The 144179-nt window shown below is 33.1% G+C and overlaps 1 protein-coding gene across 1 annotated transcript; it reads right to left on the bottom strand.

The window, feature by feature from the left end:
• Positions 1–45712: 45712 nt before the first annotated feature.
• LOC129222101 (ileal sodium/bile acid cotransporter-like) lies at positions 45713–110376 on the bottom strand. Its single transcript, XM_054856545.1, has 6 exons — positions 109902–110376; positions 103480–103685; positions 62475–62679; positions 55320–55580; positions 52442–52589; positions 45713–48647 (listed from the first exon to the last, which is right to left on the bottom strand). The coding sequence occupies exons 1-6, from the start codon at positions 110100–110102 to the stop codon at positions 48556–48558; spliced, it is 1113 nt and encodes a 370-aa protein (XP_054712520.1). The 5' UTR covers positions 110103–110376; the 3' UTR covers positions 45713–48555.
• Positions 110377–144179: the final 33803 nt, after the last annotated feature.

The following is a 144179-nucleotide window of genomic DNA, read 5'->3' as shown; positions in this document are numbered from 1 at the left end:
GGGATATTTCGATAATTGGGATTCTGGCGCTGTCGTCCCATCTTTGGCGTAAATATTTTATTTTGGTAACCCTGCTGATTTATAGTAACCCTATGTGAATAGATGTTTTGGTTCGCTTTGTTTAGATTTGTAACGAAAAATACCTCTCTCGCAGGCGCTGGAGCCAAAAATTGATGCCAATGAAGAAAGATCGCCAGATTCCCAATTATCGAAAAATCCCCCGTGTTTCCAACTACGCTCTTTCATAAAAAAATAGGAATATTTTTGAAAAATGGGAAACAACTCAATTACCGAAATATCCCCTTGTTAACGACTGGAAAAAGTTTCTCATGGAGGGATAGACACTATTTAGACAGGCTTAGCGGAAAGATAAACTGATTGACAAAGAAGTAACATGCTTACCTATAATGAGCAAAACTTCAATTATCATCGTTAATTTTGATCTGTATATATCGTATAATTGCATTAGTTGTTATTTGTTTTCTATTTAGATGTATGAAGTGATAGTTCTTTCTATTTAAATGCATGATGCACGACACTCAAAGAAAAACAAATAAACCATATCTTATTCAGAAAAATATTTATCATAATCTTACAAAGGCTTAAATTAACTATTCTTGAGTAGAAGCAGTGTGTACTAGTACGAGTATCAATAGGAACAAGTAATACTGTAGCACTGTTTTACATTTGAAAAATGCAGAGCCCCCCCCCCCCCCAAAAAAAAAAAAAATTCAGCCTGAACCATCAATGTTTTCAAAAAAAATTTTTTTAATAATTACACATACCAATGAAAATATTTTTAATATCAGTAACAAAGTATTTCTTTTTATTTCCAATTTTATAGAAGTCTAAAAATGGAATTGATTTTAAGTGTTAATTTCCTGGTCAGACTACCCTGCAATGTCAATAAAATACTTTTACTTACCAGTGTGAAGATTTGCTCAGCTTCTTTATTATGTCTTTTGCCTTCTGCTCGGCTGTGGCTCAGCAGAGTGACGAACCCAAAATAAGGACGAAATTGCAGAGACATAAGACATAAGCTGTTAGGCATTTGCTTGCAATTCTGCCTCAACTCCGACTATGGGTTTCTAAATGCTTTAAGAACCTTTCTGGCAAATTAGTACGGTACCAGAATATTGCTATACCATGTCTGAATTTCTTTTGAAAGTTCTTGGTTCATTATACAAACGTGATTGGCTTTTATTGAGAAAGTTTTTGAATTCTTGAGAAAAATTCGATATTAATTTCAGGAAGGTAACAAACTTTTAACGGAAAACTTTTCTGTGTTATTCTAGATATATCACTGGCAGAATGTAGGAACACAAGCTGACCATTATTTTCCTTTAACGTTTCTAAATATTTTTTGTGCAATAAATAAAATTTAGCCTTTGAATTTATTATCTCTCTTAAAATGTTAATTTTCAGGAAAGGAAATAGACATTTTAGCAGTATATTTACGTGTTATGTTATAAGATAATAGTAATTAATTTTGGGCTTTCTTCCTGCTTCTGTTTGTTTTCTCGTTTTGTTTCCAGCTAGCGCATAGAATAGTGAAATTACAGTATTTTTTCCCAGCAGTAGACAGGGGTTGTACCCACCCTACTACGACCAAGGGCACACCCCTAAATATTTCAAAGAACCCCCAAAAGCATGAGGTCCCCAAAAAAGTAAAAAATACCCCTCAGAACACCCCCCCAAGACATTTCAATGGCACAGTCTGCGCTATGACCCCCCCCCCCCCCCCGTTTGTACCCCTGCAATAGAACTTCAATTGTCCGAATCGCTTTCAGAATTTCAGAAAAAAAGGAAACGTACTGCGAATTGCAAAATAATGATTTTGTCTTCTCACTATTCCCTCCTCGAAGCTAGCCAAATAGACGAAGTTAGTCTTTGACTGAGCTATCAGTAAACAATGACGTTCCTTTAAAGTACGGTACATACATATTGTGCAGCTCTGGTTAGTTGCTGTGACTTTCACTATGTTTACCTGTTTTAGGGGAGTTAGTAAAAAATAGACGTATTATTAGCTTGGATTTTAACTGGAATAATTTTGAAAAACTACTAAGAAAGTTTCTCAACTCAATTTAGCGCCAATTACCCCTCCCTATTTTCGAAAACAGAGGTAAACATTGTCAGAGTCGGAGCTCAACTTCTCAGAGTCGTACAATAATGTACACTCAACCTATATGTTTTTGGGCGGGGTTTTTTTGTGCAATATTTTTCGTGCGGAATATGAACATTTCAATCTGATTGGGATTCAATTGACGCAATTATTTATAAAACGAGTGTGAGATAGTATCTTCAAGTGACGACAGAGCACCCCGATGGGAGGTCACTGAGACCTCCCAAAAATTTCCTTATTCGGGAAAATTTTGTCCGACTATTCGGCAAAATTATCATCATTTGGTTTACTTTGATTTCGTTAAAAGAAGCAATTCCAAGTTATTTCATAAGTTTTTGAGTTATTTTCTACGCTAGACTTCTTTTATGTGGTCCCTATCCACCGCATAAAAAATATTTTTTTTAAATTGTGTTGCGAAAATAACTTTTTACAGCTACTTGCGAAGTTTCGAACGATTTTTTTCATGCGATCCCTATCTACAGCATAAAAACAGGTTTGGGTGCATTAAAATACACTACTTGTAAGCACGCTTAACAAGCAAAAGCCTTTTCATTTGATTAATTGAAAGCTCACTTTCTTTAAAAATAGTTTTTTTTCCCTCCCAATTTCAACATACACTCAATAATGGATAAAAATAGGGTCTTTTTTCGGAAAACAATCCAATCATTCGAGTTCTTGATTTTCCAAATAGGGTCCGATTCCAATAATTTCGCATAAATGGAGTTCTGCTGTACTTCAATTTCTTGGAACGCTGAAATAAATTATGAGCAACTCAAAAAATTCGAGCAAATGTTGCCCAAAAATTGGTAGTTTGTTCAGTCCAGCAATCCACCATTAGCATTACCATTACCCCCGAGGGTCCCCTGTTCCTGCCAGCAATCCACTGGCAAACTTCATCGTCAATGGTGGAGAAAATGATAAATTGCATCATTATCCCGCATTAGTACTTGCAAATAGTAGGAAATTGCAAGCACGTGCTAAAATTTTCTGCTTCTTGAACATTTTCACAATATTGATTCCAAACTGAAGCATCCATTATTTCATTTCCAGTTAGCAAGTAACGTTGAAAATCCTACTCATTTCTCAGATGTGTAGTATTTTTCGTTAATGGAAAAATATCACTAGCTTTTATTCTAAGATGTGCAAGGGGCAACTCAAAAGTGACAAAGTGCAAAACTAGTCGACTGCTTTATCTGTACCAAACTGTGACCTATTCAATATTTCCTCTCTAATCTTGTGCTAGGTCCCACAAAATTTGACTTTCAGACGAAACGGCCACAAACAAATGTGCACTGAATACTAATGCAAGGTCACAAAAGAAAGAAAACAGAAGAGGCGCTGTGTGTTTCTAGCAGGTAGTCAAGTTTCACCTGGGATTTCCACTACTTAGGTTGCTTATTTGTAGATCCGTTATAATTTCTTATGTCACAGGTATATTGAACTAAGTGTGCTAATCACTTTTCTGTAAAAAATAACTCCCAGCATTTGACATGACTTTTAAAAGGACTTTCGTTTTAGTACATTTAGTATAATGTAATAGGATATATCCATAAATATTTTTCTTCGCGATTAAAGGTAAATGCACTTTGTATGATTAATCAATGTAGATGGGGAAGAGAAGATGCATAGGGAAGTTCCGTTGCAACCACTGAAATATGGAAATCATATCAATTAAATGACTAGAAGTTTTTGTTTTGAAACACATGCTTATAGACTTGAATGATTATGTAAATACAAGCACATAGTCTAGGTTTTTCCTCTACTCAAAGAGTTGTGGGTATTTCCGCTACGTAGGTTGCGTGTTTGAGGATCCGTTGTACAATAACTTCTCATGACAAGTATGTTGAACCAAGCGTGCAAATCATAGGCGGATTTAGGACTGAGTTCCTGGGGGGGCAGGATTTTTTTTAGCAACATTTTTATTGTCCCCCCCCCCCACTCTCATGTTTTTGTCTTTTACCTGTGATGCATAAGTCCATGCTTTACTTTTTTGTGTGTCGTTTTCATTAATGTGTGTTTTCATGCTGTCCTTTTTGAACTGACCTTAAGAGAGGGAGCCGGTATCAAGAGAGTGATGCAGGGCTCCCTTTAAAGTGGGAAATAGAATATCTCCAATTTTAGGGGGCTGGGGGGCTCCGCAGGAAATTTTGTAAAATGGATATAAAATTCTGCATTTTGAAGCCTTTTAGAGGTTAATTGGATAGACATAGAAATTGATAACTAGATTATACAGTTGTACAGTTTAGTTCAAACTTTGTAAGAGACAGCCATTTTAAGTTTGTAAGAAAAAATAAACTATAGATTTCTCATTATAACAACCTTTTTTTTAATTATAAGTAGAGTGCAGAAAATGAAAAGGAATAGAGGTAGTGTATCATTCTTTTTTCCTGGCTAAAAAGATTAACAATCTGCAGTAGAATTGGAGCCCATTTTGCTTAGGATTTTCAAAGTCTTATCTAATTGTTTTCAAGGACTCTAGAGTAAGTAAAATAAATAAAATTATTTAACGCACTTCATTTGTACTTTCCAGTCTCTGATATTTTAGTACTTGATTGTAAATTTTTACAATCCTGTTCTAACTTTGAGAAATAGCTATTTTAAATTTAAAAGAAAAAAGTAACCATAGATTTCTCATGACAGCAACTTTTCTTCTGTTGCAAGTGGGGCAGAAAACGAAAAGAAATAGAAGTAGTGTATTGTGTTTTTTTTTCCCCCGTGCTAAACAGATAGACAATATGCAGAAGAAGTAAGATAAAAACAATCAATACAAAAGAATTTCCAAATTACTGCATTCGGGATTGAATAACTAGCAAGATATGAAACATATGAGTCACAAAAATTTATTTCAAATATAGTTACAAACGTGAGAACCATTATTTTTACATTTTTAATACAGGATGTGGCAAGGAGCTGAATTTGACATAGTTTGGCATTCCTCCCCCCTCTACCATTTGTTAGACATTTTAAAATTTAAGGTTTGTAGTCACACGTTTTGAAGTATTCAAGGTTTTCAAGCACTTAAAAATGAAATTAGTTTTTTCAAGCAATTTCTATTTTTTAAGGAACGAATTTTTTTTTTTGGGAGTTAGGGACCCACTTCAAAGCAGGGGCCTTAAGCAATAGCTTGTTTATCTTATAGGCAAATTTGGCCCTGTTTGTAATTCACTCTTACCTGCAAATTTTTGTTTGATTTTTTGTTATTTTTACGAAAATTTGTCAGCTTTTACGGCTAAAGGATTTTTACAATTTTACCAATCTTTGTTAGGTTTTTATAGACTTTTATGAAATTTCAGCAAAATTTTCCAAAAATTTTGATGACTCAATTATATAGATTTCAATAATGGCAAGGATTTTTTGTTTTAAAATTTTGGAAGATATGTTGTTACTATATAAAGTCCTCCCAAAACTGGGGTTCATTGCCCCCTATGCCCCCCCTTATAAATCCACCCATACCCTTCTGAAATATTCAAAAAAGAAAAAAAAAATTTTTAATTTTTGGAAGATGTGTTGTTACTACATAAAGCCCTCCCAAAACTGGGGGGGGCATTGCCCCCCTCTGACCCCCCATAAATCCGCCCATGGTGCAAATGATTTCGTTCTTGTAAATAGCTTTTAGCGCTGGATATGACATTTTCAAATGACTTTCATTTTAGTACATTTAGTACGAGGGAAAAACAAAAATGTGACTAAATATTTTTTTACATGATCAGAAGTAAATGCCCTTAATTTTGAATGAGGAAACTGCATGTGGATGTTATGTTGCTCCCTTTGATGCATTGAAGTTATTTTAAACGTTTCAATTAAAAAGTCATATTTTTTTAAACATAAATTTATAGACTTGTATGAATTTTTATAAAAATTACATTTCGAAATGTAATTTAAGCGTTTAGTTTTTCCAGCGATTTTGACCTCAAATAGCAATTTGGGTACGAAATTTGATTCAGAGACAACTAGACATCTTGGAATGGAAAAACGTTTTTATTTCAATGTTATATCACGAACCTTACTAGACAAAGACAACATTCTATGTAAAAATTAGTAAAACCCACATGAATGTTGAAATAAGTTTCATGAGCCTTTTCTATTCTAGAATGCCCTCTCCAACTCAAAATCTGAACCTAAAATGCCATCCCACTTGAACCTGTATTTAATGTTCAAGGTGGCATTTTTAAAGCTATTTTTAAAATAATATATTTCTTTATATGAAAAACAAAAGCGGTCAACCGCAATTAATTCGTCAAAAAGTTAATTTATTTATTTAGTATTTATATTATAAACAAGTTAGTTTACAAAAATATTGAAATAACTCACTTACAGTAAAAATTGCTCATAAATGAATAATCTCACCCTATAAATGAATTCAAAGCACGATAAGCGCAAACACTCGCTATTTACATGAAATACACCGCCAGCTCAGTCATTCCAGCCGAGGACTGCAGTTTCATGCTTCTTAGCACTCATCAGCCCGGCATAAGAAGTGACTGAGCTAGAGGTAGAAAACCTCTTATGGAAACCAAGAGTGCCCAACAAACTGGTAGCTAATATAGAATTAGCACAGTGACCGAAGCAATGCTTCGGTTCAACTCGAAGATTGAAAGCAAGGCATGGTATTTTCACTAAGTGACAGCCAGGGCTAAGGCAGAAATACATAAAATACACCACCAGCTCAGTCATTCAAGCCGAGAACTGCAGTTTCGTGCTTATTAGCACTCATCAGCCCGGCATAGGAAGTGTCTCGCTAAAAAAACTCGCTATTTATTTGTTTGTACTTCAAATATACTAACATACAGTCAAATATGCAAGGAGCCATTTTAGCAGGGGGGGGGGGGAGGAGATTCTCAATTTGTTGAGTAAAATTCTGAATTTTACCAAATGTGAAAAAAAAAAAAAAAAAAAATCCACGTGCATGCTAGGGATGTGTCATTCATGAACGAACGGGTCAAAAAGAACGAATCCCTAAAATGAACGGATCCGCTCGTTCACGTAAAAAAAAACGAACGACCATTATTTTGAATGATGAGTAATTTGAAACATTGTGTTTATGCACTTGTGATAAAATCGCGTTTTTTTACAAAGTATTTTTAATTACATTCATCTTTAAATTTTTAACTCTCAATCAATCTCAAATTTCTTCTTTCCCACGCACCTGCTAAAGTCCTTCTCACACTTTCTGTCAAAAAAATTATTTCTAAAAATATCTTTTATCAGTTTTCTGTCGATCCTTTTGTTTTCTATAACATCCCTAAAACTACTATATATATTGATTTTGCTTTATTTTTAACTTGCTTGGCGACTTCCGAGTTGCTTTTTTTACATTCAACTTCCAGAGATTTTTAGTAAGGATTATTAATGTCCAATTTTTTGCCCATTTAAAAAAGTGTTGCATTTTTTTTCTGTTCTCCAAATAATTAAATTAATTACTACGGCTGAGTTATCGATGTATTTGTCACGTTATTGTATATATACAAAACAGTGCTGTAGCTGAAAAAATTTAATGGCCTAATTTTTTGACATGCTGAAATAGAACCTGCCATTTTTGGAATGGAAAACATATCTTACTATTTGGCATCTGAGAAATATCTTACAAAATGAACTATAATTGCTTTATACATCTAAACTTGAATACAGTTTTTTGATTCATTTTTCATATGGATATTTTCTTACTTTTAGATCATCTTAGTTATTTTTCACTTAAAGGAATATTACTGATCTAATCAAACGTTTCAAATATTCGTGAGTATGTCGTCATCAAAAGTTCAGAGAGATTATCTAGAACTTTTAGAAATGAACGAAGTCGTTCAAATGAACGAGTTGAATGAACGGATCAAAAGAATGAACGATCCTCTGATGAACGGATCATCAAAAAGAACGTCATTGCCCACCCCCAGGGTATACATACATACACTATATGACCAAAAATATTATGCTACTTTCAAATATTCACATTTTGAAGGATTTCTCGAGAAATAAAAAACCAATTGCTTTGTAACTTTTGTCACATAAAAGGTATGTACTAGCTGTCCTTTTCCGTTGACAGTTATATCACCCATTTATTTAGGGGACCAGCAACAAATTTTGGAAAACAAAAGTGTTTTTGATCATCGTTCATCGTAAATAGCCGAAAATAAGCTGTAAATTTTAGAAATTAGTTACCCTACTATGTACAATTATTTTAAGTACTTTCGAGAAAATATCACTGATATTCATGAAGTTATAAGCATTTCTTTCAGAACTAAGAATTTTATTTGAGACGTTTTAGCTCGAAACACGCAAAGTTCTCCTTAAAACTTACCACACTTTCAGAAAACTTGACACCGTACAAGAGAAGTATAAAACTAAAATTTGAAATTTATATGTTGAAAATTTGATGAAATATGAACGTTTAAAGTAATTAATTTTTATCTGGGTATGCGCGAAAGATAGTAATGTATAACTTTCCTAATCTAAACCCCAACTAGATTTTCTAACCCATAATAAAATTTCAGTTTAATAGTATCTTAAAAATTCAAAACGTTATCAGCATTCTAATAAGCGGAATTTGAATAGCTCCTGAGCTGACTACAAATTGTGATGGATTATTCGCAAATAATCTGTTTTTTCATGAATCACACTGAGCAATAGCAAGCAAATGTTGCAAACTTGCGAACGACCCCTAACGAGTCGTCGTCTATCCAAGAGCTCTTCAAATTCGGCTCATTATATCGCTGATAACTTTCGGAATTTTTAAGAAATTGAACAGGAACTTTTTAATGAGTTGCATAATCTAGTTGCGTTTTGGATTATAAAAGGTTTAAATTGCTATCTTTCGCGCATGCGCGAGAAAAACTTATTGCTTTAAATATCCATATTTTATTACATTTCCAACATTTTGATTACAAATTTTAATAATATACTTCTCTTGTGTGCTGTCAAATTTTCTGAAAGTTTGGTAAACTTTGATGGAAAACTTTCCGCATTATGAGCCAAAAACCTTCAAATAAAATTCGTAGTTCTGAAAGAAACACTTATGTCTTCATGAATATAAGTGATATTTTCTCGAAAATATGTAAAATATTTGTACACAGTAAGGTAACTAATTTATGAAATTTTCAGCTTTTCTGAGCTATTTAAGAGAACGGTGATCAAAAAACACTTTTATTTTCCTCAATTTGTTGTTGGTCCCCTAAATGCATGGGTGATATAATTTTTAAAGGAAAAGGACAGCTAAAACATACTTTTTATGCAACAAAAGTTACAAAGCAATTATTCTTTTATTTCTCGAGAAATCCTTAAAAATGTGAATTTTTGAAAGTGTTCCAATACTTTTAGTCATATAGTGTACATACATACATATCAACATATTTTGAGAAAATACATTAGACCAAAAAATTATTTTTTAAAAACTGCAATTTTACAGTATTGCCTTTGAATTTTCCGAATCATGAGTCAAAATTTGCCCAATAAGGAAACATTTTGGGAGGTCATGGTTCCCTCCCATCGAGGAGCCCCTGAATGCAGTAATTTATGCTGTATGCCTCTGCATGCGAGGGGCATGCATGCAGCATTCTGTATCATTGTGTTTATTTGTATATGCTTTGGGTGCATTCGGAAGCAAGGATCGGTCGCTTCGGTGCCACCGCAAGCGTTCGGAAACGCTTGTCGAACCGGTGACGTCACCTAACCGCGTTCAGAAACGCTGCGGTCGTTTTTCGGCGGTCGGCTTGGTAGCAACCTGTCGTACCGCAGTCTGGAAGCGGTTAGCGAGGTCACATACGTCACATAGTCTGAGGTGACCAATCCGGTCGTGTTTCATGTTTTGATCGTAACGCACGTGACTTTCCCCATCACGAAAGTTATACTTTGAATGGAGCTCGTTTGCTGCTGAACTAGAACTACAGCGGTGTAACCACGAGCGTACGGAAACACAGTTGTACTACCAGGCTCAGGGACTGATTTACGGCGGGGCATTCGGGGCCCGGGCCCAGGGCACCAAAGAAAAAGAGGCACCAAATTTCTGTCATCATTTTCTTCTTTTTGTTTGAGCAAAAAGACAGAAAAAAACTCCATCACAGTTTTATGATGGACAATGTGAAGAAGTCATATTAGACTCTAAGTAAAGTTTGAAGGTTTCCTGTTTTTATGTAATCTGTGATAATTTGATTACAAAACTAAAATTTAGAATGTCATCCTATGATGGCAAATTAAAGAAATTGTCTTGCTAGTTTGAATGCGACAAGCAAAATATTCGAGAAAGTGCAAAAGATCTTTAAAAATCTTACTCTGTGATTATGAAGAATCTTTTCCTGATGAATGTATTCATATTAGTTCAATCATCGGAAAAAAAAATTTAGTCACCGAAAAGTTTTAAAAAATCCATAAACTTGGTAAATGGATACTTTTGCCACCAACGTAGATACAGCCCTGAAATTGTTCTTGACTTTGCCAATCTCCAGTTGTAGTGGAGAACGATTATTTTCGCTATTGAAGAGAACTAAGTGTCCTTTGCGTACTCTCATTTCCGATAGTAAATTATCTTCATTAGCTCTATTATCAATAGAAGGAAGTTTGACCGCAAAACTTGGTTATAAGGACATTATCGATGAATTTACTGCAAGAAAACAAAGGAACGCAGAAAGCACATCGTGATTTACCTTAACCATTTGTATCATAGTTTCTCCACCCGCGACTGTAAAAAATTTTCTCACATGAAAATCAGGAATTTATTTTAGATTTATACTAGCGAAAATACCCGGCGTTGCCTGGGTTAGCAATAATTATGAGAAACAATCGTTACTTGCATTTGTTTTCTGTTTTAAGTGAAAGAACTTAAAACACACCTTTTTGACGTGATTTAAAATCTAGATTCTTCTTTACTCATAAAACTAAAGTAGCAATAAGTAAAAAGAGCAAAATAGTATTCATTTAGAAACGAAAACACAAAATTTAAGCGTATACAAATTTGAAGAATTTCCGAAATATGAAATTAAACTTCACATGTTTAAAAAGATTTATCGGTTAATACTTATTTTTTTTACATAGAGTCTTACCTTCTCTGTATGTCTATTGAAGAACGAACTGTTTAAAAAAAATGTAGCCACGCGCTCCTGATCCCCTGAAACTTGCTTTAGTTATTTTGGAAAATTTCAATTATTGTGGGTTCTTGGTGAGATTTAAAATGTTGCTGAATTTGCGGGAATCGTTTTGGGATACCTTGGATAATGCTCCCCCTCCTTACTTTGTAAAACGGTATGTTACTAATTTTGGGGATATTTCGATAATTGGGAATCTGGCTATCTTTCTTCATTGGCGTTAATTTTTGGCTCCAGCGCCTGCGCGAGAGGTATTTTTCTTTGCAAATCAAAACAAAGAAATCGGAAATATCTATTCACATAGGGTTACTATAAATCAGCAGGGTTACCAAAATAAAATTATTTACGCCAAAAATGAGACGACCGCGCCAGATTCCCAATTATCGAAATATCCCCCTAATTTTTGTTAAAGAGATATTGTCGCCATATGCTAAGATACTTTTGGTCACCATAAAATGGCGCTAAACAATTTCAACCGAAATGTTTCCAAAATAAGTAGTAAAATTTGGCGATGGTTTGAATTTATGCACAAAGTCACATTAATGGAAATTTTTGTGCTGTTTATGGATTTACATAATTTAGTTGCTGGATTATTTTACAGTAAAAATTTTTTTTAAATATTCTTTGATTGACGATATTTTGTTTACATGGTGAAAGCTGACAAACATTATTACGTAGTCTTTGACTTCAAAAACCGCGACAGTTGAAAAAACTGCCAAATGCATTCGCTACTGAAATCTTTCTGCATAAATTTTGGCGAGGTTTCTGCTGTTAGATTGGATAATGATTAAAAAATCCGATCAGCACAAATAATTTAAAAAAAAAAACATTAATTACACTAAAGTTCCGTTTAAATGGAAAATAATCAACCAAATCTAGTTATTTTCAGCCAATCTTGGGGAAAAAAGAAAAAACGTTACTTTAAGATTTGACTTGAGAAAAGTCTCAGTCAGACGAAACACATAAAAATTCAACAATTCTAACTATGAACTGGGAGTTGAAATGATACACTAAATAATGAATTGGGTTGAGGAAAGCTTTCGAACATGGAACAAAAAAAGCTAATAACTGGTTTTTCATACAACTTAGAACTTTGTAACAGATGCCATCTTCAGCAGAAAAATAAGCGCTTTCGATGGACACATAATTTTAATATGTGCACGTATTTTTTCACCGTCATATTGGGGCATTTATGCGAAAATTTGGACAAATTAGAATAAAAAAGGAACTATCAATCGGATTTTTTTCGAACTGCTCTACAAACCTCCTCAGTACCAAACAGAACAAACGGTGAAAGTTTCAGTCAAATCTACCGGGTAGTTTCTGAGATCTTAGGGAACAAATTTACCAACATTCATTTATATATATAACATAGATTATCATTATATTATTATTATATTATTATCATTCCATTACATTAAAATTAATAGTAAAAATCTTCATTAATACAGCTAAAATCCATGTCTTCAGCCGGCTAACAAAAATTGTAAAACGGTCTGTTACTAATTTTCGTCAAAAAGATATTGTCGCCAAATCCTGAGATACTTCTAGTCACCATAACATGGAGCTAAACATTTTCATCCAAAATGTTTCCAAAATGAGTAGTAAAATTTGGCGATTGTTTGAAAATGTGTAAAAAAGAAAAAAATATGGAAGTTTTTGTGCTCTTTAATGGATTTGCCTAATTTAGTTTATGGTGGATTATTTTACATCTTGAAAAAAGTTTTAAAGATTCTTTTTATGGCGATATTTTGTTTACATGGTGAAAGCTGAGAAACATTGGCTTCAAAAACAGCGACAGTTGAAAAAACTGCACAAATGTATTCGCATAAGCTTATTGCGAAGAAGCGAGTTCCATAAATTTTGAAAATATCAACAAGAGAACGTGCAAGAAAATAATTACATTTTTGGCAAGGTTGATATCAATTTGAGTGTCCCATTCAGCGTTGAATTTATACCAATCCGGGCAGCATTAAAATAATTTTCAATATTGCTGCATATTATGAAAAACAATACGGGTGTCAAGTATTTTTAAATAAGACTAAGCTACTATACTTTTAAACACATAAAACGTTCGAAACCTGAATACTTATGAAGTGGAAAAAACGTTCAGATTTGAGTTAGAATGAGGGTTTCAGTTTTTAAATATCGTCAACAGTCCCTCTAAAAATATATATCTGAATAAGGAAAGTAGTCATCCCCCTCCCTCCCTTCGGAATAAGAAAAATTTTCAAAATAACATCAACATTCTGTTTTTGGTTTTGGTTTATCCCCAGTTTTGCCGACATTTCAAACTTCCTCCCGCCTTTAATATTTTAATATATCAAAAGGTATGATTAAATAAGAAAACGGGGGGGGGGGGGGGGAGAAATGTCGGCTAAACTGGGAAGACACCCTTTTTTAACTCCAACAGAATTAGCATAATAGCTTCAAAAAAATTAACTTTTCAATGAATTCTCGAAACGTCATCTTCGAATATCGACGTCAGTCCCTCAAAATCAACATCAGCATCAACCATTCTGAAATAACGATAACGGTTCATTTAAAAATCTCCGTTACATTAAAATTAATAGTAAAAAATCTTTATTAATACAGCTAAAATCCATGTCTTCGGCCGGCTAACAAAAATTGTAAAACGGTCTGTTACTAATTTTCGTCAAAAAGATATTGTCGCCAAATCATGAGATACTTCTAGTCACCATAACATGGAGCTAAACATTTTCACCCAAAATGTTTCCAAAATGAGTAGTAAAATTTGGCGATTGTTTGAAAATGTGCAAAAAGAAAAATTTATGGATGTTTTTGTACTCTTTAATGGATTTGCCTAATTTAGTTTATGGTGGATTATTTTACATCTTGAAAAAAGTTTTAAAGATTCTTTTAATGGCGATATTTTGTTAACAGCGGCAGTTGAAAAAATTGCACAAATGTATTCGCATAAGCTACTGAAATCTTTGCAAAGAGTTTGGCGAGATTTCTACTGGTAGATTGGATCATGAGTCTGATCGCACAAATAATAAAAATATAACAATAATTTCATTAAAGTTCCATTTAAATGGAAAATAATCAGCCAAATCCATTTATTATCAGCCAATCTTGTGAAAAACGTTACTTAAGATTTGACTTGAGAAAAGCCTTGAACAGTCACACGAAACGCAAAAATATTGAACAGTACAACAATTCTGGCTATCAACTGAGAGTTGAGATGATACACTAAATAATGAATTAGGTTGAGGAGAGCCTTCGAACATGGAACAAAAAAAGCTCATATCTCGTTTTTCATACAGCTTAGAACTTTCTAACAGATACCATCTTCAGCAGAAAAATAAGCGCTTTCGATGGACACATAATTTTAATATGTGCACGTATTTTTTTCACCGTCATATTGGGGCATTTATGCGAAAATTTGGACAATTAGAATAAAAAAGGAACTAACAATCGGATCTTTTTCGAACTGGTCTACAAACCTCCCCAGTACCAAAAAGAACAAACGGTGAAAGTTTCAGCCAAATCTGCCGGGTAGTTTCTGAGATCTTAGGGAACAAATTTACCAAACTCCATTTTTATATATTAAGATTAAATGATTTCTTGGCAAAACATCTTAATTGTTAACTTTTTTCGTATGAAATCAATATTTTAAAGTTTTCTTTCAATCAAAATAATATCCAAAAATTACCTTCATATTTTTTTTTTGTGTGTGTGGGGGGGAGGGGATCTTATTTGTCAGTGTCCCGGGGCACCCAGGTGTGTAAATCGGTCCCTGACCAGGCTTCCTAGTGAAATTCCAAATACGTCATAACCACACCGGTCTAACCACGCGGTGTAACCGGTGGATCATAGACTAATAATAAGAATAGACCGAGCTTTCTCATTCTTGCTGATAAAGAAAATTGGTTCATAGATGTATCATGTGACTAGTGGAAGGGCTTGGCGAAGACTTTGGCAGCATGGTTGCTAGATGGCAGCATTATCTATAGTTTGGCACTCGACATGTATTTTAAGACTATGTGTTTTCATTTAAAAAAAAACTTCCAGGTGCAGAGATTGAACTGTTTTTCTTTTAGTTATGCATTATTTTGACATTAGTAATAGTTTTTGATCAGTTTTCGGTAACTTTTATTTCATTTGGAGCTGTCAGCGCTGGCGTAAATGGCGTAAACGTTTTGCGTTAACGCAAAAATGTACTAATCGGTATCTTAAATTGAAACTGTAGGTAAAAATCTTACCGTTTGCTGATTCCTCTTGGTCGCTTGTATCTTTTATTGCTTAGAGAGTTATTGAAATTGACTAAAGAAAATGCACAATACTATCTAAATGAAAAACTCACTATATTAACAAAATATTTACAACTTAGAATAACAAATTTACAAATCGGACTCCATAAAAGATCATTCTTCAGTGTTCCATCAATTCTATTTATTTTATTTCGCGCTGGCGTTGATCGTCTGCTACGATTAACGCCCGCTGTTGCTAGGATATCCACCAGTCACATGGTTTGGTTTATGAGCAGCAAAAGGGTTGCCATAGCTCGGTCTACTCTTATTATTAGTCTATGCGGTGGATCGTTTCCGAACGCAACCTTTACGTAAGATGTCTTATAGAAATCTACTGCGCATGCGGGAATTTTTGTTTTCACATTCATTCTGCTTGCCGGTCAACCCCTGATAGTTTTGATAGTAAAATGCAAACAGTCAATCTGATTTCATTTTAAATTTTAAGCGTGTGTGTTGGTTAGGTTCTTTTTAAAGTAACTTCACGAAATTACTTTTTTAGAAAATAGCTGTTCTGCTGTCAGAGACTATTCGCAACTGCAACGAACTATAGGGGGCACTGAAGTCACTGTCTAATGGCGGAATTGAAAACTAAAACAAACGCACATGGTAACGAAGAAAATGCTAAAAGTGTTGTGATTTTTGTTCGTACGTATGATTGTTTCGCTTTATTCTTTTTAAATTAATTTTCAAAGTCTTGTTGATATTCTGACCCACGTAGAAAGAAATGAGAATTCAAGAAGCATTACTAAACGTCAAACATTAATGCAAAGTACGTAGTTCGTAGTTCTAAGCAGCCATTTTCACGATGTTGAATTCGATATTTATCAATTCTTGATAAAACTAAATAATAATTGTGGCCTGACAAGAATAACAATTAATGCTAGAAAATTTAATATGACATTACAAATTATTACCAAAAGAAGATGATACTTCTTTGCTTTGCTTTGGCTAGAGCTTGTTTTCCATTTGTAGCTGAGTTATTTCTCTTGAATTCCCGAATCGGTTAATTTAAAAATTTTCTGTTTCGATTTTTCTAATTTCTGAGTTACGATTTAATTGTGTCATGTTATGCAAATCATCAACAAAATTCTCACGGATATATGGTGGTAGTTTTCTTTTCAGTTGATTGACAATTATTTCTTTTTACTTATCGAATTCTGTAATCTTACTACCATTTTATTCCACTCATGATAAAAATTAAAAATGGTTTAACTAAAAACGCGAAATCTCGCCAAGGCTACTTTGCTCGCACAATGCCAAAATTATAACCCTAAACAAATTTGGCGATACCTTTCAGCTGAGAATAAAAGGAATAAAGTAAATTCTTTCTCGGTTATTCATTTTGTTCTACGATAATATATTTAAGAAAATATTTTGCATACTGTCCATTCCAACTAAATGCTGCTGTAAAATATGGTAAGTTTAATTAATTTAAGATTAAAAAACTCCCATATTCTTACAAATTCATACAAAACAATAAAATTTTTTACCTTGTAGAACGTTATCCAAGTTTGTTAATCCAGAATTTTCGCTTTCACCTATTATTAAGGAAATAATGAAAACTAACATTATTTTGAGGAGCTCGAGAATACTACTAAGGGACGAATTAATTTCTGTAGCTGAAAGCAAACTAAGACACATCGATTGCGTTAATAAATACTCAGAACAAACTGCCTGTGTTTACGTCAACAGACACACATGGAACGCAACGTGGCAAAGTTTTAGTTGCATTCGCAGTTTTATAAATCACCGCAAGGTAGCGTATTCGAGCGCTGGAGTTCCGAATTGATAAGACGTCGGTGCGTCTTTAAATTTGAGCTATTGTTCATCAGAGTCAAAATGGTGTTATAAATTCAAAAAACGGCAAAACTTCAGCTGAACGTTTGAACATGATATCAGCTTTCAAACACATGAGTAATTTAAACTGCTTTGAGCAGGAATAAACATTTCAGATTGTGAAATCTGTAAGTTAGTGATTTTATGATGACACTTTTACTGGGTTCTGTGTTTTCAAGATTCGGTGACGACCGCAGCCGGATGTAGAATCTCATGTCGATTTCTTCTTATGATCTGATATCGTTTAGTTTTCGGGCTGAAATGGTTCTGGTAGATGAAATTGCTTTTTGACTCAAAGCTGCAAGGATGAAACGTTTCAAGAAGAATACAACAGAATTATTATGACTGTTGACGGAAATCAACTTTGAAATATATTTTCCTCTATTCAAGTATGTGTGTCGGACTTGATCGCGTCCCTTGGTCCATAGTTTGCTGAATTTTCAACAGCAAAAGGTAAGTGGAAATTTTTCTACTGACTGTAGTCCGTTGTTTTTTGATCGCAATTCTTATTTTAATTATGAATATAGACGTAATTTATCGCATTCCTCTTTGGAACTAGCTTATGTTGCGAGTCTGTATCATTGTGTTTATTTTCTGAGAAAGTAGAACAAAATTAAAAATACGATGGAGACTTTTAACTATTCCAGGCTTTTACAAGTAATTAAAAGTACTATTTGGTAAAAAATGGTTTGTTCGCAAGTGATAAATTTTGCACTACCTTAAAACATGTAAAACTGGACAAGAAAGCCTGTATTTATATCTTCGGCTGACCAAGGCAGGACTAGTGGACTATGCAACTGCAAATTTAGAAGTAATAGTATGTTCCACTTTCGCTGAGTATTTTTGTTCTTAAGAAAACATAAATACTTCGAATTGAATAAAACTTGGAAACAATAGTTGAGTGACATTTAAATCAAATCTTCGCATTCCCTCAAAATCAAGTGAAAACATTAATATGTTGTCTTGCTCGAAGGGGCATAAAAACAACTGAATTAAAGTTACCTACTTGTAGCTGTGCATATATAATGTGTGTGTGCAATTTTTTGTATAGGCTTTGCAATCTCTCCCCCCCCCCCCACCCCGCCAGAAAGAGTGTGATGATATAAACCTGAACACGTTTTCTTTTATTGTTCATAGAAAATAAATAACTGAGAATAGAGTATACTCTCTTCAAACCAGACTCTCATTAAACCGGATTTCGCATAATCCGGTCACAATTTAGATGCTCAAACTGTATAAATCAAAGGCGATTCAGCACAATAAGGTATTTTTATAATGTATTTTTGCAATTTCCTCTCATGCAGTTTTATATTTCATTCTCTTGATTGCAAAATATATTTTTTACTGTTAAAAATTTGTTTGTGCACCATCGGCTCAATTTTTGGTTATTCTGATTAATCCATACTTTTTAAAATTCTGTCAACCTGAATTCGCAATTCGTTTGGATTAATAAGGTTTTGCTGTATTTACAACATGAAATGATAATTCAATGTTCATGTCTGAGAAAATGAATGCAAAAGTCCTGTTGATAAAGTCTGACACATGAGTCGGGCGCAAATTATTTCGCTTTTTTAATGTTCATTGAGGTTGAAGTTAAGACTGTGCATGTGCAGCTACGGTTGTTACACGACAATTGCTGCATGCAAAAGCCCCACGATAGGAGGGCACCATGACCTCCCAAAATGTTTTCTTATTTGGCAAATTTTGACCGATGATTCGGAGAGTTTCAAGACAGTACTGTAAAATTGCAGTTTTTAAAAATATTTTTTAACCCAATGTATTTTCTCACTAAATGTTGGTATGTATGTATGTTTGTGTCTATGTATGCATGTTCTTTTCTTTTTCTTTTTCACATTCAGTAAAATTATTCAACGAAATAAAGAATTTTATTCAACGAATTGAGAGTCCCCTCCCCAATGACTCCTTGCAGCTTTAACTGCATGTTATTGTGCATTCATGAGGAGAAGACACTTCGGAACGCTTTTCCGAAAGCAGAGCTAATTTTAGCGCGGGGGTGATCGCTACCGCTTTCATTTGAGACAACCCTAACTTTGGCGAGCATTTAAATTTGCGAAAATGTCTTTGTGTTCTTTCCTTTCGTTTCTAGCTTCGCGTAATTGTCGTCTACGAGGAACCTATACTTTTAAAACTGAAAATTTCAGAACTATAAATATTGTATTTACAAAAAAAAAAGTAAGGTATTCTGTTTTCCGAATGAAACATTTCGAAATTGCAAGTGCGCTGATGAAAAAAAAGAAGGGGGGGGGGGGCAGGAAAATTTGTGACATTGAAATGCTTAAGGGTTGCGTTCTTTTTGAAGATTTACATCTCTCTCAATCTCCCTCTCTCTTTTTTTGAGGGTGGAGGTGACTCAGCAGCTTTTGGAGGTTGGGTCTTTGATGCATCTGTATGGATTGTACAAAATTTCAGATCATATAGAGTGGATATACAGTCAGTAGATCTACAGTATCTGTTATTTTTAAAAAATGCTGAAAACATTATTCGAACAAACGTTGCCCCCCCCTATCCCCCCCAAAAAACCTTGTTGAACAAAAGGCGGGGACTGGCCAATTGTTACAGAAAGGATTTACATGTGAGAAATAAAAGTAAATGAGAAAACAATGAAAAATCAATCTGAAATATATTAATGCAATTGACTATTAAAATCAAGGTTATTTCTCTAAGTATTGCATGAATGTGAATGTTTAGAAATATGAAAAATTTTCAGTGCGTTATTAAAAGTGACTTCGGTTGGAATACTGTTTTAAAATTATAGGTTCATCGGTTTCTTAAGAGATGACGACTACCCCCAGGACGAGTATTTTCCAGTGCGGGAGGGGGGGGGGGGGGCTAACTAACTTCATTTCTGGAGGGGGCAGAAACGAAGTTAGTTATAACGCTTCAGTACACAGTAGCTTAACGTCCACATGGATTGTCCATAAAGGATGTTACACTTCAAGTTACCCTCTCCCCTCGTCACATCTCACGCAATGTTTGATGAACATATTGCTATAACGAACGCTTTTATTTGGATCAAAATATGTGAAGTCACATTTCTTGTAATCCCCTCCTTCCCCCTTGAGACTAACTGTCAGAAGTTCATGAACCCCGAACCCTCCCTTCTTACCCCTTTCAAGCGTGACATCATTTGTGAACGGCTCCTTAGGTAAATTCGCACTAAGAATTGTTTCAAGGGAAAAGGCCGGCTCCCCCCTTCCCCCTGTATAGCGCTTGTCACAATTTTTTTATGATCATGTATGTTTTTAACAAAGAATCACATCGCACCCCGGCAAGGAAAGTGACATAATTCAAAATCTGGGAAAACCGTATCGGCTATTGATTTAAAATCTAAATTTAACGCTCTTTCTCGACACAAAAACCGCAAAGTTAGCTCACCTAAATGGTGCGGGGGGGGGGGTGCAGAAACGATTTCATCAATAATGACACATCATTAAAATTTCATAATTTGGAAGAATATTTTTCGAGCTTAAAGTATATGCATTATGTATCTATACTTCAAAAACTAATTAATAAACATCACATAATAAGTTGATTGCGCATATTGTAATATTTCTGACTAAATCGCTTAAAATTACTGTTGCGTCAAACCTTAATTTTCTCCACTGCTATTTTTTTTTTTTTTTTTGGTTGAGTCAGTTTCCTTGCCTATGTGCGATATGTTGAACAACTGAATCAGTTGACTATAGCAATGTTTCTTGCTAAAAATTACGCATCTTACATTCAGAGCCAAGGACGGATCCAGAAACTATTCAAGGAGGGGACGATTGATTTCACATCCTTCCCCTTTTATAAATTCGCAAACCTTCGCCCCCCCTTCCAAACACCATGATGGATTGTCTCATTTCAGTTATTTTGGGAGGGGGTGGTTTACTTCCTTTTCTACAAAATTGCGGAGGAGTGTACCAAACCCCATCCCTCACTTTAACGCCATCAAAGGTGTCCCATAAAAGTTTCTCTTTTTTTTGGGGGGGGGGGAAGGGCCTTCAATTTTCGAAACTTTCGTGAGAAGAGCCCTTGAACCCTATAACCTTATTTAATATCATCTAAACTTGTCTGAAATTGAGTTTTTGAACCTTTGAAATACTTCCTGTACAAAGTTCGGATTCGTATCACTAAAGTGCTAAGATATGTGCTACAATTTCATTTTCCAGACAACAAGAGCTTCGTCAAACTATTGAAGATAGGCTAAAACAATTTTCAACTTCAGTATCAAAAATATGCCGTGGAAGAGTTCTGCATCTCGACTCAAGAAGGGGGCGATCGCTCCCATCGCCCTTCTCTTGTATCCGTCCTTGTTCAGAGATGTATTAGAATACGGGCAACAAACGTTTGCCTATTTTATAATCCCCACACGTAACGCTGTTCTGTAAAAGTACTGGAAGAACTGAATTACTTTTAAAGTAATTGAAAAATCTTGAAAAAAAAAAGCATGTATATTTTTTCGTATTTACAAAAATAAATAGGTTAAAACAGTAACATAAAACGTTGTTTCAGGCACTTAATCAATTATTCTGTCGATAACCATATTGGCATGTGAAAAGCTTTAATTTTTGTTTTGTTCCATTTTTCTTTTCTGAGGAATAAAAGCCATATTGAAAAAAAAATAGTACTAAAGTATTGAAATGTGTCACTGAGCGCAACTTACCTACTGAGACTTCCAAAATTGTTCGTACGCTTTAAATGTGTGTGGTTAAAAATAAAGTGCCTAGGAATTGAAATAGTAGTTCAATACTTTTTCATACTGTTTCTACATGATTACATCAGCCCAACATTTTTTTACAAAATGTTGACTGTTTAAAATGGGCCAGAAATGAGGTGACAAAGAAATATTTTCAGAAAAATTCAAAATTAAAGTTATCGTCTGACGTTTTCTTTTTTTTTTTTTTTTTATTATTTTTTCAATGCGGTGATAGTTAAAAAAAATCTTTTGGCATTAATTTTTGCTTGTTCACTTCACAAATCTACGTATTATTTTAAAAATGGCTCGTATTCGCAAAGTAACAACAAACACAATTCGAAAACGTATTCATTCTTCATTATATTCGAAGTAAAACAGTTCGAAATATTGCAAAAGTAGTTCATTTATCCCATACCACTGTGTAATGTTTAATAAACGTTTTAAAGAAGAAAATTGGATCGAAAATAAGGTGAGAAATGGTTGACCAGCAAAGTTAACAATATACGATTAGAGATTTATAATTAGAAAATCTATGAAAAACCCACGTTTGAGAGCTGTGAAAGTTTCAGCAGAATAGAAGGAAAAATTTTCCTTCCAATTTCACCTGCAACTGTTCACCGTGTTTTCATAAAATGTTTACTTAGAGTGAAAATAGAAAGTTTAGGATTTCCTTCGCAAAATCAATGATAAATTAACACGAAACGTATAGAAATGCACTGAAAATCTTAAAATACTTTTAAGTCGAACAGTTGTCTTTGCAGCACACCTTTTTTTTCGGGAGAGAAGGTGGGAGGTGATTTCTAAAATTATAGAACACTCGTCTTCTTCCAGCGCGATAACGATGGTCAACTGGCAACCTTTCTCAGTGTTGGTCTGAAGCCTCATCACCAAAAGACGCATATAGAATCTTCGGATACCACATGTTGGGGGCGTGGCCAAGTCTCAACTGCTGAAAAACGAACAATTGTATATTCGAGGTACAAATAAATAAGTAACGAGCATTTGATTTTAGCAGGCTTCGAATTCATTTACAGGGTGGGATTATTCATTTCTGAGCAATTTTTACGATAAGTAAGCGATTTCAATAATTTTGTAAACTGGAATTACGCATTTATTTTTCAAATTAACTATCTCTGTAAGTACATGGGAGCAGTTTATTTGTAAATTTCATTCAGTTTCTGACGAATTTTTTAATTTGTTTTGAGAATGTAGATTAGCTTAGATAGAGTAAAAATAATTAAATGAACCAGTTATAGTCCAATGTGACCTCAGTTACAGCTTATCATACCTCAGTTACAGCTTATCATACACTCTAGTAAAGATTTCAATATAATTGTTGCAAAAGATTCATGTGATATGAAGTTATGGTGATAGGAATCGGTGTAATATGATAGTAGTTGAAAATAACAAGTCTTAATTTGTTGCGAATTATACTATGCAAAACTAAAATGTGATTACTGCTAATTTTTCATTTATTGAAATTGAGTATTATAGTCAAGTTCATAATGTAAAGGAACATAAATAGAATTGTCTAAAATATAGTTTTTCATTTATTACAGTTTGTTATGAGCTTTTAGAATTGTTTATTAGACCGGCAAAAAAAGTTCTGGTAAAAACAAACTAGGTGATTGAAATCGGCTTGTTACGACTCCAAAAGCAGAAAGCGTTCTGATTTAACTTGTGTTGTGGCACAGTTGAGCAACTGCTGATACTGATATTGTCAGGGGATGATAAATACGGGTCATGAGCCCTCCCCCCCCTGAACCGTCGACACTATTATATCCGTCCTCATCGTGTTCAAACAGTTTATGAACAAGATGCAAACGATTTCAGTCATTTTTTCAGTTTATTAACTATCTTTAAAAGTAAATATTTAAAATATTACTGTTTTTTATTGCTTCTTTACTAATAATAAAGCAGAAAGTCTCTCTGTCCGGAGGATGTCTGGATGTCTGTAGGATGTCTGTAGGATGTCTGTGACGCGCATAGCGCCTAAACCGTTCGGCCGATTTTCATGAAATTTGGCACAAAGTTAGTATGTAGCATGAGGGTGTGCACCTCGAAGCGATTTTTCGAAAATTCGATGTGGTTCTTTTTTTATTCCAATTTTAAGAAAAAAAAAACTATCATAAATTACGAAATTATCATAACGTGGAACCGTAACATGGGCACAAGCCAATTGGCGAGATACGAAATTATCATAACGTGGAACTGTAACGTCGGTACAAGCCAATTGGCGAGAAAATTCACCATACATTATTTGTAAATATACAAGCGAACCAAAAGACCTTTAATTTTTCTATTACGGGCGAAGCCGTGCGGGTGCCACTAGTATGAAATAAATTAGTAATGTTTATGCTCGATGAAGTGCCTTTTCCTCGCCGTTTTGGTGCTTTAATTGAAAGCTAAGCAGTTGTAGAAATTTATTGTACCCAAAAATGAAGAGAGGGGGTCATTCTTTAGCACGACGCCCCAGACGCCCCCTGTTCACCCTTGGATACTTCTACGATCTTTTAAGTATGGGTAATGCTTCTACTTTTACTTGAGAGTACGATCTTGTTTAAATTAAAATATTGAAACTCAAATATTAAAAAAAAAGAATGTTTTCTATTACTCTCAGATGTTGTTGTTATACGTTAGAGTATTTAGTATAACTGTGGAAAAAGACTTTTGGGAGAAGAAATTAAACTACCAAAAATCACCATGCTTTAATTTCACCTATGCTTTATCAATTGTATCGATTTATGTTTGATTACCTGAACACTATAGTGGAGTACCTAGCTAGGGTGTTCCCTGGGGCAGTAATTTGAGGTGTCACCCCCCCGACAAAAATCTGTTGTATGCAAAGCTCATCTACTATTCAGATTCCCTCCCCCCCCTTATCTGGTCTAAGATCAATGAGTCTCAATGGTCTAAGTATTTGGTGTAATGAAAGTTTAAGCTAGCAAAAGATCCAACATGGGAGGAAGGGGGGGGGACAAGTAAAGGGAACATCAACTTGTTGCGCCTATGAAGGCTCCTACGAGGAAAGGGGGGAACACTGGCTACGCATATGGTTACGCGCCTTTCTTTTTGGTTGCAATCTGCTGCACGGCTGCATGTTCGTATATATTGTTGCTTGGTAACTTGCGTAACTCCAAAACGGTATGTCGTGTAATGTTGATAACTTTTGTATTTAGTACTTGTATGATATATAGCTATGCATCTACTTTTACTTTCTTATACAAAGTAAAGGGAAAATTGCAATGACTAAAAATTTCCGACTCAAAATTTTCAGAAATTTTCTTTTTAATCAGCCTTTTTTTCACGCCCGTAAAAAGGAACGTATGGGCAACGGATTCTTTATCCATTTCGGTCCTCTATATGAACTTCACTTGTTTCATTGAGGCGAATCTATGTTAATTTCAAGTCGTATTAAGCAGAATGCAAACTGAAGTAACGTTTTAAATTAGCGACACATCTTTAAATTGTCGGCAAATTTCTCACCAAAACTGACATGCTGAATTCAGAGTTTATTTTCGATGTAGCCGATATTTGGCACAATTCCCGTAGAACCAAAGTTTAGTATTGCCGATATTTCTATTATGAATTTTACAAAAACTGCCTTTTTTTGTTTAAGGTTACATTTAACTGGAGGGTGTATGAATTTTAAGAATTATTTTGATAACACTACGGCACTTATTTTGTTGCATTTTTGTTCTTTTTACGAGTTCTATTTAGTTTTTGATATGCTATTTCAGATTTTAGACGCTAATGAAAGTATCAATTTTTTTTTAATTTGGAACTTGACTCTTCACTTATCTATTTTTACCATGCTTAACCCTCTTACAAAAGTGTCTTAAGAATTCATAGAAAAGAAAATATTTCATACAAAAAAAAATATACTAATTCAGAAGAACAACTTCTAATGCGCTTTTATGAGAGGGAACGCATTCATATTTTATTCATTAAATCTATGCAACATTTAGCAGGTGTACAAAGAAGTAAGGTCAAATCCATATCAGATTTACTTTTCCGAATAGACGATCGAACTAAAAGTTCCATTCAGAACTAAACGAGCCAAATCAATATTCTCTAAATTAGCTAAGACAGCAGATTCTGCCAAACATACCTTTTTAAAATTTTAAGGTAGGCGAACACCCTAATTTTTGAAAAAAACATCGATTTTGAAATTTTGAGAAACGTAAAGGAGCCCTGATTTCCTTTCTAAATCCATAATTGTTTTTTGATTCGATGAATTATTGAGAAAACTAGAATTAATTTACGAAACTCAAATGAACAGCTTAAAACTGAAATTTATCTTTTCTTTCTTGATTTTTTTCATAACCACGTTTTCAAAGTTTTTATTTACGTCAACAACTCTAGCGAAAAAAGTATTAACTCTAAATATTTGAAACTTTGTAAAAATGGTCATTGAACATATTACTGTGATATAGACCTCGAAAAATTAATGTTCATGCTATGTGTGGTTTTGAAATAGTGATCAATTAAACTTAGGGGGCAAAAAGCCCGATTTTCCGCGGAAATTTTCAAACTTTTACTCATAAACCTGTTTTTAGTTAATTATTTCAAAACTGGAGGTCCATATCACACTCAGGTATCTAACGAAGTGATAGACACAAAAAGTTTTTAAAATTATGAAAAAGTAAAGGCACTGGAAGTGTTGAGGAAATGGCAGTTTTTTGCTTAAAATATGCCTCTTTTATTAAAAAACCTATAGATTTTTTTTCAACAAATACGTTATCAAAATGTGTTATTTATGTCTTGTTTAACAGTCGTATAAAATTTTAGAAAGGTGCAAAATGAACATTGAAGAAAAAAATATTTAGGGTGTTTGCCTACCTTAAGCCAAGTTGATGCAGCAAAATATGGCTCGTTCATATGATGAAATAGATACGTAAAAAATAAATAAACGAACAAATAAAGCAGTAGCACCTTTTTAGCAATGCAGCTAATTCGCAACTCCAGAGCTCGAATACGCTACCTTGCGGTGACTAACTATACTAAAGAAAAAGGTAAAACATGCCGTTCCACGTGTTTTCTTTGGGGAAAAATTACAGGCTTCAAACAGTTTGTGGTGTAATGTAATTTCAGAAGAATAGAAAAGGATGTTTCCCACAAACACGATGAAAAATTAGTCTTTCATTAATATTCAAAGCAAGTTATAAGTTACGGCATCTGTTTTTTTACCTTTTTCATCCGCCTTTAGACAGCAGAAGCAGCGCCCCCTATAGTTTATTGGAGTTGCGAATATATTTTTTCCATTAAAAACAAATCCTTAATCGCTTTCAAAAAGGAAAAAAAAATAATTAAATCGGTTTAACAGAGAAAAGTCATAAACTGTCACGGCTCGTTAAGCTTCAGCGCTATCTAGTAGGGCCATGGTTAAACATAAAGGATTCCGAATTTCGTTTTATTTGTTGTTGCCAAAAATAGAATACATAAATTAAAATTCAAGAGTGAAAATAAAAACATGAAAATTATTTCACAGTAAAAACCAGGGCTGTCATAGTCAGAATCGATCTCATTTTGAGGTAAAGGAGTTGGAGTTGGGAGTAGAAGGTTTTAAATTCAAAGAGTAAGAGTCGGTCATTTTCCCTCAAAGTCTGCAACTCCGCGGAAAATATTTTACTGCCTGATCGGTTAAAAGCATCGGACCTTGACCGGAGGGTTCCGAGTCTCGAGTCCGATCCGAGCCGGATTGAAGATTCACCGTCTTCATTAATGGTGACTGGGGAACGTACTTCATGGTAGCAAATTCAGGTTTTCCAAGAGCATGATTAGAGCCCCTAGTTGATAAAATCAACTTCGCTGCAAAACAATTTTCTTCTAAAACAGTTTCTAACTCGTGAATTAATTACGATTCCATTGATGTAAGATTCGAGTTCATTAGACAAAGAACTGTTGGTATTGAGATGTTAGTTTATGTTACGCGCGGCGTATCTAATTACGCTGCGCATAACAGTATTTAAAGTACTTATGTAACGGGGATCATCTACGGCGTCAGCATTAGCAATAAAATAATATAATTTATCTACTGAAAAATAAAAATCTTTGATTTACATCAAACTGGGAGTTTTAATATAACTGATCTTTTTCTAAGAAACATTTAATTACTTTGAAAAACGAAATGGAATCTTACGTAGGAATAGGAGAGAGGGGTTTGAAAAATCTTACATACCCTTAAATCGGGGTTGGGGGGGATCAAAAAGCGTGAAAATTATCCTTACGTAAATAATAAATGGCCCCTTATCAGGAAACAAATCACTTGCCCACCAATCTCATGTAATTCGTCTTATTTCATTAAGTGCGAAACGTGCTAGAGATGTTGTCTGTTCTTCCAGTGAAAAAAAAAAAAAAAAGATTATGTTCCACAAAAATATGGGCTTGATAATCTATGTAGAAAAGTGTTTGAATAAATTAGTTCAGTCTTGTCAAAATAAAGCCCTTCCCAGCCGAAACCATATCAAATTATTATGAGGTGGCGGGAGTTTCATTGATGATGACGTCAGGAGCGTTACTCGATCATTCTCTATTATATATATATGAGGCTTTATTTATGCCTTCCAGATGTTAGCAGATTTGATTTGAAAATAAACCTATCGTTGCCATCCGAAAAAAGAGAAAGAAAGATGTAAGTCATTTGCCAAACATTCAGAGGCCTGATTTAAGAAAGTTTTCATGTGACTAGTAATTGTTTTCCTCAACATTTAGTAATGTAAGTTAAGTTACAGCTCGGAAGATGTAGTTGTTTAACAATTATTACGAAATTAAGTCCAGTTTTGCAACGTTATAATCAGGGGTGTCCATCCCCCTCTCCCTCATAAAACGTCGTCAGGGCCCCCTATTTAATTGCTACGGAGCACCCCTTCAAGAATGTGATCTCCCAAAATAAGATGAAAACCCCGTAAAAATTACCTACCGTCTGAAAACTTCAATGAACCTCTTCTTGTAGGCCCGCCTGTCATAAGTTTTCGACGATTTCATTGGCTGCTGCGACGCGTCATTATTATTATTATTATTATTATGATTTAATAGTATTTAATGGATACTGTCTAGCATTATTTATTTTGCGGAAAGAAATTCGTTAGCCGGGAGTCTCCGCAATTTTTCCAATTGTTAGCAGTTTTGTGAAGCCAACGACTGAGTTCTAATGCATTTGAGCTTACCAGAATAAACTAATATAAAAAACCTATTTGGAGTATAATGTTTAAGTTTTAAATAAACGCCAAGTTGAGTAGAAGAAAGCGAAGGAAAGCACAGCCGTTCCATCATTTTCTTGAATCCATTTTGGGTTAGTGATGGGCATAATCGAGTTCTTATAATCGAATCACTCGATTATTCAAGATCATTCGAGAACTCGATTTTTGTATCTCGAGTTCTCGATGATCATACCTCGATTTCTGGATTATCACTTTCCGAGTTATCGATGGATGAACTAGTAACTTCGTTCCATTTATACTAATAGTTTATTGAATTATTGACAGCCGAAGTTCTGGAATTTTATCATTGACAGATGATTTCACTGACAGGATCATAAAAACGCTAAGACTCAAGCAAACAAGCTTGGAATTTTTAATACAGTAAGTATTTCGCATGTAATGGAGGGAAAATTTGAAACCTTCCGAAATTTTTGTCACGTAACGTACTTTTACTGCTACTTTCCATAATGGGGTCGTTTCCAAAGTTTTAAAATCATTATTTTCTGAAAGAGTATGATTAAAAACATAACATCTGACCTTTTTTAAAAATTTTTGACTCTGTTTAAATTAAAAAAAAAAATACTTAAGTCGGTGCGGTTTCATTGTTTACGCTTCTGCCGATGACATCACAAATGATGAAATGCCATTCAGTGTTGCCCTTCACAGAGCAAAATATTTAATTCGCATCTTCACTCACGTGTACTGGCAATGATATGGTTGATAGCAAGCGTAGAGTGCAATTTTTATTCGCATCTTGATTATCATAACGTGGAAACGCGGAAGAAAGATGCGCCAAAGAGCATCACTTGTGACGTCATAAAGACCATGCCTTGTTTGAAAAATCGGACATTTTAAAAAATTAATTAAAAATTAACTGTTGTGAAAATAAAAGTATTTTCTGGGCACATGTTATCATTTTTTTTTACTTATTCCATCAATTTCAGTGACAAAAAGTACTACTTTTGACTGAAGGAAACAACCCCATTGTCAATAAGTTATTCGTCAGATGGTGCTCTCTCGCTATCAAGTAGGAAAATCTTCGTTAGTGAATCGAAACTTGGCATTCTTACAAGTACAACAATTAATTTGCAATTGTTGCAAATAAAACAAGTACAAGATGTACAGAAAATGACGATACCGTAAAATTTGACGAATGCACCGATTTGTAAACAATCGAGACAGACTGTTTTGAAGTAGTTATTTTGGCTTTTCGAAGGTGCGGGAAAAATTCAATCATTAGGATTGTCGGAAATTTTCCTCATTGTCGCCAATTTTCTTCCAAGTATTAAGCGTGGTGTATTTCGCCTATGTTTTATTGAAAGAACAAAATGAAAATTTGCTCAAAAATTTGGCTGTCCTGCCAAAATTGCCTCCTTATCTGCCTCATTTTCAACTGATATTGATTGTATTAGGAATTACCATCAGCAAAAGAAATAAAATTCCACCAGAAAGATAAATTACAAAAATACAAGTCTCGCTTCCGCAGTAAAAAGTTTTGTGATCTCATGTAAAGTCAAGTCAGTTGTTTTAGTATCTTGGGAAGCACCTATTTAACAACTTTGCATAAACTGTTTTCTATTAGGCTACTTTACAATGTTTATGGTGACCATAATAATATTAGACATCTTTTTTTTCTGTAATATATTAGACATGGCAATTGCATGGCAACATACTAACATAGCAATAAAGGGCACTTATCTGTTCCACTGGTACAGGCGATTAACTCGCGAAATTTGATACAGCAGACAACACGCTGAATATCCTTTCGTAGCCTTTAAAAAAAAAAAATTTAAATAATGTTTTTATACATATCCTGAATATTGTCGCGAATAAAGTCTGCTTGGCGAGATTTATTAGCTTTAAATGAAAAGATTCAGAATAATCTATTATTTAGTTAACTTCTTATGTAATATATGGGGCTAGTAGAAGTAATTCACGCAATACGTAAGCAAGGACAAATAAAGCGCTCAAAAAGTAGCACATCTCTGTTTTTACCTGTTATGTTTTCATGCGATTGCCAAGTCAATATGATCTTTGTGAGACACATTAATAGGAACAAATTATGGCAAAGTTGTGAAATAGGTGGTTTTCAAAATTCTAATTAAAAGAACTGACTTGAATTTCCGTGAGATCTCAACAATTTTTCAAATCTAAAAACCTGCAAATTGCACTTAATATTTCTTTAATACAAATGTTTAAATAACGAAAAATCTATATTTTTTCGCTTATGTATGCCTTTTCTTAAAAACAGTAGTAGGAAATATAGTTCAGGTATTTTTTTGTGTGATGTAAGACAGGTTAAAACATTGTTGTGTTCTGAATAGAGATTAGATGAAAATGAAATGCCAGTATTGCAATCAGTGGCGGATACAAGAGGGGGGGGGTCAAGGGGTCATGATCCCCCCTCCCAAACACCGAATGAACATATTTGAATGTTTGCTTGAAAAAATTAAACTTGATCGGAACCATATGAAAAAGAATTTTTTTTAAATTCAATATTGGGCATTACATGAAGGGGTGGATAAGGAGGGGGGGGGGGGTTCATGTGGATCGCGACCTCCCCCCCCCCAGAATATGTAAAATTCCTTTGTAATCGTTGCAAGGTTCATTGCATTTGAGTAGTGAAAATGTCTGCTTGAAGAAAAAAAAAAAAAAAACCTGAACGGAACTATAAAAAAAAGAAAATAATTTCTGAATTCCTTTTTTTTTGGCGCAACATGTCATTTGCTATTGATGCATATCTTTGCTTGAGACAGTCTTTCTACGGCGCTCTTTTCAGGCGCCAGTGAAACTGAAGTAACGAAGAAGTATCTGCCTCCCGATTACTTTTTATGCAACAAATTTAATGGACGATAGGAATATTTCCAGAGCTGTAAGGTATCGCTTCAATTGATAAAACATTTGATTGTTTAATTATTTTTTTGTGTAAAGTCTATGTAAATTATTATTCCTTTCTCTTGTGATTTTTAGACAGTTTCGTTTTTGTTCGTGCTGAGTTTATTTGTAAATGTACCGTGAATAGGAAATTAGTTTAAATCAGTTTTTTAGATTTTGTGTCGTGTAAGAAATGTAAAATTTTAGTTTCGTGTTTGCGCGAAGTTTTCCGTAAATTAGCCCCTTATAATGAAAACAGTGCTGAAAAAAACCGCGTGTTGTTTGAAAAGGAGTACTTATAACAAAAACAATGAAGTTTTTGGGTGACAAAACGTTGTCTTTTTTTTTTTTTTTTTTTGCAACGTTGAAAAAAACTGATGAACCCGAGTTCCTGTATCAGATTTTCGATTTTCCTACGACCAAAAAGAATCATTCGTGAATATTAATGAATGTCTAAATTTTGTTCATAAAATATTTAATTTTTAATTAGATTTTCGCCGCATTTTTTAGTGAAGTTTTAATAGAGTATATTTCTGCGTACAAGATAGATGTGTCATAATCAGATATGAGTGAAATGAACCTTCTTTAAGGAGATATCAGTACATAAAATATAAAAGAGAGCAGAGACCGTCGTAAGAAGCTATTATCCTAATGTTTATTTTACTTTAATTAATGTGCAATAACTGTGTAGGTATGTTAGCTAGTTAAAGTTTCATTACAACTTTTATGCCAAAGAATCCTTCATTTAAGGCCCAGATCTATAACTTTCGGGTTACCCTACAAATATCAACAAGCCTTATACGTGTTTTGAACTCGGTATCTGAAATGCCCATTTTATTGAAAATCGCTATGCAAATTTGAACAGGAAATATCATACTATCCCTTCACGGCATTTACGAAGTGAATCCCAGAGGGCAAACCAAGTGGTTTACTTTAATTATTATTATTTTAATTAAATGTAACCTAAGTTTAATAAAATTTCCTTGAGTGAGACTACATAATCTTGGGTTGCCGTTTCCGAAAATTTAGGGCTGACAACACATTATAAAACCTGAAAAATTATTTTAAAAAAAAACCTTTAAAAATAGTTATTTCAATAACTTTTGTATGCAATTTTGAACATTTTACGGGGAGGGGGAAGGGGATTTTCTTATAGTTATTAAAAATTTCAGAGTGTCTTCAAAAAATTTTACTCGATTCTTCTCTCACTCCTGGCCGTGGACCCCCTCACTAATATGAAATCCTGTATCCGCCCCTGATTGCAATGTATGTAGCTCTTCAACAATACTCGCATTGCTACAATGTGTTGATATAAATGTGTTTTTACAATGCTTGCATTACCGAAAGAAGATATTTTGTTTTTTGTCCCTAATTGACTTTTCTTTAAAAATAAAGGGATTTTTTTCCTAAAGGTCTTGGACAAGTAGAACATATTATCTTCTGGATAAAGATGTCAATATATATAAAAAAAAACTATTGCCATGTATGTAGCTATTAAACAGCTTTAGTTAAGAGCTCGAAATTTGCCTTGCAATCCCTTGTGAGATGCCTTACTGCGTTTGAAAAAGATGAGGTTGAGTAAAACATGCGTAGTAAGATGTTTGCATGGTTATAAATATTTCATTTCTTTCGAGTATAAATGATTCACTTTTCTGCAGGCCGTCAATCGCTATTCCAAAGTGTGTAGCTTCGAAATTAATAGAATGTATTGCTACATTTTTATTGATAGTTCATGGTTTCGTGAATTATCAATTAAACAATATATACTAGAAGAGTTTTTAATAGAGAATCCTGTTAAAATAAGAAGTGTTTCTCAAAGTTTACGATTGCCTAATGGAAGCGAATTATTTTCTAACTGGTAAACGTAATGTTTATTAATTAGAAATGTATAATAGCGAAGAAACTTTTTTTTTTTCTTTCTAACTGCATTTTCCTTAAAGAAATAGTAGCAAATCTAATTTAGGTATTTTTTTGTATGATGAGAGACAATGAAAACAAATTTGTGCTCTGAAAAAAGAGTAGTAGAAAATGAAATATCATATTTGCATTATTTGTAACGCCCCAACAATGCTTACAGTGATACATTGTGTTGCTGTGAATTAGTTTCTACAATGCTTACAGTAGTAAAGGAAGATGTTCTTGTTTTAATTTTTTTTGGCCTTTTAACGTTTTAAAAAAATAATAAATATATAAAAAAAACCATAAACGAAGGGATTTTTTTTTCTGCAGTGTTGCAGTTTTTGTTAATTTGAAAAGGTTATATTCTGAATAGAGATTTGAAAACATTCAATGAAACTATTCCTCTTTGTGGGTCTTTTAAACAGAGCTTTAGTTAAAATCCCGAAACTTGCCTAGCAATCCCCAGTGAGACGTTTTACTGCGTTAAGCGTGGAACTTGGGATAGGCAAAGTCTGTTCTTCTGTTCGGGACATAAAAAAATGAAAAAGATGAGGTTGCATAATGCATTTGTGTCTCAACCTGTGTAGTAAGATGTTTCTATAGTTATCAATCTGACATTTCTTTCGAATATAAATGATTCACTTTCCTGCCGGCAGTCATGTGCTATTCCAAATTCTGTAGCTTCAAAATTTCTAGAATGTATTGCTTCTGCTGTTTTTATTGATAGTTCATGATTTCGTGAATTATCAATTAAATAATGAATACTAGCAGAGTTATTAATAGGGAATCCCATTAAAATAAGAAGCATTTCTCAAAGTTTACGATTGCCTCATGGAAGTGAATTATTTTCTAACTGGTAAACGTAATGTTTATTAATTAGAAATGTATAATAGCGAAGACACTTTTTTTTTTTTTTGCTTTCTAACTGCATTTTCCTTAAACAAATAGTACCAAATCAAATTTAGGTAAGTTTTTGTATGATGAGAGACAATGAAATCAAATTTGTGCTCTGAAAAAAGAGTAGTAGAAAATGAAATATCAAATTTGCATTATATGTAACGCCCCAACAATGCTTACAGTGATACATTGTGTTGCTGTGAATTAGTTTCTACAATGCTTACAGTAGTAAAGGAAGATGTTCTTGTTTTAATTGTTTTTGGCCTTTTAACGTTTTAAAAAAATAATAAATATATAAAAAAACCATAAACGAAGGGATTTTTTTCTGCAGTGTTGCAGTTTCTGTTAATTTGAAAATCTTATATCCCTGAATAGAGATTTGAAAACATTAAATGAAACTATTCCTCTTTGTGGGTCTTTTAAACAGAGCTTTAGTTAAGATCCCGAAACTTGCCTAGCAATCCCCTGTGAGACGTCTTACTGCGTTAAGCGTGGAACTTGGGATAGGCAAAGTCTGTTCTTTTGTTCGGGACATAAAAAAATGAAAAAGATGAGGTTGCATAATGCATTTGTATCTCAACCTGGGTAGTAAGATGTTTCTATAGCTGTTAATCTTGTCATTTCTTTCGAATATAAATGATTCACTTTCCTGCCGGCAGTCATGTGCTATTCCAAATTCTGTAGCTTCAAAATTTCTAGAATGTGTTGCTTCTGCTGTTTTTATTGATAGTTCATGATTTCGTGAATTATCAATTAAATAATGAATACTAGCAGAGTTATTAATAGGGAATCCCATTAAAATAAGAAGCATTTCTCAAAGTTTACGATTGCCTCATGGAAGTGAATTATATTCTAACTGGTAAACGTAATGTTTATTAATTAGAAATGTATAATAGCGAAGAAACTTTTTTTTTCTTTCTAACTGCATTTTCTTTAAAGAAATAGTAGCAAATCTAATTTAAGTATTTTTTTGTATGATGAGAAGCAATGAAAACAAATTTGTGCTCTGAAAAAAGAGTAGTCGAAAATGAAATATCATATTTGCATTATATGTAACGCCCCAACAATGCTTACAGTGATACATTGTGTTGCTTTGAATTAGTTTCTACAATGCTTACAGTAGTAAAGGAAGATGTTCTTGTTTTCAATTCTTTTTTGGCTTTTAAACGTTTAAAAAAAAATAAATATATAAAAAAACTATAAACGAAGGGATTTTTTTTCCTGCAGTGTTGCAGGTTTTGTTAATTTGAAAATCTTATATTCTGTATAGAGATTTGAAAACATTAAATGAAACGATTCCTCTTTGTGTAACACTGTGTTTCCGTCCAGAGAGCAATGGAAGGATGTACTGGATATCATTGGCAATGCACACGAAATCTGGTTTACAGATGGTTCCAAGACTGCGTCTGGAACTGGTTCTGGTGCATATTGCAGCAGCAATAACACTTATCTGTGCTTCTCTTTAGGAAAGCTAGCTACTGTCTACCAGGCAGAAACTTTAGCCATACTGGCTTGTGTTAACAACTGCCTAGATCGAGGCCAAAGAGGGAAAGTTATCAGAATATTCTCTTATAGCCAAGCTGTGTTGAAAGCTCTCAATCGTAACTGTTTTGCTACCAAAACAGTTTGGGAGTGCCATAATGCACTGGTAAGACTGGCTGACAGTGATAGGGTCTCCTTTTACTGGGTTCCTGGTCACCGTGATATGTTAGGTAACGATTTGGCAGATCAGTTAGCGAAACAGGGCTTCAATGTACCGTTTATGGGACCCGAACCTGTCCTCTGTCTGCCCTACAATGCAGTAAGGACTACTGCAAAGAACCTTCTTATGGATGAATCATATGGCTTGTGGCTTCAGTCGTAGTCTCAAAGACAGGCCAAGACTATGAACCAGCAGCCTCCCTGGCTCAGGTCTAAGGAACTGCTTAACTTAAGCAGGAATGAGATCAAAAAGTTTGTTGCGTTACTAACTGGACACTGCTCTCTTAATAGGCACCTTAATCTGATGGGTGTTACCGACAACCCTTCGTGTAGCGGATGTCATATGGCTGATGAAAGCTCAATTCATGTGCTAGGTGAATGTGACTTCCACTCTGCACAAAGATTTGAGCACTTGGGATACCACTATGTAGATCCCTGGGAACTGCCTAGTATTTCGGTTAGGCAACTGCTGAGATTTATTTCTGTTACTGGGCTCCTTTAGTAGTCTAAGCGGGGATAGTACAATAGACCTGTGATCTCGGTGCTCGCGCTGTTTTCAAGCGCCCCCCTTTTCACTTCATACTTCATTCCTCTTTGTGGATCTTTTAAACAGAGCTTTAGTTAAGATCCCGAAACTTGCCTAGCAATCCCCTGTGAGACGTCTTACTGCGTTAAGCGTGGAACTTGGGATAGGCAAAGTCTGTTCTTCTGTTCGTTACATAAAAAAATGAAAAAGATGAGGTTGCATAATGCATTTGTATCTCAACCTGTGTAGTAAGATGTTTCTATAGTTATTAATCTGTCATTTCTTTCGAATATAAATGATTCGGCAGTCATGTGCTGTTCCAAATTCTGTAGCTTCAAAATTTCTAGAATGTATTGCTTCTGCTGTTTTTATTGATAGTTCATGGTTTCGTGAATTATCAACTGAACAATAAATACAAGCAGAGTTATTAATAGGGAATCCCATTAAAATAAGAAGCATTTCTCAAAGTTTACGATTGCCTCATGAAAGTGAATTATTTTCTAACTGGTAAACGTAATGTTTATTAATTAGAAATGTTTAATAGCGAAGAAACTTTTTTTTTTTGCTTTCTAACTGCCTTTTAATTAAACAAATAGTAGAAAATCTAATTTAGGTATTTTTTTGCATAATGAGAGACAATGTAAAATATTTTGTGCTCTGAAAAACGATTAGACGAAAATGAAATACCATATTTGCAATATATGTAACGCCCCAGCAATGCTTACAGTGCTACAATGTATTGCTGTGAATTAGTTTCTACAATGCTTACAGTAGCAAAGGAAGATGTTCGTGTCTTTTTTTTTTTTTGACCTTTAAACGTCTTAAAAATAATAAATAAATTGAAAAACCTCAAACCAAGGGATTTTTTTCTGCAGTGTTGCAGTTTTTGTTAATTTTAAAATGTTGTGTTCTGCATAGAGATTTGAAAATATTAAATTGAGCTATGCGTTTAGCTGCAATACTTAAAACAACATTGACGGTTATTTCAAAAAATTAGAAGCTAAAACAGTGATTAAAAAAAAGAAAAAAAAAACAGATTTCCCTATAAACTAAATAAGCTATAGCTTAGGCAGAGTTGTCAACCTTAGAGGAACAATTTGAGGAACATTGGTGGTGAATTTGAGGTGCCATTTGAAATTTTGCGAAGCAATTCGGTATTTTGTATAAAAACCAATAAAAATAACGAAAACCACTTAACTAAAATTGTTTTCGAGTTTTAATAATCGTGTCAAGTATTAGTATAACAATAATTATTCTTAAATTAATAAAACGTCTTTAAACAGTATTTCAATCTTTGAGTGTAAGCATCTTTAATTTCTCCTATTAACATGTTTAACAGGATAATAGCAAAATATAAGCTTGAATACGTTTCGGTTGGGAAATGCATAGCAAAATAACTTCTTTGCGGAGCCGCGGAGTTTCGTCCTTTTGAGCAACTCCACAAAATGCGGAGCAGTTGGCAACATTGGCTTAAGGCACACACTTTGTTAAAGGCCTTCAACTCCCAAAAATTTCATGATTTGTTTCGAAAAAAAAAGGAAAGTTCTTGAAAAAATAAATTTCATTTTAAAGTGCTTCTTAAAAATCTTGAAAATTAGGACAAGTGTGGATACAAATAAGAGTTGCTCTTACAAAGTTAGAATAATACTGTAAAACTGTACAGTCTAGTACTAACTTTCAGAGACCGGAAAGGGCAAATGAAATAAACAATTTGCACCAGGTTTAGCTTTTTTTTTTTTGGATGTTTGGGTCCGACCCCTATTTTTACTGTACTATTGTGAGAAGTATTATTTTGTTTAGTGTGGAATTTGGGATAGGCAAAGTCTGTTCTTGCACTCGGGACATAAAAAGATGTTTCAATAGTTATTAATCTTTCATTTCTTTTGAATAAAAATGATTCACTTTCTTGCCGGCAGTCATGTAATATTCCAAATTCTGTTGCTTCAAAATTTCTAGAATGTATTGCTTCTGCTGTTTTTATTGGTAGTTCATGGTTTCGTGAATCATCAATTAAATAATATATACTAGCAGAGTTATTAATAGGGAACCCCCCCAAAAAAAGAATCATTTCTCAGAGTTCACGATTGCTTCATGGAAGGGAATTGTTCTCTAATTGGTGAACTTAATGTTTCTTTAATAGAAATGTTTTAATGACGAAGAAATGCTTAACTTTTGGCTTCTAAATGCCTTTTCCTAAAAAAAAACGAGCTAATGTGTGCATCACATGACTTCCTTTTACTCCAATTTAATGTCATTTCCCCATTATTCGCTATTTTAATGTGATTCAATATTTATTCTCTAAATATCACCAACAATGGCCAAATTGAAACCAAAAAAAAAAAAAAAAAACTCCGCCAAATTTGTCGCCAAGTTGGCGACAAAACTTGGCGACCAAAAGACTGGCGATATATCGCCAAGTGTCCGACAAATTATAACGCCACTTGAGTTTACATCGAAATTAACAATGATTTCCCCCCAAAAAGGTGCAAAAGACCCCCTTAGGAACATCCGAAAGCAACCAAAATGGGAGGTGCACAACTAGACCCCACTACGAGTCTATGTACCAAATTTCAACTTTCTAGGACATACCATTTTTGAGTTATGCGAGATATACGCACATACGCACATACACACATACGCACATACATACAGACGTCACGAGAAAAGTCGTTGTAATTACCTCGGTGATGGTCAAAATGGATATTTCGCGTGTCTATACATTCTTAGGCACTTTTCCGCATGTGGTCGAATCGAAAAAAAAACTCAACATTCATTTGGGGGTGAGCAAAATGGAAATTAAGGGCGATTTTTGAGTGAAAATTTTTTCGTGAATACAATACTTCCTTTTTTGTAAAAGGAAGTAAAAAAATAGCAACAAATATATTTCAGTTTTTTTTTTTTTTTTTTTTTGTGGTATTTGAGACAAGTTAAAAATGTTGTGTGCTGAATAGAGATTCGAATAAAATGAAAATTCAATGGATAACTCTTCAACTATACTTACAGTGCTACAATGTGTTGCTACAATTTTTACAGTAGCAAAAGAAACATTTTTTTTTTGTTGTTGTTGTTTTTCTTTTACAATAGCGGAGTTTTAAGTAGGGGATTCGATTGAACTAAATTTAACAAATTTAGATCGAAATGTTACCGTAACTTGGGAAAGTCTTAACATCTTCATACTAACTTCAAAACAATCTACTTCGATAATTTACTAATCAGTGCATTCGAGAAATTTTGTGGCATCACCATCTTTTGTATATTTTGTGGTAATTTAACAACGCCAACTGACTAATGGGGGATTTCCTATTTGATAGAGAAGAATATTTGAGAGAGTTCCATCTGTTGGATAACTAATTGACAATGATGGAAAGTAGCTCTTTAGTTACATCACTTTAGTTAAATCTCGGAATGTTTTAATTTTTTCTTCCGTTATATCATAAGTACTAACTGTATTTAAAATTTCACCATTTGTGAGTGCTCAAAGTACCTTATATTTTTGATGATCCTATCAGTGACAAAGTTCAAGAACTTCAACAACAATGATTTATATATTTTTAGTGATGAAACGAAATTTTCTAATATAGTTCACTGTCACATGTTCTCTTAATAACTAAAAAATAATACTTATAGCTTTATCCACATCAAAGTTAAAGGGGGTCAAAAGTGCCATGAATTTCTTCTAGAGAAGGATGGTACGGCTGTGCTTTTGTTTGGTTGGAAAAGGTTCATGAAAGTTTTCAACGGGCATATAATTTTAATCACATTTTTAAGTAGTTTTCATCATATTTTTTGAGGTCTCATTCTTGGAGGGGTGCTTCGTAGCATTTTAATGGGCTACGCTGTCTCCCTTTAAGGGGGGGGGGGGTTGCGCACCCTTGTTTATGACGTTGTGAAACTAGACTGAATTTCGTATTCGTTGTTAAGTAACAGCTCGCAAAATGTTTAAATTACTTAACGAAACCGGAACTCCGAAGTGCAATACATCTTTCAAATATGCACGGGGTGGGTGACAGTTCTGGAGTGGAGTTTTGAACAAATTGAAAAGTCTTTCAATCTCTCATGAAATTCGCTTGCAATGGATCCCATCCTATGTCGACATAGCTGGCAACGAGATTGCAGACGAACTTGCTAAAAGTGGCGCAGGTCTGCCCACGCTTTATTTGACTTATCTCACTTGGATTCTTTCCGAATTTGTATTTCCGCTTTATTAATTATTCCTTCTATCTGCACACTCCAGGTACCAGGGAAAACATCTTGGTGGTTCCCTGTTTCGCTGTTGCAGCAGACAGGAGCAGACTGTCATATCTCGTTTTCGCAGTTGTCATCTGAAATCTATGACAACCAAGAACAAAGTTAAAATTTATACTACGTGTCCAAAGTGTACTGCATACCAGTACCGGACTGTGTCCTCGACTGTCTTGATTATCTTAAGAAGGTTTACATGTGGATACACCCTATGTGCTTGATATGCTCAGGGTCCCTGGAGCTTTGGTTTAGCTTTGCTAACAAATAAGGACAAGCAGCAGCAACAACAACTTAACTAAATGTTGAGCTAAACTATGACAATTCACATGAAAATCTTCCTAAATTAAGCGTTTGAATGTTTGGCAAAGAAGTAAAGACTACTTTCTCTTTTGTTTTTGGATGGAAACGGTGCGTTGATTTTCAAAACATAACTGCGAATATCCCGAGCTTATAAAAATTTCGAATCGTGGCGAATTACTCAATGACTGTTATTTAAGCATTTTTTTTTTTTTGAGCTACACGACCACAGTATTTATCACAATACATAAATAACAGAACAACGTGCAAATAAAGCTTTAGAGGACAATATTCAGTGAATATCAGTGAAAGTTAAAGCAGATAAGGGGATATTCCGATCATTGAGATTTTGGCGCGATCGCTAACTTTTGGGCAATAATCGTTTTATTATGATTCTGTCGATAAAACGTAGAACAAAATATATCTTGGGTGCACTTACACTTGATATTTGGGCGTTAAGAAAACTGGTGATATGGGAAATTGCGAAGGATACCAGTTATTAAAATCTTCTCATACAAAGATTAGGAAAACCAAAATATCTTCATACTCACTTTAAACTTGAACTTAAGGCAAATTTGCTTCGAACAAGCTATTTTGGAAAAAATTCTTGACGAAGTACATGTATAGAAAATATCTTTCTTATTCGAATAATTTTCGGTCAATTTTAAACACTTCAAAAAAAAAAAAAAATCTTAACATTAGAGTCTACGTGAATATTTAAGGCAAATGCCGAGCCCAACTTTAAAGACGATTTGCTTCAAATTATGTTGGAAAAAGAACTTGACGAAAAAAAAGTAAAGAATATATCTTTTTCATTTGAACAATTTCTCGTTCAGTTTTGAACAGTTCAAACCCCTGACCAATTCAAATTTTTCACTCTTAGCGACAATGAGAAAAAGTTTTTTGGCACCGAAAATTGAAAATATTGTGTAGATTCTAAATATATTCTCAAATTTTAGCCTACTTTCCTGGAACAAGAAGCTCCGACCGGAACTAAACGATCCTATTTTCCTGTCATCTAATTTCTAGTATCTAATTAACATTCTCTAAATCAGCTAAAACTGCAAATTTTGTCAAACATGCCTTTCTAACGTTTTAAGCTGATTTCTAGAACACCCTGAAAATAGCTAAATAAAATAAATTTGCTCCATTCTTGAACTTTTTAATCCTGAAATATAAATCCTGAACTTCCATGGCGAATTCACCTCAAACAAACTTCGAAAAAAGCTCTTGATGGAGAGATCAGACTGAATATCTTTCTGATTTGAACAATTTTTCGTTCAGTTTCGAACAGTCCAAATACACATAACATTACGCTTATGGGGAACTAAAAATGAATGGAGATCCCTAACTTAAAGGCAGATTGGCTTCAAATCACTTTGTTGTAAAAAACTCTTGATAAGGAACATGTGAAGAGTAGTTTTTTAATTTTTTAAAAATTTATCTATTTTAAGGGTATTTTTTAAACAATTAAAATTTTGGTAAAAGTTAATTTTTGTCGTCAAAAAGTTGAAAACATTGTGCAGATTCTAACTACATTCTCAATTTTTAGTTTTAAGAAATGCCGAAAAAAAAAAGTAAAATCAAAGTTCAATCTTCCGTAAAATTAACATTGACAATAAGTAAGAGGTAAATATGATTGAATAAAAATAAAATGTATTCAAAACGCAACTGTTTTTACCAGAGGTGTGTTCTCGGTTTTAAAATAATGACCAACTCCCGACTCTCCGAATCCTAGAATTTTAGGGTCTTCGACTTCGACACCTGCACCCAAAATTAGTCCGACTCTGACTCCGCAGCTTCGGCACAAATACAGACTATCAGGGTAAATGACCGATACCGAATTTTTTATCCAAAAAGCAGTCTGACTCCAATTTCAGAGGAAAAAGGACCGACTCTGCCCCTGACTCCGGTTTCAGGAATTTTATGGTCTCTGACTGTTTCCAAAACATTGGCAGAGTTGCGGACTCTACATGTTTCCTGATTTTAACAATGATTGCTGACATGATTTGTTTTTATTTTCATTCCCAAGTTTTAGTTTATTTATTCTATTTTTGGATACGGGAAACAAAGAAAAATTAGAGTCCTTTGTGTTTTATCAGAAAGAGCTGAGCAGAAGATTTTTTTTTTGTTTTAGATAATGAAAGTTATTGATTGAAGTGGATATTTTATTCTTTTTAAATTTATTTTTTAAAGTACATTTATTTATTTCGACGTCATGGTTACAAATAGTTTGCGTTCCTTCAAAGCTCAATTCAAGCGGATTTTACATTGAAAAACGGGATTTTTTTGTGCACTATCAAGTTTTTTTTCAGGAAAAACACTTTTACAGATGAACTTTATAGCAAAATTTCATCTAAATGCAAAATTTCCAGATTATAAATTCTCACCGTTGAAGATTCATAAAAAAATAGAAATACTGTAATAGTATACAATGTAAATATATTTTTTATCATAAGTGTACGGGTAAAAATTGGTGGTAATAATCATGACATCTTTATTACCGCATTTTAATAACTAGTATTTCTTTTTAAATGGGTAAGCCTTGTATTATTAATTCTAGAAAACTACCAGTCATAATATGACGGGTGCTAAGTTCTTTTCCATTCCATTTGTAATAACAAGAAACACAATGAGTTGGGGATGCTATTGCAATTCGTGATTGCGGAACACGTAAGTTGGATTTAAGATGTCAAAATTCAAATGAATGCCTGACTGGATGCTGAATGTTTTTTTTTCATGAGCTTGTTATTGTTAATTCTTTTTTTTTCTTTTTGAAAACTCTTATAGATTTTTTTTTGGAAAATTATACAAATTACTACTACATTGTTTAAATTGTGCTACTACCTTAATTTTTCGTTCATTCAATTCTTACGTATCTGTTTCATCAGAATAGAGAGGATTTTTTTTTTTTGAAATTAGCATAAAATTTTTAAAAGGCATGTCGGATATAATTTGCAGTATTAGATAATTTAGGAAATAGATACTAGAAAGTCGATTTTGCTATACGGGAAAGTGGGCTCATTTAGTTACGGTCGGAGCTTCTTGTTCAACATTCAAACTGAAAAACAAAACGGTTAGCTTCGATTTTGTTAAGAAGGAGGGGGTTCGGGGGGTTTTCCGCCTGAAACTTTTCAAAATTGTTGCTCTGAAAATGTTGTTTCAGTTGTTTTTTTGGTGATGTTGAAAAAAAAAAAAACTTTTTCTAGTTTGCATCGTCTTGAAGACGCATTCAATACAACAATTGCTAATGTTAAGGAAAAGAAGTTTGGGATCGCTCCCCCAGCAAGTTTTGGAAATTAAAATTCCAAAAACTTAATTGCCTAATCTAGCAGCAATGTAAAGGCTACGCAGATCCTAATTGTAGCATCACGACACTGCCAGATTAAATATGCCGGTTTTCTCAACTTTAACTAGGATGAAAAGAAATCACTGTATTTCGCAATTTCAAAGTAGGAATGAATTTTTATGTATTTATTATAATAAAGACAGTGATTAAAAAAAAAATCAGTTTTTGCCTTTTTTTTTTTTTTTTTTGCTTTTTTTTCTATAATTGCCACAGATTGAAATAAAAAAAAGAATTAAGTTCCAGTCAGGGGGCGGCTGCAGCCTTATATCCGTCTTCCTAGATTCGCCACTGTCTTTATGATGCCACAATTGATGTACTTTGGCGCACTACTCCATTGGCGATCTGAATGTTTTCAAGCGCCAAAGTAAATCATTAGGGAAGTATAAAGACCACGCCTTGTTTGAAAAATCAGACATGTAAAAAAATTAATCCAAAAATAACTGTTGGGAAAATGAAAATATTTTCTGGGTCCATGTTAATTTTTTTGCTCATTCTATCAATTTCAGCGACTAAAAGTAGTACTTTTGACTGAAGGAAACAACCCCATTGACCAGAACGCAAATTTTACCATACAATTTTATTTTCTACGAGTAACCATTTTCTACAACCATCAGGCAGGAGGTGGATGATGGATTTGCATTAGGCTTCAGTTTCAAATGAATTTTAAGAAATTATCTGTGTGTGAAAAACGTTAATAATAAGAGACAAACGTAACTCCTTACAACGACAAAATACTTTATTATTTCATCAAATTTATTTAAAAAACGAGGAAGAAGAAAATAAAAATAAATTAACACATTTTACATTTTCGTATCAAAAGGGAAAAAATATTCAACGGAAACTATCATGAAACTATACGTGTACAATACAAATTTTTTATTCATCTGTTCGACGAATAACATATAATTTCTCGTTAAAACTACCGAGTATTTGCTAGGAAACTATAGTCTAGCTCTTATGAGTTGACTTGCGCTCCTTCGAGGCTTAAATTATTTCATTTGCTGAAATAGGGGAGAGGAAAACCTTTTTACGTTGCGATAACGATTATTGGGGTTATGCAGATCTAAGAATGTCTCATCTATCAATCCTCTCGTTCAAGGACAAGCATCAACTTAACAGAGCCCCACTACATATTCTACTACGAAATTTAGGTATTAAAAAATCTAGAATTTTATAATCATTTTGAATTTTATAAGTTTAGAATTTTATAATTAGAGATAGACTTAGATTAAGAATTTTATAATCGCGTTGCTTTTTTCCTATCTGACTGAACTAACTTGAATAATTAGTGATTCAATGAAAAAATATTTTTTCTTAATGTAAAATAATAAGAAAGGATCAACTTTTCTTCCGACTGAACAAAATTCCTACATAATTTAACATAAGTCATTATACAGCTGAAACATAAAATGAACACAATAGTTAAAATAGTTACACAATGACTATAAATCAGCTACAAAAAGAAAATTCTAGATGCTTGCTAATACAATAGCGCACCATTCATCGACATAAATGTAGTAATTTGTTCTCAGACACACATGTCTCTTGAACTACGAATAATTTACAAGAAATGGAGAAGACTTCAGTGAATCGAGGTATAATAAATTGGAGGGCGCATTATTCGAACATGCTTCGTTAAACGGAGTGTTCTTTCTGTACCACGTGAGTCAGAACCGTTTGGTGACTAAAGGTTGTACGTTTGGATTTCTTATTGCTGTTTACCTAGATGTAATATAGACATAGCAACAGGCGGGACATATAAGAGAAAATGATCACCAGGAACGAGTAGGAGAATCATATCACGTCGCAGCCCAATCAACGAATCGTATTGGCTGGACTAAAGTAATTTTTAATCATGCAATTAAAGACAACCAATCAGGGCGTGTTTGGAAACACAATAGCGTGATAATTATTTACAGGGTGTCCGTGAAAAGAATCCCTGATTTCAAAATTAAATATCTCTAAAATGAAGGCCGATATTGAAATAAAATAAAATAAACGGTATGTTTATTGTGAAACCAATAAAATCATGTACAGAAACTTGGAAATTAGTAACGAAAATTGCCAGCAGGGGCGCTGCACGCTGTAATTGCAATAGAAATCTACATAAATAGTGCTGCGAAGGGGTTAGGCGCTTCAGCAGTACTTACATTTACGCTAGAAATTATCGTTTAACCCCTTCGCAGCACCATTTAGATACAGCGTGCAGTGCCCCTGTTGGCCAGTTTCGCCACTAATTTCCAAGTTTCTGTACATGATTATTATGGGTTTCACAATAAACATACTGTTTATTTTATTCCAATATCGACCTTTGTTTTCGAGATATTTTGTTTTGAAATGAGGGAGCCCTTTCCTGGGCACCCTGCATGTAGAATCAGTAACCTGCCTCGGAGCACGTTATTTGTTTTTATTCCCCTGCAGGAAAAGAAATCCTGACCCACGTGATTCCTAACTTCTGAAACTCTTATAGTTACCATTGCGCAATCCATCTCTATTATACATCGATATTCAGTGCATGACACATTGATACATTCGACAAATACATTTTATCCAAAATTTCTTTAACTTTTTAATACTCATGAATGGGACATCATTCTTTTAAAAATGTATTTTAGAGAGTTCTTAGCGTTGTAAACACGTGTAACAGCTCAAGTTCTCCGTCTCTTATATTTGGTACAGAGAAATGTCTCGTATACTTTTCAAGACTCGGCTTTCAATATTACCCCATGGATGTCCTAAATGATGCAAGTCAGCTATCTTTATGTCACTGGCTTTCTAATGTTCCTGATTCAGACATAGTGATGCTGTCTGGAATCTAGCATGTGCAATAGAATGCAAATGATTAAAGGGTGGCTTGTTTCAGTAAGAGAGACTGTGCTGTTCTCTTAAAATTTAACCTTCTACGAAAAGCTTTTTCAGTTTCTAAACAAATTGTGCAACAAAGACTTGCGATAAGGTTTTAAACTATTCTGTTAAAGCTTTAGAATAGCTTTATTGCTGTTACTGAGAAAATCCTAGAATTATTTTTAGTCTGAAAATGTTGTCTGAGTCTCTGTTTACGATTGACAATACAATGCAGCGGTGTAGTAGTATTTACAAAAGGTTTCAGCTGTTAGCAGTAAAAAGCCTGGATAAATCTATTCAAAATGCATTTCTAAAGAAACATATTTCGCTAAAAATACCTAAAGTAATGAGTATTATAGGCGAAACCAAGTTTCTTAAAAGCATGGAATTAAAAAGTGACTTTCGTGAGGAAAAAAAATGTAGTCAATCCTAAGGGACCATGATGCCAGTTACACAAAATTAGAAAAGCGAAAATGAGAAAAGAGCAAATGCGACAACACAAAAAATAATAATAATCTCCACGACTTTAAGTTAAATACATCAAGTCCCTGCACGTCCTTTCTGTATATCATTCAGACAGCAAGGATTTAGAAAACAGTTTTGGTTTCGGTAACTCTGCACCAATGCGTGCTGAACACAGACGAGGTCTTCTCCGCTCCGGACTCCTCCGCGCATTCTGTACAGCGACTTCGGAACTATATCACAGGTAATAGGAATTCTGATTATCAGACTGTTGTCAGTTTCTCTGACGTCGGTATGAACGATTGCATTTCCTCAGACTTGATGCTCGCTATCTTCTCCACCACCGGAATAGGCACTGAAATTGAAAAAGGCACATCAGTTATTCCAGTCACATTTCTATTAATGCATGTGTAACATTGTATGAAGGAAAGGTGTCGGAAAACGAACATTACTACAAAATATGTAATGCATGCGACAAAACAAGGCATTAAATAAAATTGTTACACTTAAAATTCAACATATTTTCCGGCACATGAGTCAATTTTTTTATTTCTCTAAAATACATTAAATATCAGCTTTTTTTTTGCGACAAAATATGTAATGCATGCGACAAAACAAGGCATTAAATAAAATTGTTACTCTTAAACATCAACATATTTTCTGACACATGAGTCAATTTTTTTATTTCTCTAAAATACATTAAGTATCAGCTTTTTTTTTGCGACAAAATATGTAATGCATGCGACAAAACAAGGCATTAAATAAAATTGTTACTCTTAAACATCAACATATTTTCCGGCACATGAGTCAATTTTTTTATTTCTCTAAAATACATTAAGTATCAGCTTTTTTTTTTGCGACAAAATATGTAATGCATGCGACAAAACAAGGCATTAAATAAAATTGTTACTCTTAAACATCAACATATTTTCCGGCACATGAGTCAATTTTTTTATTTCTCTAAAATACATTAAGTATCAGCTTTTTTTTTTTGCGACAAAATATGTAATGCATGCGACAAAACAAGGCATTAAATAAAATTGTTACTCTTAAACATCAACATATTTTTCGGCACATGAGTCGATTTTTTTATTTCTCTAAAACACAGTAAGTATCAGCTTTTTTTTGTGCGGTATATGAAAATTATTTATAAAATGAGCGGAAATTATTCATAAAACGAGTGCGAGGTAGTATTTTCAAGTGACGACAGGGGTATCTCGATGGGAAGTCACTGTGAGCTCCCAAACATTTCTTTATTCGGAAATTTTTTTGGAAGTCGGCAAAATTATCATAACTTGGTTCATTTTGATTTCGTTTAAATATAACATTTTGAGTTATTTTCTACGTAAGACTTTTTTTTATGCGGTCCCTACCCAACGCATAAAAAAAAGTAAAAAATAACTGTGCAATACTTATTTCACGTTTGCACCTTACAGCGGTACTTTAGTTTAATATAAAATCGCAGCAAAGGTTTTAACATTTTACTTATGCTTTATTTTGAACGGTTTCTCCGCTGAAACCTTGAAAATATTAAAATAATTTTTAAATTAAATCTTGGGTCCCAAAAAAATAAATATTACATTACGATTAAAAATAAAACAGATTTTTAAAGTAGTGGGCGATTCTTTCGTTACGTGTGTTAATTTTAAACATCATTTTTCAACTTTATAACAAACTTACTGGATACTTTTCATAGTTTTCTAAACTAGTTGTTAAATTTTCACGTGCTTCAAGACTACAAAAAGAAAAAAAAAAGCTGAAAGTTGATGTTAATTTTTTGTTGCAAAATTTTTTTTTTCTGAAATTTCGTTACGTGTCGTACCCTTTATAAAGCTTGATATTTGAAACTTTGTATAGATACGTTTAATTCTGTGAAGTATAAATAAGTAAAATCAAGATTTTTTTTAAATAGAGAGATATTATCAAAGGTGTGTTTAGATATTTTTTTAAATAAAATTTAAGCAGTAAATATTTTTTTTTTTTGATTTTGTGAAATTGGTGCGTTAAGTGTGTTAACAGAAAGTTACGTGTGTTACCCTTTGTGAATATTACAACTCAAGAGTCACAAATACTGCACAAAAATCATTTAATTACTTGAAGAAACCAATTCATTTTAACAATTGAAGCAGATCATAGTTTGAGAAGAAAATTTTACTGGACTTTCCCACTGTGACATGAGTGACTTTCTGACGCTGTTTCTTTGCAAACAACAATAAAAATTTTAGTGAAGTTTTTAAAATATCTTTTACTTTCTTTTAGTATGATAACGAAGACTATCTAGGATTATTTTAATGTCAATAATTTTATTGTGGATAGATATAAAATTTTTCATAACATTTTAAAGCATTATGTTTGTGACTCAGAAAATGAAAGATGAACTGCAGCTTAAAGAGTAAAATTAACGACATTTTTTTGCATCTGTATTAAGTGTTACATTTGTTAATATTACTATTTGCAAATATATTTTGCTGAAGCTCTTACGTTGCCAGTAAGATGAATACCCTATACAAATGTGACTGAAGAGTGTTAAGAGAGTGGCCGCATGTAAAATATGTTTCATTTAAAAGTCATTTTAGTACTAAAATATGATTTATTTAAGTCAATTTCAAATCACAGGAACTAAAAGCCCCCAAGATTGTTAACTAAGGGTGACCAGGAGGTGAGGGATTTTGGTGAAGATTGCGCCATTTAAATCTTTAGAGGTAGTCATTTTATAGAGTTTTTTTAATGCCATTTGCGGGCAGAGAGTAGCTCTGTGGAATTCCAGGGGGATGGGTCATCTTCTTTGGAGGGATGATAACCTCTGGGATAAACTGTGTGATTTGGATTTTTCCTATCATAACATCAGTCACCTACTTGTAGCTTAGTAACTGCCTTTGTTTTATTCGATCAATCATCAAAAATCACTATCAAATCTGGTTCAGATCATCTGCATGCCATAATTTTGCCCTTCAATGCTAACACAACGTTCATTCCTTTGATACCTGGAGTATATTTAACATTTTTGCACAGGTTTTCTTCAAGTCAATATCAACTTCATTGAATAAAAATACTTTGGTTGAATGTGTACGATCCTTTGTTACGTTAAGGAAATCAGTTGGTGACTGAACTTTAATGTTTCTCAATTTACTCATACTTTTCTACCTAAACCAAAGATTTTACCTTTTTTTTTATGCTGTCACTATTCTCTTTGCCATGTATGAAGATAACAAATATTTAATTTAAATTTTTGTTTAGGTGTGGAAATAATTTTCGCTTTGGTTCTATTCTCTTCCTTCAAGTACAACCCTTTTTAAGTCATATTCATACATGAAACATTGTTTTATTTTTTCACTGAGGCATAGTTTTAGAGTCAGCAGACAATATTTTTAGATGAATCATTTAAAACAGCCTTACCTTAACACTCAAATGTAAAGATCCAACATTTGAAGAAAATCATACAAAAACGTTACGTGTGTTACCTCCTTTATGAAGTTCTAATAAATATTTTCTACCAAGCGTAGAAAGATGAAACTTGAGGTATATGACGAACATATCAAGTTAATTTATAATATGAGATATTTTTCTTTTGACCTGCTAATTTAGGTTAGGAGAAAAACTTTACTACTTTACGCGTAACGTGTGTTACGGAAAAAAAATAGTCTGAGTATTTTCTAGGGTTGAAATTTTAATGATGGTCTCACTTTTAAGGTTTTAACTCATCGTTATAAATGAACATTTCGTTCAATGTTATTTCATAGTCTTTTCAAGAAAACATTAATGATTAAGAAAAATTTGGCTTTTAAATTTATCTTTATAACTATGCATTTTTTTCGGTACTGTCTGTGCTTCCAAATATGGCCAAAATGTCATAGAAAAAATGTTTTTATCAAAAAATTGATGCTGAACTTGAAAACAGTAGATATTTTTTAATCTAAAAAAAGATGTTTTCAATTTGTGTGAAAAAAAATTTTCCGTCTGACAGGACCACTTTTTATAGAATCGTCCTAGTTGGTTTTAATTTGACTGAATTGTGATAGACACTCCCGTGTTCAGCTTTCTTATGCTAAACAAGAAAAAAATAGCAAAAAATGTTTTAACGCATAGGATTTTATTAAAATGTCGAATGAGAAATATCAAATAATTTTGTTAGCTTCAGTTATAACTTACCCAAACCATTTAGTTTCTTTTCACAGGAACCCATATTGTTTTTGAAGCAGGTACGCTTGTATAGCTGGTAGCAAGCACAACTTATCGTTACAGTGGCAATAAGAGGCAAGGAATACAACCAAGGAAAGGCTAAAACTTTCTTTTGTATCTGAAATTAAGAGGGAAAATACAGTAACTATAGAATGCTAAGCATTTGAAACTTTCAATTACGAATTAACTCTTTACCTCTCAACGTTTCTAGTTTGAGAAAAAAATATTCATTTGAATACATCATTCTTTTAAGCATATAAATGATTTCAAATATTTTTGTATTAAATGGATAATCTACTGAAACAAAATTAACTGTTGCATTTCTGCAACAATAAGAAAAACAACAGTAAGTTTTCGGTGTCTCCCCAAGGAATTTCGGTTTACCCCAAGTTTCGCCGACATTTCAAATTTCTTCCCCCCCTTTGCTTTTTCAAAAGGTATGATTGAAACTGTAAAGCAGAGGAAATTTTTTCGTGTCGGCGAAAGTGGAGGGGGGGGGACACCGGAATTTCCTTCAGTGTCTCCCTAGTTTCGCCGACACGAAACTGCCATCCCCCCGTCCCCCTTTTTTCAGTTTCAAATCATACCGTTTGATAGATTAAAGTTGGGAAGGAAATATTACCTGTTGGAGAAACTGGGTAAACGAAGTTTTCAACGTTCAAAATTTTTTATTTATGTGGTTAAAACTGTTGTTACTTCTATTGTAACAAAGTCCCTACATCACATTTCTCACAAACGGAGTGTAGGAATCCTTTGCATTTTGGGTATTTACATAGAATGTTTTGTATTTGATATTATCATACCTAGGTAGTGATAAAACATACAAATTTTCCATATTTTGTTTCTTAGATGAATAATTTCAGAGCTTTATATCAGGGAAGAAATTGCCAACTGTTGTAGCAATGCAACAAACGTCAAGTTAAAAATTTACATAAATATTCTAACTTTTATACAACGGAAGTATTTTAGCATAAAGACTCATTATTTTGGCATTTTCGTATTTTGGCATAAAATCTTTCATTCGGGGAACAAATATTTCTTGATGTCTTCAACCTCTAAAACGTTACAAAATTTGAACAAAATGTCTGCAGTAAACACTTGCGACAAATTTTAATTCAAGAAATCACCTCAATATTTCCATCCACTAGACAGAGGGAAGTTGAGCAATATGTGTTAATTGAAATGTTACAGGACAGAAACGATCACAGAAATCGTTCTTAAAAACTTGCCGAATGAAAGACATAGACTTTTAGGGTTTGCTACAGGCTACAGATATGCTATCTGGTTACATAAAGCATTATTTGAATGTCAAAATGAATTAGATAAGAATTTTCCAACTTTCGGCGAAAAAAAATTCGGGTACAGACTAATATTGTCTGACTACTGATGCGATGGAAAAGTGAACATCCGGTTTATAGGCGAAAATGAACGCATCTATTAGTTTGCAGGGATGCCAATTTTGCCGTTGTAGATGTGTGTTAGCCAATAAATTAAGCAGAGTCACATATAGAACGAACGATAGACGCTCAGCAAATTTCTCTATCTTCCCATTTTTAAATCGGACCTGTTAAAAAATCTGTTTACAAAAGTGTATCCCAATGGGGTTTTGTTGGTACAACAGTAAGTGCATGCGTGAAATGGGCCTTTGAAATCATTGAAGTGGTTGGTGCGAAGAGCATCCGCAATTAAATAAGCAACAATGATGGCCACAACGCATTTTGCTGTCACTCTTAGAGTAAAATAAAGGCCGCCTGAAATAAACACGCACATACAAGTTGTAAGGTGTCTTAAACTCAGATTAAGCACTTAATGATCGAACGTCCTTACATGAAATTCCCAGTGCACTATGTCCTTCTATATTATCATGTCCTACATTTATGTTTCAGAACCAGTTCTCTTTCTTTATCATTATGATTCAATGTGTTGTGATTTGTTTCGCAGTTAGACGACTACTTGATAATTAATTCAAACGACGCAAATAATTGCTATAATTGAATTTGAAATTAGCTTCCACATGCATCCAATAATTAAGATAAGAAATAAAAATTATTATTTTTTGATAAATGATCATTTGAGGCAGTGGGAAATACAGTGATGTAAATGCCAGAAAGAAAAAGTTGGAGACAATCAGTACAAATGGTAAGAGAAACTCTCTGTTTTAGGGCAAAGGATGGTACTAGTAGCTCTGGTGGATGCTGCTATACAGCATGATTTAGGAAAAAATATTTAGGGAAAGCCTAGGATCTGAACTTTATACGCGTTTCACTAGAAACTTAAATCCACTTGCATCCCTTTGCCGCCCACTACCTCGCTTGTATCTCAGGAAAATTCTCGAAATTTATTGATCGTTCGATTAGAATGATCTATAATTTCAAGGATATTTTACTTTCATCTACATGCTTCTAAAATGATTTCTTGAGTTAACAGTTTCTGTTAAATATAGAATAATTATTAAATACAGTTACTCTCCGTTCTCGAAAGCGAAGAATAGCACTAGGGGTAGATTCCATTCTGAAAAGGGGCGATAGGTTAAGGTTCCGCTCAATCACTTTCCGGTCGCACTTGCTATCTCTGTCTATTTTGACATCACTTTGGAAGAACTACTAAACCCGTCATTTCGCATTTTCATTTAGAATCCTTTTACTTCCAGGTTTCTACCCCTATTTTGATAAAATCAGAGAATACCTGACGCGTGCGCGAATTCGCTAGAGGTTTCAGCTAAGGAAAACAGACAGTAGAGAACTGGACATTTATATAACTGAGCACTTTAACTTCCTGAACTACGAAAAATCTTTTGACAATAATAATGTGCGCTTCGAGAATCGGAAGATAAAAATATGGTTCCTACCGACACTGGGAAGGATATTGATATGACAGTTAGTGCAGTCCCGATGTTCTGTATGGAACATTCTATAGCTATTGTCTTGCGAACAGGTGGAGCTTGACGGAAGAGGAATGCTAGTCCGTATCCTAGCGCAAGTCCGATGAAAGGCAAAATGACTAGAGCTGTGTAGAACTCCCAAGTTATGCCGTCAAAGATGTCAGGAAAGATGACCAGCTCCATTGTCTGGCAGACGAAGATGATGGCAAATCCTGCGTAACTACCAACCTAAAATGAAAGAATAACAAAATAAAATATGTTTAAGAAAGTGGAAATACTGATAGTTTTATTTTAAATGGAACTGGGAGCTAAACTTTTGAGGGAAAATGTTTTAAAATCAACAGTCTAACATCCCAAACGAAATTTAACTCATCAATAATGATAAGTACTAATAAAAAACTGTGGAATTTATTGTTCGTTGTATAGCATTTCTTTTGTTTTCAAGCCTGAAGATCGTTAAAGATGAACTGAATTTAAATCTTTCAAAATGCCATCTGTAATGCATTCCTGTTCAGCATATTGTTTAACGCATGTACACAGAGGAAAAATTCCTATTTTGTAGGGGGGAAAATGACAAACAAAACTGCAAAACACGTAGTATGTAATTAGGAATAGAAATACGGTTATTATCAAAATCACTCGTGAAACTCATACCAAAATCTGTACTACCGTGGACAGGTAAGCAGCAGTATCTGTAGAAATAAGTTTTCGAAATATTTGAGGAAACGCGTTTCGGATTCAATACTAACAAAAGGGAAATGTTGGAATTAACCCTTTTTTTTCAGCGGAAGTTAAATGAACTAGTTTGTGCAGTAAAGATAACGTAGAATAGGTGACAAAGATGCAAAAAAAAAAAAAAAAAAGCAGTTACTGCTCTTTACTAGTGAGTTACCCCCTAGTGAGCTATACCCACAGTTCACTAGGTTACCCCCATTTCATTGACAGCCTTCTATTATTGATAAAGCTAAAATTATTTATTCTTTTGACGATATTCCACGAGCTCTAGTTTCGTTAAAATACCCAAAATATAAATTTAGAAGGTAATAGATTTTTTAAGGGCTGCGGAATCCGAGTCGGACTGATTTTGGACTAAAGTTTTGGATTGGGGTAAAGGAGTTGGAGTCGGGAGACGAATGCTTCAAGATGCCAAGAGTTGTCGTTGGAGTCGGTCATTTATCCTCATGTTCCAGGGCTGCGGAGTCACAGTCGGAGTCAGACTGAATTTGTGGTAAAGGAGTCGGAATCGAAATTTTCCCATGGAGACCTGACAGGTATTTTCAGTTAGTGTAATTATGTAAAAAAAAAAGGAAAAAATCTCTCTCTCTCTCTCTTTCTTAGTTTTGGCAAAACAAATTGTCACTAAATCTTCATTGGCAAAGGAATGACAAAATGCTGATTGGTTTAAACAGCAGTGAAATTTATTTCTCCAGAAGATACATTTTTAGCTTCTATGCTTAGTTCACTCAATTTTGGTCAGAAAATATGGAAACGTTAACGCACCTCATAAACTCATTTTTAATAGTTTCTGCTACTTTTTGCGTAGGAACTAATATTCTTAATGCATTTGGAGGCAATTTTTATCTCCAAATGCATACATTTAAAATCTCTTCTGGCTTACATTTAATATTTCTTCTCTGCCAATCTTAAAGCACGTCTGCCCCCAAAGATTATGATTTCATATAGAAAATCATAAAACACGCTAACATGCCCATTGCGTATTTAAAAAGACACGTACACTTCAAACTTCATTTTCAAACAGCATATCAATACATTTCCCGTTGAAATGAAAAATAAAGCTTGTTTTGTGATGTCTGAATGGAATATTTAAAATGGATGGAGCACATGTTTTTCTAATCTTTCATGAGATTTACGTGATCTTACACTCACGGACAGAATGTAGTTCTTCTTTGATCTTGACCTTGAAATGAGCCCTTGATAAACCTTGACCATAAACTTGATTTCGAATATTCCTTACCAGCGATTTTTTTTAAATATCCATGTAGTAATCTAAACCACAAATGCGTACTTTTTAAATCTCTAGCAAAGAATTAACACATCTCTAGCAAAGAATTCTTCCAGCAAAGAAAAGTAACAGCCATTATTCTTCCTTAAGAATGTGAGAAATCCTACATCTGGTAAACAGGATTACTATCATAATCCTTAATATATCGCACTAAAAGACTTTGCAATTGAAAATAATTTACCTGATGTAGAAGCAAACTTTGAAAGGTTGATTAATTCTGTTTAGGGCTAATTTCAATCCAACTAAACGATGTTATCTCAAATCAAACTTTTTGGTAAGTCTCAAATCACAATAAATCGGAATTTCCAAAGATTTGAGACGAAACGAAAATAAACGGATTAAGTAATGGTCATTTGTGTCGATTCGTAAAACTTCTCGTCGCCGTTTCACGTGTAAATTTGAGCTTGGGGGCTATGAGGCTTGACCTTACATGAGGCAGTGAGAAGCAGAGGGGTGTACGTGACAAAATTAAAAATTTAGAGATAACTAGTACTAATGGTAGAAAAAACTCTCCTCTGTTTTGGGCAAGAGATCGTATTAGTAGACCTGGTCAGCTTGACCTGATTTAACATTATGCCCGTGAGGCTTTCTAGCTCCAGACATCATGTTAAGGGATCCCTGAAATTACAGACCCATTTGAAGATTTGGCAAAAATAAAAAATATAAGTAAGAGCGATTCATCAAGTGTTTTACAATGTCACTTTTAACGTCTGAAATGCCGTTTTTTGGTACTAGTGCGTTTAGATAAATCATACCCTGGTTAGTTTCCTCCAGAGCTTTTCAGGAGGACGCTGCGTCTTACCCCTCTTCCCTCTTCCGATTGTGAGCCGCTCTACCACCTAGCTCCTTAATACGTAATGCACCTTTGCACTAATTCGCCCATTCACCACAGCTGGTTGGTTATCTTCAAAAGTGACAACTGACCAGAAGAGAGGGCGGATGCAGCGTTCTCTTGAAAAGCTCTGGGGGAAACACTGGATTTTTAGCTGAACTGCTGCGAAAATGATTTTAAGTTATTAATTTCAAAACTTTTGCGAAGTGTGCCCCTCTAAATGAAGTTTTTTTTTTGCGAGAACGGTGTACATCAGAACAAATGACAGTTAATGGAAATGATTTCGTCGACTGAATACATCAACAAATCTGATTATCTGCTTTCACAAATTGCAGTACACTGCCTTGCTAAGCGCAAAAGTCGTATGTGCAGTTGAGTTTAAAATGAGAAATTGTGGTTGAAAGTTTTGCGCTTCCATGTATTTGATTTAGATGTCACTCTTGAGAAAGTTTTTAAAAAATACTTCCCATTAACAAATGACCGTGAAACTTTGTATTTAGGTGAAATACGTGACAAAGAACCACCCGGTGATCGTAACTCAGTTTTGATAAAAAGTGAGAAACACGACTTTTTTTGAGCTTAGCACGGAACGTCTTTTTCAATGCGAAAGGAATGAGCTTATGGAGGAAGAGACATCCGACAAAAATTAGATGTCCTTGTAGTGCCGAAACACGTGTCTGCAGTAATATGCAATTTGTGCTTTTTTGATGTTGTTATTTCTTACTTCACTTTTCAGCACAAAGATATTTATTTATCTTAATGAACGTAGTGTTTTATCTATTCCTACTTCTCTACTTGTGTTAACTTGAATGAAGTGTGGCTATGTTGAGCTATGACATTTTGCAAAATTTACCTCTTTTCGGGTGGTTTAGTGAGAATGGGACGCGTTATTGGCACGCGTTTCAGTTGGAACACTTTTGCAAGATTATTTCGAAAGTAACTCAACTGAACCTAGCTCCAACTGTCCTTCCCTATGGCCCCAAAAACGGTCAACATTGTCAAGGTCATAGCTCAATATACTATCAGATCCACCAATACTTAATCAAACGTGCTCCCGACTGGTATTTCACACTGCGAAATAGCTTCAATTATTATTCTGTGTTTTACAGGCCAGCTAAGAGAAATAGTTTCTATTCTCACAATTCAAAGTTTATATTTACTGTTAATAATTTCGGTTGCTTTGTTTTTGCTTATTTGTCAATGCACTCCAAAAAACTTATCTAGGATTCGTTTAGTGTGAACTTTTTGCTTACTAATTCGACGAACTGTTGAGAACATTTTGATGACACTTTGAGAACGGAGAGATACTTTCGAAATTCCACTTTTTATTCAAAGAGACCGAAGAAAAAATGCATTCAATAAATGTAAATCAAAAAGAAGTCTTAAAAACTAGCCATCAGACTGAAAAACAATAAATACATTTTCGATGAAGTAAATTGCGTTATGATATTGAGTCTTTGGACGATTTAAGTTGGTTGATTCTCAATTTAGTACTCTAAATATTCTTCTTTAAATTTACAATCTGAGAATGATTGGAATAAGAAACATACTATTTATTTCGGAAGATTAGCTAGGTAATATCTATAATTTAAATTTTAAATAAAGGATTTATAAACGTACAAAACACGAACAACGTTTAAAAAGCAACACCATCAGTGTATTTAAGGACTGCTCGGTAACAACATCGTGATGTGACGGATGGCAAGTCATGCCCAACGAAGCATTTATAACCTTTTTTTAAGCACTTGTGTCAAGGTTATTAGCAAAAACGGTTCGAATAAAGATATTTTACTACAGTTTTTTTAAAAACAAATATGGTGAACAATTTTAATAAATGTATCTTAATTGTAAAAACTGTTAGAATGATACGGAAATTATATTGGGGTTACGAAGCTTTCAGATTTGAATAGTTTTCTTCAATAAAATTTTAGAAACAGAATTTGTTCTGGACGAGGGGAAAAACCGTGAATACGGTTCATAAAAAATATGTAAAAATTCGTTTATATTTAGCAATGAAAAGAGAACAAAAATGAGGAAGAAAGAGCGTAGTAACCATATATATATATATATATATATATATATATATATATATATATATATATATATATATATATATATATATATATATATATATATAGTATTATGTTAAACTCAGCGCAAATATAGGTTCTAAAAAAACCTTAATTGCATGAGTCATTCCAGAAAAAAGTCACCTTTTTACTTCCTTTTACAAAAAAGGAAGTATTGCATCGCGACAAAATTTTCACTCAAAAATCAGCCTTAATTTCTATTTTTCCCACCCCCGAATGAATGTTGAGTTTTTTTTTCGACCCGACCACACGTGGATATATGCCTAGGAACCTACAGATACCCGAAATATCCATTTTGACGACCCCCGAGTTAATTACCACGAATTTTCTCGTGACGTCCGTATGTATGTATGTGTGTATGTATCTCGCATAACTCAAAAATGGTATGTCCTAGAAAATTGAAATTTGGTACGTAGACTCCTAGTGGGGCCTAGTTGTGCTCCTTTTCTTTTGGTTGCATTCGGATGTTTGTAAGGGAGTCTTTTTCCTCTTTTTGGGGGGAAATAATTGTTAATTTCGATTTAAACTCAAGTGGTGTTATAATTTGTCGAACAGTTGGCAATATATCGCCAGTCTTTTGGTCACCAAATTTTGTTGCCAACTTGGCGACAAATTTGGCGATTTTTTTTTTAAATTTTAAATTTGGCTTCAATTTGGCGATATTTAGAGAGTAAACAATTGAATCACATTAAAACTGCCAATAATGGGGAAATGACATTAAATTGGAGCAAAAGGAAGTCATGTGATGCACACATTAGTTCGTTTTCTCACACCAAACAGCTTATATATTTCATTAAGGAGTAATAATTTTAAAAGGTAATAAAAAACTATTTTCATATAAAACCACACATTCGTTTGTGACTTTTTAAGCAAAAAACATTTCTTTTCCATTACTATGAAAGATCATTATTTTAAATAAAAATATAAGGGCCCTAAAGGGTTTTTGGGGTTAAATCCCTCCAAGCAGAAAAATAAGTAATTAGTAGTTGCTTTACTTTTAATTTTAGTTAAAATTAGGATTACTGCGTATGTGTTTGCAATAAGTCTTTCGCAGATAAAGAAAATTATGCTTCAAAAGTTCAATGATGAAGGAACGGTTGAAAAAGTCGGTCAAAGTTTAGGGTAATTTTAGTATTTCTTGTGCAAGGAGAATATTGTTGAATTTTGTAATGTCGCTTCACTACATTAGCCAAATGTTGTGGGAGTCAAATAGAATACAATTTCCTTGTTATATAATTGAATGGGATTTTACTGAATAAACCTTAAAATAAGTTATAAAAAAGATATTTGTGCCTTTTCTTTAACTTTTTACAAAATACAAAATTGCGTCGGAAATAAAGGGCTTAAAAAATATGTATGAATATTTTCGTCGTTAAACCGAAATGAATTCCTGAATACTCTTCAGCAGACAACTTTTGAATTACATATTCGTTTTATTTATTCATTTAGTTCTTTTTTTTAAGAATTATTTCTGACTGTCACAAAGGACGGAAAATTCTTTAGAACTCCTCCTTTTAGAAGTTCCTAGTCGCGGTCCTGGCTGAGTGGTGAAATGTGGGACAAAGTTTGTTTTTCCATGGCCTATGAGGTTTTGGATAAATAATAGAATTTGGTGTAAAATATTTACCTTTAGTATAATTAACTTCGATATTTTGGGGTACGTTTCAATGCTTGCCTTATGAAAATTAATAACAATAACCCTTGTTTCAGAAATGCTGATTAAAAGAAACCATTTTCAATCAGCACTTTACATATGAGGTAGTGAGAAGCATAGGGCTGCAAGTGGACTATTTTCAGTTTCGAGTAAAATGCATTTAAAGATCAGATCCTAGGTAGGCATTCATTGATTTTTTTTTCTAAATCATGCTGTACAGCAGCACCTACCTGGCTACTAGTACAATCTCTTGCCCCAAGACAGAGGAGAGGTTCACCTGCCATTTGTACTGGTTATCTCCAAGTTTTTAATTTGGATACTTGCATCACTTTGCTTCTCACTACCTCATATGAAATCTTTGTAACGTTCCGAAAGACCTTCAATTACATCCCAGAAGATCGTACGTTGAGCAAGAGTAGTTTTACTTTTAAACATTACTCTTAGTGAATCTTTCGGAAGGCTTCCTAAACGTCATTATATGTTGTCTATATTATTTATAAGGTTTAGTAATAAGCAGTTTTACCTTTGTGAAGTAAGGCGCAGCACTTGGATACTTCCATCTAACCAGCATGCCGGCGACTACTGGAGCTGTCACGGATGCCAACGATGTGGCCATCTTAGCGTAAGGGATGGTCATGGCCCCCGTCTCCAGCCACTGGCCATAGATCCACATGTTGAGGGGCATCATGCCTAAAGCAGCTATTGTTGAGCAGCTTGTCATCGTCACGCTAGAATTAAACATGTCAAAATAATTAATTTCTCACTTTTTCACTCGGTTGATTTGTACAAAAAAGTCATTTTTTTCCCTTCTATGTACTGTTGATAGTACTTGTCTGCCCCTGGTTGCTATGGAATTGGCAAGCGTCCAGTTAAGACGAGTCTATCTGGATGATGGGTGATGCACGTGTTATGTTCATTTCAATGTGACCCTGCTTAATTTAGACGCATCTGCAAAACCTGGAAACTAATACAGTGGTGGACAAAATTATAGACTCAAACTTTTTTTCTTTTGTTTCAATTACAACATGACTCAGTTTAAATTATTTTCATTGAAGTAAAGATGAATAGTTGAAGAAATAGTTCTAAAATTAGTACATCTTATCAGTTAAATTAAAAAATTCAGAAAATTCTAAAATTTGCAAATTTAATATTTTATCATTGCGTGAAACCTGGACAAAAGTATAAACTCAGAGGTAAAAAATCCAGGATTACGAGAAAGTTTCGTTTGAAAATGTTAATTTAACGCCATAGAATGAATAAATGTTGCCATCAGTGATTGCTAAAAGTTTTGTTTTTGGAAATTTATGAGAAACAGAAATGCACCGCTGGACAAAATTATAGACTCATTTTTTTTTTCACTTTTTCAATCATAATTTAACTCAGTTAAAAAAAATTTTGTTCCAGTAAAGATAAATAACTCTCTCAGCATGGTAAAGCAGGAGTGGCATTTCTTAATGGAAGATAGAACGCTGAAGATTACCAATTAATACTGGAAGATCGTCTCTTACCTTTTGCTCATCTGATTCCTGGAGTTAACTAGTTATTTCAGCAAGATAATGCGAGTGTACACACAGCGAAAAGTACAAAAGAATGGTTCAAGCGCTGGGGTATCAAAGTTATCAAATGGCCAGCTCGTAGTCCGTACCTTAATTCGGTTGAAAATCTTTGGGGGACCACGGTTCGCAAAGTTTATCATGATCAGCACCAATACCAAACCACAGAGGAATTAAAAAGGGCAATGCTTTCAGCATGGAACCATATGCCACTGCAGCTGTTAGAAACTCTTGTGAAATCTACATGCCCAGCCGCATATTCGAGGTAATTCAGAAAACTGGGGGCCAAACTCGTTTTTTAAAAGTTTGTAGTTTACACTAATGCCTTGATTTAATGCAGTGTTAATTTTTAAAACATTTCAAATATTGTTTTTTTTTTTTTCAATTTATCTATGTTAATAGCAAAATTTCATTTTCCTAAATCTATGCTTTTGTTTTACTGAAGTAAATGCAAATGTAACTTAATTAAACTCAAAACAAAAATTAAAATTTTGTCAGCTTATAATTGTGTTTATGCAGTATTGTAAGTTTGTAATTCAGCATTGGTTCATTTTTGGTTATTAAATGATTAAGTATTTGAATAAAATTCTACCAAACTTCAGAGTTTCTTACTTTTGAGTTGATTCTTTTGTCCAGGTTTCATGTATTACAAAGATATTAAAGTTGAGATTTTTTTAATTAAATTATTTATTTTATAAAGTTTATGAGTTATACTGAATTTAGGACTATTTAGTCAGTTATTTACCTTTACTGGAACAAAAAGTTTTTTAACTGAGTTAAATTATGATTGAAAAGATGAAAAAAAAATGAGTTTATAATTTTGTCCAGCGGTGCACTTATATATTTCTCATTAATTTCCAAAAACAAAACTTTTAGCAATCACTGATGGCAACATTTATTCATTCTATGGCGTTAAATTAACATTTTCGAACGAAACTTTCTCGTAATCCTGGATTTTTTACCTCTGAGTTTATACTTTTGTCCAGGTTTCACGTAATGATAAAATATTAAATTTGCAAATTTTAGAATTTTCTGAATTTTTTAATTTAATTGTTAAGACGTACTAATTTTAGAACTATTTCTTCAACTATTCATCTTTACTTCAATGAAAATAATTTAAACTGATTCATGTTGTAATTGAAACAAAAGAAAAAAAAATTGAGTCTATACTTTTGTCCACCACTGTAGATGTGATCATTTCCTCCTATAAACCGGATGTTTGCATTTTCATCTCCTCGGTAATCAGACAGTAGTCGGTTTGAAGTCTGTTGCAAAGTCTCCAGTATTGGAATTCCAATAAGAAACAGTTGAGTCTGAAACTAAATCGACGACAATGATCTTGTTTTCAAGGTTTAAGAGTTTAGACTGATAAATGAGCCACACTGGACAAATCAAATAGATTAACGCCATTATAACTTGCATAAAATGCAGGTTATAAAATAGTTGAAGTTTGCTCATCGAATATTATTTAACTAGCTCATCGATATTAAGCTGATTTTAATTGAGATAGAGAAAGTGGTTCTACGAGGGTCGATCCAGAAATAAGGTTTTGTCAATTTTACCAATAGAATTTTTTTTTTATTCTCATAGAAATTTGCATCGATGGAAAGATGAAACTTTCCTCTATTTTTCTGCATAATCGCCATATTTTTCTACACATTTTTGTAGACTGTGTTCCAATTTCTATATTCCAATATCATAGAACTCCGCTGCCAAACCGTTGAGGAAACGTTTGAACCTCTTCTTTGACTTCGTCGCTGCTACGGAAGCGTTGGCCACTCAAGAGTTCCTTTAACTAAAGCCTTGGTTTCCTAGGAGCGAACACGCCGATCGTCGGTGTTGCTCCTCGCAGAGGCGAAAACTTGATTCTTCTGCGCATGCGCGCCCGAGCTAAATCGACGTCGTGAATGGCCACGCCAGAATCCACTTGACTTGGATTTCAGCGTCACGGCGAGGAGCGACGTCGAAGATCGGCGATTAGCTTCTAGGAAACCAATGCTTTACACCCCGTTTGCACTGCGAGCTAAGCGCGCTCAACCCATCAATGCACTTACGAGTTAAGCGCACTTACTTTAAAAGTCGTTTGCACTAGACCGCTCAACTGAAGCGGCTTTGAGATGCGCTAAGTGAATGCGCAGTAGGTTAGCTGAAAACTAAGCGGCTTAATTCCGCCAGTGCAAACGAGGTGTTAGGGAACAAGTGAAAGCAGCGTTACACCGGCTATCAGTCTTCCGCGCCGGCGGTTCTGGATAGCTCGCATGAGTTTTCTTAGTGCTGCACAATAACGGTCTGAGTTGATTGTTGGGGAAGGTAAAGGAACTCTTGAGTGGGCAACACTTCCGTAGTGGCGATGAAGTCAAAGAAGAGGTTTAAACGTTTCCTCAACGGTTTGGCGGCGGAGTTCTATGATATTGGAATACAAAAACTAGAACACCGTCTACAAAAATGTGTAGAAAAAGATGGCGATTATGTAGAAAAATAGAGAAAAGTTTCATCTTTCCAACGATGCAAATTTCTATGAGAACAAACAATTTGTCTATTTGTAAAATTGATGGGATCCTTATTCCTTTATCGACCCTCGTATTATAACTAGTTTTTAAACATTGAGAACTAAATCCAATACTTCGCTCTGTGGAGTAGCAATAATAAAAAAAATCATTTTGTACTCCCGTCAAAAACGTTTCGATAAAACTTAACACCAGGTCTCAAGTTTTAGAAGAATTTGAAAAAAATCTGAATTAGGCCTTGTCGCCGTCATATCAAAGATTTCAAAAGCTGCTTATCATTATTTTATCTTAGCGAGTATCTTAAATTATACTAAACATTGTTTTCAACAGACCTTGTACTATTTATATAGAGCAATTGCTCTCTAAAATATTAAGTTAAAAATGGCCTCGCTCATATCAGAACAGTTTGAAATAATTAACATGAATAAAAAGTGCTTGGCAAGTTCTAATTTTCTTCAGATAAAATAAACTATGTTTTAGAAATTAATCGGTCATTCTGTTACATTCAGCATTAGTCATTTATTGATGGTGCAATAAGAGTTTTTTTTTTATTTAATTTGAAATGTTACATATTGTTTTTAATTTTTTATGGTTTTTGAAAAAGATTTTTTCTAGTTGTATTGACTTCGATGCGTAACGTGAATGTGAGACGTGAACCCAATGCGCTAGTGAGCTATCTTCCGTGGAAATTTTATGCAAACAGAGTAAAAAAAATAAAACGTGATTCTTTTTTAATGTTTCATACAGAAATCTTTTTCAAAACAAGTTTTCAACCTTGTGAAATAGATTTTCGCAATCAATGAAGAAACCCATCGAAAGTAATTAACAATTCTTTAAAACAGATATGTGTGTATATTTTCAACGATTAACAAAACATTTACTTTTAAAAGCTGAAATCTGCCCAATTTCAACGAATTTTGTAATGTTGTTTAAAATTTAATGCGATACACGTTTATTTTACGGAACTGTTCACCCCAACTTGCCAAGCATTTTTTATTTAAATTGTTGTCAAATTATAAAGTTTTATGAGTTCCACCAAATACATTGAAAAGTATCACAGAAATATGCATGGCTCATCGCAAGAGTGAATTTTCTCCTTGTAAATGATTTTACTATGTCTCATCATATAGAGCCGTTAGCAAATTTTTCCTTGGGGAAAAATTTTACAAGTATTCAGCGACTATTTGTCTTCATATAGTTATCGGTGGAAAAATTAAATGCTTCACCTTTATACTAAAAGATGTATCTAAATGTGATACCATTTAGCATAGAAATACGTATTTCAAAAATATGTAGATACACCACTTTTACAATGAACGGCACATATGGAGAAGCTACGGTTATAGGTTCCCTCAAAAAACAGCTTCTCTTTACCAGGTGATACGCTGAGCACACCAATTAAACAACGGGAATCTTAAAGACCCCTTAAAGACAAATAAGGGCAATTCTATTTTAATAGTTGCATCCCTTGTTGCGCAAAACACCCCACAAAGACACCCAATTTGTTAGATCCTTGCATCATTGCATGAACTTTGTCAAGAGCATAGTTCATGCAATGGATTTTTGAAGATTTCCAAAAAAAAAAAAAAAAAGATAGGACTAGTAAAGTTTTTTCCTTTTCTCTCTATTTCTCTAACCCCCCCCCCCCTTCCTTTGACTAGCAGATCGTTAAAAACTTGTGAAATAATTTTGCGGACAGGTTTTTTCTTTCATTTGGTTTTTACGCGAAAAATCGTAGAAAACTACAAAAATTACCACAAGATTCATGCAAAAAATGTCGTATGCCGTATTATTATGTTCTATGTTTTTCTTCTTACTTAGTTTTATCATTATTTATTTGTTAATTTTATTTTACTGAGCAATCATGAGTTGCTTATTATCCTCACTTGACTAAAATTGATGTTGCTCTGATTTTTTCAGATAACCATGACGACGAGAATAAGTTAGCTCGTTATTTTAACCCTTATTTTTAAGGACAAATTTTCGTTGCCATGATTTCAAATAGTTTGCGTTCATTCAAGGCTTAATTTGATCAGATTTTACTTTTAAAGAGGGAAATGTAAAATGACGTTTTTTTTTTAGAAAGATACACTAACTAGACGAACTTAAAAATCAAAATTTCATCTAAATACAAAATTTCCAGGTTATTTAAGATTGATAAAAAATAAAAGTACCTAACGTTATATGCTGTAAATAAACTTTATGATAAGTGTACCAGCCATAAAATATTCATCTTTACTACCGCACCCTAATTATCATTTCTTTTTTTATAGGTATGCGTCTTATTACCTATTTTAGCAAAACATCAGGTGATAATATGACGGGTGCAAATTTCTTCTCCATTTACATTTCATTCCATTTGTAGAAACAAGAAACGCAACGAGTAGGATCCTATCGTCATTCGTGATTGCGCAAAACATAATTTGAATTCAGGACGTGAAAATTCTGATGAATGCTAGATGCTGGATGTTCATTTTTTGCTTTTAATTATTCATTTATTTATTTATTTTTGTTAATGTTTTAGTGAAGAAATGTTTTTAACATGGAAGCGGAAAAAAAACCCTCTGAGGACCGGTCAAATTTTTCTGCGGATCTGTGCCGGTCCGCCGTACACAGGTTGAGAATCGTTGTTCAACAGGATATCTCCGAAAGGATGTGGCAGCTGTATGCTTTTAGTAGAGTCTACAGTATAAAGATTACATTCGAGTATGATTTGTTATGATTTCTTGGTTTACACTCATAGCGAACGACGACGTCGCAGATTTCATTAGAACAAGACGGAAAATTCAATGTCCTTGCACGGTCCGTTAGTGTGCTTGTCACATAAGAACACGAGTAATTTTGATCGAATCGTTTTCTTGTTGCCCCCCAGTAGTCATCTGACGATTGGGTTTGGTGAAAACGAGGTCATTAACGTGATTAATTGAATTCTTCCCTCGAAACTTCGGCGGAAAAGCAAAAACCAGTGATGCAGAGAATTCGACTTTGACAGGTCCGCTCCTAATTGCATGCTACAATAAGCGCGTTATGGACTAAACACTAAAGAAGCAAAGAATCTCCTTGAAATGTTGACTATATTGTTTTAATGTTTTCCGCATAATTCTTGATGTTTAGTACTTGAATTTCATTCTACCTTGAGAGCTTGGCCGCAGATCATTCTTTCGTAATGTTCTTACGTAAAGTGTTTCGTTGTTGGTTGTTCGATGTTTGCGTAAGTCGTGTTGCATTTCAGCGCTAATCAGTTATAAAACAAATCATTTGTGGACAATAGCGAAGCGATATTTAACTTATATTTGATATACTTGGTCATTAGTAGCCTGTGAAATTCGGTGAGCTTTCTTACTCGAAGAATTTGCATTGTTTGTTTTACGAAAAATAAACGTCTTAAATTATTCAAAGTTTTGTAATATCCAACTTATTACGTAATGTCTTCTCTGTGATAAAAGTTCAAATGACTGTTTTACGTTATTATTTAGCATTCGTTTTCATCCCAGAAATTATTTGTTATGGTTATTAGTCTCATTATAACAATTGTGCGTAGCAGAATGTGCCATTTTCACGGGTACATCGCTTCTGCGTTATGAGTACTGTTCGGTCATCAATGAGATGGAAAGATGAAGATCAGGTTTATAGGAGTAAACGGATGTGTGTATTAGTTTACAAGGATGCTAGTTTGTGCGATTTCGAAGCAGACACACTTCGAAATGAACGAAACACGTTCATAATTTTTTTCCTTATCTCTCTGCTGGACTCATTTAGATAAAACCATCTTCACTGGCCTCTTTCTAATTTCCACCACAAACGTTCTTGAACAGTTGACTCATAAACAATTAAATAAAATTATCTAGCAGGAGGAAAACATCTCAGTCACAATTTCAGTGTAGCAATGTCGCATAATACCAAATTTAGCTCCATGCTGCTCAAGCCATAGACAGATCCGAAATCTGTCACCCTCTTTCTCCTCTAACGCCTCTCCAGCTAATTTATTACTCTACGTACTTCGGAGTCATTTCATGTTAATGAAATGGAGGAAAGTAAATATAATATTCATAAAAAGAAAAGGATGCTGGTTTTAAAAATAAATAATGCAATATTTTATTTTCAACACTAGTGAAAAAAATGCAAAGAGGAACAAATTCACTTTCCTCTTCCCAAAAAAAAGAAAAAAAAATATCCTGCGCAGTTGCTTACTCAACCTATCCTGAAACTTGGCTCTGCTGTTTAAGTCCAAAGGAATTGATTGAAATAGAATTTAAACATACATTTCTTATGCTTGAAAAAGAGAAATTTGTGTAACACCACAATCAGTTGAAGGGCTCGGCGCAAGAACGTGATATGCCACATGGCGTGAATTTCTAAGTAGGCCAATTTCCAACTTAAAAAAATATTTGTAGAAATTTTCAAAGGCATTATAAATTCTTCATTCTGCAATACTAAAACAAGATATGTTTTCCTCCAAATGACATCATCCACTGTCATGTTTATTTCAATTTTAGTTATGAGAAACATATTTTGATCGAAAAGTCACTCCTTGTGGTTTGTCACATTTCTGCCCCGAGCCCTTCAATTGTTTTACATTTTTCTTGCTTGCTCCTGCCTCTCCAAATGCGATACAACATAGCCAATGAGTTAAAGCGTTCTTGAATTATAGATAAACTCTGCCATGTCTTTAGTTGAATTCCAAGCATGTCCTTTCTTTTTGCTGTTGCACCGGATACAGAAACCGTCCAAAAAGTTCTCAGGGCAATACAAATCTTTCAAAATTGATTCTAATTTCTTCTCAGAGACACTGTGCTTAAAATGTGTCTTAAATGTAGAATTTCCTCTTCGAAATTCACTAACAAAGTGTTTATATATGTATACTATCCCCAAACCCAGAGGGCCCAAAGTTTCCGTCATAGCTGATATGGATTGAAGGCGGCCATGACAAAACATGGACATCCTTGGCAAACACGTTTCATTTCGTTTGCATGAGTGTCTTTGCGATTTCCCTCAAGCTGCTTATCCAAGCATCATGTTTTTGCTAAACAATATCCCATACACGCGTATATGCATGCTTCTGCAAGCTAAAACTTACTCTGTTTAATGCAAGCTTGAGCAAACAGGAATCTTATTTAACCATGTTTTATTTTCTTAGCTGTACTTCTACCAGTATTGACAAGCTGTGCAACATATTTTTCGAAGTTTTGGCAGTATGTCCTCAATGTGTTTTCAGTTAGTTATATTTTTTTATTCTACCAAGAAAAATGGCTTCAATGAGTTAATTTTACCCTATTTCATATTCAAAATACTCTAAAAGGCGTTTGATAAGCCGTAAAACCTTAACCAGAATTATTTGAGAATCGATTGCGAATTGATGCCTACAGAGAAGCAATTGTCACGTGACATTTGTTTCTGTGCTGACTAAATCCTTAGTAGCATTAGTAGTATTTCATATCTGAGTGCAAAATAAATAATGTCGCTTGGAGTGACGTCATAAGTTGGATCATTTAGAATGGTTTCTTGTACCATTTGGGTAAAATTATATAAGGTTACTTTTTGATTTTCACTACGAGCCGTTACAGTAATTTCATCTGCTTCAGGAAACATATTTTTTAAAAAATATATATTTTGCACTTAAGTACAAAACTAAACATCAAGATTTGATTTTGAGTTAGCGAAATCTTTCATCATTATCTATAAACGGTCATTTAATATTAAGATGGTTCGCTTCATATTGGTTGCAAAACAGTATCAATTAATATATTTGCAAAAAAAAAAAAAAAAAAAAAAAAGAATAAATAAAAAAAAAAGAAAGAAAAGGAGAGATTGCGCGACATAATGGAAGTTACATAATTATTTTCGCAAGAGTACTAAATTTGATTTAAAATCTCTATAATACTTTGAACGATGGAAAGGATTATTTGGCTATTAAATTGAAAATATTTTGTTCGTTCAACAAATTCAAACTGAAGTAAACAAGTGTCTTTTTCCCCTGTTATGTAAAGATTTTTATTTTAGCTAAAATAAATGTTCATTTACCCTGTAAGAGGGAAATTGAAAACAGTATCAAAAAAATTTGCTCAATGTTTGAAACATCAATTAAATTTAAAAATTAATATTAATTTCAACACAAGGTAAAAACTAAAATCCAACTTCCTGTAGCCGTTTTCTTGCATTTTTTTAAATTTTAAGTTTAAACTGAGGTGTTGAAATGGTATCATTGATTTATTTTCGTGATAAAAATATATCATCAAAGTGACGCCAGGTTCAAAATTGTTATAGCTGTGATGCTTCAGTTTGAACAAATATATTAGCTTTGTTTTTTTGAAAACTATCTCTGTATGGTAGAAAACGAAATAACAACGTTTAATTGCACGAAATAGCAGACTACTGCAAGTAACCTGCAATTTTGTGCAATAAAACGTTGTTTTTCGTTTTTTACTCTAAACACAAAGGAATTTATTCAACTTTAACTCTATATTACTTGGGAGCAGATTTCAAACATTCTTACTTATTCTTTTGCTTTTGGTCCTCTAAAGAGTTTGAAAAAAAACTACTGAAAAATAAAGTAACACTTTGAAGGTTTCTAAGAACACTAACCTATTCTTAATCATCACTCTTAAACCAGCCATTTGAAAAAGAATCACAAACAGAAGATTTTTACTTCGAAATACAGTAGACTTGAAACAGAAAACGTGAGAAAAATAGTAATTTTTGCATTTAAAATGTTTTAAGACAACGTTTTTGATAAAATTGAATTTTACTAAATTTAACTGCATTAAACCAACATTTAATTTCATGGCATTTGAAAATTCACTCCAAATATGGTGATCAAAATTTTATTTACTCATTTCTGAATCAACGTTTAAGTTAATAAAACATAAAATTTACTTATAAAGCGTATAAATAAATTACATTAAATTCTAAAATTACATTAAACTATAAACTGTCTGAAGCCTGTAAAGAAAACACGTGGAATGGAATGTTTTACCTTTTTCTTTAGAATTATTAATCACCGCAAGGAGGCGTATTCGAGTTCTGGAGTTGCGAATTGGAATGATCGCTTGAACTATGCAGTGAATTTAGAAATAATAAAAAATAATTCTTTGATTTAGGGGGTGATTTTCGATTTTTTTTTAAAATCACGCTAGATCTCTTAAGGGTTTGTAAGAGTTTTTAGAAATGATTTTAGCTACATTATTTTTAAAATCGGTAGAAGTTTATATTTAAGTGCGAAATCTCGAAATGACCTAAATAACCTATGAGAAACAAAATATTCGGCACATTTGCTACTCTGGGAGGTCAATTATGACGATTAAAAAGAGACGTTTTTCATTTTGGATCGGAGATAGCAGCTCCAAAGTTTGAACAACAGTTTAGCCGTCTACAATGAAACAAAATACTCATGAGGTCATTTTCATTTCTCGAAAATACTGTGATTTGATTAATTTCAGGAGTGGATCGAGGGGAGGGGGATCATGGGGGTTATGACCCTCTTCTTAAGTGAAAAATGAGGGCCTAAAGCTACGTTTCGGTTACTTATATTCCAATCCAGATAATTATGGTCAAAAAGGGTACTTAAAGCTCCCTCTACCGGAAATGACTCCGTCTAAAACCGGAAGGCAGATCCACGTCTGATCAGTTTATCACTATACTCACTGTCCATTAATGTGGGGACAGCATGAAAATTGCTAATATTTCCTAAAAGATTTGTTGCTTTTGCATCTTTCATTATTTTGCGATGCAATCTAATCAATTAAGAAGCGTGTATCTTAAAAAAGAATAATGCAATGAATCACTTTATTCTTTCTATTTATTTTTACTTCCTTTTACAAAATAGGAAGTATTGTATTCGCGAAAATTTTTTCACTCAAATATCGAACTTAATTTCCATTTAACTCACCCCTGAATGAATGTTGAGTTTTTTTTTTGACTCGACCACACGTGCATAGTGCCTAAGAACCTATAGACACTCGAAATATCAATTTTTACGATTCTCGAGTAATTACAACGAGTTTTCTCGTGACGTCTGTATGCACGTATGTATACATGTGCGTATGTATGTCGCATAACTGAAAAACGGTATGTCCTAGAAAGTTGAAATTTGGTACGTAGACTCCTAGTGGGGTCTAGTGGTGCACCTCCCCTTTTGGTTTTATTCGGTTGTTTCTAAAGGGGTCTTTTGCCCCTTTTTTGGGGGAAATTATTGTTAATTTCGATGTAAACTCAAGTGGTATTTTAATTTGGCGGACACTTGGCGATATATCGCCAGTTTTTTGGTCGCCAATTTTTGTCGCCAACTTGGCAATATTTTTTTTTTTAATTCTGGTTTCAATTTGGCCACTGTTGGTAATATTTAGAAAGTAATCTATTGAATCACATTAAAATTGTCAGTAATGGGGAAATGACATCAAATTGGAGTAAAACGAAGCCATGTGATCAGCTCATTTTTCCTATCAAACTTTTTTTTTTTTTTTTTGAAAACGAGAAATGATGTGATAGAAAGTCTGACATTCATTAATTCTCTCTCTCTCTCTCCCCCCCCCAAAAAGAAAACGTTTTCTGGCTTTGTGAAACCACAAAAAGTGATAAGAAGGCTATCTAATAGGCGGTTATCAACAAGTAAACCATAATTGAATTATGTGTGAAAGCAACACAAAAACATTCATATTTCAAAACTCATCTGCCAATTTACCTTAGTTTCAGTAAAAGCTAAGAAGAAATTCACGTACCTTAGTTCTATTAAATATTGAACTTAGTTATGTTACCGTAGTACTTTTTCTTAATAAAAATTTCACAGTAGAATAGGATGCATTAGTAGGAATTTAACTAAGAAGTTTAAAAACATTTTTGACAAGTGTGTCAAAAATGTAAGGATAGGCAGTTGATTTAACGAAATGAAAATGTTTTTGAAACAACATTTAAACAATAATTTTATGCTCCGAAAGCAAAAGTAACAAAATAAGGCAGTCTTTTCTCTACTGAAATAAACCACATCAAACAACGATATAAATAAATAATCAACATATGCAAGACATCGTAAAATTATATCAATAACACACACACTAATAAACTACTTCTTACAATAAGTGTAAATAAAGCAACGAACCACTTTTCAACTGTCAACGTGCAACCCGTCCGTCTAACTTGATTTTCATTCGCATTTCCATTCATAGCCTCATTATATTTTTTCTTTATTCCAACGTTTGTTTCAAAGTATCTTAAATCAATGCTATCTTTTCTCTTTCGATCAGTTCCTTTTCCTGATAGAGACCTTCAAACTGTTACTTTATTTTGCAGCAGTGTTTCTTTTTTACTTTCTTCAGTCATTTAAATGCTATTGTAACAGATGTGTTTCAACTTAATTTACAATGAATTACTAAGTAGTGTAACAGAGACTTTTAGTAAGTTTCAAAGGTTAATTTCAATGAGCATGAATGTTGAATACAAAGCTCACATGAAATGAACATGACATAAATCACCCATAACATTTCTTACAGAACCGTGACTCTCGTTAAATTGGAATGGAAGGGAGGAAGGGTCAAGATTGAAACTGATTGATTCAAATGATTAGAACTGAAATTCACACACCCAACCTATTCATAGTTTGACAAGATTTAAAACACGACTTAGAGTGGTAATGAGCTTGTCCTCCCTTAAAAGATTTATTTTGCCATGCAGTGAGAGCAGCATCTCAGAAGCTATTAATTATTGCAACGTTTCAGAATTAATACAGAAATGTTTCGATTAAGGAAATTAAAAGTTTTTTTCTATTGAAATAGACCATGGGACTCCAACCTTTTTTACTCTACGACAGATCAGCCAATTTGTTTTTTTTTTTTTTTTCAGACGGGGAGGAGCAAAGGGTGTGCACTCTGCAAGTTTTGTCAGAAAACAGCAAAACCCATGCGCATCTAAATGTTAAAACATTACGTTTTCATAGTAAGGAGGGGGGGGGGGGAGGGTATTTGACTTGGAACAATCCAACAAAATTTCAGTTCAGATGGTTTATTTAGCACTAGCCAACAGAACAGACCATAAATAATTTAGTACCCCCTCCCCTCATTCATCCACGATGTTTTTAAATTTAAGTGCTTAGTGGTGGTTTTTGAGATTTTCTGGCCTTAGTTGTCTCTTAAAATGCAAAAATATATTGTCAATTAAAAAACTTCTTATTAAATTTGTTAGCTTCACGCGGGCCTGACAAAATCTGTTCGCTGGCTGCAGGTTTTAGATCCCTAAAATAGACGATTTATAAAATATGTCATAAAAACAATCAGTAGAAAGTATGTGTATAACTAATGATAAATAACTAACGGTTGTGTAGAAAAATGTAATAATCATTCTGCGTCAAAGATTCTGACGTAGGGGAATTTGGGGCAAAGGGAAGTAAGGCCCCTATAGTGGACCACTTATAGGGGGCTCTAAAGGGAAGTAGCGGAGCAAAGTGAAATGGTGAAATATTTAGTCTGCTTCTTGCGCCACCTATCTGGTAATATTTTAACTTATGTAGTAGCACATGTAGTGTATTCCAGTCAGGAAAGAAATACCACTGAATATTAAAGCATGTAATGATACAGGCAATTTTCAAAAATATATACTCATATTGTAATATTGTGTTGTAAGTCAAAAGTTATTTTTGTTGTTACAAAATGATAAAGTTCTTATTTTTAACATTTTAGTAATTGATTGAGACCTTTTAATATTCAATGCAGTATTTATTTATTAATTATTAAGCTTATTTGTATTTTAAATATTTTATACAATTAGTCAAGTACATGCTGGGCAAAGTGAAATAGTTTATTTTGTTTACTCACTCAATCATTTACTAAATTACTTATGTATTCATTTATTAATTACTTTATTAACATACCTTAATTTCATAACTCACTTATGCAATCTATTCATTTATTCACTTATTTTCTTACTCATTCATTCTTTTCCTCACTAATTTATTTTTCATCATACATTTGTTAATTAATTTATTTAATTAGTTTTTGTTTTAGAATATTTTCGTTTGTTAGTTCAACTTTTTATTTACTGATTCATTTGATCAAAAAGATTTTTTTTTGTAATCGAATAGAAAATATTTCAATAGAAAAATATTTAATTTTTCACTTTGTCCCATGAAAAAAAAAGTTAAAAATTTTCCACTTTTTTTTTGAAAGCGCAAATTTACTACCAAAAATGGAAAATACCGATTCAAAGCAAGTTTTTTTATAAAGTACAATGTTCTTTCTTCATGTACTGTAATTTTCAAACAATTTTACAACTAGTTCATTTTTAAAAATCTCCGACACCTTAAATATTTCCCTTTGCCCTACATTCTCCTAATACTAATGATTTTAACTTCATTCCATTTCCACAAATGGAATAGTTAAGACATAAACGAAATTTTATGATTCTGGTACACATGATGCAATGTATAAAAGTCCTAAACAAGCTAAAATTATCAAACTTAACTTGTTAGTTTTCAAGTATTTATTTTTAAGAGCCTAGTATCTCTTTCTTCTTAAGTTTTCTAGTAGCTCTTTTCTGAAAGGGAAAGCGAAAGAGTGCAAGTTTCGTTTAAACACTTTCGTTAGATAAAGTGTTACGGTAGCATGGTCGCTTGGCGACTTAGAGGATAAACAATTGAGTTGGTGGATTATTTTCCATTTGAAAGCAACTGTTAATGTAATGGTTTTTTTTTTTTTTTTTGTTTTTTTTGTTGGGCGAATTATTTATAAGAATTTTTAATGGTTTTTTAAAGGGTGTCTATATATTTTTAGTTTAGGAAAATGATCATTTTATTACGGAGATGGGAGGGGGGTTTTCCTTTATTGAAGGGACTTCCCTTAAACTCTTCGCACGGGTTTCACCGTGTGAGCACAGCTGTTATTTTATGAATTAGAGAACTCATTTAAAGAAAAATCTAAAAAAATTCAAGACAACTTTTCCAATAGTCAGAAATTTCAAGAAAATAGAAAGTCGTTTTCAGGAAAAACCGAAATCTTAAGTCGGAGGAAAGGTTCGTTAGTGAAATCAGTGATTATCCAACTTTACGTAATGCTTTCATGCATGCAAATTATAGCTCAGAGCAAAATTATCTGACATATTTTTTCTTCTCACTATAGTTGTGATGCATTAACTACCTATTTCGTAGTAAATAGCATGTACTCGTTCTCTAACCATCACTTTAACAAAATAATGCACGATTGTGGGCAGCGTTTAGCTGCTGCTAATTAGCAGCTATCCCAGTGAATAGTTGCATAGTTATATTCTCACAGCTTATGCAAATTCTTAATAAAACGTATACCATTAAAGTAATTCTAACGATTTTCTGTTACCTTTTTCCGCATTCTGCTTTCATATCTTTTCATAGATCATTAAACGAGTTGGACTCGGTCCACAAAAAAGGTTAAAAAAACGATAATAATAAAATAGGAATAAATATCTATACATATGTTGGTATTAAGGCAAAGTCAAGGAGACTATTAATTTCGACCTTGGTGAATTCTTATTTGTTAAAAATCGCTTTTTTTTTTGAAGTGATACAACTCTTCGACTAATTTTCATTCAGCAGATACCTCTGCTAGGTATTCTAATATTCAAATAGAAAAATAATTTAATAAAATATAACAAAGTAATCTAATTTTCTCAATTCCTTTTATTATAAAAGAAAGGTTGCTTAGGTAGCTACGTGCAAAGAAACCTGCAGTGCTTACAGTCATGAAGTTTGTAGCTAGTCTGGGACTACACTCGAAGAGAAACGCTTTAAGTTCGTGACAGCAAAATTTTTAATTAATTTAAGAAATACCAGAGCTTTAATTTTTTATTCCCTTTTCTTGCGCGAAACACGTGCCCAGCAAATCTTAAATAATGTAGCGTATAGAAAAATAAAACTCTGCTTTTTAATTTCAGATCTGGATAAACACAAATAAAATACATACAGGGAATATAGGGCATACAGAGATAAACATAAAAAAATACATACATAAAAGAAAATCCCGGTTTTATAAATTTATATCTCATAAACTATTACACTTACCATTGTAAATGATACACGAAAATGAAGATAAACTGAAAGCTTTTTTAAACGTACGTAACTAATTAAACGTGCATGTGCAACACAAGCACAACCAGAAATTCCTTCTGGAGGGAGTTTTTGGTCACATTAGTCCTTAAACGTGTTTTAACTACTGTATTAGGATTGGCTACAGTGTTAAAACCAAGATTCAGTTTGTGCAATGTTGTATATTGGCAATGGTGGTGTAGAAACAGTCTTTGTCGAAACCCCATAAAAATCACATGGGCTAGGTTTGGGGATCTGGGTGGTCAAAGCATAAAGGGGAAATCATCATCACCTGCACGACCAATCGCCATTTCATTTTGTTTTTATTTTTTATTCCGTTCCCCCCCCCCACGAAGTTTTTTGTTACATGTTGTTGAGCTATTTATTCCCTGAATTGCACGGGAAGCGCTATGCTTAAACTTTACTTACTCGTGTAAGAGCTCGTTGACATGATTGCACTACGCGTTATTCATCACTAATTAGAAATAAAGCTTGTTACTTCAAGTTATTGAATTGTGATATACCAATTTTGAAATATCAAGTGATCTACGAAAGCGTTCACCGTGCTGATGCACATTGTTTACAACGCTTGCGCTGCGTAGCGACATTTCAGCTCGTTGCTTCGAAATCAACGCGTGACTGCATGTGAATGCTCTCGCAGTACGCTAATTTAGTTCAGTAATACACATTCGACCAACCATTGATGGTTCTAACGAAGAGCAATCGCATCTTTTCCGCAGCATATGAGCTGCTCCTAAGAGCCGCCCATCATCAAATGATTGTTTGAATCAGTGTCGTACCTGGAGACGCCTCTGACAAATTTAAAAGGTAGCGCCTCTTACCCAATTTTGCATAAATCAATGAAACCTATAACATCTATATATTTTTTTTAAAATAAATAATGTATGCCCTTGAACTAAAGATAGAGTACAGTTTTCAGTCCTAATTACAACAGAAGAAAAAGCGATTCAATTTTGAGCAGAATTCGTAGAGTCAAAACATCAGAAAGTCAGAGGTTGCCAGGAAGCGACCTCTGTATTACGTAAAAAAAACGAATATAAATGGTATTGGCTCCTTTCTAAACACACAAATGTCAGCCAGGAACCGTGGGTAGTTAGAAGAGAATGTAAAGTCACCTTTAATGCATTTGTAAAATAATTTTGAGTACATTTGGATTACTATATCTATATTTTAAATCATAAAACGTGTAATTAATTGAAGAAACTGGGATACATTTTCACGATTTACCCGCTCCATTCTCCTCTATCACAGCGTCCTTGAAAACAGGGTTCTTGACATAATTTATACCTGCTTTTCGTTCATAATAGGAAAAAGGTACGTCTTCGTACGCTACCGATAATAGCATTTTTAATTTTTCTCACAAATCAGGCCAAGGTTATGCATTTTAAACTATTCAAGATTAGTTTATACCTCCATTGTATGTCTCGTTATAACGTAGTTCTAGAGAATAATATCATTGAGTTTGAATATAAGTAACAATAAGCATATCATATTTATTCGAAACTAGAAGCAACTAAATTTGGTTTCGAAAACTTTCAATCCCATAGGTGGGGAATCTTTTTATCATGAGAAGCAGCATTTAATTTAGGCACAGATAAAAGAGCCCGCATTTATTCATGAACCTAATAAATGCAATTTTTATGTAATCATGATAGTTTTGTTTAGTTTTATTCTTTTATTGCGTTATATAGAAACTGTAGAATGTATAATACAAACTGTCAAAAGTGAAAAGTTTATTTCGTTTACTTGTTCATTCTTTTATAAATTCACTTCACAATCAGTCATTAATTAATTCATTGCTTCCCTCACTCATTCGTTCATATATTCTTCCATTCATTCACTCTTTTTACTCTTTTTATTATTCATTCACTGTTTTATTTACTATTTTTTTATATTTTAACTAATGTATTTATTTATTCGTTTATTCTTTCATTATTTATTCAATTTTTCATTAATTCCTTTATTTGTTCATTCACTTGATGAAACATATTTTCAATTTAATAAAAAACATTTAATTAGAAAGATAATTTATTTTCACTTTGCCACATGCAAAAAAAAAAAAAAAAGCAAAAAATGTCCATTTTTTACAGGTTTAATTCTACTGTCAAAGCTAAAAAATAATTTTTCATTGCAAATTTTATTTTTAAATACGTTGTTCTTTCTTTATGTACTGTAATTTTTAAAATAAATTTCAAATTTGTTCACTTTGAAAAACGCTACTTAACTATTTCACTTCGTTTTATTATCACATTACCTTACATTAATTTAATGTATGCTTAATTTATGAAGCAATGAAGCTGTTAGGGATATGATCCTGCAGATGCAAACTTTTTTTATACGTTGCTTTGAAGTACATGCGTGTATGTGCTCCAGAGAAATAAAAAGCGGAAAGGAAAGGAATTAAAAAAATAAATGCCTGGCAATAATGCAATGTTTCAAAATGTTTTCCAAATTTGTAATGGAAGCTGTGAAATGCGAAGTTAAGATTAGTGCTAAATCGGACGCGTTTAGAAATCGAACTTGACACGGACTGAAAGAAAGATCTTTCTATTTTAGGAAATGTTATGCTCTATATATCACGCAGGAAATTTAATGGTTGTTTCTTTTCGCACTTCATCTAGGCGTTTCTTCTTGAAATCCGACTGATTACAAAATTACATTTATGTGTGATTATGAAATGATCTGAGCTCCAGTAGTGAAAGATTTTGTTTAAGGGGGTCCGGGACACAAAAATCCTCAAATTTTGCAATTTTTTTTTATAATTTGAAAAACTGCTCCGTTTTTTTCTGCTTAAGAGGACGTTTAAATCTTGTTTCTACCTTAAATTGAACGAAAGTTATAGTTATTTTTGTTGCATGCATCTAACGAATGTGTACATAACTTTAAAACTTTAAACGCGTTTTTCTCCATGATGCAATTTTTCCCGATTTCTTGCATTCAAACTCTTATAAGTCAGGAACCGATAGAGATAAAGTAATGAAACTTGGAGCATATCTTTTTCAAGCAATTTACTTTAATTTTTATTCGACGAATTTGAAAAAAAAAAAAACGTTTACTTCAAAAATTATGATTTTTTAAAAAAAAAGTATCTTCGAATTTTTCGAAATTTTTCTTCAAATATTTTTTATTTTTTATTGAATCAATATTTTTAAAATCGCCGAATAAAAATTAAAGCTTAGATATTTGTGCATACTTTTTTGAAAAAAAAAATTGAAAATTGACCAACAATATTTTGAGTTATAGCAATTTAAAGAAACCCCCATTTTTTGAAAAAGAACTAATTACATTTAAATAAAAAAATATTTTTTTTTTATTTATGTTATGATTTTGCTTATTAAATAAATGATGAATCAGTTCAAAAAATTTCAAAACTCTAAAGTACATAATAAAAAATTTTTCAAAATGTGTCCCGGAACCCCTTAAGCATTTATTTTATACCTCTATTTAGTTTTTGAGCGTTTTTTTTTTAAATTTTTTCCCTGTTAATCGATATTTTTAAAGAAAGCATACGCGTGTGGTTTCAAATTTGAAGGATAAAATCAGAAACATTGGAACGTCTCTTGTCTGGAGAGTTATTCGGATTCCTCCAAATATGAATGCAATAACAAGTAGTTTGAATTGAGCCGCTCACTGAAGCTCTTCTACGAGCTTCAAAAAAAAAAAAAAAAAAAATAAATAAATAAATAAATAAATAAATAAATAAAAATAAATAAATAAAAAATTATATTAATTTGAATTTTTGGCATCTTGAATTCAAATTATATTTTTCGCAATCACGAGCGTGTGTGTATGAATGCGCGTGTGTGTTTGTGTAGGCGCATGTATGTGGGTGCGTGTATATGTGTGTATGTATGTATATGTGTGCTTGTTGTGTATGCAGTGCTGTGTGTGTAGGTGTTCGTGTGTGTGTATGTACGCATATGTGTTTGTGTCTGTGTGCAGGCATGAGTGTGTGTATGTGTGTGTAGGAGTTTGTGTTTGTGCGCAGGCATGAGTGTGTAGGCATGTGTGTGTATGCGTGTGATATGGACGCAACCTGGAGACGGTTTCGCAAGAGGAGCAGCATCGTGAGGCCGGTCGACGCGACGGTGTTGCTGGCAGAGGGAGGTGGTGGGAAAATAAAATCAGCGTAACATTAAAAATCAGTCAAGTGAGAACAATAAGCAATCGTGATTGCTCAATATATATATATATATATATATATATATATATATATATATATATATATATATATATATATATATATATATATATATATATATATTTTCATGTAGGGAAAAGTAGTAGGAGAGAGTGTTGTACCTCGGGACGCTGATAATTTCTGAGAACCTATTTTTGGCAGTCATGTTTTTTGTAATCCTTAATCCTTCACCACTAAATGGTGCCATAGTAACAATTAGCATCAAAAGAGTTAAACTGATGATTTTGGGAGAGAAAGAAAATTTCATGACTCCAAAGTAGGGATTTCAATACCGGACCAAAAATCCAATACCGGTATTCGGTATTTTTAAAACGTGATACCGGAATACTGTTATTAATACCGGTATTTGAAATTTTTTAAAAAATGCTTGAAAGCATATTGTTTCGTTGCCACATTTCATAACTTTGTACAAAAATTGTATTACTTATGAAAACGTATTGTGAACAAATATAAAATGAAGGAACTAATATCATAATAAAAAAAACAATAGTAGTAAAAAAAACATATGCCTCTATTGAATTGTCTCTAAGTCTGGAACTCATTCTAGTGCTCAACCTTCCTGCAGGTGAAAATACTCTTTCTGAATTCACGCAGGTAACTGGTACTATTAATGATGCGCGATACACCTCCTCTACTTGCATCGAAGTCCTTCATCTGCAAATAATTCGAACTCTTTTGCGGGCTAGTTTTGTATAAATCTTTTTTTTTTTTTTTTTGTATTGTTCGTTCTTTTGTATTGTGCGTGATACTTTTTTTTTAATTTATAATTTTTATTCGAGAGAGAATTCATTTATAATATCTGTACCTCAGAGTGAAAACGACGTAAGGCACATTATGATAATTTTACAGCAGAGAGGAAAACCTTTTTTCTGACTCATACAAAGGATGGGACTCGCGCTCTTTTAACCCAGGTAAAAAATTGAAATGGATTTCTTAAAAAGAATTACGTTCACATGGCTCGATATGGAATAGGCTTCTACATACAACGCACCAATAAACAAAATTTCTCAATTTTTGGATTTACGTAAAGTTGGCTCTGAGGTACAGATATTAACATCATTTTCAAGATTCTCTTGATAAAAATTGGTTTGAGTTTGCTTTTCATTAATCCTCTGGTTTGAAATTTACGATTAGTTTGATTAATTTCGTCACCTCATAGCAACAGTAAGATGTCTTAGTGTTATTTCTGGGATTAGATATCTTACTATTGCTCTGAGGCTACGATTTGATCTTTTTTTTTAAATTGTTTGTTATCGTTTTCTTTTCAAAATTCTTTTACGATTATCTTAATATCTGAAAATATTTTCTAGTTAGGTTTGCTCTTCCTTGATGCAAATTTTCAAGGCATTTTAAAATTGCTAAATATTACCTCGTCAAGCATACAGCTAAATAGCGAGACAGGACAGAACACCGATTCCGGTGAAAACAAATTACCATTTGTTATACTAAAAAGAAGAGGTTTTTCTCAAAATTCAGTGCAGTTAAGACAAATATTAAAAAAATATGTCGTAAAGTATTGCTGCAATTGATGGTTGGAATAACACTACTCATAGCACAGCAAAAAAAAATTCGTAATTACTTATGCAATTAATTTTAACAAAATATAATGGCAAGTGAGTGATCAATGAAATGGATAAAATTAAATGCATGGTTTACACAAACGCAAGAAAATGCGAATCATCATACCATTCAGGGATGAAAACATCATTAATCTTTCTGCTACTTTTATTAATGAATATTCTACAAGTTCGTGCTTTTGAAGCCAAATTTGTACATAAACGGATTGATTTCGATACTGTCTTATCAAAAGGGAAATGTTCGTCAAAAATAACAGCAAATATCTAATAAGTTAAATTGAAAATTCTAAAACTAAAAACATTTTATCATTTTCAGTTAATACCGAAAATACCAGTATTTAACCTCAGCTAACTCCGGTATTACGAAATTGCAAATTAGCACGAAATACCGGTATTCGGTATACTGGGGTACCGGTATTGCAATTACTAATCCGAAGTAAATAGTATTTTCTTCATTTTGATTTCATTTTCTGTCTTTGTATTTGTAAAACTAATGAACTGATTTTTTTTTAATATAAAATAGAAGTACTTTAAAATATTTTGGTTATGAGAAAATAATGATAGAGCATCTAGATTGACCACCATTTTGCTTTTTCTAAAACCATGTTGTGATTGTACCTTGGGACAGCCAAACATGTTGCTCCTTAGGACACGTCCTAAGGTGCAACATATGCATGATTCTTAATAATTAAGATATGTTTAGTAATATGGAAAAATGTTCTAATCTGATAAAGACTTTTGAGCACATTTGATGTTAGATAATAATTCATTAGTTAATTATTTATTATCTATTATTCATTATTCATAATTCAGTATTCATTATTCATAACTTAATTCATTACCATGAAAAAAAGATATTTTTTGATTTTTGGTGCAAAATTGGCTCAAATATATGGATGTTTCCTGAATCATGAAGAGTGTACCATGGTGCAACAGGATGTGCCCCAAGGTACAATAGGATGTTGTACCGTGGGATAGTTTGGAACTCTTACTTTAAATGGCTGGCAATATTTTATTTTCAAACTGTCTGAATTAAAAAAAACATATATTGCAGAGAAATATGTTGGGGTATTTTAATGTTACTTTCAGATTTTAAATTTGATTTAAATAAATGTAGTAAAAAATTAAAATATAAATAGTGTCCCAAGGTACAACACTCTCCTCTCCTCTAATCGGCCGAGAGCAGGTGAATAGCAATATCTGCAGGAATGAAATTTGAGATGTTTGAAGAAACGCGATTTGGATTCAATACCAAGAATAGGGAAAGGTTGGAATTAGATGGGTTTTTTTTCGCGTTTCTTTTTTAGCGGAAATCAAATACGCAAGCTTGTACAATTTAACTAATGTACAATAGAGGACAAAAGAAAAAAAAAAGGAAAATGAAAAATTTTCAGTTGCTACCCTTTACTTGCTCACGGCAGTAAGGGACATGAGGCTGAATGAGCCATTACTACTTTTTGTAAATGCATTTTGAAAAAGTATTTATTTTTGGTGCCAACCGATAGCTGTAGCGATTCAAGTAATCTGACAACGATATGGCTTTTCTGAGCTGAGCGATTTTCTTCTGAAAGTTGTCATAATGTTGCTGAATAATTTGAAGCGTGACTATTGATAGAGGAACATGGATGGTTCCTCTTTCTTGAAGGTTTAAAAAAAGTGACTTTTGACGTACGGAAAAGTACACTCGTTGAGTTCGGACAGAACTTCTTGTAATTACTTATCTACTGAGAGCATCTTAAATGTTATTTGAATCATTAATAGCTACTTTCGGTGTAACAACATTTGCAGACACATGCTTAAAATGTTAAAAGAAATTTCCTATTTCTCCTTCAATCCAGCTTTCAAAAAATTTCTAATAAGTTTAAATCCTCTTTGAGGACCGTTAAGCATAGTAAATACAAGCATATCAGATGTGCTGCTGTATTGCAATAAGTCCAGCAAGGTCTTTTTGAACATGACATTGGTTGTTAATGATCCTGAACGCGCACGTAGGGCTTCTGAGACAGGAATAGATATGAAAAACATAAAAAAATCTTGGAATTAGAAGCAATTTTTGTTTTTATCGCTATCGCCAACTTATACTAGTGCTTATTTTCAAGTTTTCTTTCCTTTTTGTGTATTGTTTTTTAATTGATGGAGCTACGAGCGTAAAAATAAATCTGCAGGGCTCGCTGCCGTGGTGAACGATTTCTACCACCACCCCCAACGATACTTATTTTGTCTTGGCTGCTGTACAGTAATATATTCCATAAAATGTTACAACTATTATAGCCTATATTTTCTATTAATTATCATTATCATTTTATTTGATTGTTGCTTTTGTTATTAATTAAATTAATATTGTAATTAGTTTCTTTTTTTCACTTTTGTAATTTGCGATACACAGACTTTAGTTTAATTTTTAAATGCTGAATTATACTATTCTAAAATCAAATTACTAGTATTATTTCAATAGAAAAATAATGAGAAGAATATTGCAAAAAAAATTTAAAATAACACAAACTATTCAGGTTGGGTTTCAGTAAACACAGGGTGACATTTGATAAACACATTTCTTTGAACTTTGGGATTTACGGCTCTGACAAGGGAATGATATGAGGCAGTGAGAAGCAAAGGGATGTAAGTAGACATTTTGAAGTTTTGAGTAAATCGCGTTTAAAGTTTCGGTCCTAGGTAGACTTTCATTGAAAGGTTTTTCTAAATTATGCTGTATAGCAGCACCTATCAGGGCCACTAGTACCATCTCTTGCCCCAAGACAGAGTCGAGGTTCATCTATCATTTATACTGCTTATCTCCAAATTTTTAATTTTTTCGCTTATAACCCTTTGCTTCTCACTGCTTCATATGATCTTTTTTTCCCGAAAAAAAAAATAAACATGGTTCTTTATATGTCGATGGCACTAAATCTGATGGTAGGTGCCGAATTTTTCGCAACTTTCTGTTTTGGGGTATACGCGATTGAAAAATAGCAGGAAAACCTGTCTACAACGATACTGTTGGGACCTAAAAAATATTGTTATAGACAAATTATCGTTATAGACAGTTTGATTATCTTGCTGAAATTTTGCAGGGACCGAGGAAAATATTGTTATAGACCGGTTTATTGTTATAGACAGTATCGTTATACACAGGTTTTACTGTAATGGTGTATTAGAAAACTTTATTTCAATGCTATAAGTCTCGGTAGTGAGCTATGCAACACTTATGAGGTATTCATAAGTCCTACTCTTAAATATCGTACTGGTTTCAATTCCTATATGAAATTCGGGGCCCATGCATGAAGCGATCTCAATTTACTTCTAATATTTTAAAGCTGCATAAAAAATTTCAGGATACTGCCGGTAAACTAAGATTTACGCCTTTGAAATATACCATTATAGGCTATATTTCGATCACGTATATCTTGAAAACGGGAAAGATACAAAACACTAGACTCTCTTCCATCGAATTTGCGCCCTCGATATACATGAAAACAATGTTTCAATTTTTCGGTTTGGAAAAACAGGCTCATATCATCCCCTCGTGAGTGAACAATGCACAAAATTCAATTTAAAAAGAGAAAAAAAAAATGACCATAAAATTGATACTGGATACTTTGAAGTTAGGGCCTCCTCTTAAAGTGGTAGAACGGTCTTGATTCTAATCGAAAACATCAACTGGACAAGCTAGGAATATTTTTCACATTTTATTTCAGGATAAAAGCAGTTGGCCCATTCCTCTCGCCGTCCCATTACTATAAATCCTTCCTCTACTGTTTGAAAAATATACTTGACTCTATTTTTTTACATTTAAATTCATTGTAATCGTACTCTTCAGCCTAATGGTAAATTTTCTCAATCTTTGGAAGTGTATACAGTTGAAATCGCTTATAACAATCCCTGATTTAACAAGAACCCGGATTTAGTGAGGATATCACAAAGGTTTGGTTGGTACAATGTTACAGCTATGACAGTATAACTCGCCTTTAAAGAGTAAACCCCGCTTAGCGCGAGCGATATTTTTGGGATTTATAAAAACACCAATTGCTTTCCAGCACAGTTTATCCTTGGAAGAACTCGTTCAATGTTCTGAAAGGAACCGAAATTCAGTGCTGAGTCATAAAAAAAAAGAAGAAGAAGAAAAAAAAAAAAAAAAAAACAAGATATGACGGCCGCCTTATTTTTAAAGCTGTGGAGTAGAGAAGTTTTTAAATATATATTAGTTGCAGCCAATGTTATCACTTCCGAGGACATTGTTTCTCAAATTCAAGCTAATACCATTGAAAAAAATAATAAAAAACACGATGACAACAAACGTGAAGAATTTGTAGCTGAAAAACCCTCAACACACTCAATGACTTTCAATGTGATGAAAAAATTCAAATGTTTTTCGAGGCCAGGGGTACTCGGTTGTAACGAACAAATACAACGGTCCTTTCGTGTTCGTTATAAGCGATTTCAACTGTAATTGAACCAGGAAAGACAATTAAGATTCTTGGAAGAGAAGATTCTTCATGCATTCGAAATTGAATTTGAAAACATTAATTTCTAAAAGAAGATTGATTTCCGCAATTAATCAGTAAAAAAGTATTTACTTATCAATAAGATTTTTTTCCTCTGTTTGAGCGCTATTCACAGACATCTCAGCATGTATACTCATTATTCTTCTCATGGTTTCCTATTTCTGCTTTTTTACAGCAGATCTTAGCTCAAGCTGGTTTATTTATTATCTTGTTATAAAAATATGAAATATATTATTATATATTTTATTTGGTTTTTTAAATATTTCTTTCATCCTCTCTCTGAGCTCTGGACTGAATACTGATGACCTAAGGTACTTCGATTTAAATGAAACTCGTTGTGCATTAAAAAAAAAAAAGTTGCATATAGGAACTGGTTCTGTGGGGCTCCGAGTGGTGAAGTTGGCTCTGGAACAGCGTTTAATTTCGAGATTAAATAAGAAATCAGCATCGATATTGTTAATGTAAATTAACTTTTGTTGAAACCACACCCAGTTTATCGTTAAAACAAATTCAAGGGAACTCCACACTTTCTGTGTGATGTTGGAAGTTCCACGAGGAAATAATGTTAAAATTAATTTCGAAATTTATTCAAATGATAGTTTTCGAGGGCATATGAAATTATAGAAGTTGCTTTTAAAAATATAAGCAAATAAATAAACGTTTCTCCTTTTTTTTTTTTGAAATATTTCCGTAATTTATTCAAAACTAAGGCAAGAAACGCATTATTTGTCTAATTTTTAATGTACGTGACTCCACATAAAAAAAAGAACTAAATAACTACTTAAAGTTGAAATTATTGAAGTTAACCTACAGTTGAAAAGTATTAATTCTTTCTAGTTAAAACTGAATCTGTCTAATGAAAAAAATCAAAAGGTTTGAATTAAAATCTTTTGTTTATCTGTCCTGAGCTTGAAAATTTTTGACCACTTAAGTGTTTTTACCTATATCATTTGTTAAACAACTATATTTTGGATGAGTCACTTTGGAATCTTCGTTTATGAATGTATAGTTCTTTATTGTAAAAAATCCAGACATAACTCGATTCTAATTCTGAAAACATTGATTTCTAATAGAAGATTGCTTTCCGCAATTTTATCAGTACAAAACTACCTATTCTTCAATAAGATTTTTTCTACTGTTTGAGATAGCAGTGTTCTGTTATCTCAATGGGGTTTTTTCCATCAGTCAAAAGTACTACTTTTAGTCACTGAATTAGATAGATAGAGCAAAAAAAAATAAATAAAATAAAAAAAATAAATAAATAAAAAATAAATAAATAAATAAAAATTATAAAAAATAAATAAGACAACTTGAAGCGAGGAAAAACTTTTATTTTCAAAACGTTTAATTTTTAATTAATTTTTTTAAATGTCCGATTTTTCAAATAAGGCGTGGTCTTTATGATGTCAAAAGTGATGAACTTTGGCTCGCTACTCCACTGGCGTGGTTAATGCTTACGCTTACAGTCAACTGCGTTTCCAGATTATGATAATTTAGAAGCGAATTAAATATTGCGCTCTACGCTTGCTATCAACCATATCGTTGTCAATACATGTGAGTAAAGAAGCAAATAAATTATTGTGCTTTGCGCTGATGGCATCAGTGAATTGCATTTCATCACCCGCTACGATGCGCAGCAGCATAAGAAATGAAATTGAATCTGCGCACCGATTAAAATATTTGTTAAAAAATGTTAAGCATTGTCAAATTATTTAAAAAATGGTCAAATCCTATGTTTTTAAGGATGCTCTTTCAGATTTTTTTTTCTTTTTTGAAATTTCGAGAACGACCCCATTGTTTCTGTTTTACTTTAACTTGACTTTAAGGTACTTATAGGAACTCTGACAATGCACTTTTACATTGTAGGAATGTAAAAATACTGTTTTTACACTTCGTGAATTCTCACATTCAACAGCAGTTGTTTTTTTTTTTTTTGCACCGCTAAGTTTTCAGACATTTACTGACATTAATTTTAAATCAGGAATGGAAATTGGCGTTACTGCGAATCAGTTACTTAGGTTCTTACATCTGATTTATTTTTAGTCTGCAATACTTCTAAATTTTCTTACACGAGTTGCAAGCTTTCCAGAAGCAATGAAATAACATTTAAATGCAAGGATTGCTATCGAACTTGAAAACAAGATTATACGTAATTTCCTTCATTTCCCCTCCTGTAAGACATCTCAGCTTTCAGTTTCTATTTATTTTGTTTAAGATGATTCGTTCAAGAGTTGAAAACGTGTTAAAAAACATGAACTATAATATTTTCTATAACGTATGATACTTTATTTTCAAGCAAAATGTTTTGAACGGAAGGTAAGATGTGATGTAATTTACGTCGCATAGAAGCAGTGAGAGCGATACGATCAGTAAAATATTTAATCTTCATGGTTGAAGAATTCCGTGCATTGGCTTTTGATTTCCTTTCTCAAGGAAGTATCTGCTGGATGCAATTCAGACTGAATTACGTATGACAGCGATCTGAGGCTGATTTGATTGACAATTTATTGACGCAAGAGCTACATTGGGCCACTGGGTCTCGTGGTTTTCTTGAAGTTGCGGTATACCTCTTCCATGATATAACTTGCCCTATGACCTAACCTAATTTTTGAACCGTGATTTTGAGCCACAAAAAAAAAAGCTTCATGGAGATTACAGTAGACCCTCGTTTTACGCGGGTATTACGTTCCGCAGAAATGCCACGTAAATCGAAACCGTGTAAATTGAGACCTTATACTACTGTAAAAAAAGGGGTTTGATTCCGTAGATAACAAAATACTTCATTCTAGTGATGACTAGTTGTATAATAAATTTGATGTGTACTTACATCGACTTTTAATGCACAACATGCATAAAGAAAGCATAAATTAATTTCTTGTTCTGTTTGTAAAGAGGAGCTGTCTATGATAGTCATTTGGTGGTCAGTAAAAAATTTTCTTTGTAATTCTTTGCTGAGCATTAACGCATCCATGATCACTTCCGTCATTTCCATGATAGACTCTTCCTTCACTAACAAATCGGAAATATCATTTGTATTGTCTAGGAATGGCTCAAAATTTTCAATGTGAAAGTTTTTGGTTGTGTGTCACTGAAGTCGGTATCCTCGTTGGTTTGGCCTCCTTTGTCACTCCTAAAAGCTCTTCTTCCAGTGAGTTCTGAACTGTGTGAGTTTAATCACTTTACTTCTGATGGAAAAAGCTCTGGAACCAATCGCATAAAATGTCTCCAGTGGCCCAAGCTCGATTATTAGCATGCCAAAATGCAGTTGATTACGCGCAATCTGCAATCTTTAGGAGTTTTGATTTTGAAAGAGGGGAAAATTTTATCTTTTTTTTCATTGCCGCGTCCGCGTAAAACCGAAACTCATCCGCGTAAAATAAAATAAAGGTGTCAAATCTTAAACCGCGTAAAATAAACTCGTGTAAAACGAGGGCCTCCTGTAAAACATTACGACAAACTTATAATCTGCCATCGAAACTTATTATTATTATTATTATTATTATCATTATTTTGCCTCCTTAATTCCTAAAGGAAACATAAATTTACCACCACTTCACTGAGTTGCTAATTCTAATCAGTGGGGTTCAGTGGGATTCGATACTTTCTACACACAAAGGTAGCAACACTGTTCTAATCTATCACTTGAGGTAAGCAATTCCAACAGAAAATAATTTGAAAATGGAAGATGTATTTACAAGATGAAAATTCGCGTATTTATGTTGTTCCCATAACATTCGATTCTGCTTCGTTTCCAAAACGTTTCTGAAAGTTATTAGGCAAGAAAGATTGAAATTATGAAGAAATAGCAGAGTCTGCGCATGTAAGCATACGTTTGCAAGGGTTTTCAATGTCAATCATTAAGTTAAAACTGAATTTTCTTTAAGTCAAAAGTAATTGAGCTAAATCTATTTTTTAGATATAATTTTGCACCATCTGGGGGAAGAAAATCGCGGGTTGTCATAAACCAGGTACACAATGTGTGCATGTCTCACACAAAGGTGTTTTGCTGTTTGAAGAGGATGACAAAAAATTTCAGACGAATTGGATTTTTTTCTTTTTTTTACATTTCATTTCAAAAGAGTAACCGAATGATTTGCTTTAAAAAAAAAGAAATGCCGTCGAATCTTATTGAATGTTTCAATCGTTGAATTTTTTTGCTACAATTTTAGATTTGAGCAGGACTACATAAATTGCAATTAGCAAATGAGTATTAGTTTTGTAAGTGACCACGCTCTTTTTTTGTTTTATTTTGTGTTTTTTTTTTTTTTTTTGTTAACAATTTTGTTAAAATAAATTTTTACACCGTCTTTCTATGTCAGCTAACATATCACTTTTCAACGTCGCTTACCTATATGTACTACTAGCAAAAATACCCGGCTTTGCCTGGGTCAGAAATAAATGTAAGAAACAATCGCTTCTTCCTTTCGTTTTCTGTTTTAACTGAAAGAACTCAAAACATATCACTTTGATGTGATTAAAAATCGAGCTTCTTCCTTACCCATCAAAGTAAAATAGCAATAAGTATAAAGAATGAACGAATATACATTTAGAAACGAAAGCACGAATTTAAACATATAATAACATATAAATAAAGCGCACGGAAAAAACCGTGCGCTTTATTTAATTAAATAGTACACACTCAAAAGAAAAAAAAAAGCTCTCTACTATGTTTGTTTAAGGATGCAAAAAGTAGAGTTTCCAAATGTTTAAACAAGGCTTCACTCGATGCGCGTCTTATCAGGCTCAGTCATTTCTCAAAAGATCAAAGGCGCCGATTTTCCCGCAAGAGTGCGCTGTAGTATAACCAGGCGATCCTTTGTTTACATTAGTTAACGTATTATGCGTGTTATTTCTGCTGGGAAACGGGACGTATTTTCTATCTTTAACGTAAAATTTCATTGATATGGTTAACCGATGAGAGTACAGGGCGAATTGATGCCGGAACCGCGTATCAGTTCTGTTTTTCAGGGTTTTTTTTTTTCTTTTTTTCGTTTCAGATAAAGCTGGTCCCAACTCAGAATTCAACTATTTCTCATTGGCGTTCACTTCTGGGGAAAACGCATCCCTGAAGCACAGGGGATTCCAAAGCATTGTGGGCTTTTAACCTCACTTTTAGTAAATCAGTCCCAAGGATTACGTATAAAGTTTTTGAGACATTTAATGTGAGTTGATATCGAGAAGGGTTCAAACATTACTATTTCTCTAATTTAAAAAAAATGTCTAAGAAGGAAACCTTGCTGTTTATAAATTATGTAGTATTTTACTGCATATTTAAAGAAGGTATTTAATGGCTCAATCGTCTAGATTTCGACAGAATTGTTTTATTCTCACCATATCGGTAAGACTGCAATACATATTTTCTCTTTTGATATTATTTTGTTATAGGTACAGTGGCTCCCAAAAGTGTTCGTACACCTTGAGATTTTGTAGTAAAACCAAATTAACGCAAAACTGAATTCGAATATGAAGTCCAATTTTTTTTTTTTTCGCATCATTCCTATGCCATTCTGAATAAAACCCAGTAGTGTTTTTCAAAATATTGCCAGATTTTATTTTTGAAATTTGTCAAAAAACGAAGAGACAGAGAAAAAATACGCCACAAAAGTCATCGTACACTGAAATAGTTTCGAATAAATTCATGATTAAAATTATCATATGTCGTTTCTTATTATTTTTGCATTGTATTGACCCTTAAAAGTCATTTGGTTTTAATTTTTTGTTTATTCATTCCCTAATATTCTGCTTATTATTTTTAAATGGCTGGTATGCGTAGAAAACAACAAACACGATTCGAAATTTGTTTTTTTTTCCTCACAGTAGCCACAAATTGGTTTGAAATGTTCCTAAATTAGTTAATTTATACCATTCTGTAGTGAAGTGCTTGATAAAATGCTTTTAAGACAAGAATCGGATCGAAAACAAGGTAAGAAAAGGTCAACTGGCAAAGTTAACAAAGCGTGATCGGAGGTTTACAGTTAAAGAAATTATGAAAAATACGCATTTGAGTGCTGAAAAAGTTTCTGCATAGTTGAATGAAACATTTTATGTTTAATTTTCACCTAAAATTGTTCGCCAAGTTCTCTGGTTAGTTGCATTAAAGGGGACTTCTTCCCGCAGAAATTTTCTTGTTCATACGAAAAACACTAAGCTCACGCTTTCCGTCGTAAAATAAATGATAAATAAGCTCAAAACGTTTTGGAACAAAGTCGTACTTATGGAGGAAAATAAATTCAATATTTTGGGTTGAATTGTTGTATAATTGTCAATAGAAGAAAAAATGAGGAATTTAATCTTAGGAACTTAGCTGGATCCGTTAATCAGGACGGTGAGATGTTCTTGGTGAGGGTGCATAACTGTAACAGGACTTAGAAATTTTGAATTTTTTGATGAAATAATGAATCATGCTGTTCATTTAAATATTTTAAAAAACAATTTCAAATTATCAGCCCAAAATTTGGTAATTGGAAACAACTTTGTTTTTTATCAAAATAACGATAAGAAGTACACGTTTGCGGTTGGAGCCTCAAAAATTGTCCTTAAACTTAGAAATATCTCCTCAATCGCTAGATTTAAACCTTATGGAACATATTTGAAGATATCTGGTGGCTAGATTACGAAAATACACCATTGAAACGAAAAGCGAACTAGAAACACTAAGACTCGAAGTGCGGCTGAATACTTACTCAGAAATCGCAGGAAAAAAGAAAGAAAAAACAATGAAATCTATTCCCAGACGTTTAAAAGCTGTTGTTGATACTCCATGATACTCTACTAAATAATAATTTTATAAAAAGTTAGATTATCTACTAATTTTTTGACATTTTTTCAAAGTGTACGAAGACTTTTGTGAGATAAAATTTCCGGCACTTTTTGGTTTTTGATTTTTAAAAAATTAAGTTTTAATGTTTTTTTTAAAAATTTCGTGTAATTTTGTTAAAAATAGATCATATATCTTATAATAAAATACCTATTCCGAAATATTAATTCTAACCAATGCATAGGGGCCTATTTCATTGAAAGTCGTAGGTGTACGATCACTTTTGGGAGCCACTGTACGTAGCTTGGCTTGGTGAGTTTTCTCTTTACCTTGACGAAATACGGATGTCTAAATAAATTAGACCATCGAAAGCATTTAAAGTTTAATTACATGTATAGTTACGGCATTAAAAGTATTATATGTACGGCATTAAAAGTTTCAGTAAAATATTTTAAAAAATCCGTTGAACAAACTATATTTGACAACAATAAAAGCTTCATTTTATTGAAACCAAAAAACCAAATACGGGAGCAACAAATAAATTGAAAAATAATGGCCAAGATTTGAAATACATCGTGACGCACACATATGTAATCCTTTGACGTCACAAAATTTGACAGCATTATGTTTCTTGCCATTTAATATTCACATTAAAATCAATGGAGAATTATCTCCTCGTGGAACATGAGAAGTTGGCGAAAAAAATTTCTGTTGCTAAAATTACTGCCGCCAATGTTTGCTTTTCTGATATTTTGATGGAACTTTTATTGTTTTAAATTAATTGATACATTTATTCGGCGAATTATTTTGCACCTTAATTGATCTTTGGCTGAATACAGTAACGTGGTAGCTTCCTAATACTGTTTAGTTTTGATTTAGAGGGGACTACTTAATAGCTTAATTTAATTTTCCAATATTTTATTTTTCATTTTAATGTCACACTTTATGCTACTTAAAGGCTTTTTTTTTTCGAAATTTGATTTTTAGCAAATAATTCAAAAGTTTGTGGAACTTTTTATATTTTTTGTTGCATAATTTATTTATGTGGCGAAATTTCTCCCCTTTAAATTTCCTCACAATGCATAAACATTGGAATACCGTTTACCTTTTTAACAGATTTGTTTTTACTTTTTAACTGTTATTATTACTTTTATTTATTTATTTTTTTCAACAAGCAAAAGTTTTATTCTAAAAAAATTAGAAGGAATTTTTATCATTATTTTTTCAAAGGCTGGAATGTAGGTTTATTAAAATCTTTAAATAAAAAGCTACCATCTTATCATTTTTTGCAATTTTTATTGGCATGTTTCTTCTGGTGAATTCATTGTTTCAATGTACTTTTAAATGATTTCAATTTCTTGTTCTTTAACATACAACGTACTCCTTAACGATATAAATTGTGATGTATAATGATCGATACTAACGATCAGTTTCATAGCAAAATCTTTATTTGATATGTTTTCTACATAATTTTCTTTAAAATAATTGTATCTCTATGCATTTTTTGTGCATTTTATTAGTTCTTATTGTGAAAAAAAATAAAGATATCAAATTGAGCTATTCACCATTTTCAGAATATGTTCTAAAAAATAACTAATTTTGAATCAAACTTTAAAGTAAGAAAAGAAAATTACTTAAAGCTTTTTGAATGTTTAAATAAATATATTTATCAACTAACAAAAAATATCCGGCGTTGCCTGGGTTAGTAATAATTATGAGAAACAATCGCTACTTACATTTCTTTTCTCTTTTAACCGACAAATATATTTATCAGTTGTGCTTGATGAAGCATATGTAATTAATTTTTGCATAATAAAACAAAAAAAAAAATATTTTTTCTTGATACAAATTATGGAACATAGTTCATATGTTTAAAAGACAGTATGGTTTCGTCCATAAAGTGTAATGATTAATTTTATAATATTATGCATAATTTCATTCAAAACCAAATTTCCAATATTTGTTTTTTATTAATTGGAAGCAGAAATTACCCCCCCCCCCAAAAAAAAGAAAAACTGGAACTACTTTGATATACCCCCCAAAATCGGAAATTTGGCGACTTTTTTTTGTTTTTGTTGACACAAAACTTTGTTGCCACAAAAATTGTTGCCACAAAACTTAAAAAAAAACTCAAAAAATGGTACAAAATACAAGAAAATACTAAATTTGGCAACAGCAAAAACCTAAAAGCTGAAAAAACCTAAATTGGCAACACCAAAATAAAAAACAGCAACCCTAAAAAGTCCGTAGGAAATGCCAGATTTGGCGCGTAATTTTTGGGGGTGTATATGAAAGTTATACCAAAAAACTAAAAAAAAAAAAAAAAAAACAGTATTTCCAAAACATTTTATTCACATACGTTTTCAAACAGCAAACTTCTTTTTAAGCTCGTTTGAATTGCTATCTAATGAATAAATTGCAATAAATGCTAACTCCTATTTATATTTATTGAAGGTTTGCAGTTACATTACTCAAATAATTTTGAAAATGCTTCATTGCGAAAAGTTGGAATAGTTTATCACAAAAATTTTTCATACACGGAATTTACATTGATTTAACTAGATAAACATCTTTCTCAGCATATATTCATGTGATTTTGTTACAAAACTTATTTTTTCTTGAAAACAAAGTTTCATATTTTTTCACTTTTTACCTAAAATATCTTTACAAACACTTTTCTTCAGGAAGAAAAAAATCCGCTTTTAAATTAACTAAAATACTTTTCAACTCAATTTTGAATACCCATTCTCTTTAAAAATAAACTTATCTGATGTTTATATAGTTAAAAATTGCCACAAAATCCAACAGATGTCGCTAGAGTCTGACCAGGTTTTTTGTTTGATTGATTGTTTTCATACTACAACTTTTATTGAAATGACTGAGCCTGATAAGACGCGTATCAAGTGAAGCCTTGGTTTAAACGACTTTAAACTCATGTCTGCTCCGGAGAAGCCTTGATTCAAAAATTTCATTATGATTACTTTTATTATTGCTGTTGTTAGGCAACGAATTTTTGTAACAATGGGTTTTTGTATTCGCAACTTCAAAGCTCGAATACGCTTCCTTGCGGTGATTACCAATACTAAAGAAAAAGGTGAAACATTCCATTCCACGAGTTTTCTTTGGGGTAAATTTCCGGCTTCAAGCAATTTGTGGTGTAATGTAATTTCAGAAGAATAAAAAAGAAAGCTTCGCACAAATACGATGAAAAAGTACTGTCATTCACTAAACGTCAAAGCAAGTTATAAGTTATGGCATTTGTTTGTTTCACCTTTGTTCATCCGCCATTAGACAGTGGCTGCTGCGCCTCCTATAATTTATTGGAGATGCGAATTTAATTATTTAAAGGGGAAAGGATATGAAATTTACTGTTTTGCACCATAACTTTTTACAACGAAGTTTTTAAGGAATAAATTACAGCCAAGTTGCTCCCTCATAATGTATCTATCTATGGTGAAAAAATGGTTAAAATCCGTCCAGTAGTTTTGAAGTTTACCCCGGACATCCGGACAGAGATTAGCCCTTTATGTATAAAGATGAGGATGCAATTCCTAAGAAAGCAATGTCATGCTGCTCCAGAGAGGCCTTGATTCAAAATTTACATTATGATTACTTTTAATATTGCTGTTGTTAGGCAACGAATTTTCGAAACAATGGGTTTAATCTTTAATCATTTGATGTGGAAATTACATGACATTAACTGTTTTCGATCACGACCTTCTTAAACTAAGTTTTTTAGCAATAACTTATAGCCTAAGTTGTTCCCCGATTATGTAGCTATCTATGGTGAAAAAATGGTTAAAATCCGTCCAGTAGTTTTGAAGTATACCCCGGACATCCGGACAGAGATTAGCCCTTTATGTATAAAGATGAGGATGCGATTCCTAAGAAAGCAATGCCATGCTTGCTCCACAGAGGCTTTGTTTCAAAATTTACATTATGATTACTTTTAATATTGCTGTCGTTAGGCAACGAATTTTCCAAACAATAGGTTTTATCTTTAATCATTTGATGTTGAAATTACATGACATTAACTGTTTACGATCACGACCTTCTTAAACTAAGTTTTTTGGCAATAAATTATAGCCTAAGTTGTTCCGCGATTATGTATTTATCTATGGTGAAAAAATGGTTAAAATCCCTCCAGTAGTTTTGAAGTTTACCCCGGACATCCGGACAGAGATTAGCCCTTTATGTATAAAGATTAAAAAATTAAATAACTTTTAGGAAACGTAAAAATTATTAGCCTCAGAAGCTATTAAAGCATTATGGAAAAGTGGTATTTGAAATATTTTTCAAGCAGCAGCAAAAGCTTATTTTTGCCACCATTAAGCACTCTGGGAATTTCTAAACCAGCAAAGACTTTAGTAATTATTCAACAACTGATTAATTTTACCAGCCTCTGTTATTGAAAAGAAAACATCGCAAAATGTTAAGAGATCTCGTCGACATTCAAAAGTTGACGCGAAAGTGCTTCATCATTAACGTCTTATCTACTTACGTAAGCGCTTGCAGGTGTGATAACCTCGAATTTTTTCACCCTGAAACTAGATTTTACATTTATTTGACATTAATTCGACAGCACTCGAAAGATCGTTAAAATGGTCCATATACATTAATTAAAATGAAAACAATGTTTGATGTAGAAGGTGAAAGCTACACTATATCTGCATTTATTGAATACTAGCAAAAATACCCGGCGTTGCCTGGGTCAGTAATAATTATTAGAAAAAATCGTTACTTGCTTTTGTTTTCTGCTTTAAGTGAAAGAATTTAAAACACATCTTTTTGACGTGATTAAAAATCGAGTTTCTTCCTTACCCATAAAACTAAAATAGCAGTAAGTATAAAGAACAAAGTAGTATTGATTTAGAAACGAAAGCACTATAGTTAAGCATATACAAATTTAAAAAACATGAAATTAATCTTCTCATGTTTAAAAAGATTAATCTGTTGATACTTTTTTTTTAACATGAAGTCTAAAACCTTCTCTGTATGGCTAATGAAGTACGAAGTGATTAAAAAAAAGTAGCTGCGTTCGTAATCCCCTTATACTTGCTTTAGTTATTTCGGGAAATTTCAATCATTGTGGCTCTTGGTGCGATTTTACCGAATTTGCGAAAGTCGTTTCGGGGTACCTTCGATGATGCTCCCCCATTCTTTCCTTACTTTGTAAAACGATATGATATTAATTTTCGTTACAGAGATATCGTCGCCAGATGCTGAGATATTTTTGGTCACCATAAAATGGCGCTAAACAGTTTCATCCGAAATGTTACCAAAGTAAGTAATAAAATTTGGTGATTGTTTGAAATTGTGCAAAAAGGAAAATTAATGGAAGTTTTTGTGCTGTTTATGGATTTGCCTAATTTAGTTGCTGGATTATTTAACACAGTAAAAAAAGTCTTTTGAAAATTCTTTGATTGGCGATATTTTGTTTACATGGTGAAAGCTGAGAAACATTACGACGTAATCTTCGGCTTCAAAAACAGCAACGTTGAAAAAACTGCCAAATGCATCAGCTACGGAAATCTTTCTGCAAAAATTTTGGCGATCTGCTGGTTGTTTGGATAATGAGTAAGTGTTCAATCAGCATAAATAATAATAAAAACCATTAATTACATTAAAGTTCCGTTTAAATGGAAAATCATCAGCCAAATCATGTATTATTTGCCAATTTTGTGCAAAAATCTTACTTCAAGATTTGACTTGAGAAAAGCCTTGAACAATCACGAAAAGCAAAGAAAGTCAACAATACAACAATTGTCGCTATCGACAGGGAGTTGAGATGATACACTAAATACTGTATTGAGTTGAGGAAAGCCTTCGAACATGGATCTAAAAAGCTCATAACTCGTTTTTTATTCTACTTAGAAATTTCGAACAGGTGCCATCTTCAGCAGAAAAATCAGAGCTTTCGATGGACATATAATGTAAATATGTGCAAGTATTTTTTCATCCCAATATTAGAGAATTTATACAAAAATTGTGTTTTATTGCCCCCCTAAGGGGGTTTGCCCCCCATAACGGGACGAAAACTACCCTATGTGTTATTCTGATGCATAGGCTATATTATTGTAAAGTTTCATCAAAATCCGTTCAGTAGTTTTTGCGTGAAAGAGTAACAAACATCCATATATCCATACATCCATACAGACAAACTTTCGCATATATAATATTAGTAAGATTAGTAAGACTAGAAAATCCCCGTCAGGGCATGACGGGTGAAAAAAAACCCTATATTTAATTAGTTGCTTTTTGTTATGCGTACTTCTTCAGTATTTATCGTGACGAATAGTAAAATAATTCATAATCGTGAAGTAAAACATGAAATTAATTTGTTGAAAAAAGGTGTGCAAAATTCTGTAACCACTCTGTAGACATCATTCAATAACCATTTAAGACATACAGTTGGCTCTCTGTTTAACGACCCTCTATTTAAAGACGACTTTTCACGGTCCGTGATGGTCCACTACAGTGTTAAAAGCATTCTATTTAAGGACGGTTTCTACTAAGGACGATTTTTTGTGGTCCCTTGAAAGTCGCTAAACAGAGAGCCAACTGTATTTGCATGATAATTCAATAACCATAAACTCCTCAGACCGTCTAGTATCGAGAGTTTAAAGTTCAAAAGCATTCGTGTTTGAATCTACTATCAAAACAACACTTCTTTGCTTGTCAAACGATGCAAAAAATCTTTATTATTAAATAACTGGAACATCGCCCGTCAGGATATGACGGGTGAAAATTACTTCTTCATTTGAACGAAGTCATTGCCTGTTAGAAGACATTTTTTTGACAGTGGAAATTTTAAACCTAACTAAGGTGAATAAACCCTAAACTCCAGTACATTGCGTTTATTCTTGACTACTTTTTCGTTTCTCTCCTAAAACGAGTCTTACCAGTAAAACAGTTAAGTTACCAGATCCAGTTCAGTCTTGTCAAAATAAAGCATCGGTGACGTCAGGAGCGTTACTCGATCATTCGCTATATATATATATATATATATATATATATATATATATATATATATATATATATATATATATATATATATAAGGAAATCATCTCGATTAAAAAAGGTAATTCAGCACTGAACGTCATCCTAATCGTTTCTTGATGATCCTAGAAACGATCTTGCATCCGAAATTGATCACTTTATGCATTATGAAACTTTGAGCATTAAATCTCAGTGAGTAATATAAGAAAACTGTTTAGTTTAAAAGAAATTCACCGCAAATAATACTGACGTTACATTTTACATTCTTCAATTTTTATGCGTTGAAAATATTAGACTTAGACAATATTTCTCAGAAAGATGCTGTTTTCCACTGAGAACTGTCATATAAATTGAGAATATAATTTGAACCTTACCTTAAAGATATGTCGCCGTCGCAAAAATAGGAAAAGATGTTAGATGTTACTCCTCCAGGACAGCAGGCCAGAACTAACATACCGGTTGCATACAATGGGTCCAATTTTAAACTTACGATGATTGTAAATGCAGCTAATGGAAGGAGACAAAATTGACTTAGCATGCCTATTAGTACACCAATAGGTCTGCTGAGATGGTTCCATACCTAGAATTACATGTTTAATTTTATTATTATTGACACAGAGAAACAGTTCATAAAAAACGAAAGAAAACATTTTGTTTTAAAGCAATTTTACTTAAATGATAGATGCATTGAATTCTTAAGTAGATACACGGAATGTCAGGTGAAAACGTGTTGGGCATAACTAGTAGTTGGAACTAGTTGGAAGTTGTTGCTCGAAGAATGTAATTTGGATGAAAATATTTTATTTAATGCAAAAAGGATGGGGGGGGGGGGTTGCGAGGTACAACTCATTTTTTTGTGCAATCACTTAGAGAAACTATCAAAAAGCAATGAAACTTGGAATAAAATTATGAAAGGATCTCAATTCGAACTGAAACAAAAACACAAGCAATTTCACATCAACTTAAAAACAAACTAAACCAGCGAAAGGTGAATCGTGTTTGTTCACAGATTCAAGAATGAAAATGCAAAATCAATGAAATTTTGCAAAAGGGGCTGCCTATATTCTTGATCCTCTCTCACCCCTAAAAGTGTTGAGACAGTAAAAAGCAAAGAGATGTGAGTGAAAAATTCAAAATTTGAGGATAACTAGTGCAAATGGTAGGAGAACCTATATTCTGTTTTGGAACAAGAGATAATACTAGTAGTCCTGGTAGGTACTGCTATACATTTGTGAAACTTTGAGTCCAATCAAAATGGTACGAAAAAAAAACCTTCAATAAAAGTAGTGCAGCTTTAATGAAGCAAATAAAATTTCCATTAAATGTTTAAAAACTCCACACTTTGTACTTCACAATGTCACATCTACAGTTTGTCGTGTTTTAAAGAATACTAAAACGCACTTTCAACAACTTCGAACATAGCTTCCAAACTGTAATGATGCAGCTAGTCGTGCGCAATATTGCTAGACTTTTTTTTTTTTTGTTCAATAACGAGTAGAAAATTTATTTCATTTCCTTGCTGAGGAAGTGCAACAATCCTAGTCCCTACTAGTTTCTGAGCAATCACATCGCTTATTATTCTCACTTGACTGTCTTTGGTGTTACGCTGATTTTATTCCCCCCCCCCTGCCTCCCTCTGCAGCCTTATCGTCGACCGGCTCCTCCCAATGCTGCTCCTCTAGCGAAAACCGTCTCCAGGTTGCGTCCATATCCTACAAACACGCATGCACACCCCCTAAACACACACACATACACACACACATACATACCCACACAAACACACACACTCACATACCCGCACAAACACACACGCCTACATCTACAGACTCGTGATTGCAAAAAAAACATAATTTGAATGCAAAATGTCAAAATTCAAATTAATCTTTTTTTTTTTTTTCTCCTCTAAGCCAAATATCATTAAAAACATTTAAACGGCATGGAGTTAACCAGAATAGCTCTAGGTTATCCTGAATCTGAATATTTGATATTCTGAGTGTATTGAAAAAAAAAAAAAAACATTACATATTATGATATAGTGTTTGCTATGAAAATATGCATTATAAAAGAATAAGAAAAAATATTGCCTAGTGTATGAGCTGTCAATCCGTTTTTCTTTCGTTTACTTTTCTCTTAATTGCAAGGCCATAAAAGTTAGAAAAAATACAAATAAAGACGGTACTTTGCAAGGACACACGCAAGCTCGAGAGAAAATGTCAGTAATCTGCCATCATTTATATAACGGCAAAAAACCAAGGCTGTTATTTTTCTACATGCCGTCGTTGCACACACTGTAAAAGCACGATTTCAAAAAAAAATATATATATATATATATATAATTATGCAAGATTTATATAAACCTTATCTTTTGCTTTATGAAGCATAAATCAGAAGTTAGTAATTTGAAATCTATTTTGAAACTAACACTCAGTAATGATCATCATGTCGCCAATGATTGTCACGATTTCTAACAAAAAAAAAAACCTAATTTGGCTGTCTTACCTTTATATGCCGGTTGAAATGCTGCATAAATGAATCTCTCAAAGTAGAAAAAAAAAGGCGATGCATGATTAATGATTTTTAAATTGTTTCAGACAACTTAGTAAAGTAACATACAAACCGTTTTGTAACAAAACATACCAATAAAGAAAACTTGAGTGGAAGTGCAGAAAATGCACGGTTTTTGTCTTAACAAATGTATTGATAATTATATTTAAATATGGGTCTACGATATCGATATCACTGGTTTACGATATCGATAACAACCAGCCAACTCCACGTATTGTCAAAAATAAGTGTTTTCTTAACTAGGATATTATTTGAAGCTGTATGAGTAGAAAAAACGAGTGATACCAAATGTTGCCAGTAAATAGAGACAGTCGTTGAATTAAAACCCGCTAACTACTTAACGTGCTATAACCTAAATGTGTTTTTATCGCCTCCAAAAAAGTTACCTATCACATGACTGGTTTACTATCTGCCATCGATATGCCATTTTTAGATTTAAATTTTGTCATTTTTCGTTACCCCGCATATTTTTTCAGAAATTCTGCTTCTTGAAGAGAATCCTTTGGTCAAGGTTGCAAAATAGAAAACTAAATTTGGAAGGGGAAAAAATCGTTAGAAGGTAATCTTTATGTATTCATTGTGTGTGTGGTGTATATTCATGTACTCTTTACTAATAATAAAGCTCCAAGTCTCTCTGTCTGGAGGATGTCTGTAGCATGTCTGGATCTCTGTGACGCGCATAGCGCCTAGACGGTTCGGCCGATTTTCATGAAATTTGGCACCAAGTTAGTTTGCAGCATGGTAGTGTGCACCTCCAAGCGATTTTTCGCAAATTCGATTTTGTTCTTTTTCCATTTCAATTTTAAGAACATTTTCCGGAGCAAAATTGTCATAAGATTACGAAGTTATCATGACATGGAATGGGAGAGCGAATGAACATAGCCAATTAGCGAGAAATTCGTCAGCCATTATTTGTAAATATACAGACGAACCGAATGACCTTTTCATTTTCAACTACGGGCAAAGCCGTGCAGGTACCACTAGTATAGAATAGAATGAGAAAGTGAAGAAGAATTTTCATTACATATGAACCTATTTTGACTTAAACTATTTTTCGAAACGTGCTTTTTGTGTCAAAGCATATCCTTTTGCAGCACAACTCACTTGTTGCGGGATGTTCCGGGTTTGATTCTCGGGGTTCTTTTCTAGATGTAATTTCTATCTCTTTGCGATTTAAATATTTCTCGTGCGGTAGCGAGGCGCTGTCCGCAATCCGCTGATATATGTGAAATGAATCAGCTTCTTGTATTGTCAATAGTTAAGAAAACGATTTACTGCTACTTTATTTCGGTATGTTACTAAAATAAAGATTTTTTAAAATATTTTTCTAATTTTAATTTTTTTTTATAATTTCTAATTCAAAACTAAAATAATAAACAATTTTTATAATTTTTTATTATTTCTAATTTTTAAATTTGTTTCTAAAACTTCTAATATTAATTATTTTTTTATTTCTACTTTTCATTTCTAACGTTACTCAGAAAAATAAATAAAGAAAGAAAAAATAAATAAAAAAGTGAAAGATTAGGGATTGAAAAATTCATAAAATATGTTTGTAGAACAATATATTTACATAAATGCATCTATTCTCGTTCTGCTATCACTTGTTATAAACGTTGTCACCTATTAACGCAAGAGTAAACACTTCAACGCTGGACCTTGAGAGCAGCTAACAAGTGGCAGAATAATCCTCGGCGCGGTAATCCATGCCAGTGAACTCGGAACACTTTCACCCTTTAAAAGCGGTAACGTTATGAGTCTGTGCAGAAGTTTACAAATAACCGAAGAAGTGTTGCGTAAAAACTTCTCCAACCTTGCCATAATTTCTCGGAGAATTTCCTCCGTCGTCGTGAAGAAATTGCTGTGGTAGGTGAAAAAAAGACTTGGTATTGGTGTCTAGGTTACTTTAATTTACAAACAGTTTTGCTGCTCTTACGGGCGAATTATGTTCGGTTTATTGATGCTTTTGTTTTGCTTATTGTAGAGCAAACTCAGTCTGAATTCGAAGGCATCGGCCTGGAATCTTACTTCAAAACCGTTGGTTTGGATACCAACTATCAACATCTGCTCCCAACCCAAAACACCACTTTTAATTGATTATAACTTTTCTCAGACCAATTATATCACTGTTAATAGAAAATTCTTAATTAGTTGTTTAAATAAATAACTTGTTCATCTGTTCTGAATCTTACTGAATTAGTGAAAGAGGATGTTTAAAAATCGTTTCTACTGTTTCAAACTTTTGTGATATTAATTCCGAACATCTTATTTACATTCAACATATCTGTAGCCGTATAACCTAAAGTTTTTATTGCTACAGATCTAGGTACTTTTTAATATGAAGCTAAAATATATTTGTGCATTTACAGATCTATAAAAAAAAATGCATTCATTTTGAGAATCCTGTTATCGGATTACTTCATCAAGATGACACTCTTCTGACTTACATTATACCGAATTTTTGGCATTTTGATGCGAAATTCTTAGCACAGGAGTGACGAACCAGCACAGATCAGTGGAAGAATTTGACCGGTCCTTGGTGATTTTCATGTGTCCGAGTTTAAAAGAAATAAAAATAAAAATAATAAAAAAAGCGATATTTTTTGGCATTAACTTTTAAAAATATTTTTACAATAATTTTAATATTTTATGCAACATTTTTTGCGGCACTTTTTGATTTCTTTTCCATTACCCCCACATGGAAGGTTTAGTGGTACCACAGCAATGGTGCTTGGGATAAAAAAAAAAAGATAAAACTTTTTTTTTCTTCCTAAGTTAGTCAAAAATGGAAGGGGTTCGGCCTGTTGTATGAAGGGGGGTCCAAGAATAAATGTTGGGCTCAGGTACTTTTGATAACTTTCAGTGATTTTTCTCAAGAGTATTGATTATATAATAGCAATTATTATTCATATATACATTTAAATATCATTGTAAGTAAATGTTATTAAAATTTTTGCTTTTGCAACGTAATGACGAACTGTTACATAAGGTAATAATTCTGCAGTACCTTATGCAACTAATAACTGCCACCTTATATAACAATTCTTCATTTTTTTGCGGGGAAAAAAGCCGCTCCCCTAGAGTCAATGTTACTTTATGTAACAGTTCTACATTATATAAGGTAGCTTTTTGACAGGGAAAAAAGAGCTGGACCCCCACCGGTCCATGAAATCTTCTCGTGAATTTTTCCCAGTCTGAGGGTCAAAAGAAGGTGAAAAAAGTTGCTCCAAGGTATACAGTGACAACGTTTCATAGATTGGATATATGAACAAAAGAGAAAAAAAAAGTAGAAAGATAATATTGTCGCTAGAGGGACTGCCATATTGAGCCACGAAAAATATTGATCAACAAAATAGCTTTGACATTTATTTAGACCATTGATTATTCAGTGGATTTCGTTTACTTTTTAATTAACTATCTTAACAACTTGTCAATTTATATATTTATTTAACAGTTTAACAAGCTGTTAAAGCCTTCCACTTTTTAAATCAACGAACTATGTTTTCAGGACAAGTGTTAGGATTTCATCAAAAAGACTAGACTTATGTGTATTTGAAATCTCAAGAATAAAAGGGAAGAAGTTGAGAAATTTGTTCTTTTGAAAAAAAATAAATAAATGATGAAACAAATACGCAACCTTTGAATGCGTGATTTACTTTAAAAAATATTTGTGTAAGCTTTATATATGAAGTTTTATTTTCGAATTCATTACCTTATGGAGTTTTTTTACATTCAAATTTTAAACAAAATTTTTGTGCGACACACATGTAGAAAAATAAATAAATAAAAATGGTACATTTTAATTAACTACACGGGAAAATACGCAAGGAGCATTTTGAAAAACTTTGAGCTTCACGAAATGTTACGAAAATTTTCATAAAATTTTCATTTTACGAAAGATAGAAAAAAAAAACTAACTATCACAAAAATGTCGAAGTTGTGATAGCGAAAAACATTTAGATACCTTAAGGCATGTTTTTCTTCTCCGATATTTATTTTTTTTATTAAACTTTTAAATTCAAATAAGCGGCTATAATATTACACTCTCTCCGTAAAATTTTTCAGAGATAAATAACAAGCACTAGTTCTTATTTTTTTCTCAAAATATATTCCTTTACATCGTATTTTCTGGCAAAAGTCATTTTGTTTTTCTGCATCTTTGGAAAAATTTTCTAGCATCATAAACAATAATTTAAATTTGCGTATAAATAACATAGTTTTAAAATCTTACCTCATCCCACGTAATGTGGCATCCCATAGCAAACATCACAGATAGTAGAAGTACGAAGATGAGGATATCATGGGCTAACTTTATCGTGGGATCCGGCATCACCTCCACAGCTTCCTGAATTTTTTTCAAGGTCCCATTTTCGAATTCAGATGCATTTTCCGACATAACATCTGCCAGCAATGAAGCACTTGTGAGATTCATCTTGAATTAATTCAGAAGTTTTGGACAATAAACGAGTTAAAGTGCTGAGGGTGGAATTATTAGATGAAATTTCTCCCGGCTTCAAGCGGTGGACATTCTCTTTCGGCTTCCAGGTTGGATGGATTAGAGGAAAAGAGTGAAAAATGGTTTTTGAGAGTGGAAAAAGTTGCTTCTCCGGTTCTTGTCCTTCAACGGTAACTTCGATGGGACTTTTTTCTCTTCTCGATATGAAAAATTCGTTCCTCAGATATTATTGCTTATCAATGGACCAAGAAACGGGTTCTTGCGACGGGCGATGGGTTTGTCCAAGTTCTCTCGCCAGTTTCGGTTTAGAACTACTACGGCTTTTCCTCTTGAATGGTGGGGAAATTATCGGTGCCTAATATCTCTGGTTATTATTCTAAGTGGGTTTCTTCCGCTATTCCGATGGTGGAAATAGGTGTTCCGGTGTATTGAACTGATTCAGTAGAATTGCAGCGGTGACGTCGTAAGCTCGGGTTTGAAGGTCAGGGTCTGGGATAAAGTTCTCTTTGCTATCCTCAGTTTGGGATTGGGACCAGAGGCTAGCCAGCGATGAGGGCAGCAAGCCTTGTAGTTCGCTTCACTGTGGCACATCAGCTCTATGGTGCAGAAGTTGGGGCAGTGTTGATTTTAACTAGGTGTATAAGGCTGCTGAAAAAGAAAACACAGAACTTATTTTCACTCATTTTGCATGACTTTTTATTTTTGGGGGCAAAATGAACTAGATGTGTGCAATATACCGACAGTCTGGTTATCCCATCCATTCCCCAATTTACTTTCTCTACCAGTTTGTTAGCACTCTCAGCCTCAATGAGATAACATCTGCCTCCAGCTCGGTTATTCCAGGCTAATGAGTACAGAACAAGGACGAAAGTGCAGTTTCTGGATGGGACAACCGGGCTGTCGGCATATTGCATGCAGTTCTGGCTTTAGCCCTGGCCTGAGGATAGTAACTTATAGCTTCAGAACTATCTAAGTGTCAGATACGTTTAATAAGTTTTAAACAAGTTAAAAAAATCTTTTAGTTACAAGAATCAGAATTGCTCAGCGTTTTTAGAGTTACTGCCATGCATGTAATTTTCAATAGGGTGACATCATACAGAGATTGGTTCCTTTTAAGAATTGAATTTTTAAGAATTCAATTACACGTAAAAAATCTGCCCGATTCAGTTATGGAAAGAGCTTTGATATTTTCTCTTGCCAATTCGATAAGTATTAGTGTTCCTGAAGTATTTTTTTTCACAGTATTTTAGGCTTAAAAAAAATTTCTTGTCATTCTTTCATTCTTATAGAAATTTCTATAATACAAAAAAGTTAAAAAAGAGACTTAATGTAATTTTCATTTTCTGTTAAAGTTTTTAAAGTTACAAAAACTAACCTTAAAAAAGTCAGAGCTGCTTTAAAAAATAATGTTAATATTGTGACATTTTTATGATATCTTACATAAAATATCTAAAAATATTTCGTATGCCATTTATCCGAAAAAGAACACAAAAGTAGTTGACATATTTTCCAACTAGCAATACCCGCACGGCTTTGCCCGCAGCAGCAAAATTAAAAGGTAATTTGATTCGACTATATATTTATAGTTAACGTCAACTATGCGTTAAGTAATTTTTTTTTCAAGCTATCTTCATACTTTTGGTAGATTTGTTAACTCAGCAGTACGACTACCAGTTGATAGTCGCTATTACGACAACAACTGCATTTTTTAGAGAAAAAAAGTCAAAGAAATCGAATATAAGGTTGCATATGTGCGTTGTACGCGAGTCACTGAATTTGGCGCATCATTTTCAACTTTGAAAAGCAAAATAAGACATTTTTCCAAAATTAAACACAATAGAAAGAATGTTGTAAGGCAATATTTTAAGGATTTAATGAGCATAATTTCATAAAAACAGAGAAAATAAAAGTCGACGACTTTTTCGTAGCAGTTAAAATCTTTCAATTTAAATCCTTTTCAATAAAAGAAAAGGGTTTGGATCGCAAAAATAGGTGCATTTTTAAAAATGTTGGAAAAAAAAAAATAATGAAGCAATCAAAGGCCCTAAAAGACGTAATCATAGTAACATGTTAAACTTAATTTCCATTGCAAAATTAATTTAATTTATCTCGAATGTTTGATTGAATCTCGAGTTCCATCATTTAGAATCGTTTGGCTTGCTTAAGGTAAGCCTTGGATTACGCTTTTCAAAAATAATTTTTACAGTTCTTCTAATGGGGTTGTTTCCTTCAGTCAAAAGTAGTACTTTTAATCACTGAAATTTATAGAATAAGCAATATATATATATATATATATATATATATATATATATATATATATATATATATATATATATATATATATAAACGTACATTAGGATGGTCCTTATTTATATCGGAATTTTTTTTTTTCGGAATTGAAAAAGTGACGCCCCCTAGTTTTGTGACACTATGATCAAAAGTAACGTGTGCAAAATTTGAAATCGATCGTTCAATAATAACACGTGCCCCTAGGCCGTTGAACTTTAACACTTTTGATAATTTTCCCACACATCTTCGAGTTTTTACTTCAGATCCAGTACATCGTTTCTCCGAAGTTTGCAAAATATTTTTACAGTGAGGTAGCACTAAAATTAACCTTTTTAATTACTTTATATCATCTAAGGATTTTACGTTGAATAAGAATGAAATAATGCTTTAGAAACGTTTCTTAATCGTACGCTTTTCTCAATGTATCTCGATAGCGTGTATTTTTTCCGATAGTCTTAGACGGTCTGTAAAATCAGTTGTTTTTGTGACTCATGTTTGGTAAATTAGTTGTGAAATTCTTCGATTAGTTGTGCTCCTCCTTCAATTGCATAATTCACAATTTTCAGTATTTAAACGATCTCTCTTCCCTTTAAATAGCTTCCTTCATTTTGCCGTGAATCAGGATCAAACAAGAAAAATTCTTTTAGTATTTGTAACTTATCAGTTTTATTGACTCGTAATTGATTCTATAAAGAGGAAGATCTTTACTAAAAAAGTATTCCAAATCATCTACTGTTATCTGAAATTAGTTAAACAGTCATCAGACACGTCTTCCTAATCACAAGCATTTTTTAGCCTAGCCATTTCCTATCTTCAAAGTTAATTCCTTCATCTATTACCGACAAAGCTACTAGTTTATCCCCTAAATACCATAAGTGATTTATGAATTTTCCAATCACTGCTTCTGCTGCATGTTTGTCATCATTTTGTACGCTGCTAGTTTTTCAGACATATTACATTATTCAAAGGAGCCTCGATTGGGTGCTGCGAAAAACCATATCTTCATTCGGAATTTAATTGTAAAACAGCTTTGTAAAACAGCATTGAAGGGCTTTCTTTTCTTGTAAGGTCAATTTAAATTGTTTTCTAAATATAAAAAGTTTCAAACAAAAATTCCTTTTGCCACCCATGTGGCTCAGGGATAAGCTCCAGGTTGCCGAAAACATATCCTTGTCGGAAGAAATTCACCAGGAAATATTATTACAAGTTACGAGAATTCTCTGTAATCTTTCTCAATTCTTCTTTTTACGAACAATAATATGTCATCAACTTTGTCTTTTAGAATTTAAGTAGTATGTGTACTTGATTGAAATGTTTTAAGTTCTGAATGATGGAGATCTTTCCACAAAGTTTTGAAGCGCTTAAATAATTGAATATCTGATCTAGAACTAAGAAAGGCAAGAACTTCTTTAAGGACACTCTGCAGTACGATTTCAAGAGCATGATGATGGCAATCCAAATGTAATATATCACCGTTCAGTTTTTGCTCTAAAAAATTGCATGCACAATTTATACGGTTGGTATTGCAAGTCGTTATATCAAACACCACAGCTAGAGCAGCTAGCAATAAAGAGCTATCATCTAAGATATCATATACAGCTTAAGAAATATCTAAGGAATTCCGAGTAGAGGTTGAGTATTAGGACCTAAAGCTATCACGGTAATCCTGTCGGCGTTCTTTTTCCAGTAACATCTGGATGTAGCTTTGTATCAAAGTGAATAACTACAAAATCTAAATTTAAATTCATGAAATTTAACTTTACCTCTCGAAGATTTTCTTTTGCTCTCTTAAGGAATGTACGATTGATCACTAGGTCATTTGGATTTAAATTTACTGCATCTACATAGGCTGTAAATAAATGAACAACATCTTTAGCCCTAATATGGCATTTGTCTAACAGTGATGAAAGGCGAGATGATATCAATGGTTGGTAAGCTTTTTTGCATTGTGGTAGACAAACTGTAGAAAACAAAAGTTCAACACGTTAGGATAGATACACATTTCGGTTTCTAAATCTTGTGAATCGCAAGAATTTGATGATAATAAAGGACTATGTACTGAAATAGAAGAAAATTAATTTATAGATTTCTACATTGTTCCGATCTGGATATATTTTTTTAATTTATATTTTAGCTATGTAAAATACAGTATATTTTTATGTTAGGAGTAATCGAGGGTTTTTCGAAATTTATATTTTAAAAATTAAAAATTGCATAAGCATTTAGGTAAGTTTATAACTAAAGAACAGCGAATTAAAATATAATTGCAATTACTTATATTTATAGCATTGAAACCTTGCGACTCGATTTGCCACACCTATTACATACACAGGGAATTTTGTAAATAAACTACCCCATACTGCCGTGTGCAGGTAAAGGGCAGTAACTGCAAAATTTTCATTTTTCAATTTTTTGCATTTTTATCATCTATCGTACGTGAGCTTCATTGTGCAAGCTCGCTTATTTGGTTTCCGTCGAAAAAAAGGCTCGAAAATGACGTTTAACTCCAACATTTCCCTATTGTTAGTATTGAATCCAAAACGCGTTTCTTCAAATATCTCGAAAACTCATTTCTGCAGATACTGTCGTTTACCTGCACAAGGCAGCATAGCCTGGAGGAGGCAATTTGTTGTTGTCAAAGATCATTCATTAATGGCCTATAGAATCCCTTGTGTCCATCTTGATGGGAGGAAACGTTCCCCTGCCGCTTGGTTGGAATAAACGCAGAAAAGAGGTACTCTTGACTCAATTCCATTGGTGTACATGTACCCTCTGTAAATTTTACAGAATGAAAGTGAGAGAATGGTCAGCCTGGAAGTAGCAGCACCTATTGAGGTCTTGATGACGTCACAAATGATGTTCTTTGGCGCATCTTTCTTCTGCGTTTCCACGTTATGATAATGAAGAAGCGAAATAAAATTGCGCTCTACGCTTGCTATCAACCATATCGTTGCCAATACACGTGAGTAAAGATGCGAATTAAATATTTTGCACTGTGAATGGCATTTCATCATTTGTTATGTTATTGGCAGGAGCCGTAACTAATAAAAGCGCTCCGATTTAAGTATTTTTTTTTTAAATATTAAACTTAAACAAATTATTTAAAAAATGGTCAGATCCTATGTTTTTAAGTATGCTCTTTCAAAAAAAAAAAAAAAAAAAATTTTAAAATTTTGGAGACGATCCCATTCTTGCAAAAACTCAAAGCTTTCGAGTGATTTAAAACTTAAAAACGTAGATAGAATATTTATTTTCCATACTGTCAAATTTATGTGAAAAATCAGCTTAAAATTGGAATAAAAAAAAATCGAATTTTTTTTTCACAAAATTGCTTCGAGGTGCACACTCCTACGCTACATATAGTTTTGTGCCAAATTTCATAAAAATCGGACGAACTGTCTAGTCGCTATGCGCGTCACAAAGATCCAGATATCCTGACAAACTTTCACATTCATACCCTATTTTATTCAGTCATTTATTTTCCCTCACATATTAATAAATTTATTTATTAGTTTATTGTTTCATTATCTTTTCATTTATTAGTTCATTCTTTCACATATTTATTTGTTTTATCAAAAATGATTTTTGCAATCGAATAAAGAAATTTCATTAGAAACATATTTCATTTTTCACTTTGCCCCATGAAAAAAAGGAGTGAAAATTTTCCACTTTTTTTAAAAGCACAAATATACTGCCAAAAATAAAAAAAATAACGTTTCAATGCAAGTTTTATGAAAAATAGATTGTCCTTTATTTATGTAATGTAATTTTCAAAACAAAATTCCTATTTGCTCATTTTGAAAAAGCTAAGCAATCTGAACCATTTCACTTTGCCCCACATTCCCCTACTTTGCTGCAGTGCTATCTATATACATGAGTCAAATCGCTTTAAATACTTATATTACTGCTTCTTATGATTTAAGTAGAAGATAAAAGTTCAATTTGAATTCGTTAATCAAAATAAGAGAATTATTTTTAGTTTTTCTGATTACTTGTCTCCTCAATTTTTTTATAACTAAATTAAGTTAGCAAAATTAAAAGATTAAGAACCTTCTTAACAACGTGTAAGCAAAAGATAAAAAACGCCAAGCCAATCCAATGGACCGGAAATTTTGTTCCTACCGGGGTGGTCGAATTTAAGAGTAAGAAATAAAACAGCGATTTTTAATTTTCACGATGGAAAATTTTATCATTTTAGCTTTAAACGCATCAGATTAAGGATTTTCATTTAGCAAATTTCCTGGAAATCAATGAATTAACACAATAATCTTTCTTTCGGGGGGGGGGAGGGGGGAGCAGGACCTTCAACCTGATAAACCTAAAACTGTACTGGAGATGGGATGGTGTCAACACTAATGTTTTAGAAACTTCTGCTTATCTAATTTATCATACATTCCTGTAGGAAGAAATGTTTTTTTCGACTGACAGGCAGTGACATTTGGTGCTTTGCTTTCCAAACAACATGCATGGAAAATGGGTAACGGAGAAAGTAACTGAATTCGTTGATGTTTCGAAAACGATTAAAAGCTCCAAAAGAATATCAGTATGCAGATTTAATCGAACATCTGATGCTTTTGTGTGAAGCTGCAATTGCGACCAAGGTTCTGAGAGGTTTTTCTCAAAAGCAAAGGTTTGACTGTTGAACAGTGTTTCAAGTCAGTAACTTTCTGTAGCACACAAAGAACTTTAAAAGTCGCATAAAAAAGGAGCCGAAAATATGACAGAAAGCCTGTTGTTGAAATTCTTGTCACAAGGATGAAGCTAAAAAAAATGATGAAAGAAACCCCATCAGTGAGTAGTTGATTAATAATACGCCAAAGGGGGCCGAAGAGAAAAATATTACAGGAGATTCTTGTAAAACAACTGTATAGTTTAATTAGGAACTGTTATCACATCTCCTGTGGTGAAGTTTAAGAAACGGATGGTCTGTTATAAGGACATATATTCCTAATTTGGACATTTGCAACTTTGCTAAAAATATTTTATTTAAAAAAAATATTTACATTTTCAGAGTAATTGTGTCTTTCAAAACTCGTTCGTTATGAAATTTGACTTGAAAACTTCACTTGTTTTGCTTCATATGTAGCGATACAGGCCTCTTGTTCTTAGGGGGTCGAATATATGTCGTCTTCCCCTGCGTCATGTTAGAAAATCGAAGTTGGTAAACAGGAAAGTAGGTTTGTTTATTTCTGAATTGGAGTTTCTTCTTAAGTTGAAAATCTCAGTATTTACCTGAAATACTACGGTAAATACTGCTGCTTTCATGGTCAACGCCAATAGTGCAATTAATTTCTGCACTTTTCGAGATATTTGTGCGAATAGTCCGATTCGAAGAAACTATTTTTTGGTCGAAAAATCTCGGCGAGGACACCTCATTCATATCTTTCACTTTTTGATTTGTAAAATTTTTCGTTCAGTTTTAAACAGGTCACAAAAACTTAATATTAGTGCTTATGGAAAATTTGAGGCAAATATAAATCCTGCACTTCTTGACGAATTTGCTTCACACAAACTTTCTTGGAAAAGGTCTTGACAAAGAACACGTACAGAAAATATCCTATTGATTTGTACAATTTTTCGTTCAGTTTCTAGCAGCTAAAAAACTCTTAAAGTTAGCGTCTATGTGGAAAGTTAAAGTCAATATAGGACTTAAAGGAGGATTAACATTGGCACGAGTGAGTGATAAATAAATATGACTGAATCAGAATAAATTGAATTCAAAGCTCAAATGTTTTTACCAGAGCTGTGGAGTCGGAAGGAAAATAATGACCAACTTCAGACTCCGACTCCTAGAATTTTAGGGCCGTCGACTCCGACTTCAACTTCTGTACCCCAAAATTAGTCGGACTCTGACTCCTCGACTCCGACTCCGCAGCTTTGGCAGAAACTTAGATTCGGGGTGACAATGACTGACTCGAACTCTTGGAGTTTTAAAGTCATCATCTATCGAATTCGACTTCTTTGTCCCTTAATCAGTCCTACTCCGCGAGTAGAAATTTAATGATTTTTTTTATTCTCTAAACCATATTTATTTACTTTTAAAAAAAGCTAACAACTGGGAAATAAAATTTGAGGTACTTCATTTTTACCCGGAAGAAATAACATATCAAACGATTTATTCCTTCTTTTTTTTTTTTTTGGATAAAATATAAATTATTTTGAGGAGCTTTTCAAAATTCTTTTTTCTTCTTTTTGAAAGCAATTAAATAGTTTTTTTTTTTTTTTTTGAAAGAAATGAATATATTAGCTGCAATGTTTAACAGGTGCCACTATTTTATTTGTTCGCTCATTTATTTTTTACGTATCTGTTTCATCGGATGAAGGATTCATATTTTGTTTATAGAAATCAGCTTAAGATGCTACAAAGGTGTGTTTGACATAATTTACAGTCTTAGCTAATTTGGAAATATTACTTAGATACTAGAAAGCCGAAACTGGTATACGGGAAAGTATGCTCGTTTAGTTTTGTAGTACTAGTTAGTGGAACCTCTTGCTCAATATCATTTATTATTTAACTCTCATAAATACTAGAATTGCATTTGGAATTTTATTTTTATTTTAAAATTTAATATAAAAATCAGAAAAACAAAATGTCTTAAAATTTCTGTTCGATCCAAAGTAAGGTAAGAAGTTATCAAATGTGCACTATAATGAATAACAGCAATGAATTTATGCAATCACCATGTGTCATGTGTGTCACTAAACTAAGATGGAAACTTCCAAAAGCTTCATATATTTTCTTGAGAGTGCTGTAGTCAAAGATGAATTAGAGTTCAAAAGATTACAGTGTGCATGAAAAAGGCGTGGGAATAAAGGGAAAAAAGTAATTTGTTATCATGACTGGAATATTAAGAAATATTTCTGAGTTTTTTTATGCCTTCCACTGAAAGATTAATGCCGGAAACTCACGAGGAGAAAGCAACTATATTTTATAATGCATAGTGAATTCGAATAATTTGTGTTGTCGTTATATAAAACCATTTTACGTAAGTTTTCTTAAAAACATAAATTACTCTAATCTTTAAGAAGCATTGCTATTCTACATCTGCTGTTGCAAAAAAAATTCTGCATTACAATTTGAATAACGTAGAGTCATAGAAATGAATCTTGAACAGAGCTCTTTAAATGAAGTCCACATGAATTAATCTACAGAGACCCCCTCCCCCCCCCCCCCTTGTTGTTAAAATTCTATGCTCAAATATTTCATCGTGCCATTTCTTCAGTTATCTAAATGTGGTTAATGCACGTTGAACTTTTGATTCGGAAGTATAGCAGAACCTCATTTTACCGAAAATCCTTACCGGTACTTTGTTCAACCGGCATTGGTTTACGGAAACTTATTTGTATATTCATTATTCTGATGAAATAATCTCACTTCAAGGTCACCTGAGGTAGTCATTTCTATTGCGGATACAAAATTATCCATGGATTTCTGCCATTTACCACTCAAATTTAGCAGTAAATATTTGGAACACTAAACAATTTTAGTTTAAAATGCCATTTTATTCAAAAACGGTTGAATGTGAAAGCATTGTTTGCTAAAGTATGTTTTAACTACGTATTTTTGTCTTAAGTTAAAGAACAAAAAATACCGTTGACTGTATTATTAACCGTATAATAAAGATTAAGTTTGCTTATTATGTCGTGTTAAACTTTTATTGAATTTGGCGGCCAGTATGTCTTCGTGCGACAAGGCAACACAAAAGAGCAGGTGCTCCGTAATGGCCTCGCTTTCATTAGACTTGGCACATCTCGAGAAAACCATAATACCATGGTAGAATCTTAGAGGCCTAAGATGACCAGAAGCCAACCGAATTAAACTGTCTGTCTGCCCTTGCTATTCACCCTCAAAGCCCACAGCACGCCATCCGGGTCAGAACCACGATACCAAGGATGGGATGGCAGTTGTTTCCAGGAGGTGTTAATAAGTGCCCCTACTTCTGAAGAAAATTTCGCACAATGACGAAAATGGGCCTATTTCAGATCAATGAGGGTTAGCAAGAAGAAGAGGAAGACATCGCGTTTTTTGATTTGTGAGGTATTCATTAAACAAAGCTGATAAAAATCATTGTAATGTAGTTAAGAACACCACTGTAGAAGTCATTTTGTAAATGTGAATATGTTTAAGGCCTGAGTTCAAAGTTTATGCTGTCTCCTGACTGGTATTTTTGAGTAGTATCTCTTTTATACGGAACTTTTGATTTACCGAAGGAGGTCCGGTCCTATTCACTTCGGTTAATCAAGGTTCTACTGCATAGTGATTATTTGGTTCAAGGGAAGAACTTTTTAACTCATGCACAGCTATACTTTTTTTTTAAATCTCTTAATCCACCCTGTCAGGGGCGGATACAGGATTTCATTTTAGCGGAGGTCATGCTCAAGAATGTAGTTTTAGGTGCGACAATTTTCTTGAGTTCTAGGTGTCAACAAAAGCACAAAATCGGCCATTATTTGGTTGAAAACTTAATTATAGCTATTATAAATTAAGTACTTAAATTATTATTAATTAAACTTAATTAATAATAATTCAATACAATAAAATGATCTAGTTAAGTTGTATTATTACCAGTTGAGACCAGTATTCACACCAGCCAACACAATACAATGAATAAAAACTACGAAAATTTAATAAAAATTAAATGTTTTATGAATATGATACATTTAGATATTGATTAAACATTAGCATAATACTCGACACAGGGCACACTTCCATCTTGTATGCTGAAAAAAACAATAAACTTCTCTAAATATTAGTAAAAAATGCGTCGAAAATCTTCTTTAAAACTAAATATTTTATGAATACCTATAATTCGGACATTGATGAATACTCACCGAATCTTTTCAATTGTAAAAACATTAGAGGCGAATGAAGACGTCGTAGTCTCAGAGTCTAATACAAGAACTCCGGATATGTTTCCATCAGTTTTTTTCAACTTTTCAAAAAAGACAACGATGTTTTGTCGTCCAAACGTTTCATTTTTTTTGTGTTGCAGGTACTCCTTTTTCTAACAAACGCGACTTTTTCAACACAGTTTTCGTCTAGTACGATGGGCTAATTAACGGAAACCCTCGTGTAACTAGGTTTCGGGCAAGCACGATACTAAAATTTAACATTTCTTGCCCGACACTTAGTTCAAAACACTGATTTGAATTAATTATTTACAGCTCATTTGAAAATAAACTCAGCACGAACAAAAATAAAACTATCTAAAAATCACAACAGAAAAGAATAATCTACAGAGGCTTAGCATAAAAAGTATTAACACCTTACAACAACTATCGGCGATTAAATTTGTTCTAAAAAAAGCGATCGGCCGGCAGACACTTCTTTTCATTAAACTGGCGCCTGAAGACAACTGCCACGAAGAAGAGATTGTCTCAAGCAGAGCTATTTTACTGCCTACGTATAAATAGAAAAGTGACATGTAATACAGTGGACGCCGGTTCATTAAATCAGTGGTTAATTGAATCAACCGTTTTAATGAATCGAATTGTCAAAAACAGAACAAAATCCAGCTTTATTGATGTAGCCGCTTTATTGAATCAACCGCTTTATGGAATCAGAACTGCTTAGAACAAACCTGTTTCATATAAGTAGCGGCCACTGTACCCCCCTCCCCAAAAAAAAGGAATTCAAAAATTAATTTACTCTTTCTTGTGGTTTCGGTCAGGTTTCCTTTTCTTTCTTTTTTCAAGCAATCAGTCTCACCACTCAAATGCAACGAAACTTGTAACACAAGGGTTCTCAAACTGGGTGCAGCGGCACCTTGACTTGACAGCCCGTAGTCCCCCGCATCTATCATTTTTGCGGTTCATCTGTTTTAGATGTCAGGGAGTTCCACGGATAAATGGGACTTCAGGAACAGATGCCGCGGCACCCAGGGGAACCATAGGAAGAGGAGAGGGGTGCCGCGAAGTGTCCGTGGTGAGTGTGCCAAATAATGCTCGGTTGACCAGTAAGAGAATCTTCCATTTGTTGATACAATATAACAAAAGCTCACTTTATCCTCTTTCAACATCATCAAAAAGTCTAACTGAAGATAATGCGTTATCAACAAGCCATTTTTAACTATCGGGTAACAGTGTAGCAAAAGTTGTTGTTGATGAGTGATATAAAAACCAACCGATTTATTTTAAGGTAAATTTTGTTTTTTCATGGTTTCCTTAAAATTAACTAGAATAATAAAAGTTGCATTATGTTCTTGAAACCTCAATTATGTAGTTTATGAATTCAAAAAGAAAAATGTTGTTGTGTGCCGTCATTTTTTCCTGAGATTTGATAACCTAGACCTAGAAAAGTAGATTGTAGATAGGACCATGGTACGCCTTATTATGTAACACTTGTCCAACACAAGAAACCGGAGTATTTGGGAGGAGGATACGATTATGTGCTGCATATGCTGCAAAAACTGTGCGCAGGTGTCGGAAAAAATGACCCCTGTGACCCCCCTCCTTGTATCCGCCACTGCACCCTGTTCGCGGAATACATGACCGAAAGAAAACAAAATGGTTTCCAGAAGGCTTGCCACCCTGCCACTTTTTGGGAATTTCTGTTGAATAAGAAAAAAGTTAACCAATGGGATTCACATTCGTCGTCTGCTTGGCACAAATTTGTTCATGTCCAACCCAAGCACGTGATTGAGGTCGCAAAATGACGCAATTCTTTGTTTACAATCTAGTTTGTATCTAGTCTTTGTCGTTAATGAAGGTTTTAGATGTTTATTCTTAGTGACTTATTTGACCAAAATAGCAATTAAGTTCTTCATTAATCAAAAATCAGTCTTGCTCAACAATTGCTCAAGTTGAATACAAAAAGACAACGACACCATTATTAATATGAAATTTAATTCTTTGCAGAACATCTCTTTGCTGATATTTCTAACAATCATTAACAGCCTATGATTTGCACCAATTATTATTCCTATTACTTCTTCTATTGCTTTTCTTTATTGTTTGATTTTGCACTTCGTGCATTTTACACATTTCTGCCTAATACGTATTATTCTTCATTTAACTGCATATATGCTTATATCTTTGCTTTAATCTTTGCTTTTTGCTTTAATATTTGTAATTTTATGATTTCTAGGTGATTTTTCGTAGAACTAAATGTGATTAGAATTTAGAGAAGAAAAAAAAAGTTACTTATTATTATTATTTTTTTACAATAATACTAGCCGAACTCGCTCAAGGCATCTGCTTTCTAATGTCTTCTCTTTGAAATTATAAAATAGATATACGAGTATTTTAATACAATATAGAACGGTTTCAGTGTCGAAAACTTGAAGAGATTTTGATGTCACCGACAACTTTTATAAGAGGAAAGTCTATCGTAACAAAGTTCGTACGCTTCAGTTGTATTGCGAAAATGTAATGGGAAAAACTAGAAAGTTCTTCAGTCTCCAGGGGTCAATAGTAACAATTTCTTTAGGAGCCTTGTTTTTTGCAGTATTGTTATATGTAACAATATATATAAAAACTACTTTATGCCACTTGTTCACTTCAAGATCATTAATTTATTTTTTGAGTTGGCAATTGAAAGATTATTTTTATATCATCTTTTCTTGTTCTGTCGCCCTGTGCTCAATTGTGAGATCGAATTTTGCCCTAAATGAAAACAGCATTCTATGATGTTAATTACTATTTGTGAATCAGCACGGATTTCCCTTTGCTGGTTCAGACTTTTTTGGTGTTGATATGAAGGCATTTTGGTTTTTCTGAGTTTTTATATGTTTCATTCCTAACTGGCACCATTTGAATCATTTCCTTCTAAGTTTCATTTTTATGTTGCTCTTTCTTCCGAGTGTCGTGAGAAACATTCACATCCATCCCAATACTATTCGTCGACAAACTCACCTATTAGTTGTTCCTAAGAGAAGTTCAGCAGCTTTCGTTTAAAAACAAAGAAATCACTGCCATCGGAGAGAAGAAAAATTAACGTACAGTTTTTGGTCATGCATTAAATGCATGTATTACACAGGGTGTTCCGTTTTAACCTGCAAGACCTTTATTTTCTCAACCGTTAGTCCTGGATGTATACTTCTAATTGCAAACATGTTCAAAATCAGATGCAGGGTTAAGATATTGAAAGTTTGAAGTAAAAATAAATTGAGTCAAAAAATACAAAATTTAACTTTTTATACTGGACCCAGATCCCTTTATATTTAGGGAAATAATCTCCATTAAAAAGTATTTCTAACACAAAAAGTTTGAAATTAGTACTACCAATATTCACCTAGATATGAAACGCAGCGTTTTGTGACTTACACCACTTTTCATTTGCCGCCAATAACACCTTTTGGAGGAAAATATAGTGGTAACAAGTGTTTAAAATTACATGTGTGCATAGAGTGTGATTTTTCAAATTGTTCGAGGTTTTGTAGTGTGTTTTTGTGTATCACGGCATAACATTTGCATTTATTTTTGAATAGCAATGAAAAATATAAATACTTTGTTTTTCTTACTTTGACGACTGTCATTCTTCTGAAAGAGCGATAAGTTTCAATCTCATCTTCTGTAAGGTTGGTCCCTTAAAACTTTAAACTGGAATATCTCCTTAAGTTTTGTTCGCACAAATGTCAAGATTTTTGTGTTAGTAATAGTTTTCAATGGAGATTTTTTTTCTCTCAATGTTAATTAGGGGACCTAGGGCCATTATAAAAAGTTAAATTTCGTATTTTTTGACTCATTTTTATTTTTGCGTCAAACTTTCAATATCTTAACCCTGCATCTGATTTTGAAAATTTTTGCAATTGGAAGTATAAATCTAGGACTAACGATTGCAAAAATAAAGGTCTTGCAGGTTAAAACGGAATACCCTGTATATAGGGGTTAGGGGAGGGTGGCCCAAAGCGGATAGGTTTCCAGAGAACGTTCATAAATTGTAATTTTAGATTTTTATCATAAAAATTTCGGTTTTGTTTCCCAGCAGAGTTCTTGAACTTCAAAATAAAAATGATTTTTGTATTATTTCAAACCTAATAATTTTTTTTATAAACATTTGAAAAACCCGCTTTGCCCTACAGTGAGCCCAAAGCGGTTAAGCTTATCTAATTGTTGTTTTGGTACATTTGCCAATCAAATATGAAGCTATATATGATTAAAATAGTTGACTAGCTACCTGCCATTATAGAAAAAAAATGTAAAACAGTTGTACTTATCCAATTTAAAATTAGCACATTTGCTTATAAAACATAAAGAAATAACTGACTAAATTAATAGGCTAATTAATTGCTAAAAATAACTTTTAAAATTATTAGCATTAAATGTTACATAAAATGTTAATAATCATTACATGACCATTATTAACATTAAATGTTACATTTTGATGTAACATTTAATGTTAATAATGTACGTATGGATCGTAGACTAATAATAAGAGTTCTTATTAGTCTATGGTGTGTATCTTATTATTAGTCTATGGGTCTGAGTTATGTATTTGGGTCTTTCCGGTGAACATGGTACATTTCAGTTTTCAAAACTTTTTTTTTTCAAAGTCACCTAATCCAACAAAAATTAATGTCAAATAATGGCAAAAGAGTTTATTTTATCTGAACTGTAAAAATTAACTAGCTCAACTTGGTATTAATATCCAATTTTCTCGGTTCTTTTCTCAGAAATGAAAGATTTGTCCACTTTGTTACACATTTAAAAACTACCACAAATTCAAAAATTTCAATTATTTTTTGATTTTTTTTTGTTTAATATAAACAACTGAAACATATCTTTCATACAAATGCTTAAAGTGTCATTGTAAAAGGCACGTTTAAGTTTTACTGCTAATTATCTTACTCAAACATACGAAATTTTAAAAAATCATTTGCAAAAGTTAGATTATTATATGAAACAAACTTGAAAAAACCTAAACATAAAATAACAGTTGAAATAGTGATACAAAAGCAAAGAGTAACTCTAAAATTACTACATTATATGTAATTTAGATTTTTTTTTTAAATTTTAATTAGTAAAATTAATGTAACATAGTGGACATTTTGTTACTCAAATTTACTGTCAGAGACAAAGAACGAATCTTACCTTGCTTGCTGAATGTTGAATCTACTAGAATTAGCTATACATGGAAGCTTTTACCATCTGGTCATCTCAAAAGTATTAAAAGTTTTTACGTAAAAATATTTTATTCTTTAATAACTGTAATAGAGTGGACATTTCAAAATTTGTTAACTGTAGGGACAGTTGTAAATTCCCTGCATTTTCAATTAAAACTGTTTTTCTAAAAAAAATTTATTGTTTAAATTGCACAAAAAGGGTGTTGCAATATAATTTTTTTTTTTTTTTTGTTATTGCATCTGAGCAATTACTTAAATCACTATTTTACTCTCAATGTTTTGAAGCTGAGACATCAAGATTTTGCCTTTTTGACTAACATAAATTTTTTTTTTAAATTTCCTGAATCAAAATATTAAAAACAAAAGTTACCTTATGATACAAAATTGCATGAAGAATAAAGAAAATAATATGATTAATTCATAATAACTATCAAATTTTCTGTAAAAAATCCAAAAGTGCCGGACATGAAATGTACTACTTTCGTCGGAATGACCCATTTATTTAAAGTTATTTTAACCCTTGTTTACCATGTTTACCCATTTTTAAGTTATTTAAATTTTAATGAAGATTTTACTGCAGATGCATTTACTTAGAGCATTATTTTACATGGAAGCAAAACTTTCGAGTTGCTTAATAGTTTTTCTTATTTTTTTTTAAATAATTTTTTCTAATAGACCTCTTTATTAGAGGAATTATTTCCAACTTTAATGGATCTGTTAACATGTTTTCTTTTCAGTTACTTGACTGATGATTTTAAATTCCAATGTACTTTTAACACAGCTTTTGTTGTTGTTTAATTTAGTTAGGACTTTAATATTACTTTTAAAATATTGAATGGTTTCTTTTATGGGGTACTAATTAGATTCTTTCAAATTGTGATTGAACATTTAATTTAACTTATAATGCTTTTTCCTTTTGTTTGAAAATTATGTCTCATTTCAGTGTCATCTATAATGTTATTTAATATTTTGTTTTCTGCAATTGACAGATCTTTTTAAATTTCAATGTACATTTAAATGGAACTTTTTACACTACTGCCTCTTCTTAATTTCTACAGGGATTGTTTTTAACTTTAATGGAACATTTAATGATTACTATGTCCTATATTATTTCATTGGTTGAGTTTTACACTTTAGTACTATGTTAGTATCTCGGGGGTGGGAAAAAGACTCTTACTTTCCTTCCTGGATACTTAATTTTGAAATAAAAAAAATTAAAAATGTTCTAAAAATCGGACTTAATATGTTTTTAACCTATTTTGCCGTTTTATGAATCATTTAAAAAAGAAAAAGAAAAATGTAACTCTTTTTATTTTTTGCTTCTTTATGGTCGCAAGGTAAGGGGGGGGGGGGCAGGGCCGCGCCGGTCCTATGTGCAAGGTCGTGCGACGCACGACGGCGCCAGAGTCAAAAAGGCGCCGGGCTCTACGAATCAAAAATGCTCAAATGAGAGGGAAAAAATAAAATTTAATTTCTCATTTTTCTATAAAAGTACCGATGAAATTATACTGCTCATTAAAACAAGCAATCCTCCTTACTGCCTGTCTATAAGGAAAAATGATTGCCTTGTGTCTGAATGTGCTATTCAAAAGCGTTATATTTTATACTGAAAACACATGATGCTAATTTGCATTTGTCTTCATATGTGGAGCCATGAATGTTATTTCAAAATGTCTATAATTTCACAAGGGCATACGAAGCAGCTCAAGACATTTGCTATTTTCCACTTTGGTTCTTGCTGTGAATATGTTCTACTATAAATCGTGCAATATGTATTTTTGTGATTTTTAACTATTGTTCGTGGTAATTTCACTGCATCATGTTATCATACATTAAAAAATACGGTAAGCAGATTTGCATATTATTTAGTGCGTAATATACATATATTGTAGACAATAATTTAGATTAACTGTTTAGTTCCGAAAAGTAACGACTTGACCATAATTACTCAATTCCCTCACCTCCTTTTTCTTTACTTATTTGTGTATTAAATTTTAAAAAAAAGGCTTTGGTCAATGTGTTTATTTTAGATATTAAATAAAATGCATTTTTAACAATTCGTACTTTAGAATTATTCGTTTTACCAGCAAGTTTCAGTTTCAGATTTTATAGTGGAATATCTTCTACAATATTATCCTTCAATTTAGAAATATAATCAGTACCCTCCTGTTCCGTGACGCAACCGGGGGGGGGGGGATCAAAGGGCACCCCTCAGGTTGCACCGCCCCGTTCTCCTTCTCCAGAATGCTGAGTTGAATATTTCTCAAAAATATTTACTATTTTATAAGGGGGGGGGGGGGACGCGTCTTCAGAAAACAAAGTGATTTTAATAAGGAAAAAATAATGATGTGGGGTAAAACTTTAATTTCCTTTAGAAAAAAATATTGGAGTTAAAAATTCTCAATAATTTCAGCTAATTGGTAAGCTACTCCCCTCCCCTCCCTCCTATTTCTTTTCTTTTTTCCTTATCATTTTTCTTTTTTCTAGTTCGCCTAAAAATGAGAAAGTTTTCAAAATGCTACCTCTGCCGAATCTCTCCCCCCCCCCCCACGCCAATAACATTACGGAGTATCTTAAATTTCGTTTCCAGATCTTCAATTTCGCAATATGTTGCGAAAGCTCCCGACAACAACGCATAAAACTCTGTTCGAAAATCACTTAAAATTGCGTTTTTAGAGCTTTAATTTCGAAAGATTGCCAGCCATAATGTTACCAAATATGGCCTTACAATCACGTTTTTAAGACTTCAATTTCAGAAAATATTCGGACAAGGGCCTCGGAACCTCCTTCTTTAAATATCATCAAAAGGTTTTGGAAACATGACTTACCAAAAATTTGAGTTAGAATAGCCTCTGAATCACTTCTCCTAACATCTTTTAATTCTGCTTAGGTTTTTAGGACTTTAATTTTTAAAAATTTCAAGGGGGGGAACTCCAGAAATCCCTTTTTGTAAAAATCTTCAAAATTGTCTGCAATTGCGTTTTTGGAATTTCAAATTCGAATAATTACAGGGGAAAAAAGGAATTGATGTTCATTTATTTTTCAAAAAATAATAACGATCGGGCAGAATCCCAGAGTCCCATCCCTTTTTCTAATGTCAATAAATATGGCATAAAATCACGTTTTAAGGTTTAACTTCTATAAATTTGCACTGAGCCACTTGCATCTTTTTTCCCCCATAACACCATGTTGACAGTCTAAAATTGCGTTTTTCAAACTATGCTTCAAAAATTTTCCGGGGAGAACTTCCGGACCCCTCTTATTAAGAGAGTTTTTTTTTCAATTTGTACTCCACTAAAACTATTTTCTAGTTGCGCCATTGCTCCTGTTGTCATATTTTGACTGGCATAAAAGTTTTATTCATTATTCATCACTTAGAGATTAAATAGATATTAAAAGTGGCTTTAATTTAGATATTAAAATATTTTCTTCTTCCAAAACGAATTTTTAGCATATCAGAGGAGCTGCTGAACTAGGAATAATTTCGAGATATGAAGTAAAAACTTACACCATATTGCGAAATTTGATATTCACACTTTATTTTTTGCATAAGTTAAATACGAAACGTATTTGTTTTTTTGTTTTTTTCATTTTATACCTGTCTACAAAACTTCCCTCAATATTTCCTACGAACGCCAGAGCATCAAGGCGCTCAAAAAACATTTGCACGACGGCGCCGATCAGGCTTGGCGCGGCCCTCGGGGGGGGGGGGGCAATTAATAAACAGCCCTTTTTTGTTACCTATGTGATTGGTTTGAGCCGTCTGAAGGTCCGCCATTTTTTTCAGTTACTGGGGGATTTCCTTTATTTTATTACTTATATTACTTACAAGAGTAAAAAACAAATCTTGGTTTCAGAGTTTTTTGGTGCTAAGTTTGGCTGTTTTTGAAAAAATTCGCTAATAAGATCCGGTTACCGTAATTCTACCTAGCATTTCAATGGTTTTTAATGTTTTACTTACTTGTCCTTATTACGTAATTGCATTTGCACGATTAAGCCTATTTCTATGTTCAGTTAGACTTTCTGTCAAATCAAATCAAACTCTCTGAAATTTTTAATTGCGTTTTTTTTTTGCATTTAACTGTTGCCATTCGACAATAAGTAATAAATTTAAATACTGTGCTGCATTTTTTGCATTTTATTAAATAAAGATATGTATACCGTGTGCATTTTTGTACTTATGTGTGTGTATTAATTATTTTCTATGATGTTTTTCCAAGCGACTTTGTTTCAATAAAAAGAAGCGACACGTCTGAAGGCCACACGAGGCACGAGGACGGAGCCTTGAACTTCTTCGTAATGGTTCCGTATCATACCAATGGGCCGGCATAAAGCGTTTATTAAAAATGTCTCCGTTAGAGTACTAAATGGGTTTCTGATCGGACTCTTCACATTTATTCATTCCAAAGCTAGCCTCCTCTTATTACGACACATATTCCTTAAAAGGGGTCCTCATATCGTCTGCAGCAGCTGGCGATTACTATAATCGTGGATGGCAACGCTTACATGAATAAGGAAATGATCTTGACAAGAATAATGATTAAGCTGAGGCAAGGTCGTCGAATACTCAGGTAGGCGATAAATATGAAAGAAAAGAATTAATCATCGGGAACGAAACAAGAAGTTTCTCTCCGTTCTCGTTTTTCAACTAAAAGACTTGATTAAGTCATAAATCCTCTCTCTGCTCATAAAGTTTTTAAAGATTTCTCGTTTTGATTATGATTAGGAAAATGTGGGGAAATGTGGGATTAATGGAAAATGTTGTGTTTTTGAAATGTATGCCAAGATGTTTTTTAGTATTATTGCATATTTGTTGTGAAGAGAAAGGAACTCTCCGGTGCAAAGGCCAAGCAAATCTTCAAGAGAGAGTCTTGAAAACTCGGCGAAGAGGGCAGGGCGAAGGGTGGAGGAGTTTGTGAATACGCAGAGTTATCGTAAACGGGGTTACAAAAGAATAAGTTCTAGTGTTCCCCCAAAATATAGTACTGTACTTGCTTCTATTGCTTGTTTGAGACTACAATAGAGAATAAACTGCCCAAATGCCGTTAAATAAAGGAAAAAAGTTTAATACTGTTTAAGGCTTTCACGGCCGGCGTCAATATGAGGAGATAACATTTCCGGGTTTATTGGCCGTGGTCTAATTGGAGTAGAAATTCCAGACGTTTCGGCTTGCTTTGCTGCAGCCATCATCAGTGGTTTGAGTTTGGTGAGACTTGTCTCACCAAACACGGCCAATAAGCCCGGAAATGTTATCTCCCCATAAAAAAAAAAAAGTTTACTTTATGGAAGCATCTATACTACATGAAAATGAAAATTAATGAGTGCAGTTTGTTCCGCAATTTACTTCATAAAACATACTTCAGAAAAACACTAGAAAAGGTGTATAAAGCTAAAGCGTACTACGTAAAAAACGTAAAAGAAAACGCCCAATTCCGAAACTAATAATGGAACAAACGCACACTAATCTGTGGAATTCGACAATGAATGTAATCTTTAATTTTGGCATTGAGAAGCAAAGGGATGTTAGTGCCAAAATTTAAAATTTGAAGTTAACCAGTACAAATGGTAGGTGAACCTCTCTATTTAGGGGCATGAGAAGTACTACTAGCCCTGGTAGGTGCTGCTATACAGCATGATTTAGAAAAAACTTTGCAGTGTAAGTGTACCTAGGACCGTAATTTGAGCGCACAATGTCCACCTATATCCCTCTGCTGCTCACTGCCTTAATTGACCTAATTTAGTTGCATCATTCATTCCGTTAGTTTTCATACGAAGGATTATCCCCGCTTTCTGCAACGGACAAACGTTTGTACCTCGGTATCGCAGTCAACAGCACAGAGAAAGGTTATAGTAATCTTAAATGAATTGTTAAGTTGCCTCATATATTTCGATTTTTTTCAGACCACAGAAAATTTCCATATCCCTCCAAAACATTTGACCACATTATACTTTTTTCTATCAACTGTCAACAGGTTAGATTAATATGTAATATAACAAAAAGTTCGATTTACTAAAAATAGATTTTAAATCAAGTACACTGTAATAAATAAATCATTCGCGTTATTTGGATTTATTGCTTTCCCATCGGAAAAATGGGCATAAATTCTAGCTGGGCTGGTTGTTTACTCTACCTCGTACTTCTTTCATGGGCTTAGAATGTCTATAGTGGGGGTAATGTTAACTTGACTGCATTGTTAAGGATACGCAGCTCCTAATCAGTACGATGCGATACGTGGGAACAGTGGGATTGCAACTTAAAAAGAAGAAAAGAGGGTGCATTTCAGGACAGGTGAAAGTGAACTCGTTCATCGGCAAGCTTGCAGAGTATCGAAGTTTGACGAGTATCGAACACTTATATCTAATTTCAAGAACTTTGAAGGCTTCCAAAGGATAGATAAAGATGAAAGAAACGTTAGCGGTGGTCCGAGATTTAAAACATTTCGCTCTTGATCTGTAACTCGAATATTTCTGCGATACAGTTTTTGAGTGCGATTTGGTAGTAATCGGTAAAAGTGCTTACACTACCAAGCACGATAAGAAGGATTACCATCGCGAAATGAAACAAATCGTTCCATTCTGGCAATATTAGTACTGCCGAAAATTAAAGAACAAAAAATGGAATGATTTGTCTCAAAGTCAATCACTAAGTGAGTGGATCTCTATGAACTATTTGGTTAATTTCCATTGTAAATAATGGACAATTTTTTTTTCAAGTTATTCTTTTTAATCTTTCGAAAATAACCAGTACGTACTGTTTTGACTTTGGAAAAAAAAAAGTTAGGAAAAAAGAAACTCTAAGCCATTTCAGTAAAACTTATTTAACTAAACACAACTCAGAGGGTCTACAGCTCGTTGAAACTTAATGTCTGATAGACCCATCTCAGTTTTCGTGACCAAGGTATGTGGGGTGCAAGGCAGAAGTAGCGATGCAGTACTAAGACATAGTTCTTAAAAAATACCTTGCCATATCTGAAGAAAAAAATTGTCCTCAGCTCCAGAAAGGTTCCCGACCCCCGAACTTGATCTAAAATAAAAAGTTAAATCATTCATATGCGAAAAAAAAAAAACCTTTATTTTTTCTGTTGGGAGAAATATAAAAATCATTTGAGCAGAAGGATAATTATGTAACTGTTCTGAGGTACATTTTTGATGACCTGAGAAAATTTGGTGCTTTTGAGCGAAATTCCACATTTTGCGACAAATAACAACTATCAGGGGCGTCCCGATGGGAGGCCACTGTGACCTCCTAAAAATTTTCTTATTCGTAAAATTTTGTTTGGCAATTTGGCAAATTTTAAAGAATGCTCGCATTTAATCATATGGTAAAATTCGGAATTCCATTCGGTAAATTGAAAATCTCGCCCTTCCACAAATTTAAGTTCACGGCGCTTTTGCTAACAATATTATTGTATTGAAAAAGTAAATATTTGTAGGGGAATGTGAGGCAAAGTGAAATAGTTTGGATCACTTACTTTTTTCGAAATGAACAAGTTGAAAATTTGTTCTGAAAATTGCGGTACATAAAGAAAGAGCAATATATTGTACAATAAAACTTGCATTGAAGCATTATTTTTTATTTTTGGCAGTAGTTTTGTACATCCAAAGAAAGATGAAAATTTTTCACTTTTTTTTTCATGGGACAAGAAGAAAAATAAAATATTTTTATTATGAAATACTTTATATTCGTTTTTTGAAGATATTTTTGATCAGATAAATGAGTAAACAAAAGAATTCATAAATAAATAAAAAGGAAATGAAACGAAAAATGAATAAATGAATATATAAATAAGTTAATATATGAGAAAAGATAAATGGGTGAATAAGAAAATAAGTGAAAGAACGAATAAATAAGAGAATTAATAAATAAAGGTATATGAATGAAATATTCAATTTATGAGTATGTAAGTGGTTTGTTAAAAGATTGAATTTGTAAAAGAAATGACTTATTTCACTTTGCTCTACCCACTTTGTCCTGCATGCACTTGGCTAACAGCAAAAAGCATTTAAAATACAAATAAGCTTAATATTAACCAAATAAAAACTGCACTGAATATTAGCAGGCCTCATTTAATACTTAAAATGTTAATAACAAGCACTTAATCATTTAGTATTAATAATTAAAAAAAATTGTCTTTCATCAAAATTTTCGAACATGAGTATCAATTTTTGAAAATTGCTTGCATTATCATGTTCTTTGATTTTCAGAAGTAATTTTTTCTTGACTGAAATCGACTACATCGCTGGTTTGGAAGGAGAGTGCCACAATACGAAATTTGTTATTTTCTTCTTTTTTTTTTTCGCTTAAAGGGTTTCAAATGATGTTATTTTCTTTGAAAAATAACGACAGATTTTTTGTTCTAATATTAACCGCTGGAGAGCTTAGCAAATCTACTTTTCTTTCTTGAAGAGTTCAAACGCTTCTCCTGTAAAATTTCATTTCTTCATATCGTGGCACTCTTCTTCCAAATGACTGATATGTGTTACTACATAGTTAAAATATTACTGGACAGGTGGCGCTAAATGCATAGTATGGTAGACCGGGGCTCAGTTACGCATGGGGCAGGTTTACGCAGTGACCTTTTTCAAAACGAATTATAACTGGAGAACCAACAGTCATAACATATTGATGCTGCTCCCCAGCATAAATCCTTACAAGATTTTGAACATCAATCGAGCTTTGGTCTAGCATCCAGAAAGCATAATCTGTTTTCTACTAAGTCGAGTAAATTTTGAGTTGAACGTTTTGAAGCTTATTAGGGATAAATAATACTTAGTTAAGAGAGAACAAATAAACAAAAATTAGCAAAACTTTATCCTTTTTTGAGAATTGTATTTGTATGACATGTAATGTTATTAAATTTTCTTGCACGTTAAAAATAAATCCAAACTTGGCGACGGGGCAAGTTTACGCGTTGACGTCTGAGCACCTTTATATACGCACGTTCTTACGGTGTCTTACTTCTATGCGTGCCCTGACGCTTTTTTCGCTCCGAACTGTCTCAAAACGTTTTAGTATTTTCAGGATATTTAGTTTTGAAAATCACCATTTAATTTTTAATTGATTGTAAAATTCGTATTTTATAGCTTACAATCATGTAGTGCTGTCTTCATGCCCGTTCAGCTTTTACTTTATACACTATTCAGTCTGCAATAAATTGGCTTCATTTTAACGATAGTAAGACAATATGTTCAAAACATCTAATATAACCACGTTAGGTCTCAAAATAGTTATGCGTAAACGTGCCCCGTGTCCGAAGCAAATATACGCAACCGACTTGAACTCAGAGATTTTTTTTTAAAAGTTAAAAACACAAACTGAGCAACAACTGAATATACCAATTTTGTCTCCATTAACTGCTTTGTAAAACCGCAATGTCTAAACTTTCCTAAGTTAAAACATAAAATTTAAAAAAGTCATTGAAAAAAATCCCGTAAGCGTGCCGGGGTCTACCCTAAATATTTCAGCATTTCACTTTGCCCCACATTCCCCTACTACTTTGCTGTGTCTAAAGGACTAATTTGCTTTGCAATAACACCTTTCAAACAATGAAAAACCGTGGAAAGAGACGGGATGATGAGTATAAGTCTTATTATAAAGAAGCAATACAAAACTGCTTTTGGGGTTTGCTTAAAACTCAAGGCCCGCCTAAAGTAATCAAATTAAAATCATTTCACGATTAAGTAACTAAGGATGCTCTTACATAATGAAAGTTAATAAATTTGGCAAAATGTAATGGTAGTAGGCCATGACATGAGTTCATTCAATCAGATATGAATGTCCTTGAATAAATGTTTTCATTTCTTTCAAGGTTACTAGCATTAACCTCCAACGTAAAGAATGTGGCAGCTTAGATTTTTAATGTTGTGACGAGCTGCTACATTCAATGTTGCTTGCTCTTCACATCCTCAAAAATTACGATTTTTGAAAATTTGCACGTACAAATGAAATTAAGTGTTAACGTTAACGTGGTTATAGAAAAAAGCTTGAGGCTATTCACCATTTTAAAAGGTGCTGCTAAATGTAATGAAATGCATTGGATGATGGGCATTGAATAGAGAAACATGTGCAGATAAATATTAATGTGATGGGCTTGAGGAGAAGACAAATCCCCGATGAGTGTAAATAGTTTTTTTTTAGAGATTTTTTTAGTGTTTCTCAAATTTTTTCAATTCCTACTTCGGTCACGTTTGTTCCTGTGTGTGGAAACTATGTTTATATTACATGCTTTATAAGCTGGAAATAATGCTAGTTTGAAAGCTTTAATACAAATTTTAACAAAAACAATGTTCAACAATAACCGTGACCAACAATGAATTTCTGATTGAACGCTTACCTACATTTTAGCATGAAATTAGCTTAAAACAGTTATAATTCAATTACCTTGGAACATTAGAAAAAGTTTTACCTCATGCAGAAAATCAGGGGCTTCTGTGGATATTTCATTCTAATTTTTGCGAAATTTTTTCGTCCTCATATTAGAGGATTTATGCAACGGTATCGATTGAAATTGGAATAAACTGATAATTTATAGTTTATTAATTAGATTATTGAACATTACATTGTCATCAATTCTGAAGTCGCATCACAATTTTGAATAGAATCTGATCTCAGAAAGGGGGTGAAAATTGAGCTGCAAGATTTGAACAAGATATAGAAATATATGGAGATTGGGAACTAATAGTAGGAATTGAATGAGCAATAAAAATTGCAGGCTCACCAAAAAAAACAAAAACAAATTGCAAATGATTCTTCCTTATGCATTGTTTTATCATCAACACACATCTTACACATTTTTCAATGATTTTATCAAATCTTACACTGATAAGAAAAACTCATTAGAACATTATTTCAGATTTAAACATAATGCTTGTTTTATTTTAATGCTTACCTCAAAAGTTTTTTTTACAACGTTGATACACTTCTATGTGTGCATATTTCATTGTTATGAAAAGATAAAGACCATTGTCTACTTCGCGTGCCCAAAAGTAACTCAGCTCTAAAACCTTCCCAGTTTTTTTTTTTTTTTTTCTGGTTACGTCCCTAATGTCACTGAACGGAAGCAGACGGAGGAAATTGAACGAAAGGACAATTTTTTACTGACTTAGTTCAAATGAATTTTTTGGCAATAAAAAATATTTACATTTTTCAACACAAAATTATGAAAAAAAAAAAGATTCCTTTTTATTTTTTTTTTCGTGTTGTTTCACCATTTCAAAAAATTCGAAAGAATTCCTGGGTGTAGAGGAGTATAAAAGACATTTTCTGACAAAATTTGGTGTGTGACACTTTTCAGAAAGCCATTAAAAATAAATATTTAAAATTTATTTCCGTCGCCAAAAAACGGCATTTCGTTTAAAAATTATGACTATAATAATTTTTCATGTATTTTATTCCTAAGAATAAGGAAAAAATTACCAGTCATAAATTTTAAATTTTATGATGAAAAAAACAAATTATATCGAAAAAACAGGTTTTTTGGGGAAACTTGAAGGATGTTGGAGATAAAGAGCTGAAAGTTTGGCTAGATTATTTTTATTCGACACCAAAATGATCTCCCAAGTGCGAATCTAAAAAGCCACAAGGGCGGATTTACCATAGAAACCCGGCTACGGCCTTTACTCGTCCATTTTATAGTAATTCTCTTGGTAAAATATCCTTAAAAAATTGGAATATAAAAAAAAAAAAAAATCACATTTTCGGAAAATCGTTCCACGGTGCCCTCCCCTATGGTACGAACTAATTTTGTGCTAAGCTTCTTGGAAAATCGCTGAACGGTCTAATCGCTATGAGAGGCTAACAGTCATCCAGAGATCCAGACACAGACTTTCAGCTTTATTATTAGTAAAGATACAGTAGTACTTCCTCTACGGGACACCTCCAAATAAGGGACATTTCTATTTTAGGGACATTTTTTCTGGCCCCAGTCCGTTTGAATTGGGACCTCCATGTATTTGCCTCTGAATAAGGGACACTCTATTTAAGGGACAGTTACAGAGAAAAGTTACAGCAATTGATGAATTAATGCATCATACAAAGTATTGAATTGACTAGAATTTAAGAATCTAAAATTCAACTGATGAAAGTTTGACATTAACATGTACAAATTGCAGTGTGAAATTCTTGCTAAAATTTCCATGCTTGTTTCATGCTCTTAGTATTTTTTTCAAGTAGGCTAACAGCCGAAGGAAAATCAGCTGCCCATGAATAGCTTCGTATAAAAAACTTGAAGTGTGAACACTGATTGAAATTTATATCATAATAAATTTTAAGTTCCGTGAAATCGAATGTTCAGTTATGGAATTACTTCAAAATAATTCACGCATATTACAAAACTATATCGTTTCCATTTTTTAAATTAATTTTAATTATTAAAATTAATTTAACTTTATTAAAATTAATTATTAAAATTAATTAATAATATTAAAAAACATTTGAATTTTAATTACTTTTGAATTTCAATTAGTATAAATCATTTTTAGCATTTTATCTTTAATGCTAATAGTGTATGTTTAGTACGAAAGTATACTGAGTAAATATACTGCATGCATCATTTCATACACCTCCGAAGAACACCTCTATTTAAGGGACAAAATTTCCGGTCACCTTAGTTTCCCGTATTGAGAGGTTCTACTGTATATAGAATAGCAATGTGTGTGTGTCGTCAAATTTTGCAACGTTGCAAAAAAAAAAAAAAAAAAAAAAGTAAAATCTGTGACCTACTTCCCCCAATTAATTCTAGTTTGAATTCCGAAACTTTGAATTCAAATTATGTTTTTCGCAATCACGAGTTGCGACAAAACCCTTCTGATTAGAGTTATTGTTTCTAGAAACGGCTCCCCCCCCCCAAGTATGTCCCTCCTCCTGGGTGGTTACATGTGTATAGTTGTGTGTGTAGGCTTACGTGTGTGCACGTAGGCGTGTGTATGTGTATAAAGGCGCGCGCACGTTGGGGAGTGTATATGACCATGCGTGTGTAGGACATGGACGCCACCGCCCAGCAAAAGTGTATTCCGGTGGACAGTGCTCAGGACCAGCCGCGCCGCCGCCGGTGGACGGTGGTGCTGCAGCCCTGGTTCAAGCTGAAAAAGGAACCGTAACGTCAAGGACAGTCAAATGAAAGCAATAAGCAATCGTGATTGCTCAAAAAAAAAAAAAAAAAAACCGGAAATATATTACATACTTGTTAAAGGTAGCAGTAGTGTAAAAATGGGGTTAAGCCTGGAGTGACTTTGGGATTTGCTACAGTGATTGCAATTTCAAAAATTTGTTTTTGTAGATTTAACGATGGTGCATCAAGAAACTATTCGATTTTTTCTCCCTCCCCTCCATTCCGTTGTATTAATTTATTTATTTTGTACAGATTTAGTTCCTCTATGACGACCACATTGCGTCGTGCTAGTGTACAGAAGACTCAAGACGGTGCACTAACATCTCACCTACCATCTGATTCCACCGCAGTATTTTTGCTAGATTATTACATATGTCAGTTAACATCATCGATCATCCAGCCATATTATCAAATTTCAGCTGAAGTGATAAATGATGAATGCTAATTGCCGCAAATTAGCGTATGCTGTTGTAGAATCTTGTGTAAATTATTTAAGATGTCATTAATGGAACGAAGCTTGCTGATTAATACAGAAGCACAAATTTTTGTGCGCTTCTGTGTGCACATCGATCCTTACGACCAGTTAGAAACAGAAAGTTCTGTGGGCTCTCATTTAATTCAAGGTCGCTAGCCTTGACCTCCAATGTGATGAACGTGACCATTTGGGATTAGCTCTGTGTAATGAGGGGTTCCTATACTCAATGTTATTCTTCAACCGTTAAATAGGATGCTTTCTTAACATATTCACGTTCAAACAAAATTAATTAAAGTATTAACGTTGTTTGTTTTGACATTCTTTCACAAAAATATGGGTTGAGGAAAAGTATGGTTGCTTAAAAAATGCGTTTGTGTTCTTTATTCGTAAAGAGTCGCTTGACGTGCTGAAAAAAATGGCATTGAATGCAGAGTTGGAAAAAGAAACGGAAAGGAAAAAACTTTTCAGGTAAATATTAATGAGATGTGCTGGCACTAAAAACAAGATCTTAAACGGGTTCTAATAAAAAAACACATCTTTATAAAAAAGATGTGTTTGTGTTGCTCATAAGAAATGAATAATAAGGATAGCAGGCTCACCAGACCTCCCCCCTCCCCGCAAAGACTTCATATACTTCATTATTACTTCAGCACGTGCATTCACGTTCGATTACACATATCATGACTACGATCTGACAATCTTAACGCTAGGTGACCCAGGCGAAAAAAAAATAAAATAAAGTAAACCTTGGTGACTAGTGCTTTAATCTAAAAAAAAGGAAAAAAAATCAATTTGAATGTAATTTTGAGTGTAATTGTTAATTGAGCATTTTTCTACTCGTTTTGTCTGCAAAATTCCAAGTAAAGTTATATTTTGCAAGCAAAGCATTACTAACTTTTAAGTTTAGAAAGTTGTTCATTTTCCAGAAAATAATTTTTTATACCTCTTTACAGCTGCAGCATATCTAACATTCTTTCAAAGTATTCCAAACTAAGCAAGAAAAGTGTCTGTAAAGTTTTTTGTTTTATGTGTTGTTGTCAATCTGATCTTGTTCAATTTAAAAGTTAAGTTGATCATGGCAGAAAAATGCGCAGGCCAGGCAGAGTGCCCGATGAAGCCAACGTGAGGATAAAATTTAGTGTCCCTCTCATAAGAAAATTCGCAGATTTTCAGAGTAGTTGTTTTAAAAAAGGAAAGAAGAAAAGAAATGTACCTCATATGATGTCCCTGCATTTATAGTGACCAGGTTCACGGATCCCATGGACCTAACGTTAATCGGGTCTATACTAGCCCTGTTTAACTCCAAAAACTATTTTGTCAAGTGTGTCGCCTAAAAATTTTCTCTCCATCTGTGATTCATTCTCTTTTTGTGACAAATTACTATGAAAATAACGCTAGCAACTATAACGTAATATTTTTCATATTTTTCCTTTATAATTTAACAATTATTATCAAAGAAAACCCATTTTAGACTTGGGTTTCATAAATTCATTGTTTTTTGAGAAAAGCACCAATATTCTACGCTTTTATTTTTTATACTTCACATATTAACTAGTATTTTAAAAATTAGTTAAGAATTTTTAATATTTATTAACATTTCCATGAAAAATACGCTAGCCAGCTAATTTAAACTTTTCTTTTTTGCTTCCAATTGAAAAAAATGTTTTTTTTTTTTTTTTTGTATAATGTTGATGCACTGGAATTTTCAATCAATTTATTTCTTACGTAAGGTTTTCTTGCGATAGCACTTTACATGTGGTATTTCATAAATACACGCATTTCATCGCTAACGTTTTCATAATACTTTTCTATTTTTAACAAATAAACAATATTAAAAACATACAATTTGCTGAATTTAGTTGTATAATTAATTGTTGAACGCACGGAAAATACTCTGTAGATAAAATAAACTAAATTTATGTGGGGAGCAAAGTTAGTTCGATGAACGGTGCAGAACGCTCTCCGGATAAACAAGCGTTTGGACGAAAATTATGCTTCGTTTGTTTAAGGAAGTGTGTGTGTTGACATAAAACTTTACCAATACAATTAATTAATTGATTAAAATGAAAAAGAACTTTAGTAAAGCACGGGTTATCGAGAATCACACTTATTAACAACTTGTGCTTTATCTATGCTGTAACGTAAAGTTTTAAAAATGCAAATCGTTTATTGATTAAAATGAAAAAAATAAGGAACGAAGTAAAGCAGCGTAAATCAAGCACAAATTGTTCAAGAGACTTGACTGACACTTTATAATCCAGTCAATGAGTGCTCAAAACAGGGTTGTAGCGTGCATGGAATATGCGATAATTTTTGACTTCAGAATATTGTTAGGGGTAGTTAGTAAGTAAACATACTAAAAGTCCCCGACCCTGGGAGGTGAGCTAAAGGTAAAAGGGAGGGGGGAAGAAAATTTTGGATTTTTCGAAAAAATGTCGGAAACGGTGGGAAAAATAGGTTTAAAATAAAAATTCAAGCTAAATAAATCTACTATGAAACTGTTTCTACACATATGTTTCAAATTTCCAATAATTTTTCGGGTATACGTTATGAAAAATCGATGATTTTCGGAAAAATTCTCTCTTTTTGTCAAAGATTTGCTCCTAGTGCTCCCCAGGATCAGTATTCATGAAAATTGTCAACGACAAAGTTGTAGAGCTTTAAATTTCCTTCAATTTGATATGCTACTTTGTTATATTTCATTCAACCAATCAAACGTTACAGAATTTCATACATGCACTTTCATAGCAAAAAATGGAACACTTGCCATTAAAAAATTTAAAGCTGAGTCGAAAGGATCGCGCACTTCCTCTTTTCTCAATGAATTTGACAATCCTGATGGACAATAAAGAAATATTTATATATTACTACAATGATGTTTAAGGGTTGGGGGCGGGGGGGGGGGGTCGTAAAATTGTGACTTTGTGATAAGGGGGAGGGAAAGAGTAAGAACTGTGACATCAAGCGTTTTTTAATACGAATATGTTTATAAAAATTTGTTTATGAAAAGTACTTTGTGACAAATGGGGAGGCGGTCAAAATGTTGAAAAAAAGTGTAGCATCATTTATGCACGGCCCCCGACCAAGAAATCAGACGAAGATTTGAAGGAACTACGTTTATGCAGTATGAATTAGCTCCATACCCATTGCATTATTTAACGAAAGTGAAATGAGGAAGTGCAGAAAGCCAGCATTTCCTCAGTAAGAAATTTCTTAGAAGTAATTAATAAGTAAATATACTGAAAGTCCACGACTCTGGGGGGGGGGGAGGGGGAGTTAACCGGTGGAAAGAAGGAGCCAAATTTTGTGGTTTTCGATTATATCTCGGAAACGGCAGGAAAAATGTGTTCCGAATAAAAGTAAAAGTTAACTAAATTTATTGTGAAATTGTTTTCATACATACGTGTCACATTTTCAGTGTTATTTTAGGTACGCGTTCTTGAAAACCAATACCTTTTCAAAAACAAATTATCTCGTTCTTTTTGTCTCAGAGTGTCTGCGCCAAGCAGGCGCTCAAGGGATCTTGTGCAGCAATCATGTGACATGGACCCTGACGGTTTTCTATGTCTTGAAAATCCACCGGCTTAACACTTGAACTGCAGATTCAAACCTGATACCAAAGATATGCGAAGCCTATGCCCAATCACAGCGACACCCAGCTGACTAGCAATAAAAAAACTATGAAGTTCTAGCATGTACTCAATTTCGTTACTCTTATTGAAATGAATATGTAACGCTATAGCAGGATAATGAAAATTTTATAATAGAAATTAGGTAAATGAAGTTGACCGGCAGCACCTTTTTGTAATTTTAGTTTTTATTACATTATTATTAATTATATTTTGAAAGTGTTTGTATGGAATATGAACTAACAGTAATTAGAAAATGAAAATATCAACTTTAAGGTGACATCTTGGTTCTATTCTGAGACGGTAGGGTCATGTCAACAGCAGTGGAAAAGTTGTTCTTAGAAATTGGTAATGTATTGATGTCATCGTCGTCCCCTTCGTCCTGGATAAATATTTTGATTCCGATGTTGCAACTGCCTTTGCAATGCAAGCTTACGACAGAGTAGTCTAGAGATGATTTTCTACAAGTGACCTCCTGGTCACTTGCA

The sequence above is a fragment of the Uloborus diversus genome, chromosome 1, assembly GCF_026930045.1.
Source record: "Uloborus diversus isolate 005 chromosome 1, Udiv.v.3.1, whole genome shotgun sequence".
NCBI lineage: Eukaryota > Metazoa > Arthropoda > Arachnida > Araneae > Uloboridae > Uloborus > Uloborus diversus.
This window is presented reverse-complemented; position numbering and strand designations above follow the sequence as displayed.

What these genes read in the sequence shown, in the direction of transcription:
- LOC129222101 (XM_054856545.1), bottom strand. Translation starts at nt 110,102, where the DNA reads ATGAATCTCACAAGTGCTTCATTGCTGGCAGATGTTATGTCGGAAAAT. An exon ending in GCCACATTACGTGGGATGAG is followed by an intron (nt 103,686 to 109,901) that starts GTAAGATTTTAA and finishes ATGTAATTCTAG; the next exon opens with GTATGGAACCATCTCAGCAG. An exon ending in CAATATCCTTCCCAGTGTCG is followed by an intron (nt 52,590 to 55,319) that starts GTAGGAACCATA and finishes TCTTAATTTCAG; the next exon opens with ATACAAAAGAAAGTTTTAGC.